This window comes from Pogoniulus pusillus, chromosome 6, assembly GCF_015220805.1.
Source record: "Pogoniulus pusillus isolate bPogPus1 chromosome 6, bPogPus1.pri, whole genome shotgun sequence".
Lineage (NCBI taxonomy): Eukaryota > Metazoa > Chordata > Aves > Piciformes > Lybiidae > Pogoniulus > Pogoniulus pusillus.
In genome coordinates, this window is record NC_087269.1 from 41,006,290 (window position 1) to 41,149,184 (window position 142,895).

At 50.3% G+C, this 142,895-nt stretch overlaps 1 protein-coding gene across 3 annotated transcripts; it reads right to left on the reverse strand.

Moving 5' to 3' along the window:
• Window positions 1-2,708: 2,708 nt before the first annotated feature.
• TCERG1L (transcription elongation regulator 1 like) lies at window positions 2,709-116,923 on the reverse strand. Of its 3 annotated transcripts, XM_064145329.1 has the most exons (14): window positions 116,875-116,923; window positions 85,796-86,000; window positions 81,617-81,763; window positions 80,650-80,830; window positions 64,430-64,618; window positions 32,536-32,661; window positions 27,407-27,501; window positions 25,391-25,479; window positions 21,948-22,102; window positions 18,362-18,431; window positions 13,647-13,782; window positions 9,753-9,842; window positions 5,482-5,600; window positions 2,709-3,908 (listed from the first exon to the last, which is right to left on the reverse strand). In XM_064145329.1, the coding sequence occupies exons 2-14, from the start codon at window positions 85,799-85,801 to the stop codon at window positions 3,752-3,754; spliced, it is 1,560 nt and encodes a 519-aa protein (XP_064001399.1). In that variant the 5' UTR covers window positions 85,802-86,000; window positions 116,875-116,923; the 3' UTR covers window positions 2,709-3,751. The 3 variants fall into 3 exon arrangements, with proteins under 3 accessions (XP_064001399.1, XP_064001398.1, XP_064001397.1); XM_064145328.1 differs by lacking the exons at window positions 85,796-86,000; window positions 116,875-116,923 and adding an exon at window positions 84,277-84,687 and having other exon boundaries at window positions 18,362-18,428; XM_064145327.1 differs by lacking the exons at window positions 85,796-86,000; window positions 116,875-116,923 and adding an exon at window positions 84,277-84,687.
• Between the last annotated feature and the right edge of the window lie 25,972 nt (window positions 116,924-142,895).

Here is a 142,895-nt window from a genome sequence, read left to right on the forward strand (position 1 = left end):
ACAAGATGACCTTCACAAGTCCCTTACAACCTGATGCCTCTTGTGATTCTATAAGCTTGGAGGAGGGAGAGTGGGGACCTTTTTCTGTTCATTTTTAGCTAAATCTAATCTTGCTAAGGATGCAAACACATCACTCTTGAAACAGCACTACTCAGTCTAGTGATTGGAACAGGTTTCCCAGGGAGGTGGAGAACTTACCATCCTTAGAAGTGTTCAAAGCCTGAGTAGATCACAGCACTTCCAAACATAGTCTGGTGGTCATGGAGTAGACTTGATGGTCATGGAATCATAGAACTGCTTGGATTAGAAAGGACCTGTAAGGTCATCAAGTTCAACCATCAACCCAACACCACCAGGGCCATTACACCATGCCTCAGATTACCATCTCCACACATTTCTTGAACACATCCAGGGATGGGGACTCCACCACCTCCCTGGGCAGCCTCTTCCAAGGCCTGATCACTCTTGCAGGAAAGAAAGGCTTCCTCACCTCCAACCTAAACCTCTTCTGGCAACAATTTCAGACCACTGCTTCTCAATCCATCACCTTCCAACCTTAATGGTTCATCTGGTGAGGGGCCTGGAGCACAAATCCTATGAGGAGAGGTTGAGGGAGCTGGGCCTGTTTAGCCTGGAGAAGAGGAGGCTCGGGGGGGGATCTTATTACTGTCTACAACTACCTGAAGGGGCATTGTAGCCAGGTGGGGGGTGGCCTCTTCTCCCAGGCAACCAGCAATAGAACAAGGGGACACAGTCTCAAGTTGTGCCAGGGTAGGTATAGGCTGGATGTTAGGAGGAAGTTCTTCCCAGAGAGAGTGATTGGCATTGGAATGGGCTGCCCAGGGAGGTGGTGGAGGCACCATCCCTGGGGGTCTTCAAGAAAAGCCTGGATGAGGCACTTAGTGCCATGGTCTGGTTGAGTGGCTAGGGCTGGGTGCTAGGTTGGCCTGGATGATCTTGGAGGTCTCTTCCAACCTGGCTGATTCTATGATTCTATGATCACTCTGTGAAGCTGATGGTCAACAAACTGGAGTCCCAGCTGACCTCAACTTAGCTTTAATTTGCAATGTTCTTGGGGAGACACAACCAGACCTCCCCCTGGATATGGTTGCCTCAAATTCATTCTCCTCCCTCAAGTGGTTTCCCAAGGACTCAGGATATTAGGATATTATTACAGGATATTAAGGGTTGGAAGGGACCCAAGGAGATCATCAAGTCCAACCCAATCAACTTCTAAATTGCCACACACAGCCCAGTTTGGGTGGGGTTTTGGAGGTTGCAGGTCTGTTACACTGCTGGTCAAACTGGAAACCATTTGATGCTTTCTAATGGGCTGGTTTTTTTACAGCTTGAAAACTGAGAAAGAGCAGGTACCCAAAAATCCCAAAGCACTTACCTCAGCAAATGAGCACCAAGTCCAGCAGATATCTGAAACCAGGCAGCAGCTGAAGGAAGACACAGATGCACGTGGGCCTCCCACACAGAAACCAGCATGTGGATAAATACAGCCATGTGAGCACGCAGCAGACATGTGCAGCTCCAAGGGGTGGTGGAGCACATTTCCTTGTCCTATGCCAAGACTGTGCATTGCTAGGACAATAAAGCCAAGTGGTTTGAACACGCTGTGGCATCACAGAATGGGTTTGGTTGGATGAGACTTTGAAGCTCATCAAGTCCAACCATTAACCCAGCACTGCTGGGTCATCACTAAACCATAGAATCAACCAGGTTGGAAGAGACCTCCAAGATCATCCAGGCCAACCTAGCACCCAGCCCTAGCCACTCAACTACACCATGGCACTAAGTGCCTCATCCAGGCTTTGCTTCAACACCTCCAGTCACGGTGACTCCACCACCTCCCTGGGCAGCCCATTCCAATGCCAATCACTCTCTCTGCCAACAACTTCCTCCTAACATCCAGCCTAGACCTCCCCCAGCACAACTTGAGACTGTGTCCCCTTGTTCTGTTGCTGCTTGCCTGGCAGAAGAGACCAACCCCCACCTGACTACAACCTCCCTTCAGGTAGTTGTAGACAGCAATGAGCTCTGCCCTGAGCCTCCTCTTCTCCAGGCTGCACACCCCCAGCTCCCTCAGCCTCTCCTCATAGGGTTTGTGTTCCAGGCCCCTCACCAGCTTTGTTGCCCTTCTCTGGACACCTTCCAGCACCTCAACATCTCTCTTGAATTGAAGGGCCCAGAACTGGACACATGTTTCTCAGTACCACATCTCAAGGGCTTTGACACCTCTCCAGAGATGAGAACTCCACCACTGCCCTGGGCAGCCTGAGTCAGGACTTGACAACTCTTTCCATTATGAAATTGTTCCTTATGTCCCATCTAAACTTCCCCCAGTGCAGCTTGAGGCCATTTCCTCTTGTATCACCTGCCACTTGGGAGATGAGCCTGAGCCCCACCTAGCTTCAACCTCCTCTCATGGAGTTGTAGAGAGACAGAAGGTCTCCCCTCAACCTCCTTTTCTCCAGACTAAATAACCCCAGGTCCTCAGCTGCTCCTCACCAGACCTGTTCTCCAGACCTTTCACCAGCTTCATTACCCTTGTCTGGACAAGCTCCAGCACCTCAATGTCCTTCTTGGAGTAAGGGACCCAAACCAGAACCTAGGATTCAAGGTGTGCTCTGCTCCTGCTGGTCACACACCATTTCCTTAAATATTCCACCCAATTTAGGAACTTCAAAGCTCCCCAAAAAGTGGCTTAAAATATTTATTAATTAAAAAAGTTAAATATTTATTTGTACAAATATGATGAGAAAGAAGGAAAAAAAAATAATCTCATGCAGACTTTTCACACACAGCAACAGAACTCAGATCATACTGGGATGGGGTTTGTTTTTTCCACCAAATAGCTGGGGGGTTTTGAAGGGGGGGGGAAAGTGATGGTGCCACCCCTCCCCCCCCCCCCCCTAAAGAACCACTCATGGCAAGAAGGAAGTGATTCCTGAAATGTTGGGTTTTCCTGTGGGAAATATGGCAAGATCTTCACACTCTTCACTAAGATTAACAATTAATACCTTGTTACTACTACCAAGAACTGGACAGAGACATATGGACACCTGGTGATGGATTCCTTCCACTGTACTTTATAGATCCATGGAAAGGTTTGGGTTGGAAGGGATCTTCAAGATCATCCAGTTCCAACCCTGCCATGGGCAGGGACACCTCCCACTAGCCCAAGTTGCTCAAGGCAACCTGGCCCAAGTTGCCCAAGGCAATCTGGCCCAAGTTGCCCATCCAACGTGGCTTTGAACACCTCCAGGGAGGGGGCATCCTCACCCTCTCTGGGCAACTTGGTGTTAATGCTGAGAGGTGCCAAAAGAGATTGCTTCAGATAATTCCCCTAAATGATGAGAGAATCTTGAGCTGGTTATGGATGGCATCTGCTTCTGCTTAATTACAAACCTGCACCGGATTCATCATCTGTGTACATTAGAAGTCATTTGCATAATTAAAACAATTAAGGGATTGACACATGATGGCAATTAGAAATGCATCAAACTCTGGATGTTGTACAAAAAAGAGCTTCAATATGAAACATTAATCCTTGGAGAACAAAATATCCTTCAGCTTCCTGCAGAACAACCTTCACCAGCTGCCTTTGGGGAAAGCTCTCCTCAGGGATGTCCGTTTCCTCCTCAAGCTGTTGCAAGTTCACCCCCTCCCCCCAGACTCTTCAGCCTTCATTGGAATTTCTTCCTGGCCACAGGATGGATTCTAGTGCCAGTCCCAGGAGTTTTTACCTCATTTTCCTTAGCCTTATCCTGTTTTCTTTGTCCCTCTTTTTAAGAATAAGGATGAACTGGTTGAAGAAATGCTCTTGGTCCTTCTTCTTCTGGACAAGGCGGAACCGCTGATCCCTTCCGTATTTCTCTGCAAATTCTTTGAAGGTTGTCCTGTGGAAATAAGGAAACCTCTGAAATCTGTGACATCACCAAAGCATGCTGAGGCCCCTGCAGCAACCTGGAGATTAGGAAGAAATTCTTTGCACTGAGGGTGGTGAGACACTGGAACAGATTGCTCAGGGAGGTCGCAGATGCTCCCTCCCTGAAGGGGTTTCAAGGCCAGGCTGGATGAGACCTTGAGCAAAAAAAAAAAACCCAAACAAACCAACCCAAAAAAAAACCCAAACAAAAAAAAAAAAACCAAAACATTTTTGGCCTGATTTGAGGTGAAAGCCACTAGGAAAGAAAATAACTTGGCAGAAAACAACATATCGCATTGCCTGTGCTTTCCACTCTTCCACCTCTCAGCAGATTAAACTTCCCCACAGGACCCCCAGTAAAACCCTTCACCCTCAGAGAAGCTGAACAGCAGTCCACAGGCAGGTAAGAAAAATATTCATAATGGTCATTTAAATGGGAAAAAAAAAACCACCCAACAAACCCAAGACTGTATTATAAAAGCCATGTCAAAATAATCAACAGCTATACAGGCAAGGAGAATCTTAGCTCTGCATCTCATGAGTCAATAATCCTTCACTACATAGGGATCAAAGGAATGAGAGACCCATAAACAACACTGCCTGAGCCAAGAGCCAGGTGGGGGTTGGTCTCTTCTGACAGACAACCAGCAACAGAACAAGGGGACACAGACTCAAGTTGTGCCGGGGGAGGTCTAGGCTGGATGTTAGGAGGAAGTTGTTGGCAGAGAGAGTGATTGGCATTGGAATGGGCTGCCCAGGGAGGTGATGGAGTCACTGTCCCTGGAGGTGTTCAAGCAAAGCCTGGATGAGGCACTTAGTGCCATGGTCTGGTTGAGTGGCTAGGGCTGGGTGCTAGGTTGGACTGGATGATCTTGGAGGTCTCCTCCAGCCTGGTTGATTCTATTCTATTCAACCTGGGCTAGAAGAAGGTGTCCTTGCCCATGGCAGAGGGGGTGGAACTAGATGCTCATTAAGGTCCCTTCCAACCCAAACCATTCTATGATTTTCAGACACTTTCACCCAGACCTCACTTAACTTTTCTTGCAGACACTAAAAATGAGTAGTGTCCTGGAGAATACTGGACAGCAACATGATGGTGTGATAGTTTGAAGCAGGCTAGAAGAACTATATGACAGGCTGTGCAAAGAAAACAATGGTGATGTCTACTTTGCTCACAGGCTTGCTGAGATGTATAGGAACAAGAAATAAAAACATTAGATAACCACTCTCACTGGGACTTCTGCATACTAGAGAGAGAGAAAAATGACCAGAGGAGATGAAACATGCCCACTTCTCAACAACAACACAACACTGGAAAGTACAAGAGAAGAAATGACCCAGCAGCCTAACACTGGGTGTAGAACTTGCTCTGCAGAGCACACTCAGTGTTACATGGCACTTGGGGACATGGTTTAATGGCCATGGTGGTGGACTCCATGGTCCTAGAGGGCTTTTCTAACTCAAACAATTCCATGATTCCCTGCTCTGAGGCTGACAAGCACAGGGGAAATCAGGAAGCTCATCTTCCTCAGGTAATGCCATACCTTGGTGATAACTTGGATTCTTCAAGGAGCTTTTTGAACTCTTCTTTGGCTAACAACAATTTATTCTTCTTCTCTTTGTACTCTTCTCTGATCCTGGTCTTGACAAACTGCTCAAATATCTTTGCAAGAAAAGGAAACAAGAAATAGCAGTTAGCAACAAATCCTAGGTGGTGTTTAAGGTCCATCCATGAGCTGTCAATCCCAAGAGTGCAGCTTTTATCTGCCCTAACAATGGGCTTGATTTGCTTGTGGCTGAACCTGCTTGGTGCAGCACTCATCTTGTGTCCTCCAAAATAAGCAGCTAGAAAAAGGTATAATTTAGGCAATCTCTTCATCTCCAGGGAAGTGGTGGAGTCATCATCCCTAGAGGTGTTCAAAACCCAAGCAGATGTCCTTCTTCAGGGCATGGTCTAATGGTCACAGAGGCATTGGGTAGAAGGTTGGACTTAACTAACACAAAATCACTGAACTGTTTGTGTAGAAAAAGACCCCTAAGGTCATCAAATACAACCATTAACCTAAGAGCACTGTGGCCACTAAACCCTGTCACAAGTAACAGAACCACAGAATGTCAGGGCTTGGAAGGGACTTCCAGAATTCATCAAGCCTGACCTCACTGCCAGAGCAGAAGCAAGAAATGTGTGGCCATGGCCTCTTGGGAGGTGCTTTAATGGCCTTGGTGGTGTTGGGTTGATGTTTGGATTCTATGATCTAAGAGATCTATTCCAACCCCAACAATTCTATGAGTCTATGATTCCATCTTCCTCAACTTCCTGGTATCCCTCAAACTGTCTATAATGCTAAACATCAATATTCTGAAGCTGACCCCAGAGAAAAGCCTGGAGACCTTTCAAATCAGCTGCCAAAACCCAGGAGCTTACACATCACCCTCTGCACACATACACCCAAAAGCTTTAATGTGTTTGGAAGGGTCAACAACGTTCCTCTAATACCATTTGGCAGCTCAATATGCATTGGGGTGCTCAGCATCACCATTTTGGATGCCTTCCAGAGGACTTCAGGAGTTCACCATGTCACAAAAATCTGCCAACTGTTTTAAATCACAGTCTTTAACACACAAAAAAAAGATATGGCCTGCTTGGTTTCAAGCCAGAAAAAGCGTGGGTCACTAAAGGAGCTGCTCCTCACAATGCTCCTGGCTTTCCACATTCATAGATCCACAGAATGGTTTGGGTGGAAGAAACCTTAAACACCACCTAGTTCCAACTCACTGCCATGGGCAGGGACACCTTCCACTAGAGCAGATTGCTCAAGGCCTTATCCAGCCTTGCCTTTAACATCTCCAAGAAGGGGGCAATCACAACCTCCCTGGACAACCTGTCTTACCACCCTCACTGCCAAGGATTTCTTTCTAATCTCCAGTCTAAAATCTCCTCTCTTCCAGCTCAAAGCCTTTGCTCCTCATCCTATCATTACAAGCCCTTGTAAAGATTACCTCCCCATCTTTCTTGTAGGCCCCCTTCAGGTACTGTGGATATCCCAATGTCACCTTGTTGTCTTCCATAGAATCAACCAGGTTGGAAGAGACCTCCAAGATAATCCAGTCCAACCTATCTTCCATCTCCTCTTGCACTCAACTTATTTCTTGCAGTATAATCTATTTATCTTCCCTGTTTTTTTTTCCATAGTGCTTCTTCAATAGCCAATTTTTTATGCTTTTCCTGTATTAATCCTTCCCTTCTCCACAGCCCAGACTAAATACCAGTTGTAACTGGGCTTCTGTGGCACTCAGTAAACGTAGATTTGCATCCTCATAGCTGATGAGAAAGCATCTGTGGCAGCATCCATAAATTCTTTACTGTGAGGGTGGTGTCACATTGGAACACACTGCCAGTGGGGTTTAAACTAGATGATCTTTAAGGTCCCTTCCAAGCCTTATTCTGTGATCCTGTGATGACTGGCTGGCTGTGATCATAGAATCATAGAATCAACCAGGTTGGAAGAGACCTCCAAGATCATCCAGTCCAACCTAGCACCCAGCCCTAGCCAGTCAACCAGACCATGGCACTAAGTGCCCCATCCAGTCTTTTCTTGAACACCTCCAGGGATGGTGACTCCACCACCTCCCTGGGCAGCCCATTCCAATGGCAAATCACTCTCTTTGTCAAGAACTTGCTCCTAAGATGCTCCTTTACCCTTTGCTGCTCCTTGCTCAAACAAAAGCAGAGCCAGTGGCAGATGTTCACTAACAGATCATTATGGTTCTCAGTCAAACCCACTCATCTCAACTTGGAGAAAAGGAGGAGTCCCCTTAGACCCCTGTACATCACTGGCCTGGCCAGGCAGGAAGAGAGGGGGAGGGAGCAGGAGAGAGGGGGAGAGAGGGGGAGGGAGGGAGGGGGGAGGGAGGGAGGGAGGGAGGGAGGGAGGGAGGGAGGGAGGGAGGGAGGGAGGGAGGGAGGGGGAAAGAGGGGGAGGGAGGGGGAAAGAGGGGGAAAGAGGGGGAAAGAGGGGGAAAGAGGGGGAAAGAGGGGGAAAGAGGGGGAAAGAGGGGGAAAGAGGGGGAAAGAGGGGGAAAGAGGGGGAAAGAGGGGGAAAGAGGGGGAAAGAGGGGGAAAGAGGGGGAAAGAGGGGGAAAGAGGGGGAAAGAGGGGGAAAGAGGGGGAAAGAGGGGGAGGGGGGGAGGGGGGGAGGGGGGGAGGGGGGGAGGGGGGGAGGGGGGGAGGGGGGGAGGGGGAGAGGGGGAGAGGGGGAGAGGGGGAGAGGGGGGGAGGGGGGGAGGGGGGGAGGGGGAGAGGGGGGGAGGGGGGGAGGGGGAGAGGGGGGGAGGGGGAGAGGGGGAGAGGGGGAGAGGGGGAGAGGGGGAGAGGGGGAGAGGGGGAGAGGGGGAGAGGGGGGGAGGGGGGGAGGGGGAGAGGGGGAGAGGGGGGGAGAGGGGGAGAGGGGGGGGAGAGGGGGAGAGGGGGAGAGGGGGGGGAGAGGGGGAAAGAGGGGGAAAGAGGGGGAAAGAGGGGGAAAGAGGGGGAAAGAGGGGGAAAGAGGGGGAAAGAGGGGGAAAGAGGGGGAAAGAGGGGGAAAGAGGGGGAAAGAGGGGGAAAGAGGGGGAAAGAGGGGGAAAGAGGGGGAAAGAGGGGGAAAGAGGGGGAAAGAGGGGGAAAGAGGGGGAAAGAGGGGGAAAGAGGGGGAGAGGGGGGGAGAGGGGGGGAGGGGGAGAGGGGAGGGAGGGAGGGAGGGAGGGAGGGAGGGAGGGAGGGAGGGAGGGAGGGAGGGAGGGAGGGAGGGAGGGAGGGAGGGAGGGAGGGAGGGAGGGAGGGAGGGAGAAAGAGGGGGAAAGAGGGGGAAAGAGGAGGAGAAAGGAGGGGGAGAAAGGAGGGGGAAGGGGGGAGAAAGGAGGGGGAAGAGGGGGAGAAAGGAGGGGGAAGAGGGGGAGAAAGGAGGGGGAAGAGGGGGAGAAAGGAGGGGGAAGAGGGGGAGAAAGGAGGGGGAAGAGGGGGAGAAAGGAGGGGGAAGAGGGGGAGAAAGGAGGGGGAAGAGGGGGAGAAAGGAGGGGGAAGAGGGGGAGAAAGGAGGGGGAAGAGGGGGAGAAAGGAGGGGGAAGAGGGGGAGAAAGGAGGGGGAAGAGGGGGAGAAAGGAGGGGGAAGAGGGGGAGAAAGGAGGGGGAAGAGGGGGAGAAAGGAGGGGGAAGAGGGAGAGATCACTGCAAGGTTTCTGGGCCCATTCTCTTGCCTCCCATAGGTGTTATAGCCCTTGCTGAGTATTGATCAGATTCACTCTTTACATGCTCTCATTCAGGCTCTGTCAGCCTTTCATCCTCGCAGACTTGCTGCAATATCTTCAGAGCCTCATATGGACTCTCTCCAGTAGTTCCCTGCCTTGATTGGTGTTCCCTTCCAGCCAAATTTTGGACACTTTTGAACTGGGGAGCCCAGCACTGGACACAGAGCAGTAAACGCTGCTCAGCTCCTAGAAAATATTCTAAGTGATAAAACTGAAGCAGTTTCTCTACAGTACTTCAAAACAACTCACAGCAGAAAATCTGCCTTGTGGCCAGTTCCCTGCCTACAGCCCAGCTCCCCAGGCCCACTGGAAGTTGTGCTCACCACCCAGGAGACTCCTCATCTTTCTGTGCAAACCCACCCACGACCGCTCAAAGGAGACTGCTTTGAGCAGAGCTTCAACCTGAGCCCGACTGAAAAAACACACACAAACACAAGAAACTCGAATTTTCTGCCATTCTCTTCATGCTGCCACAACAATGACTCTGTGCTCAGGGTGGATCTGAGAGGTGTTTGCTGGAGGTCACGCTCACCTGCTTCCTCTCCTCTGAGTTGAGCAGAAGGTAGCGGGGATCAAAGACTATTTTGTGCAGCTCTTTCTCCCAAGTAGAAAATGCTGAAACCTGGGAAAGGAGACAAACAGAGATGCATAAAGGAATGTTAATAAGGTGGTGAAAGAAGAAACTGTTCCAAGGTGAAGCAAAAGCTCAGCTCAGCAAGCTAATGAACCCTCTGAAGGATGCCCTAGAGCGCCCAGGAACTGAATGTTAATCTCTTTCTGGTGATGTTCTGGTCGCCCCCACACCATTAGTATTGATGTGCTCTAAGACATCTCAGTGAGGATCTAGAATCCACCTATTGCATGATTTTTGATGAAAAGACTCTGTAGCAGAAAGGAAAATGCCCATTTTATTAGCCCCTTTGTGCAGCACAAGCATCAGTTTCCATTTAAGCAATTATCTCACCCCCAACCTAAACTGTTCTGGTTGTGAACATCTTGTCCTGGTGTGAGCTGGAGCAGAGCTGGCTCTGGGCAACGCTGGGACTTCCCAGCTCAGGGAGTCACCTGTGCAAGTTCAGGGCAGGGCTGCAGAGCCAGGAGCTGCTTCTAGCAGGGAGAAGCTGATCAGAGAGCTCCTGCTAAGGGCTGAGCTGCACAAAGGCTCTGCCTGAGACTTGCTTCTGGCCACACCAAGGGCACTGTCACAGCTTGTGCCACACCTTTGGCTGCAACTGCAGTGGCCAGGACAGAGGACCCTCAATTGCAGGAGGAAGTTGAGGGATCAGCAGGCCAAGCCTCTTCTCCAGGGGCCAGTGTTACAGGAGGATTTTGTCCCCATCCCTGTGTTCCTGAATCCAGTTCCCATCTGCTGCCGAGTCCAGTCTGGGACTTGCTCAGTGCCTGCCCCCAGTATCAGTGGTGCCAATGGTGCCATCATTGCCATCAGGGGTTGGTTTCCATGTTGATTTGTGTCTCTGTGTCTTTATGCCATGGGACTGTTCTTCTTTGCATTCCTGGTGGAGGAAATGGTGGAGTTTCTTTCCCACCCCCTCAGTCTCTTTCCCTTCCTCCCATTTTCTTCCCTTTGGCAAGGTAGAGAGGTCCATCAAGGCACAGCCCTGACCTTGTGACACATCTTCAAAGCATAATGGTTAGTAATAAATGTGCCACTTCCCTCCTATGTTTAAAGGTTTCTCCCATTTCCCACTGGATCCACCACCTCTTCTGTGAATCTGCTTTTGGAGTGTGAAGGGACTTGATGAGCTCCAGAGGTCCCTTCCAGCTCCCACCACGCTGAGGTTCTGGGGCTCTAACTGGCACCCTGGTTGTCCACCCAAGCCCTGTGCCTCCACTCACCTTCCTACAGCCACATGCAGTGAGGGTATCAGGCTCCTACAGAGATTCCTGTACCTTCTCTGAAAGCTCTGTGTAGGCTGTGAGCACCACCACAACTCAGAGCAGGTCCTTCAGTGGCCAAGCTCCTTTTGCTTAGGGCTTCATAAAGGCATTGAAGGCAACAGTGGATGAGGCCTTGAGCAACCTGGTCTAGTGGAAGGCATCCTTGCCCAGAGCTGTGGGGTTGGAACTAGATGATCTTCAAGGTCCCTTCCAACCCAACCCATTCTCTGAAACATTCTAGAAGGAGATGACTGAGTTCTCCTGCTTGATTTCAGTACCTCACACACCATCACTGCTAATTGCTTCATTACAGCAAACTCTGGAGTAACATAAAATATTCTAATCACTCCATCTAATTACAAAGAAGAGTAAATTCACTACAAAAAATTAAGGACGTGAAGTATCATTAAAACAGAGCAATTAGCACTCAGGCAGGGAAGCTCTGCTGAAGCCAAGTGGTTGAAGTGGATTGGTTTTCCTCTTAGAGTTCTTAGAAATGGGAAAATTTGATATTCAGGCTAAGTTTTTAGATGCATGGTGGTTTTGGGATACCTCCTTCAAAAGTTATCTCCTCTTGTCTTGCAGCTCCCCTACATAGAAGCTTAGAGTTGTTTCAGCTGGGAAAGCCCCCTAAGATCATCCAGCCCAACTCTCAACCCAGCTCCATCACAGACATTAGACTGTGTTTCAACACCTCCAGGGATGGTGACTCCACCACCTCCCTGGGCAGCCTGTTCCAACACCTTACCACTCTTCCAGCAAATAAATTGTTCCTGATCTCCAGCCTAAACCTCCCCTGGTACCATTTCAGGCCATTTCCTCTTGCCCTATCGCTTGATGCTAGGGAGAAGCAGCCAAATGCCCATCTCACTCCAACCTCCTGTCAGGGGAGTTGTTGAGAGCAATGAGGTCTCCCCTCAGCGTTCTCTTCTCCAAAGTAGACCCCAGCTGCTTCAGCTGTTCCTCAGACCTGTTCTCCAGAGCCTTCACCATCTTTGTTGCACTTCTTTTCATGCACTCCAGCCCCTCAACATCTTTCTTGGAGTGAGGGGCCAAAAGCAAACCCAGAATTTGAGGCGTGGCCTCATCACTGCCCAGCACAGAGGGACAATCAATGCCCTGGTCCTGCTGGCTACACAACTGCTAATCCAGGCCAGGATGCTGGTGGCCTCCTTGGCCAGCTGAGCACGCTGCGGGCTCAGCTTCAGCTGGTATTAATCAGTGCCCACAGGTCCTTTTCTGCCAGGCAGTTGCCAGCCACTCCACCCACAGCCTGGAGCACTCATGGGGTTATTGTGACCCAAGTCAAACACCTTGCACTTGGCCTTGGTGAACCTCATCCAACTGAGCTTGGCCCACTGATCCAGCCTGAGCAGATCCTTCCTACCCTCCACTAGATCAACACTCCCACTCACTTTATCACCAGCTGCAAACTGACTGAGGGTGCACTCAATCCCCTTGCCCACACCACATGCCTCATGCTTTCATTCTGACTTACTGCTCCCTCTGACTTAAAAGAGAGCAGCAGAAGGCTTTCCACCAGGTTTCATTTACAGCACTTCTGCATTTCTTAAGCACAAATAACTAAATATATTAATGGAGCAGGTCTGGCGTGGAGATAATTTACTGTTGAGCTTCTGAAGCTCTAATTATCTACCTTTAGAGTCTGCTGATTACCAGTGATGAATTTTACTGCCTAACAGCAGACACCTTGGATGGCTTTTATTTTTTTCCTCCCTCCCAGCAATTGCAGAAACCTCTCCAGAATACATATTTGTAGAGGCATAGAGGGAGGGAGAAGATCTGCATACATTGCTCCATTATCCACCCATTTACATTCACAGCATTTAAGACCTAACCCTGGAAGGCTTCTTGATGCCAGTCACGCTCACAATGATCAGCTCTCTGGAAGAAGGGACCCTCTGAGATGAACTTTGGAGGAGGTGGCTTCATGTTTATAAATAAGAGGATCCAAAATTCCTCATATTGACAGTCACATTTATGTGGTTGCTTCAAAACAGGTGTCTAAGTGCAACCACAGACAACAAAACCCAGGCTGAAGCTCGTTACAAATCATCCAGCAGATGTTATTAAGTTATCTGTAGCTTACAGAATGGTTTGGATTGGAAGGGACCTTAAAGGGTCATCTAGTCCAACCCCCTGCCATGGGCAGGGACACCTTCAACTAGATCAGGTTGCTCAAACTTCCATTCAACTTGACTTGGAACACTTCCAGGGATGAGGCTTCTACAAATTCTCTAGGTCACAAGAAGCATCTTTGGCTTCCCACTGCTGGGATCATTGCAGCTTGCAGTGATGAAACCTCTCCCATGCCAAAAAAAAAAGAGAAAAGCAAAGACCATGCCAGGAACATTTCATAGCTTGGTGCTGTGAAATGCATCTTCCATCCTCTGCCCATCATGTGCTGAACACCTCTGGGGTCTGTGCAGGCCCCACATGATGATGGGTGGTGCTGGTCCCCCTGCCCTGCTGAGCTTATGTCAAAGGAATTCAGCCCAGTCCTTACCCCTCTCTCCAGAAGCATGTCTCGGAAGTGAGTGATGCGCTCCTCTAGGGGAGGTGTGCCCTGAGGTGCTGATGTTTCCTCAGTTTTCTCCTCCATTTCAGCCTTCCCCTGGTCAGCAGCTTGGGAATCTTCTGTCCTTTAACAAGTTAAGACAAAAAAAGAATTCAGTAATTGTCACTTCACAGCATCCCAGCATGGTGGGACTTGAAGCGGACCTCTGGAGATCATCCAGTCCAACCCCCCTGCTAAAGCAGGGTCACCTCCAGCAAGTTGTTCAGGATCATGCTCAAGTGGGTTTTGAAAGTCCCCAGAGAAAGAGATTCCACAACCTGGGATTTTAATCCTCTCCAGAAACATCCCATTCCCCTCATCCCCCCCACCAGGCCAGAAGACCTTCCTCATGTGCATGGAATGGAGTCTGATAGCTGAGAAGTGACCCAGATCCACAGTTCATTGGTAAACTGCAGGGCTTGAGGGCCCTGCCAAGGGATCTCTGGCATCTTCTTGTGTGGAAGGATGGTCTGGAGGTGCAACTAGAGCAGAGAAGCACAACATTATATTTCAAGCTACAGTAACAGTGACAGCTTCATATAAAATTTGTCCAAGAGAGGAGACTTTACAGCAGTGATTGAAGGGACTCATCTGGTTTTATCTTCCTCTCCTCTGTTTTGGTGCCTTCAGACTGGGAAGTCAACATTAAGTGGGGTTTTTTCTTTGTCCCCATGGGCACCATAAGCTCACTCCTAAGGGATGTGTGCAGGCAAAGCACTGACTGCATGGACAAGCTTGCAGTGTGGCACCAGTGAGAAACCTGCCCTTTGCCAAGTGCCAGAAGGTCTGATTTTACCTGACAGCCTTCTCCCAAGACTGCACCTGATCAGGATAAATTGGTGTTCCTGGGAAAACACCACTTACTGCCTGGCTCACTCTGCCTGCACGATCCCTACAACTTCAGGACAGAACAGGACACTTCAGTGCAAGTGGCCACCACAGATGAGCAGCAGCCCAGCCTTGGAGCACAGTGGCTCGAAAGTTGACAGGTGGAAAAGGGCCTAAAGCTGTTGTTTGACAGCAGGTGAAGATGAGCCAAAAGTGTGCCCAGGTGGCCAAGAAGGTCAGCAGCAGCCTGGCCTGGATCTGCAACAGTATAGCCAGCAGGACCTGTTCTGCACACCCTTCATCAGCTTTGTTGCACTTCTCTGGATCTTCTCCAGCATCGAAATGTCCTTCTTGGGGTGAGCAGCCCAAAACTGAACTCAGGATCCAAGGTGTGGCCTCACCAGTGCCCAGAACAGAGAGACAATCCCTGCCTCAGGGATAACAAACTCCTGACTTCAGAGAGGCTGGCCAACTCATTCCTTAAAATCAGGCTTCTGCCCAGGGTCCATCCTTAATGCTTTCAGTACCATCAGGTCCAACTTAACATGAGGTCCATCTCAATGCTCCAAGTACCAAATGAGTTGAGCACAAGCTGAGGCTTTTTCTGGAAAGATCAGAAGGCTTTACATGCTGACAAGGTTCAAGTGAGGATAATGAAAGCAGGGCTGTGGGTTTTTAGCCTCCAACCAGGCATGACCATGTTTTCTCCTGATGGAATATTCACCAATGTGGAATAAAACTCAGTTTGAAATTTCCAGAGGAAAACATATTAACATTTCCAAACCAATGGATGAGATGAGTAGGCACTGTGAGCTCTAGCAGATCATCTTCCTTCTACAAATAATTACATTACTCTTACATTTATCCTCCAACGAGGCTGCATTACTACTGATTTGAGAGGTACCACACTGGTGTTCCTCACAGAATGACAATGACTTTCAGATTGGAAGTGCAAATTTTTGTGCTGTGACATGATCCATGAAAGGCCCAGTGCAATTTTCTACTGCACACAAAGAGCTTTTTGAAGCCAAAACTGAAAGAAAAAACAGCACACAACTCCACCAGCCAAGCACCAGAAGGGTTCCTCTTTCTTTCAGACCTCCTGAAGCCACCAAAAATGATGCTGAAATCACATGGGGGTTTTTTTATCTCATGCCATAAAACAATACAGGATACAAATTTCTTTAGCAAGTAATTACACAATCATTAAGGTTGGAAAAGACCTCTAAGATCATCCAGTCCAACCATCAACCCAACACCACCACGGCCATTAAACCACATCCCCAGGTGCCATGCCCACACTTTTTTTGCACACATTTCCCTGGGCAGCCTGTCCCAGCATTTCAACATCCCCATTGTGAAGAGCTTCCTCCTAGTGCCCAATCTGCTCTAGTTTTCTAGTTTCCTCTCATCCTATCACCACAAGCCCTTAGAAAAAGTCCCTCCCCAGCTCCCCTGTGGCCCCCTTGAGGCTGCTCTAAGGTCTTCCCAGATCCTTCTCTTCTCAGACTGAACAAGCTCTCTCTGCCTCTCTCCCTAAGGGAGGTGTTCAAGCCCTCTGATCACCTTCATAGCCCTCCTCTGGACCTACTCAAACAGATCCATGTTCTTGTGCTGGGGGAAGCAAATGTAGGGTAGGGTATCTTCAGATCTAGAGAGAATAGAATAAAATACCTTTAAGCTAACCCTTCAACTAGAATCACAGAATGGTTTGGGTCAGAATCATAGAATCACAGAATCAACCAGGTTGGAAGGGACCTCCAAGATCATCCAGGCCAACCTAGCACCCAGCCCTATCCAGTCAACCAGACCATGGCACTAAGTGCCTCATCCAGGCTTTGCTTGAACACCTCCAGGGACAGTGACTCCACCACCTCCCTGGGCAGCCCATTCCAATGCCAATCACTCTCTCTGCCAACAACTTCCTCCTAACATCCAGCCTAGACCTCCCCCAGCACAACTTGAGACTGTGTCTCCTTGTTCTATTGCTGGTTGCCTGGCAGAAGAGACCAACCCCCACCTGGCTACAACCTCCCTTCAGATAGTTGTAGACAGCAATGAGGTCCCCCCTGAGTCTCCTCTTCTGCAGGCTGCACACCCCCAGCTCCCTCAGCCTCTCCTCAGAGGGTTTGTGTTCCAGGCCCCTCACCAGCTTTGTTGCCCTTCTCTGGACACCTTCCAGCACCTCAACATCTCTCTTGAATTGAGGGGCCCAGAACTGGACACAGCACTCAAGGAAGAGGCCTTACAGATCATCTAGTTCCATCCCCCCTTGCCATGGGGGCAGGGACACCTTCCCTCAACCAAGTTGCTCAAGGCCTCATCCAACCTGGGCTTGAACACTTCCAGGGATGGGGCTCCCACAACATCTCTGGGCTGTGAGAAGTAAATTTGGCTTCTCACAGGTGGGATCATTGGAGCTTGCAGTGGTGAAACCCAAAGGTTTGATTTAATTCCTGGCTGCTTTGGGAAAGGCTGAGGGAGTTGCTTCTTTGGTACTTGTTTTTTTGCCTGTTATTTCATGAGAGTTTGACAGACACACAGTGATAAAGGTCAGAGGAAAGAACAGCAACAGAAAAACCTCTGGATGTTTCCAAGCTCGTAGCCTGGCTGCAGCATTCTACAAGTTGACTGAAACCTTGGTAACTCTGATGGAAAATAACCCCCCCTGCTTCACTTCAATGGAGATGAAGCTTTTATCCACTGGCTTTGAAATAACTGCACATTCTAGGAGCCCTTTTCCTGGTTTTAATCGTTTCAAAGGAGGGGGGAGTTGTTCAGACAGAAAAAGAGATGATGTTTGAGGGAAAGGGAGACTCACAGACTGCATTGGGTTGTAAGGGACCGTCAAAGGGACTGCAACCCTCGTGCAGTCAGCAGGGTCATCTCCAACTGGCTCAGGCTGCCCAGGGCCACATCAAGTCCCATTTTTAATATTTCCATGGATGGGGGCCTCAACCACATCCCTGGGCAGCTTCTTCCAGTATTTCACTGCCCTCATTGTAAAAAGCTTCCTCCTAACACCCACCCTAAAATCTACTGAGCTCCAGTTTCGCACCACTGCCCCTTGTCCTATCACCACAGGCTCACCTAAACAGATCCTCTCCAGCCTTCCTCTAGGTTCCTTTCAGATGTTGAAATGTTGCTCTAAGGTATCCCCACAGCCTTCTCTTCTCCAGATTGAACAGCCTGAATTCTCTCTGCCTGTCCCTACAGCCTACTGATCACCTTTGTGGCCTCCTCTGAACTGGCTCCAGCAGGTCAGTGTCCTTTGTGTGTTGAGGACTGGACACAGTACTCCAGGGCAGAGTCTCTTGACCTGCTGATCATGCTGCTTTTGATGCAGCCCAGGATGCCATTGGCCTTCTGGGCTGCAAGTACACAGTCCTGGCTCACCTCCAACTTTTCATCCATCAGTACCCCCAGGTCCTTTTCTGCAGGGCTGCTCTCAATTTCATCCTCCCCCAGCCTGGACTGATGTTGAGGATTACCCCAATCTAGTTGCAGGACCTTGCACTTTGCCTTATTTAACCTCATGGTATTTTCCTCAGCCCACCTCTCCAGGTCCCACTGGATGGCACAGATCCCTTCTTTCAGTCTTATCAACCTCACCACTCAGCTTAGGGTCCCCTGCAAACTTGCTCTTTCTCACTGTCTATAGCATTGATGAGGGTATGGGGCAGCACTGGTTCCAGTACAGACCCCTGAGCAGCTGGGTGAAACTGGAACACCTTGGGACTGACTCATTATTTACCACCCAGAAGAAATTAACTGGATTTAATTGCACCAGACATTAGCTTCCTAACAGAAACAATAAAACATACTTCACAACTTACTTATTTCTCTTAGTTCTGATGCTCAGATCGTCGCTTTCATCCCCTGGACCAGAACTAAGACATTTATCTGCTAAAAAAAAAAGAAGCAAAAAAGGAGTCATTAGATTGGAACTGGAGAAAAGAGAACACAAATTCCTCAGCTTAACCTTTTATTTCTCAACATTCAGCTGAACCTTTTCATCTCTCTTCTGGTTTTGACAGAGCGTTTGAAGTCTAACACTTATTTCATCATACCCTCACCACCACCTTCAGCCAAATGAAAGAAAGAGCAACAATCCCAACCATTTTCCTCCTCTTTGTTCACCTGGTGAAGAAAACTGCTCAGGGTTCATTTGTGCCATCATTTAAGCCTTGTTACTGCTTCCATTCTTCCTCCCCTCAAAAATACCACTATAAAGACACTCCTGGAGGTGTTCAAGGCCAGGTTGGGTAAGGTTAGAACTGGACGATCTTTAAGGTCCCTTCCAACTCAAACCCTTCTCTGATTTTGTGACCTGGCAGCCCGAGGACTCACTAACGTCTCCTCCGCAGGCAGCTCCAAGCAGGGCAGCGCTATGTGGCTTGTCTCCGGGACGCAGGGTGGGAGCCGAGCGGAGCGCAAGGCAGCGCAGCAAAGGCGGCAGGAGCGGAGAGGCGGTGCAGAGCGGCCGCGGGGAGCAGCACCCTGCCCCGCCGCTGCCCGGCAAGGAGCGGCACCCTGCCCCGCCGCTGCCCGGCAAGGAGCGGCACCCTGCCCCGCCGCTGCCCGGCAAGGAGCGGCACCCTGCCCCGCCGCTGCCCGGCAAGGAGCGGCACCCTGCCCCGCCGCTGCCCGGCAAGGAGCGGCACCCTGCCCCGCCGCTGCCCGGCAAGGAGCGGCACCCTGCCCCGCCGCTGCCCGGCAAGGAGCGGCACCCTGCCCCGCCGCTGCCCGGCAAGGAGCGGCACCCTGCCCCGCCGCTGCCCGGCAAGGAGCGGCACCCTGCCCCGCCGCTGCCCGGCAAGGAGCGGCACCCTGCCCCTCGCTGCCCGGCAAGGAGCGGCACCCTGCCCCATCGCTGCCCGGCAAGGAGCCCTCTAGGCGCGCAGGCAGCGGCGGGAATCAATAGGCTGGGGGCAGTGCGGGAGGCGGCAAGGAGGGGTGGCGGAACGAAGCAGAGCTGAGCCGCTGCCTTCGGCGCCCTGCGCCCCCCTGCTTCCCTGGCTGTCCTCCGCTTTCCTCTCACCCTCTGTGCGGCCGGCCCGGGCGGAGGACATCGCCCCCAGACCGTGTGCACCTCAGCCCCTCAGTGGAGCTGCTTGAGCCAACGAAAATGCTTGGGGTCTAACAGAGGAGCAAAGGATTTAAATGGGAGAAGAGCAGATTCAGGTTGGATGTCAGGACAAGCTCTTAACCATAAGGTTTTAAATTAGAGAAGAGTAGGTTTAGGTTGGATGTCAGGAACAGCTCTTAACCATGAGGTTTTGGCATACCAAACACCAAGCACGTGGAGTAGATGTGTATTTCTGGAGCCTAAAGTTCTTTTGCCACATGTAACCTACAGTTTTCATCCCCATTCAGATGGACAGAGCATCAGAAGTCATGTCTGTCCAGTGCTTGGGAGACCAGAGTGCAATCAGTAACCTAGCACTGCCAGGCCATCATTAACTATGTCCTTCAGTACCACATCTCTAGGGCTTTGAAACACCTCCAGGGATGGGGAATCCACCACTGCCCTGGGCAGCCTGGGCCAGGCCTTGACAATGCTTTCCATTGAGAAATTGTTCCTCATGTCCAACCTAAACCTTCCCTGTGCAGTGCGAGGCTGTTGCCTCTTTTCCTGTCACTTGTTCCTAGGGAGAAGAGATCAATGCAATGTAGCTGAAGATACCCTGTGCACTTGGCAGGGGGGTTGGAAAACATCTCTAAGTTCATCAAATCCAGCCATCAGCCTAAGGCAAGCATGGCCACTAAACCACATCCCAAAGTGCCATGTCCACATGTTTCTTGAACACCTCCAGGATCTTCAACACCAATAACCAAAACACTCTATCACCCAGTCCCCATATTTGAATGTAAATCAGGATTTTGCACTAAGCATCAATTTTAATTCATTGATAAGAAACCTCAAAAGGAAGCCCACTCTGGTGGCACTGATCAAACTTCTCCTGAAGGTACAAAACCTCAAAAGGAAGCCCACTCTGGTGGCACTGATCAAACTTCTCCTGAAGGTAGGAAACATTCAAAAGGAAGCCCACTCTGGTGGCACTGATCAAACTTCTCCTGAAGGTAGGAAACATTCAAAAGGAAGCCCACTCTGGTGGCACTGATCAAACTTCTCCTGAAGGTAGGAAACATTCAAAAGGAAGCCCACTCTGGTGGCACTGATCAAACTTCTCCTGAAGGTAGGAAACATTCAAAAGGAAGCCCACTCTGGTGGCACTGATCAAACTTCTCCTGAAGGTACTAAACCTCAAAAGGAAGCCCACTCTGGTGGCACTGATCAAACTTCTCCTGAAGGTAAGAAACCTCAAAAGGAAGCCCACTCTGGTGGCACTGATCAAACTTCTCCTGAAGGTAGGAAACATTCAAAAGGAAGCCCACTCTGGTGGCACTGATCAAACTTCTCCTGAAGGTAGGAAACATTCAAAAGGAAGCCCACTCTGGTGGCACTGATCAAACTTCTCCTGAAGGTACAAAACCTCAAAAGGAAGCCCACTCTGGTGGCACTGATCAAACTTCTCCTGAAGGTACAAAACCTCAAAAGGAAGCCCACTCTGGTGGCACTGATCAAACTTCTCCTGAAGGTAGGAAACATTCAAAAGGAAGCCCACTCTGGTGGCACTGATCAAACTTCTCCTGAAGGTAGGAAACATTCAAAAGGAAGCCCACTCTGGTGGCACTGATCAAACTTCTCCTGAAGGTAGGAAACACTCAAAAGGAAGCCCACTCTGGTGGCACTGATCAAACTTCTCCTGAAGGTAGGAAACATTCAAAAGGAAGCCCACTCTGGTGACACTGATCAAACTCCTCCTGAAGGTACAAAACCTCAAAAGGAAGCCCACTCTGGTGACACTGATCAAACTTCTCCTGAAGGTACAAAACCTCAAAAGGAAGCCCACTCTGGTGACACTGATCAAACTCCTCCTGAAGGTACTAAACCTCAAAAGGAAGCCCACTCTGGTGGCACTGATCAAACTTCTCCTGAAGGTAGGAAACACTCAAAAGGAAGCCCACTCTGGTGGCACTGATCAAACTTCTCCTGAAGGTACAAAACCTCAAAAGGAAGCCCACTCTGGTGGCACTGATCAAACTTCTCCTGAAGGTACAAAACCTCAAAAGGAAGCCCACTCTGGTGGCACTGATCAAACTTCTCCTGAAGGTAGGAAACATTCAAAAGGAAGCCCACTCTGGTGGCACTGATCAAACTTCTCCTGAAGGTACTAAACCTCAAAAGGAAGCCCACTCTGGTGGCACTGATCAAACTTCTCCTGAAGGTAGGAAACATTCAAAAGGAAGCCCACTCTGGTGACACTGATCAAACTTCTCCTGAAGGTCTTCAGTGACCAAATATGATTTGCTATTTGGAGCTTAAAGAGAGGCAAACAATCACAGGGCTTCAGTTACCTGCTGCAGCTTCCAGCTTGCGCTTGTGAGGAGGGTCCTCGATGATCCGGTTGATGTCCCCGCGGTGTCTCAGGTCCCTTGGCTTCTCCCAGACTGACAGCTGCATTGTAGGGTTGAAGAAGAAGACCCGGTCATCTCCAGTCCAGACTACACACCTATTCCAAGTGATAAACTAGGCTTAGATAATGTCAGATACACCCAGGAACAAGACATTAACCCACAGCTGCCCTATGGTATCCCCACTGGTAGTGGCTGGGTGAGACTCCTCCGCCCCAGGCCCTAGCAGTCCACAGCAGTCACCTCAGGTACAGAAACTCTCTCCATGTCGATAAAATATCAGGCAAGTGGTCTAAACAACTGCCCCCCTAACTCCCCCTCCCCCAAAATATAGCAGTAGATGAACTGTTCTGTCACTGAAGAGAAAAAGAACAAGGTGAGGAGGAAGACCATGGTCCTTGCAACAAGAGAAGGCACAGGAAAATACATTTACCACCAGAGGCACAGCATGGTTTAGGTTGGAAGAGATCTCCAAGATCATCAAGTCCAATCATTAGCTCACCACTTTCAGGTAACCACTCAACTATGTCCCTCAGCACCACATCTATACGGCTTTGAAACCTTTCCAGGGGTGGGAACTCCACCACTGCCCTGGACAGCCTAGGCCAGACCTTGACAACCCTTCTGGGAAAGAAATTATCCCTCATGCCCAACCTAAACCTCTCCTGGGGCAACCTGAGGCTATTTCCCTTTGTGTTCTCACTTGTTCCTTGGGGGAAGAGATCAACTTGGCTCCAACCTCCTTTCATGGAGCTGTAAGGAGTCAGTAGGTCTTCCCTCAAGGCTCCTTTTCTCTGGACTGAACAACCCCAGGTACCTCAGCTGCTCCTCACAACACTTGTACCTAAGTTTTCATGTTTTGAAGTCATGGATCAGAGCAGCAAGTGGCAAAAGCCTCAGCAGCAGAGCTTGGTGATCATAGCTTTAATGTCCTCAAGCTGGGCATCCATGGTTTTGATGTCCATGAACCAGAGCTGTGTCTGGTGCTGGCAGGTGGTCATCAGAGCCTACTTACCTAGCTGAACTAGAAGCATGGCATCCCTGCAGCACCTCAGCCTGCTCCCACTGTGCTCTACACTGGACAGGGAGGTTGTGGTGCCCCTTCCCAGGATATGTTTGAGGCCAGGTTGAGATGAGGCCTTTAGCAATCTGGTCTAGTGGTTGGTGTCTCTGCTCACAGCAGGGAGATTGGAACTAGATGATCCTTAAGGCCCCATCCAACCCAAACCATTCTGAGTCTATGAATCTACGAGTCGATGAATCAGCAACCTCAGAAGTCTCCCACAAGGGATTTGATTGACCTTTACAGGTAATGATTGCAATTTAACAAACATAACCAAGCTGTGGCTACAGAAACCACACCTTCTTGACTTGCTTGGTTAAAATATGCATGAGAGCAGCTAGATGTTTTGTCCTGCCATTCATTTCAAATCAGCTCAAATCACATGAAAGCGCACATGGCACCATACAGGAGAGACATTCAAAGCCTCAAGTTGTGCTTCTCTAGGTCTGTGTGTGATAAACAAACAGCATCAATCTCAGCCCTGCACCTCCTGAATCATAATGGAAGCTAGCAAACATCACATCTCAGAATCCCAGCATGGCAAGGGACCTCTGGAGATCACAGTATCACAGTATCATCAGGGTTGGAAGAGACCTCACAGATCATCAAGTCCAACCCTTTACCACAGAGCTCAAGGCCAGACCATGGCACCAAGTGCCACGTCCAATCCTGCCTTGAACAGCCCCAGGGACGGCGACTCCACCACCTCCCCGGGCAGCCCATTCCAGTGTCCAATGACTCTCTCAGTGAAGAACTTTCTCCTCACCTCCAGCCTAAATCTCCCCTGGTGCAGCCTGAGGCTGTGTCCTCTTGTTCTGGTGCTGGCCACCTGAGAGAAGAGAGCAACCTCCTCCTGGCCACAACCTCCCCTCAGGTAGTTGTAGACAGCAATAAGGTCACCCCTGAGCCTCCTCTTCTCCAGGCTAACCAATCCCAGCTCCCTCAGCCTCTCCTCGTAGGGCTGTGCTCAAGGCCTCTCCCCAGCCTCGTCGCCCTTCTCTGGACACGCTCAAGCATCTCAATGTCCCTCCTAAACTGGGGGGCCCAGAACTGAACACAGCACTCAAGGTGTGGTCTAACCAGTGCAGAGTACAGGGGCAGAATGACCTCCCTGCTCCTGCTGACCACACCATTCCTGATGCAGGCCAGGATGCCACTGGCTCTCTTGGCCACCTGGGCACACTGCTGGCTCATGTTCAGGTGGGTATCAATCAGCACCCCCAGATCTCTCTCTGTCTGGCTGCTCTCCAGCCACTCCCACCCCAGCCTGTATCTCTGCATGGGATTGTTGTGGCCAAAGTGCAGCACCCTGCACTTGGAGCTATTGAACCCCATCCCATTGGACTCTGCCCATCTGTCCAGGCGGTCAAGGTCCCGCTGCAGAGCCCTTCTGCCCTCCAACCCAGCCACATCTGCCCCCAGCTTGGTGTCATCTGCAAACTTGCTGATGACTGACTCCATGCCCTCATACTGACTCCATGTCCAGCCCCTCTGCTAAAGCAGGATCACAGTGGAAGGGAACCTTTAAAAGTCATCCAATCCAAACCCCCTGTAGTCAGCAGGGACATCTGCAACTGAAGCAGGTTGCTCAAAGCTCCAAACAACCTGATCTGCAATATTGCCAGGGATGGGGTATCTCCCACCTCTCTGGGCAACCTAAGCCAGGCTCTCACCACATTCAGTGTCAAACATTTGTGCCTTTTCTCCAGTCTGAATTTCCATCTTAGAGTTCAAACCATCATCCCTTCTCCTATCACAACAGGCCCTACTCTAATGGCCACCTCCAGCTTCCTGATCTGCCCCTTGAAGTCCTGAAAGCCACCCAAAGGTCTCTGCAATGATATAATTGGGAAAGAAAAGGGATCTGAGAGATCTTGTATTTCCCCTTTGATTCATCCAAGCATGATCCAAGCTGGGTCCTCAAGCCATGTAAGACAGAGCCTACTGCCAGACTTGGTCCTAGCTCAGATGGAGCTCAGCACCACACTGCCCTTATCTCACAGACTTTTCATGGTTGGATTTGGCCTTGAGCAGCCTGGTTTAGTGAAAGGTGTCCCTGCCCATGGCACAGGATTTGAACTGGATGATCTTTAAGGTCCCTTCCAACCCAAATCATTCTTTGATACTGTGATCCCAGGGAGCTGGCTCACATCATATTTGTGCTCACCTCCTAAAGTCACGATTAATGAGGAAAAGCTCCAGCATTGATATTTAACTCCCAGGCCAGGACATCTTTTCCCAAGTAGCAGACCACTAATAGATGGCTGGCAAGAGAAATGCCACTGATGGATAGCTTCTAGAAGGTCTGGTGACATTGGCTTACCATGGTGAACCTGGCACTGGTGTGGATGCCACAGGCTTGTTGACATTTGACATGCTGTCATCTTCAGTTACCAGTTTAAAAGAGTGCTCCTGGAAAGACAGGTAGAGACTAATCAACAAACAAGGTGCAGAAGGCTGGTATTGTACAAACCAATGTAAACTGAACCATCCTTCTGTTGTTCCAGAAGTGCCTTTAGGAACTCCCTCTGAGACCTTCAGAGTAGCCCAGAGAAATGGGAAATAACTCTCCCCTGCTTCCAGGAAAACAAATGCAAACCCAGCAGACAACCCATGCCAATACCTCACTGGGGTGGCTGGAGATCTACCCACCCTAATCAAGGGCAGGGGCAGGTAAGAGGATGCTCCCAGCATCACCAGTCCTGAGTCCATACAGAAAGCATCAGGCACACTGGGGAAGTGATCAAGGAAGGCGTGTGGATGGCACAGGTGGTGAGAAAGCACTTCAGGGGACCCCAGAGACCCAGCATGGTGGGAGATGGAAGTGCCCTCTGGAAATCATCCAGTCCAACCCCCCTGCTAAAGCAGGGGCACCCACAGCAGCTTGCCCAGGATCACTGTGTCCAGGTGGGTTTGGAATCTTTCCAGAGAAAGAGACTCTACAACCCCTCTGGGCAGCCTGCTGCAGGCCTCCAGCAGCCTCACACCAAACAAGTTTCTCCTCATCTTCAGGAGGAACCTCTGGGTTTGTGCCCACTGCCCCTTGTCCTGTCACTGAGCATCACTGACTAGAAAAGCCTGGGCCCCATCCTCTTGCCCCCCCACAAGTCCTTTAGCTCTTGATGAGCACTGATCAGATTCCCCCTCAGTCTGCTCTTCTCCAGGCTTATCAGCCCCAAGTATCTCAGCTTTGCTTCCCTACAGATGCTCCATCCCCCTCAGCATCTTCAGAGGCTCCACTGGAGTCTCCAGTCCCTCCTGAACTGGAGAGCATGTACATGGAGGACAAGTGGGGGATCCAGGCCATAGCTGCTCCAAGGTGGACCTTTACTGCTGCTTTTCAAGTCTGAGATGTTCTTCCATATCTCCAGACCTGGAGTAAGGCTTAGTCCCTTGAGAAGGGGACAAAAGGTCCCTGTTTTTGCTTTAGCCATTTTCACAATGTCTGCATGAGTGAAGCAGGAAGCAGAATATCTGTTCAGTCCACAGAAGCAGGAGGTATCATTGAGGTCCTTCTCTTTCATACAACAATGAAGGCTTTTTGGTAAAAGCTAATGAAGTTACTCAGAGTATTGCCATATGTGTAAGCTGCATCTGCTCTTTGCTATCTGTTGATGTCCACCTGGGTTGTGCAAGCATCTGCAGAGGAGGGCTACAGAAGTGTCCAGGAACACCAAAATGCCAGGACCATGAAAACCTTCTCCCTTGAACATAGGACCCAGGCTGTGGTAAGTGGCAGGAGGTGCAGCAAGCTGACCCTGCTTTGAGCAGGGGCTGGCCCAGCTCCAGAGCAAGCTGGAGTTCATAGGTAGCCTTTTACACACCCTTCAGCTTCTCAGTAGGTTCATCTTCTTGTCACACTCCTGTGTTTGCACACACACCTGCCATGAACTTGCTTCTCCTCCAGCATGGGGAGAAACCCACCTGCAACCATCCCTCCTCTGCTGCTCTGCCACTACAAAGACAAAGCTCCTACGAAGCTCTGAGATGAATTCCATAGATCCATGGATTCATAACATGCTTTGGGTTGGAAGGGACCTTAAAGAACAGGTAGCTCCAACCCTCCTGCCATGGGCAGGGGCATCTTCCACTAGACCAGAATGCTCAAGGCCTCAACCAACCCAGCCTTGAACACCTCCAGGGAGGGGCCATCTGTGATCTTTCTGGACAACCTGGTCCAGCATCTCACCACTCTGACTGTAAAATCAAGTAGCTCTTGAAAACTGGCCATGGGACCCAACCCCCCCTGGCCAGCACAGCTCCATAGGGAACACCTCTTTACCCTGCCTTCAGTTTGTGCAGCTCAGTAGTTTCAAGAGGAAGAAATTCCACCACAGACCTTCTCTCCATTGCTCTCCATGGGGGTGCTCTTCCTCTCTGTGTGTAAAATCAAGGTGGATGGGCAAGAAGGTCTACTGCGTTCTTTGCTGGTATCTAGGAGAGGAAAGGATTCACTTTTAATGTCCAGTAAATACATTCATAGAATGGTTTGGGTTGGAAAGGACCTTGAAGACCATCTAGTTCCAACCTCTGCCATGGGTAGTTCCACTAGACCAGGCTGCTCAAAACCTCTGGTCTAATGGAACAAGAAGCAGAACTGAGGAAGAAAAAGCAAACCACTCCCTGTGGTTCTCAGTCTCCTCTTCTCACCTCCTCCTCCTCACTCAATCCTTAATTCAGCTGCTGCTGGAAGAGGCACAGACAAGTTGCTGTTCACATTCTGTCATTTGGGCACATAGCAGTTTGGAAAGTGATGCTCAAAGGAGCTGGGATTTGTTTTTCATGTCAATAAACCCCCCCAGAGCATCCCCTCTTCCTGCTCTGCTTTGTCCTCTTTCTTAATTTGTGTAATCCTAGGGGGGGGGGGGGGAAAGCTTTTTGATTATTATTATTATTATTATTAGGAATTTGGTCCTTTTAGAGTCCTCATTATCAGGTTGGCTTAAAAAGGAGTCTGCACTTGGGTTCCTCTTGGGTTAAGAAGGAGCCAAGTTCTTTCATTCAGCAGTATGCCTGTGCATGAGGAACAAAAAAAAACCCCTCCTGTAAACTCTTAATTAATCATTAAAGCATTAATAGAAATAAAGAAATGGCAGCTGGCAGATGTAAACAAACCACAGCACAGGAGAAGTCCAGTGAGGAGTTGCCCAAAGCTGAAGATAAATAGGAGACAAAAACCTGAGAACATAGAGAGAGAAGCCAAACCACACTTTAAGAGCCCCAGAAGCTCTGACTGGGTGCCAAGCATGGTACAATGCATCCCAGAATCCCAGCATGGTGATGTTAGGAGGCACTCCTAGAGACCATTTAGCCCAAGCCCCCTGCTGAAGCAGGGTCACCCACAGTGCATTGTCCAGGTCCATGTCTCCCCTGTCAAGGACTCCAGAGATGGCCACCATACCTCAGGTGAATCAAATCACTGTTAGGACTTTTTAGATGAGTAAAGATTTCTCATTTTGGGTTGGACTAGAGGGCCTTTAAAGGTCTCTTCCAACCCAAACCATTCAATGGCTGGTTCTCCTCTGCCCACACAAGGGAAGGTCAACCAATCAGACCATATCATTATATGGTTTGGGTTGGAAGGGACCATAACGACCAACTAGTTCCACACTTCCCACTAGCCCAGACTGCTCAAGGCTCCATTCAACCTGGCCTTGAATACCTCCAGGGAAGGGGCATCCATGACCTCCTTGGGCAGCCTGCTCCAGTGTCTCTACCTCCACCACAAGCAGGTGCAGTTTACTCTTCTCTCATTAATTACCCTTTTTATTTTCCCTTCTCTTTTAACTTAAATGCACCAAATGAACTGCAGCCTGACAATGAAGGTACCATGAGGTATCTCCAGCACCATTAGACACCTTTTTTTCCCCCCCTCTCTAAACTAAACAGAATGATTTCAAGGCTGTGCTCCTGCATGGGCTGTTCTGCTGCTGAGGATGCAAGGATGCGCTGGAAGGGGAGGATGAAGGCACCTGATCAAAGAGGCGTCTTGGAGGCTCCGTGGCAGGTGGAGGGACATGAATAATTCATGGGAAGAAAGGGAAAGGGGAAGCAGCAAAACTGGCTGGGGTGGGTCTCAGAGGATGTTGTGTGTGATCACTGATGGCTTACTAAGTGCTGGATTAGAGAGGGAGAGGAAGGGGATAGGGATGAAGGAAGAGGGAGAAAGGGAGAGTGAGGGGTGAGAAGGATGAAGGAAGAGGGAGAAGGGGAAAGGGATGAAGGGGGGGAGAGAGGGAGAGGGGAGAAAGGGGGAGGGGGAGAAGGGGGGAAGGGGAAGGAGTGGGGAAGGAGGGGGGAGAAGGAGGTGGGGGGGAAGAAGGGGGAGAAGGGAGAGGGAAGGGGGAGAAGGGGGAGGGAGGGGGGAGAAGGGAGAGGGAGGGGGGAGAAGGGAGAGGGAGGGGGGAGAAGGGAGAGGGAGGGGGGGAGGGAAGAGAGGCTGCGGAGAGAGAGCTGAAGGAGGAGGGAGGAGGGGAGAGGAAGCTCCATGCCCATCAGCTGGGCGTTTCCACCTGCTTTTGTATTTCTCCCTCATTCAGGTCACTCAACCATTTCTCATCTTCTCTCTCCACCTTCTTCTGCACCTCTGGGAGGCTGGTCCAGGCTAATCTGGGCTCCGAGTCCAGGGCCTTTGCTGCCTCTTGCTGACCTTCCTTCTTCTGCTCTTTACTTGTCATTCTTTTTAAATATCAAGTTCAAGATCTCAACCCTGACCCCGAAGGCACTTAATGGTCTGAGCTCTGCATATCTAAGAAGCGACGCAGAGCTTTGTGCGAGTGTCAGCCCCAGCTCCACCTCACTTGTATCCATGCAAAGTAAAAAGAAGACAGATGTGAAGCCAAGGCTGGACTTTTCCAGCTTCCAGCACACAGATCAGTGCCTGTCAGAAGGCAGGGCCATCACAAAATCTGCTCCTTCTGCTCCAGAAGTAGGGGAAATTTTCATTTGCCTTCAGAGGAAGACAGATCTTGTGTTGTCATCAGCAAAACCCAACTGTGCCAAGCCTCACTGAACACCCAATTCTCTTTTCAGGCAGCAAGTCAAAGAAAAGTTAATCTGTGTTGAAAAATGAAAGCCATCAACTGCCTTACAAAGGCTGCACCATGGCATAATGCTGCTGCTGCTGCTGTAGGCACTGCCAGCAAAACCTGGAGGCACAGGTCCACATGGGTATGCTCAAATGCTCCATATACCAGATGTAAGATTTATGGCTTCATGTCTTGGTGTTTCAGTTGTCTGTCTCAGAATCCCAGCGTGGTGGGGTGTTGGGAATGGTAGGACTTTTAGTGCTGTACAGCTGCTTGATCTTGAGACACTGGAACATAAGCCATGGGTTTGGAATGTGTGAGTGGAAAAGCACTGAGTTAAGTAAAAGAGAGAGTCAAAATGACCTTAGAGCATGTTGCAACAGATGGAACAATGTAAAGCAGTTGCTAAGGTATGAGGTCTGTCTTGATGTCTCTATTGAGGTCTGTCTTGATGTCTCTATTGAGGTCTGTCTTGATGAGCAATTAGGATTTGACAGGAACTTTAGCTTATATGTTAAGAGTAGGTAACCAAGTGCTGAAAGCACAACAAACAGAACTGAGCTTGCATCAAGCTGCTGCTCCCTGTCTCTTCATCGTGGCAGTGAGGGTTGGAAGTGACCTCTGGAGATCATTCTGTCCAATCCCCCTGATAAAGCAGGACACCCACAGTAACTTGCCCAGGATCACAGTGCCCAAGTGGGTTTGGAATGTCTCCAGAGAAGGAGACTCCACAAGCTCTCTGGGCAGCCTGCTGTAAGGCTCCAGCACCCTCACAGCAAACAAGTTTCTCCTCCTCTTCAGATGGAACCTCCTGGGTTCCAGTTTGTGCCTGTCTCCCCTTGTCTTGTCACTGGGCACCACTGACAAGAGTCTGGACCCATCCTCTTGCCCCCCACAGGTCCTTTAGCTCTTGATGAGTATTGAACAGATCCCCTCTCAGGTTGATGTTCTCCAGGCTTAACAGCCCTGGGTCTCTCAACATTTCATTTTCCATGGGGCACAACTGGGAATGCAGGTTCAGGACCCTGCAATGCCATGGAGCTGGCAAGGATTGTGTTGCACCTCCTTTATGGCTGCATGACCACATCCATCACAGCATCTACAACTACCTGGAGGGAGACTGTAGCCAGGTGGGGGTTGGTCTCTTCTGCCAGGCAAGCAGCAACAGAACAAGGGGACAGAGCCTCAAGTTGTGCTGGGGGAAGTCTAGGCTGGATGTTAGGAGGAAGTTGTTGTCAGAGAGAGTGATTGGCATTGGAATGGGCTGCCCAGGGAGGTGGTGGAGTCACCATCCCTGGAGGTGTTCAAGCAAAGCCTGGCTGAGGCACTTAGTGCCATGGTCTAGTTGAGTGGCTAGGGCTGGGTGCTAGGTTGGCCTGGATGATCTTGGAGGTCTCTTCCAACCTGGTTGATTTGATGACCTTACCTCCATGAAGAGAGCTGTTGGCTTACCAATGGCAGCATTGCACAAGGAATTTCATTTTCATGTGAAAGCTGTTCCAAATTTCCTACCCAAATCTGATCATTTTATGATCATGATTTGAAACACTTAGCTGTGAACCTGAACAGAGTCACAGGGATACAGAGATGCTGAGTGGTCTGGAACATCTCTCTGATGAGGAAAAGCTCTGAGAATTTGGTCTTTTGAGTCTGGAAGAGTGAAGCCTGAGTAGGGAATCTCCTCAGAGGTTCAAGGTTTGGGTGTCATGAGGATAGGACCAAGCTTTTTTCAGCAGTGCCCAGTGACAGGACAAGAGCAATGGGCACAAACTTGAACATAAGAAGTGCCATTTAAGCATGAGGAGGAACTTATTTAAGGATGGTGGAGCCCTGGATTAGGCTGCTGAGAGATGTGGTGGAGTCTCCACCTCTGAAGATACCTCCAAACCCATCTGGATGTGTTCCTGTGTGACCTTCTCTAAGCAAACCTGCCTTGGCAGGGCAGTTGGACTGGATGATCTCCAGAGGTCCCTTCCAACCCCTACCACTCTGTGATATCCTCCAGCCTTTTAGAAGAACATTGATTCTCCTCCCATCACAACAGAGAGACGTTTACAGGACAATGAATGAAGCAGTTTTATCACACAGTGCAGCATGAGGCTTCCTGGGAGGCTTCAGCCAACGAGGCTGCATGGAGCAACTATCCAAAAGACAACCACATTATCATTGTCATGCTGCTGAATACCACTGCCATGGGACACAGACAGCCCAAGGACATTTCAGCAACTTGCCTTCTGTGTCATCCAGCACCAAGCTCCTGCCAACTACCAGAGTAAACAGGATCCAAACCGCTCCACGTACACTAAAGGAGAAGTCATAAAATCCCAGCCCATGTTTTAAGGGTCTCCAGTTGTATGGGAAGCATTTTTTTTGGTTGGAAGAACAGGAAAACATGAGATGTGCTTCAGAAACATTAGGAGATTAGCAAACATCAACTTGCCTGCCAATGCCTGGTCCATCAGATTGGTTGCCATGAAGGTCACGGTCGGTGCAGACACAGCAGTTAGCCTGGCGACTTGTGCTGGCATCAAGGGACCCATATGAGTGTCCAGTCTGGAGGCAGAACCTGCATTCAAACCAGAAGCAAAACTTCTATTTGGCCAAAAATGCTTTTAAAGCCTCACAGAATGGTAGGGTTTGGAAGGGACTTATGGAGATGCAACCCAGCTTTCAACACTTCCTGTGCTGCAGCTGCCACAGCTGCTCTAGGCAACCTCTTCTAGTCCATCACTACCCTCCTGGGGAAGAGTTTAGGGTAGATTTAGACTGGAGATAAGGAGGAAATTCTTTACAGTGAGGGTGGTAAGACACTGGAGCAGGTTGCCCAGGGAGATCATGGATGCCCCTCTCTGGAGGTGTTCAAGGCCAGGTTAGTTGAGGCCTTGGGCAGCCTGGGTTAGTAGAAGGTGTCCCTGCCCATGGCAGGGTGGTTGGGGCTGGATGATCTTTATGGTCCCTTCCAACCCAAACCATCTTATGAATCTATGATTCATCTCAATGCAGGTTGAAGCTATCCCCCTCGTCCTGTCTCTCTGAGAGCTGAATCAGAAGCAGCTGCAGGAAAAAGAGCAGAAAATTAAAAGTGTTGTTATTTTTTTCCCTTTTTTTGGCCATGAAGTCAGGATAAGAGAAATTCCTGCAAGACACAATCAGCAGCATGATAAAGAACCCCCCCCCCCCAGCAAGGAACTCTGCTCAGTGGAAGCCATCCTTGTCCTGAAGAGATGATGATGATGAATAAAGCATTCCTGAGGAAGAACAGGTCAGTGTGATGTTTGTTGTGCTACCTCCAGCCCAGCACAAGCATCTAACTGGAGGCACTTGTACCTTGGCTACCTCTAACAAGACACTGAAGCATTTTCCATCTCCCAGATGATGTTGGGACCTCAGGCAATGAGTTTCCTTTTCATGCTTCTGTCAAAGCCCCTGGCAAAACTATTAACTTTGATGAGCTCTCTGGATATAAAGAGACGCTGAGGAACCATCAGTTCCAACACTGGAGTCAAAGGTGTCTCTGATCATGGAACAGCACACTCAGAGCAGCCCAACACCCATGCCAACAGGAGTAGGGAAGTGGTTGTCCCCCTGTACTCAGCACTGATGAGGCCTCACCTCATATTTTGGGTTCAGTTTTGGACCCTTCACCCCAAGAAAGGCACTGAGGCACTGGAGCAGGTGTAGAGAAGGGCAACAAAGGTGGTGAAGGGTCTGGAGAACAGGGTTGGTGAGGAGCAGCTGAGGATTGCTCAGCCTGGAGAAGAGGAAGCTGAGAGAAGACCTCTGGCACTCTACAGCTCCCTGAAAGGAGGCTGGAGTGAGGTGGGGTTAGTCTCTTTACCCTAGTATCAGGTGATAGGATAAACAGAAGTGGCCTGGAACTGAGATCAGCAGGGCCAAGCCTCTTCTCCACTGGCTGCTGTCCCAGAAGGACTCTGTCCCTTCTGCCTTCCACCCCCATCCCTATGTTCCTGAATCCAGTGCCAGAATCCAGCTGTGAATCCAGTTCCCATCTGTTGCTTAGTCCAGTCTGGGACTTGCCCATCACCTGCTTCCAGCATCAGTGGTGCCAACAGTGCTATCACTGCCATCAGTGCTTGGGTTCCATATTGGTTTGTGTCTCTGTGTCTCTGTTCCATGGGATTGTTCTTCTTTCTATCCCAGCTGGTTGAGTTTCTTCCCCACCCCATCAGTCTCTCTCCTTTCTTCCCTTTGGAAAGGCAGAGGGTTTCATGGAGAGCCTCTGCTCCTCCTGTGGTGGCCAGCAAGACCAGAGTCTCTTCTCATTTTGACAAGGGATGTACAAATGGCTGCTTTGCTGGCCATGTTGTATCCATTTATAATGTCCCACTCAGAGAAGCACACACAGCTAATTCTGAATTCATCCCAAATGTCCACCTTTGGTGACAGCAACATCTCAGAAACCCTGGAGAAGAGCATGGCTGTCTTGTCCTCTTCCACCTCTCAGTTTGCAAGAGGCAGGGGAAGTGCTCCCCTCTAGAGCCTGTGCCACCAAATGGGCTCAGGCCAGGTCCTCTCCTACTGTTGAATTTCTCCCTGGGGAACAGGCTTGTCCCAGGTAGCTTCAAACTCTCAGGACAAGCTCTTTGAGAAACACTGAGCTGATCCATAGCTGCTCCTCATGCATGGCCACATCTCTCAGCTCACATCAGCACCATTTACCAGGAGCTGCAGTGGACAGAATGACCTCCACCTGCAGAAACACCACCAGTGTCTTCCCCCAAGCATTGGGACTGCAGCCTTGCAGCCTGTGGACCATACATGAGCCCCATGTGGAGACTCTTGAAGGTTCACATGCATGTTCTGAGGTTTATAGGGACACCAGGCAGATGTAAGCTGAGACTGAGGCATGCACAGCAACTTAAATAAACAAGCAATTCTCTGCACCCCAAATTGGAGTCATTTTCACACTGTGCTTAATTATCTCCCTCTAGTTAGACATGGAGATGAGCTCTGCTCGCTTTGCCACCACATCTGACTTTCCACCACATCATTTCAGCTGCTGCTTTATGCTGATTGTCAGTCACATCCAGGAGCAAGACAATTATCACTACATCTTTTAAAATCATGTAAACACCAAGGTTGCAGAAGACACCCCAAGATCATCAAGTCCAGCCTAACACTGCCAGGTCACCACAGACCCACAGAATCCTACAACTGGTTGGCTTGGAAGAGGCCTCTAAGATCACCAAGTCCAACTGTCAACCATGGCCATTAGAACATCTCCTCAAGTGCTATGTCCATATGATTCTCCAGGGATGGTGACTCCTGGGCAACTTATACCAATGCCTAACCAATGCCCCTGGGCATCACATCTACCTGGCTTTTAAACACGTTTAGGGATGGGGACACCACCACTGCCCTAGGCATTAACCACTTCTTCAGTGAGGAAATTGTCATTCATGTCCAACCTAGACCTTCCCTGGCACAACGTGAGGCCATTTCCTCTCCTCCTTTTGATGTTCTCTCCAACTCCCTGAAAGGAGATTGGAGCCAAGTGAGTGTTGGTTTCTTCTCCCTATTATCAGGTGATAGAACAAGAAGAAATAACCTGTAATTAAGCGAGGGGAGGCTTAAGTTGGACACGAGGAGCAATTTCTTTGCTCCAATAAAAAGCAGCAACTTTTTTCCCCTCTCGTGACCATCTTTAGCTGGTGTAGGTGCAGATGGAAGTTTCTGCACACAGTTTTTCTTCTGAGCACAGGCTTTAGTTAACAAAAGAAAGAGAAAAAGATCTAACAGCCTGTAATAACTCATCATGTCAACTCCTAAACAGTCTTCCTGTGGCACTGAGATTGGCACTGAGCTTGCAGAAATGTTTCCTTCCAAGAGAGCATCAGAAACCTGCTGATTTTATTCTGTTGATGAAGACAAATCCTTCCACTGCTCCCTTGCATTAGGTTAATGCCTGACTGCTTGCTCAGAAATATGATGATAAATTAAATCTGTTAGTGTTGGGAACATGATCAGCTCTGGAGAAGAGGAGACCACCTCATTAGTCTCTACAATGCCCTAAAAGGAGGTTGGAGTGAGGTGGGGAATTGGTCTCTTCTTCCTAAGATCAAGTAGTAGAATGAGAGGAAATGGCCTGAAATTGTACCAGAGAAGGTTTAGGTTGGAGATTAGAAACAATTTCTTTGCTGCCAGAGTGGTCAGGCATTGGAAGAGGCTGCCCAGGGGAGTGGTGGAGTCACCATCCCTGCAGGTGTTCAAGAAACCTGTGGATATGGCACTTGGGGACATGGTTTGGTGGCCATGGTGGTTTTGTGTTCAGAGCTGGACTCAGTGACCTCAGAGAGCTTTTCCAGCCCAAACAACTCTATGAGCATGAAAGAATAGACAGAAAACCAAGCAATAAAACGTCTGACAGGGCAGGGGAATTCAAACACCAGGTTTGGGTTTCAGGAACAAAACAAGGTGCTAGAATAAATTAAATATTGCAGGAAAGGCAGGAAAATTCCCATGTTCTGCTGCCTGAGAGCAGCTGCACTGGCAGGAAACCTCCATCTGAATGAAACTTGTATTTGCAGGGATTTTGGCCTCTGGTGGGGTCAGCCCAGGAGCTCCAGGCTACAGATGGGCAAGCGATGAAAATCTTCCAGGCTTTGGCCTCAGTCAAAAGACTAAGCCAGGAAATGGCAGGAGTGGAGACCCCAGAGCTTTCATGGTGAGGAAAGATCTTACCTCCTGAGCACTGTAGAATAAAAAGGGCAATCTCCTTGTCCATGCTCTGCTCAGGAAGAGAATTCCCTCCTGCTGTGCATGGCCAGCGTATTGCAGCCCTGCAGCACGGTGAGGGCTGGAAAGGACCTCTGGAGATCATCCAGTCCAAACCTTTTGCTAAAGCAGGGGCAGCCACAGCAGCTTGCCCAGGATTGCAATGGCTAGGTGGGTTTGAAAGCTCTCTAGAAAAAGAGACTCTACACCCTCTCTGGGCAGGCTGCTGCAGGGCTCCAGCACCCTCACACCAAACAAGTTTCTCTTCGTGTTCAGATGGAACCTCCTGGGCTCCAGTTTGTGCCCACTGCCCCTTGTCCTGTCACTGGGCACTACTGACAAGAGTCTCACCACATCCTCTTGCCCTCCCGACTTTACCTCCTGCTGAGGCTCTCAGCCTGCTCTTCCCCAGGCTTAACAGCCCCAGGTCTCCCAGCCTTTTCCTCCTCACAGAGATGCTCCAAGTGCCCCAGCATCTTTGAGGCTTCCTTTGGACTGTCTTCAGTAGCTTCTTGTCTCTCTTGATCTGGGGAGCCCAAACAGGTGACTTTTTGCTAGTTTACTTTTGGCATGGGGGAAGACAGGGCAGATTTTGCTAAACTTCTTTACAGCTAGGTAGTGTCAGTTGTGCTGCAGGCATTTTTTACAAGGAAATAGTCTGTGAGTTGCCCCAGTGGAGGTTGAGGTTGGACATCAGGAACAATTTCTTCCTCAAAAGGGTTGTCATGGTGCCCAGGGCAGCGGTGGAGTCCCCATCCCTGGAGGAGTTTCAAAAGCATGGAGATGTGGTGCTGAGAGACATGGTTTAGTGGTGACCTGGCAGTCATGGCTGGACTTGGTGACCTTAAAGGTCTCTTCTAACCAAAACCACTCTACAACTGTCTGGATCTATGAAAATAATCTCTGTGTCCCCTGCTTTGTTAGCTGCAGAGCTGGTAAAGGCTCTCTGAATCCCTCTGAAGAAAATGAGACTCAAACCCTTTCCAAATTGCTAAGCTAGCTTGAAGGTACAGTTGGAAGTGTCATGGTTTAATTGGAAAAGGTGAGAATTGACCCTTAGCAGCAGGTACAAGAGACCTCTGCTGCCGTAACAGCTGGGCTAAGGTCCAGGACTGATGTCACCTCGTTTTGCCATGGGCACTGTGACTCCTGTTACCAGGCTGTTAACATCTCTCTGCTGTGTAATGGAGTGATGAGAGCCCTTGGCTCTGCTGAGGCAGAGAGGAAGCGCTTGTGAAGAGCAGCTTTGTCCTCAGCATCTGTCATGTCTCTCTCGATGGAGTCATGAGCATCACAAACCTACCTGCTCCCCTCCTCGAGGCATGTTTTGGCCATGAGCAAGTAGAGAAAGGAACTGCCAACAGTGATGTGTCTGTGTGGTACAGAAATAGCCTTTCAGTGGTGCCTGCTAGAAATATCAAAGGTGTAGAAGGTAGCTGGCTCTTCCAGGAGATGTCTGTCATAGAATCATCATCATAGAATCAACCAGGTTGGAAGAGACCTCCAAGATCAGCCAGGCCAACCTAGCACCCAGCCCTAGCCAGTCAACCAGACCATGGCACTAAGTGCCTCAGCCAGGCTTTGCTTGAACACCTCCAGGGATGGTGACTCCACCACCTCCCTGGGCAGCCCATTCCAATGCCGATCACTCTCTCTGCCAACAACTTCCTGGTTGATCCTATGATTCTCTTCCAACCTAAAACATTTCATAGTCCTGTGATTGCTTGAAAACTTGTCTAAGCTGGATCACAAATTGCAGAGACTCTGGGTGGGTGGGCGAGTGTAAGGTTCTTTACTCTTCTTACCCACTCCCTGGAGCTGTTCAAAGGCAAGGCTGGATGATGCTTTGAGGATCATCCAGGTGTCTCTGCCCATAGCACAGGGGTTGGAACTGGATGGTCTTTAAGGTCTTTTCCAACTCAAACCATTCTGTGAATCTATGATTCTAGGTCTTTTTCCAGCCCAGGTATAGTACACACCAAAAGCTCATATTGCATTGTGACAGGACACTCAGTCTCTAGAGTGTATTTGCATTCCAGATGCATCTCTTGAAAAGCCTGAGAGCTCAAAGAGCTGGAAAGCATCAATATTTATTCCTTCAAGGTTGTGATTGCCTTAAATCATCTCAATTTCTTTGCTGAGTCGCAGCTATAATTAAGCTGAATAGTTGAGCTCCATCTGCATGTAAGAAATTATATCTAGATGTGTCTCTCTATCTGCACAAGTGGAGTTATCAGGGAGGTAGTGGAGTCACCATCCCTGGAGGCAGTTAAAAGCTGTGTGCATGTGGTGCTGAGGGATGAGGCTTAGTGGCAGTGGCTTAGCAGCAGTGGTGGGGCTGTGACCTCTAGGTGAACAGCTGCACTTGATGATCTCAAAGGTCTCTTTCAACAGGTAGAATCATGGAGTTGTTTGGGTTGGAAAAGGTCTCTAAGGTCATGGAGTCTAACTGTGAGCCCCAAACCATCACAGCCACTAAACCATGGCACCAAGTGCCACATCCACAGGTTTCTTGAACACCTCCAGGGACAGTGACTCCAGCACCTCCCTGGGCAGCCTGTTCCAATGCCTGGCCACTCTTGCAGCAAAGAAATTGTTCCTCATGTCCATCCTAAACTGCCCCTGGCACAATTTCAGGCTATCTCTGCTTGTTTTATCACCTGAGACTAGGGAGAAGAAACCAATCCCCACCAGTCCAGCTGCCTTTCAGGGAGTTGTAGAGAGCCAGAAGGTCTCCCCTCAGCCTCTTTTCCTCTAGACTGAACAATTCTATTTCCCTTCAGCAACTCCTCACCAGACTTGTTCTACAGACCCTTCACCAACTTTGTTGCCCTTCTCTGGACCTGCTCCAGCACCTTAATCTCCTGCTTAGAGAGGCCCAAGACTGAACTCAGGATTTGAGGTGTGGCCTATCCAGTAGAATCTGGAATCACAGAGTCAACCAGGTTGGAAGTGACTTCCAAGATCATCCAGTCCAACCTAGCACCCAGCCCTAGCCAGTCAACTAGACCATGGCACTAAGTGCCTCAGCCAGGCTTCTCTTGAACATCTCCAGGGGCAGTGACTCCACCACCTCCCTGGGCAGCCCATTCCAATGCCAATCACTCTCTCTGCCAACAACTTCCTCCTGACATCCAGCCTAGACCTCCCCTGGCACCACTTGAGACTGTGTCCCCTTGTTCTGTTGCTGCTTGCCTGGCAGTGCCAAGTACAGGGGCTGTAGCTGTTTATAACTTCCCCTGGTAGCTGCCAAGGAGGAGCTCCACAGGGTAATGATGATTTATGGTGTGGAGCCTTGCAAGACTGCTGAGCACTCCCTCACCTGCAACATGGTCACGGCCCCCTGACTTCCCTGTTGGAAACAAGAAACTGGAGGAAATGGAACAGTGTGGTGCAAAGAGGAGTTGTGTGGTCACTGACAGAGGACAGGCCAGACAAGAGTAGATTTAGAGCAGGAGTGTCACAGCACATTGTCCCCAGAGCCTCAGAATACCACAGCCAGAGCTACTGGCTGAAGTGGTGCAGGATTCACCTTCTTCCTCATGCAGGAGGTTGCTCTCCAAGGAGAATTTCCTCATTACAGTCCAGTGGGACTGAACCAGAAGCCAAAGCAAAGCCCAACATGCACTGCTCCATATCTACTGACCCAGACCTCCCCTGGAGCAACTTGAAACTCTTATCCTATTCCTCATTCCTTGGGAGAAGTCACAAATGTTCACCTCACACTAACCTCAGGGAATTGTAGAGAGCCAAAAGGTCTCCCCTCAGCCTCCCTTTTTTCCAGGCTGAACAACCTAAGTTCCCTCAGCCACAGACTCCCAAGGGGAGAGTGCAGGTGAAAGAGAACCTCCCTTGACCTTCTCAATGCAACCCAGGAGACTGTTTGCCTTCTTGGCCACAAGGTTACATTGCAGCCTCATGGCAAGTCAGCAATGAGCTGCTCAGTGATGAGATCTCACCTGTGTGGAGCTGCCCCAGCACAGATCCAGGCTCCTACAGGAGCCAGGTTGTTTCTTCATAGCTTCTTTTAGAGGAGGGGAGGATATTTATCCAAAGGTACCTGTGTTCTTCTGCAAACACAGTTCTGGTGCCACCAACACAAGGAGGACATGGAACTGTTGGAGAGAGTCCAGAGGAGGCCATAAAGATGGTCAGAGGGCTGCAGCATCTCCCCTGTGGAGATAGGCTGAGGCTGTAGGGGCTGTTCATCCTGGAGAAGAGAAGGCTTCAGGGAGACTTCCAAGCAGCCTTCCAGTACCTGAAGGGGGCTACAGGAGAGCTGGAGAGGGACTTCTGACAAAGGCTTGTGGTAACAGGATGACAAAGAATGGATTGAAGCTTGAGGAGGGTGGATTTATACTGCAGAGTAGGAAGAAATTCCTTACAGTGAGGGTGGTAAGACACTGGCACAGGTTGCCCAGGGAGACTGTGGATGCCCCCTCCCTGGAGATGCTCAAGGCCAGGTTGGGTGAGACCTTGAGCAGCCTGGTCTAGTGGAAGCTGTCCCTGCCTGTGGCAGGTGGTTGGAACTAGGTGATCTTTAAGGCTCCTTCCAACCTAAACGATCCTGTGATTCCATGATTTGAAAGCACAGGTAGGTTTTTGTACAGATGTCAGAAGAAAGGCTGCAGGAACACTGCAGCACTCAGGAACAGCAGGACACAGAGGGGGAGAGAGATGCTCTAAGTGATTGGCTTGAAAGGAGGAGACAGTAAAAGTTTCCTCTTTCCAGAAGTGCCTGAGCAACCAAAAGGAAGGAAAATGCTCTGAATGCCAAAAGAGCTTCAGCTGAAGTCTGCAATTATTTAAATACCAGGGGGCATAAATCCAGAGGAAATCATCCCTCGTTAGGTCAGAGAATTACTTAAGGAGGTAATTGCCCATCTCCTTGAAGGCTTAAAGGCCAGCAGACGAGGCCGTCTCAGCAATCAAGCATAAGTCATCTCCTCCAACTGCTGCTGAGCTACCAGGCTTTGAAAGCCTGGTTTTATCATCCTTCATCATCAAGGAATTAAGGGCTGGTTGAGTTCCTGCTGTGAGGACTCTGCTGAGACTTTTCTTACGGTATCACGCAGTGGTTTGGGTTGGAAGGGGCCTTTAAAGCTCACCCAGCTGAGAAGAAACCAGAACTTCAGGGATGAAAGGGAAAACTTTTTAGGTGTCAGAAGCTGAAGCAGGATGGAAAATTCTGGATGAATTGTCTGAGCTGAGTAGGGAATAGAATCATGGAGTCTTATCAGAATCTGCTGAGACTTTTCTTATGGTATCACAGAGTGGTTTGGGTAGGAAATGACCTTTAAAGGTTATCCAGGACAGCCCCCTGCACTCAGCAGGGACATCTACAACCAGAACAAGTTGCTCAGAGCCCCCAAAACCCCTCACCTGCACTGGTTCCAGGGGTGGGACATTTCTCACCTCTCTGGGCAGTCTGGGCCAGGCTCTCACCACCCTCAAGATCAAACATTTCTTCCTTCTCTCCACTCTGAATCCCCCTCTTGGAGTTCAAACCATCACTCCTTGTCCTGTCACAAGAGGCCCTGCTCAAAAGTCTGTCCCCAGCTTTCCAATCAGCCTCGTTCAGCACAGCAAGGCTACCAGAAGGTCTCCCTGGAGCCTTCAACCCCAACTCTGCCTGGCCACACAGCAGAGGGATTTCACAGTATCACCAAGGTTGGAAGAGACCTCACAGATCATCAAGTCCAACCCTTTACCACAGAGCTCAAGGCTAGACCATGGCACCAAGTGCCACGTCCAATCCTGCCTTGAACAGCTCCAGGGACGGCGACTCCACCACCTCCCCGGGCAGCCCATTTCATCCCTCCCAACACTGCTGTGGCCTCCTCTGTCCCTCCCCCAACAGGTCCATGTCTCTGCTGTGCTGAGGACTCCAAAGCTGGCCCCATCACTGCAAGTGAGGTCTCAGCAGAGCACAGGATCCCCTCCTTGCTCTTCTGAACACTGGCTACAAGCAAAGGGGTAAGCGATGCTCCCCTGCACATTTCCCACTGAGCCCTTTGCCACCCCTCAGCAGGTCCCTGCCACTAACCAACAGGAGCACATCTCCTCCACCTCAAAGAGCAGCCCACCCATGACCACACCAGCTGTTGTGAACAGTTTGCTGGGCACAGCAGACAGCAGAATGCACCCAACAGCAGCATTTGCACAACACTGACACTTCATTAGAACTATCTTCTGCCCCCCTTGGGCACACCAGGCTAGGAAGGGAATTCAATATTTAGGTTTAAACCAATAAAAAAGTATTTCTGTTCTTAATCATCTTGGTTTGAGGGCTCCTGGGAGCCTTTTACCATTCATTGCCTAGCTACATTTTCACTGTCCAGGAAGCTTTGGATGACATCAACCTGCATCAGTGTTTGTTTTCTCCAGGAAAGATTTGTGAGTGTATGGGCTTTGTATTTTCATCTGTGATGACCCCTCAAAGATTAAAATCAGACATAAATTGTCACAGCAAATAATTGTCAAGCTGGGTGTGATTATTAGCTGCAGATAATTAAGTGAGATGTTCTGTGGAGCAGAGCCAAGCCCTGACAATAAGGCAATTACTTCCACAGAGCCCAAGCCAGATCACACAGTGTTTTCCACCTGTGCCTTCATTACTATCTTCTTCTAAACTTGGGTCTTCAACTATCTAAAGAGCTTTTGCAAGGACTGACTTACTGTGTCTGTGTCACTGCTTGGCAATGGCAGCCTTGGTGGCATCCTTCTGATGCCATGATTTGTGCAGCAAAATCCCACAACTGGACCTTGCATCACCACCTTGTAAGGCTTCCTCCTAACATCCAGCCTAGACTTCCCCCAGCACAACTTGAGACTGTGTCCCCTTCTTCTGTTGCTGGTTGCCTGGGAGAAGAGACCAACCCCACCTGGCTACAGCCTCCCTTCAGGTAGTTGTAGACAGCAATGAGGTCCCCCCTGAGCCTCCTCTTCTGCAGGCTGCACACCCCCAGCTCCCTCAGCCTCTCCTCAGAGGGTTTGTGTTCCAGGACCCTCACCACCTTTGTTGCCCTTCTCTGGACACATTCCAGCACCTCAACATCTCTCTTGAATTGAGGGGCCCAGAACTGGACACAGCACTCAAGCTGTGGCCTGACCAGTGCTGAGTACAGGGGCAGAATAACCTCCCTTGTCCTACTGGCCACACTGCTCCTGATCCAGGCCAGGATGCCATTGGCTCTCTTGGCCACCTGGGCACACTGCTGGCTCATCTTCAGCTACTATCTACCAGTACCCCCAGGTCCCTTTCTTCCTGGCTGCTCTCAGCCACTCTGTCCCCAGCCAAGGGAGGTGGTGGAGTCACCATCCCTGGAGATGTTCAAGCCAAGCCTGGATGAGGCACTTAGTGCCATGGTCTGGTTGACTGGCTAGGGCTGGGGGATAGGTTGGGCTGGATGATCTTGGAGGTCTCTTCCAACCTGGTTGATTCCATGATTCAGGGTGGTGGGAAATCCAAGCTGGAGAACACCTAGGACTTGCTAATGTCTCATCAGGAGAACAAAGTGGCTGATTTCACTCTCCTCCCCCCAGACTGCCAGTTTTGACTGTGTTTGCAACACACAGAATCATTATTGGAAGGGACCTTAAGGATCATCTCATTTCAACTCTCACTGCCATGGGCAGGGATGCTTTCTACTAGACCAGGACTCATCTAACCTGGTCTGAAAAAACACTTGCAGGAGTGAAGTGTCCATTGCTGGAAGTATTTAAGAGCAGGCTGGATGAGGTACTTGACACTACAGAGAATGTTTTGAAGGAAACATTTTGTGAGGTAAGCTCCAGCAGAAGCAAAGTCATTTCCATCCATGCCTGGCCAGCAGCTACTCTAATCTAATACTGCTAACCCTGTCACCTCCACAATTTGTGTCTTGCAAATATCCTCCTGCATGAAATGAGATGAAATCATATTTCCTCTCCATCTCTAAGCATCTATTGTGCTGCTAACATCTGAATGAGCAAAAAGCAGACGTTGCTGAGCAGCATCAACATCTACAATCTCCTAGAGCAGTGTTGTGATTTTCCCAGGCTGCTGATGTGTAGGAAGCATCTCTGTCCTTTGGATGGAGGTGAACACCTCCCTGGAGGTGTTCAAGGCCTTGAGCAAGCTGGTCTAGTGGGAGGTGTGCCTGCCCATGGCAGGGTGGTTGGAACTACATGATCTTTAAGGTCCTTTCCAACTCTTAACCATTCTGTGATGCAGGATGTGGTTTAGGACACAAAAGCACAGGTTTGTACCGTGGCAGTTCTGGAGGATGTGACCCCCCACCCCCAAGCAGGAAATATCTCCAACCTCCCACATCCACGGAGCAGGGAAGCAGCACTTTTTTCCACAGCACACACCAGAGCCAGGGTACATCTTCAGAGACAAACCTTGAGCTTTCTGCTACTCAGAACATGCTTCCAGCAGCTGTTTGTGGAATTACTGTTTGCACAAAGCTGGCAATGGAGAGCCTGCTGTTGGAGTACAGAAAGAAATGCCAGAACATTTAAAATGGGAATTCAAACTGAGACTGCAGAATCCCAGCATGGAGGGGTTGGAAGAGATCCCTGAAAATCATCCAGTCCAACCCCTCTGGTAAAGCAGAAGCACCCACAGCAGCTTGCCCAGGATCACAATAGACAGGTGAGGTTGAAAGAGACTCCACAGCCTCTCTGGGCAGCTTGCTCCAGGACTCCAGCACCCTCACACCAAACAAGTATCTCCTGCTCAGATGGAACCTCCTGGGTTCCAGTTTGAGAGCATTGCCCCTCATCCTGTCACTGGGCATCACTGACAAGAGTCTGACTCAATCCTCTGGCCCTCCACAGGTCCTCTAGCTCTTGCTGAGCATTGATCAGACCCCCTCTCAGGCTGCTCTTCTCCAGGCTCAACAGCCCCAGGGCTCTCAGCCTTTCCTCCTCACAGAGCTTCTCCAGGCTCCTCAGCAGCTTTGCAGCCTCTGCTGGCCTCTCCAATAGGCCTTTAGAGCTGGGGAGCACAGAACTGGAGACAATAGCCTTCCTAATGCACTCTACCACTGGCTTTCTTGGTCACAGGGCACATTGCTGGCTCACGGTGAGCTTACTGTTCACAAGCATCCCCAGCTCCTTCTCTGCAGAGCTGTGCTCCAGCAGGCCAACCCCTCACGTGTACTGATACTTAGGGTTGCTGGTCCTCTTCCCCACATGCAGCATTCTGCACCTGCCCTTGCTGAACTTCATGAGGTTCACCTCTGCCCATCCCTCCAGCCTGTCCAGATCCCACTGAAGGGCAGCACAGCCCCAGGGCATGTCAACCGCTCCTCCCGGTTTGGCATCATCAGCAAACTGGCTGCAGGTCCATTCTGACCACCTACCCAGGTCCCTGATTAAGATCATGGACCCACAGACAGTCTCAAGTTGTGCCAGGGTAGGTCTAGGCTGGATATTAGGAAGAAGTTCTTCACAGAGAGAGTGATTGGCATTGGAATGGGCTGCCCAGGGAGGTGGTGGAGGCACCGTCGCTGGGGGTCTTCAAGCAAAGCCTGGATGAGGCACTTAGTGCCATGGTCTAGTTGATTGGATAGGGCTGGGTGCTAGGTTGGACTGGATGATCTTGGAGGTCTCTTCCAACCTGGTTGATTCTATGATTCTATGACTTGTTTCAGTTGGAAGAGATGCTAAGATCACTGAGTCCAGCTGTCAGCCTAAGGCCACCATGCCCAGTTGTGACCCCTGGTGAACACCACAATCAACAACACCTTTCATCACTGCTGCAGGTTCAGGAGTGGCTGCAGATGCAGCCTGCTGCACATCAGCAGCAGAGTTTTCAGCTCAGAAGTAGTCCTTTGCTCAATTTGCACAAATCTGTCTCCTGCACAGGACAAGGGTCAGCATGGTGGCAGCCCCAGCCCCTCTTCAGGGGCTGACAGACCTGTTGCCTTGATTGCAGAAACATCATCATCACGCTCAGCATGTGGTAAAAAGAAGTAAATTTGCACTGAAATCAATGAAATTCTCTTTAGCTACTCTGGGGAGGCAGCCATGCAGGCTGCAAAATGTGGGGTTTAATTAATTTGCCTCATTTACATTCTGGCCAACCAACCAAGGCTCATTTTACATCCTTAAGGGTATTTACACTTCTGGAGTGGGGCCTGACTGAGAAAGACAGAATCACAAGAGTTGTTTGGGTTGCAAAAGGCCTCTAAGATCATCGAGTCCAACTGTTAGAAATCTAACACCACCAGAGCCACTGAGCCACGTCCCCAAGTGCCACATCCACAGGGGTTTTGAACACCTCCAGGGATGGTGACTGTGTCACCTCCCTGGGCAGCCTGTGCCAATGTCTCACCAAACGTCAGTCAGACCTGGGAAGTCAAACAGGAAAGGTTCTGAGTGTGACAGCTTAAAACCACCATGAAAATTGCCATAAATTCACTTTCCACCACTTCAGACACTGGACAGGCAAAGCTGCTTTACTGCCCCTTCTCATGTCACTGGGCACCACTGACAAGAGTCTGGCACCATCCTCTTGCCCTCCACAGGTCCTTTAGCTCTTGCTGAGCACTGATCAGATCCAGATCTTCTCCAGGTTCAACAGCCCCACATCTCTCAGACTTTCCCCCTCACAGAGATGCTTCAGGTCCTTCAACAGGTTTGGAGCTTCCACTGGACTGCCTCCAAATTCTCCTGCTGCATGATCTTTCTGTTGCAGATTCAAATCCCACCACGCTAAGATTCTGTAAGCCATTAGGAAACTCTTCCAGGGGGGATATGTTGCCTCTTGTAGCTAATGAGGAGCTAAACAAATCTGAAAAGGAATGGCTGGGGCAAGGGTGTCAAGCACACAGGTTGACACATGAAAGGAAGGTCAAGGATGCCCCCTCCCTAGAGGTGTTCACAACCAGATTGGAGGAAATCTTGAACGCCCTGGTGTAGTAGAAGACAACATTGCCCATGGCAGGGGAGTTGAAACTAGATGACCTTTAAGATCCCTTACAGCACAAATTATTCTGTGATTCCATGAAAGAGCCTCCAGCCCAGGGCTCAATCTTCACAGAATCATGGAATCAACCAGGTTGGAACTGACCTCCAAGATCATCCAGGCCAACCTAGCACCCAGCCCTAGCCACTCAACCAGACCATGGCACTAAGTGCCTCAGCCAGGCTTTGCTTGGACACCTCCAGGGATGGTGACTCCACCACCTCCCTGGGCAGCCCATTCCAATGCCAATCACTCTCTCTGCCAACAACTTCCTCCTAACATCCAGCCTAGATTTCCCCCAGCACAACTTGAGACTGTGTCCCCTTGTTCTGTTGCTGCTTGCCTGGCAGAAGAGGCCAACCCCACCTGGCTACAACCTCCCTTCAGGTAGTTGCAGACAGCAATGAGGTCCCCCCTGAGCCTCCTCTTCTGCAGGCTAAATACCCCCAGCTCCCTCAGCCTCTCCTCATAGGGTTTCTGTTCCAGGCCCCTCACCACCTTTGTTGCCCTTCTCTGGACACCTTCCAGCACCTCAACATCTCTCTTGAATTGAGGAGCCCAGAACAGGACACAGCACTCAAGGTGTGGCCTGACCAGTGCTGAGTACAGGGGCAGAAGAACCTCCCTTGTCCTGCTGGCCACACTGTTCCTGATGCAGGCCAGGATGCCATTGGCTCTCTTGGCCACCTGGGCACACTGCTGGCTCATCTTCAGCTACTATCTACCAGCACCCCCAGGTCCCTTTTTGCCTGACTGCTCTCCAGCCACTCTGTCCCCAGCCTGTAGTGCTGCTTGGGGTTGTTGTGGCTTGGACTGGATAATTTTGTAGGGCTTTTCCAGCCCAAACAATTCTATGATTCTGTGATTCTAAGGCAAAGATTAAAACATGCTGAAACTGGCCAAATAATCATGAAGGATAAAGGAGGAAGAAAAGCACTACGTAGTGTGCTTTAGGTGACTCCCTGTGTGCCATGGCAAGGGGGGGGTGGGGGGGCAGTATAGTGACCCATCACAACCCAGGAGGAACTGAGCTGGCAGGAAAGAGCAAAACATGAGCAATTCAGACCCAGTTCTGCAAAGTGCCTTTGCTTCCAGAGGGAAAATTGCTAAGTGCTGTATTAGTATTAATCTTGTGAGCATCAGCAGCAGGAGCTGCTCGGATCTGCACCACTTGCTGGTCTCCTGAACGGAGAAAAGCCACCCCACAGGTGTTTGATCAGTGTAACTGCTGCTGCTAACCTGTGAAATCTGATTTAGACTCTCTCTACAGCACTGCACTGGAGAGGAGGGAGGGAAGGGGGGAAAAAAAAAAAGGAAAGAAACAACAAAACCCTTACTCCTTGTTTCAGCAAGCAGTTAAACACAGAGTAAATTAAGTCTGACTTCCATGACATTTACCAAGCAAACAGCTGGGCATGAATGAGAAGGCTTTGGGCTGTTTGTCTTCTCTAACTGCTACGTGAAATATTTAATTAAAGGTTGGTTTGGGTTTTTTTTTTTGCCATTGTCAATAACTTGATATTACATTCAAGACACTGAACCTGTTTCTCCTGGTCCACCCTGGAGAAAAGAGCTGTTTACCCAAGGAGACAGCAGAAGTGAAGCAGGACTAATTTGTAACTGATAGCAGCCTGGCCGTGGGATCCTTACAGGAGATAAGATGAAGTGCCACAGCAGGACAATCCCTCTGAGAGGGTATTTTTATCCTGGCAGAAAATCTTGCCTTCCACTTCCCCTTAGTCATATCTGCAGTAAAAGGAGGATTAGTGATGTCTTTTGTACGGATAGATAAGATAGACCCAGAAAAACCTCATCTTAATGCCTTGGAAATCACCCTGTGGTTGCACCGACTAACTGCAGCATGACCCACACAGCCACTTGAGTCCACCCTGCTCTTTGCATCGATGAATGCTCCATTATTGACATTACCTTTCAATAAAGAGGGAACAAAAGCCCCTGCAATGTTAGCAAGTTCTGCCCCAGGCCACTCTGCCTCTCCATTCCATGTAGGGTGCTTCTCTTATCAACCTAAAGGAACAGCTGCATTTGCACACAAACAACAGGAATCATCTTCAGAAACAGAACCTCAGCATGATGAGAGTTGGAAGGGATCTCTGGGGATCATCCAGTCCAAACGACCTGCTAAAGCAGGGGCACCAGCAGCAGCTTGCCCAGGATCACCATGTCCAGCTGGGTTTGAAAGCTATCCAGACAAGGAGACTCCACAAGTTCCCTGATCACCCTGCTCTGGGAATCCAGCACCCTCACACCAAACAAGTTTTCCCTCTTGGTCAGGTGGAACCTCCTGAGTTCCAGTTTGTGCCCATCGCCCCTTGTCTTATCACTGGGCATCGCTGACACGAGTCTGGCCCCATCCTCTTGTGCCCACAGACCCTTTAGGTCTTGCCAAGCACTGAGATGATGTCTCTCAGACTGCTCTTCTCTAGGCTCAGTAGCCTCAGGCCTCTCAGCCTTTCCTCCTCACAGAGATGCTCCTTGCTGAGGAGCTGATGTCCCTCAGCACCTTTGGAGCCTCCACTGGATTCTCTCCAGTCCTTCCCTGCCTCTCTTGAGCTGGGCAGCTCAGAACTTGACACAGCACTCAAATTGTGGCCTCCTAAGAGCAGAGCAGATAGGGAGGATGACCTCCCTGCACCTGCTGGCCACGCTCTTCACATACACCAGGAGACCATTGGCAGCCCTGAGAGCACAGTGCTGGATCATGGTGTCCTTGTTGAACAACCACCCTAGTTCTTAGAGACCCTTAATTGGGCAGCTGAGCAGTTGCTGTTTCCAGCAGGCATTTACAGTCCAACAGGAGGAGCAAACTGATGCTCATTTTAACTGAGATCCCTGACACTTGGAGCTTCAAAACCCACCCCACGTTGGTGCCTTCTCTTGCATGTGCCAACAGAGATATGAAACAGAGAAGTCATTTTCTGCTGGATATTAGCTGGAGAAGGAAGTTATCACTTTAATAACTATAAACATTCATTTGCTTGCTTCGTTACACAGCATTAGAGCTGGGCAGATCATTTATAACAAGCTTGTTAGAGTTGCTCAGTATTCAAAGTCAAGCTTCTTCTGCTGAGAGACAGGCAGGGCACCCAGAAAGGGGAAAGAGAAGCTTCCAAAATAGCTGGGCATTGCACTCACAGATTCAAAGACTGCACATGACTGGAAAATCATCTCAAAGTTGCAGATGTCCCTGCTGAGTGCAGGGCAGTTGGACTGCATGACCTTTACAGGTTCCTTCCCACCCAAACCAGCCTGTGATTCACAGGGTCACAGGATGTTAGGGGTTGGAAAGGACGTCCATAGATCCTCAAGCCCACCCCCCCTGCCAGAGCAGGGCCATAAAAAATCGAGCTCAGGTCACACAGGAACACATCCAGATGAGTCTTGAAAGTCACCAGAGAAGGAGGCTCCACAACCTCTCGGGGGAGTCTGTTCCACTGCTCCATGACCCTTTCAGTAGAGAAGTTCCTGCTCATGTTGAGGTGGAACTCCCTGTGCTGGAGTTCATACCCATTACCCCTTGTCCTATCACAGGGTGCAACTGACAAGAGTTTGTCCCCTCCCTCTTGACCCCCAGCCCTCAGATATGTGTCAACATTGATTAGATTCCCTCTCTTCACCAGACCAAATAGCCCCAGGTCCCTCAGCCTCTCTTCATCAGGCAGTGCTCCAGCCCCTTCATCATCTTCATAGCCCTCTGTTGGACTCTCGAGTAGATCCCTCTCCTTCTTGAACTAGGGAGCCCCAAACTGAACACAATATTCCAGCTGAGGTCTCACCAGGGCAGAGTAGAGGGGGAGGAGAATGTCCCTCAATCTGCTGGTGATGATGGTAAGGCTGAGCTTAAGAGTTCCATAAGAGTAACTGTGCTGTTAGTCTACCTTCCTCTCAACCTAACCTGAGACCTCCCTAGATCTAGGTGACAGAACGTGAGGAAATGACCTGAAATTGTGCCAGGAGAGGCTTAGGTTGGAGATTAGGAACAATTTCTTTCCTGCAAGAGTGGTCAGGCATTGGAACAGGCTGCCCAGGTGGGGTAGTGGTGGAGTCACCATCCCTGGAGGTGTTCAAGACACGTGTGGACAACACACTTGAGACCATGGCTTAATGGCAATGGTGGTGTTGTGTTGATGGTTGGACTCAATGATCTTAAAGGGCTTTTCCAGCCAAAACAGTTCTATGTTTCTAAGTGCTGTGAGCACTCTGGGACAGCTGCCACACTTCATTTTGCTGTGGAGAAGGCATTTCCTGTGGACACCACCATCAAAATAATGGAGTGTTGGTTACAACAGTGTGGTTTCCATCAGCAGAACTTGCTCCTGAAGCAAGCTGAGAGGCAGAGGGGAGAGCACATCGAAAAGGGCTAGCATTAAGAGCTGGTTTTAACTCAGAGTGTCGCTGGGCTGTTAAAGGTATTGAGAGGAAAAATACTTAGTCACTTCCCAGCTGTTCTGTGGCAGCCTCAAACCTTAACTGGAAACCATTAGCTCCATCTGAAAGCAGGGGAACAGGTGGCAAATGGGTTCCATGGCAGATGGTGCCTCTTCTAATATTTGTCCTCACTGCTAATTTGCAGGGTTCATCTCCACAGGCTCAGCCCTTACCTTTCTCCCTCCAATAATTAAGAAATTGTAAGTGAGGGTAAGAAAATAAATATTCCAATTAAACCAGAGTGGCCATGAAAGTGGTAGCAGAAGCCAAGGAGCCATCCCACCTCCATTTCTCTACAAAGCTGTTTGCACTCCCAAAGTTTATCACATTTTGGGTAGGTTGTTTGGGATTTTCTGTTAAGATAAAGCCCTCCTCAAAGACCTGGAAAATTCAGTTTTCCCTTTACCAGCAGAGCAAACAATAAACATGAAGATGGAACCCAGACCACTGAGTAGCTTCATCTCTACAAACCCCAACTGAGGCTTGATGGTAACACTGGCACAAAAACTGAGTTAATGGCAAGCCTGGCATTAAATATTTAAGGGAACATTTTGCCTAGGACATGGATGAGCAGAACCACCAGTGGGTGAGAGAAGATGAAAGGAGAAAAGGCATAAAGAACCCAAACCACATCTCCAGCAGCACTGCTGGAACCAGTACAAATTAAGGATTGACCTGCTGGAAAGCAGCTCTGTGGAGAAGGACCTCGGAGTGCTGGCGGACAATAAACTATTGTGGTGGTTTAGCTGTTACCCACCCACACCCCCACTTTGGAAATCACCCAAACTGGACTCAGCCAGCTCTGGAAATTGAATGCAGCTTATATTTACAGCTTAGCTCAATATCCAAGCAGATATTTACAGTCTATACAGTTATAGACAGAAATAGACAAGGTAAAAGGTAATACAGAAACACAACAGCCCTCCCAGAAACCTGAGTCCCCAGGAGGGGCTCCCAACTGCCCTTCCACCTTCTCCCACCCCTCTCAACCTTACCCCAGTCCCAAGGAAGAATGGAGGGTTGGCCAGAGGGGTTAGGAAGCAAAGTGGATTAATCAGAGAGATGGAAGGTGAGGTTAGAGAGAAAATGCAGCCCAGAGCCTGGACAGAGAGCGACTCCCCTATCTATGTCTGGATTCTTGTTCTTGTACCTCTCAGCAAGCCTGTGAGTGAAGCAGACATCACCACTGTTTCCCTTTCACAGCCTGTGATCTAGTTCCTCTCACCAAAACATTCTATCTAGCTTCAAGCTAGCACAACTGTCCATGGGACAGCAATGTGTCCTTATGGCCAAGAAGGCAAATGGTCTCCCAGGGCGTGTGAAGAGTGCAGACAGCAGGTCAAGGAAGGTTTTCCTCCTCTACTCTGCCCTGGTGAGGACATACCTAGTCCTGTGTCTGGTTCTGGGCTCCCCTTTCCAAAGGAGATGGAACTACTGGGGAGTGTCCAGTGGAGGCTCTGAAGGTGCTGAGAGGCCTGGAGCATCTCTGCAAGGAGGAAAAGCTGAGTGACTTGGGGCTGTTGAGCCTGGAGAAGCAGCATCCAGAGGGGGGATCTGATCAATGCTCAGCAAACGCTAAAGGACCTGCAGGTGCAGGAGGATGGGGCCAGACTCTTGTCCTGTCACTGGACACCACTGACAAGGGGCAATGGATGCAAACCGGAACCCAGGAGCTTCCATCTGAACAGGAGGAGAAACTTGTTTGGTATGAAGGTGCTGGAGCCCTGCAGCAGGCTGTCCACAAAGGCTGTGGAGTCTCCTTGCCTGGAGAGATTCCAAACCCAGCTGGACATTGTGATCCTGGCCAAGCTGCCATGGGTGACCCTGCTTTAATGTCATGGCACTTTGGTACACAGTTTAATCGTGGGGGCCTTAGGTTGAACATTGGACTTGGTGATCACAGGATGTTAGGGGTTGGAAAGGACGTCCATAGATCATCAAGCCCACCCCCCTGCCAGAGCAGGGCCATAACATCTAGCTCAGGTCACACAGGAACACATCCAGATGGGTCTTGAAAGTCACCAGAGAAGGAGGCTCCACAACCTCTCAGGGGAAGCCTGTTCCACTGCTCCATGACCCCTACAGTAGAGAAGTTCCTGCTCATGTTGAAGTGGAACTCCCTGTGCTGGAGTTCGTACCCATTACCCCTTGTCCTATCACAGGGTGCAACTGACAAGAGTTTGTCCCCTCCCTCTTGACCCCCAGCCCTCAGATATGTATCAACATTGATTAGACCCCCTCCAAGTCTTCTCTTCACCAGACCAAATAGCCCCAGGTCACAGTATCACACAGTATCACAGTATCATCAGGGTTGGAAGAGACCTCCCTCAGCCTCTCCTCATCAGACAGTGCTCCAGCCCCTTCATCATCTTCATAGCCCTCTGTTGGACTCTCAAGTAGATCCCTCTCCTTCTTGAACTGGGAAAGCCAAAACTGAACACAGTATTCCAGGGCAGAGCAGAGGGAGAGGAGAATCTCCCTCGATCTGCTGGTCACACCTCTCTTAATGCACCCCAAGGTCTTGGAAGTCTTTTCCAATCAAAACAATTCCATGATTCAGTGGTTTAGTGGTAATAGTTTAGCAGCAGTGGTGGGACTGTGAGCTTAAGGCAAGTGGTTGGACTTGATGATCTCAAAGGTCTCTTCTAACCTTGACAATTCTATACTGAGGATATTCATTGTTAGAAGGTGGCTAAGTCTACATTTTGTCTCATTTGTCTGTGGGCTATATGCAAGCCTGTGTCCCAGCAGCCTCCTACAAGGAAAACTGCTCTCACTGAGTCCTTCAAGGGACTGCTGCATTTTCACAAGTGAGAAGCAGAGTTCAGGGTGAGGGAATGACAACAGCCAACGTGAGAAACCCAATGAAACCTCAGTGAAAGAGAAGCAGCACATCACAGATCCTGGCAGCCAAGGGAAATTGAAATGTTTAACTTGGCTTAAAGAACATCAAGGGAAAAAAAGGGATTTTTGTAAACAAAAAAATGGCATCGTCTGCAGCATGCTGAGAGCTCCTCTGCTCAGCAGGCAGAGGAGGGAAACAAGACAAAAACCTCACAGCTGCATGGCAAAACTGATAGCCACAAAACCTGGCTTATCACAGAAACCCAGACTGGTTTGGGTGGGAAGGGACCTTTAAATGTCATCTAGATCAACCCCCTGCAATCAGCAGGGACGTCTGCAGCTAGAGCAGGTTGCTCACAGTCCCAGACAGCCTGACCTGCAATGGTTCCAGGGAATGGGGCAATCACCACCTCTCTGGCCAACCTGGCTCAGGCTCTCGCTGCCCCCAAGTATCCCTTCTCACCCCCAAGTCTCCCTTCTCCCCAGTCTCAATCTCCCTTTTTTGGTTCAAACCATCACCCCTTGTCCTCTCACAACAGGCCCTGCTCTGAAGTCTGTCCTCAGCTTTCTTCTGGTCCCTTTGAGCACTGAAAGGCCATTTAAAGGTCTCTCTGGAGCCGTCTCTTCTCCAGGCTGAACAATCCCAACTCTCTCAGCCTGTCCTGTCACAGCAGAGGGCTTCCAGCTCCCCCATCATTGCTGTGGTCCCCTCTGGCCTCACTTCAACATGTCCATGTCTCTCCTAGGCTGAGCACATTTATTTCTTTCTAAGTTCATCACAGTTCCAAGCAAATACCCCAAAGCCTGGCTGAGGCACTTAGTGCCATGGTGTAGTTGACTGGCTAGGGCTGGGTGCTAGGTTGGACTGGATGAGCTTGGTTGATTCTATGGTTACAGAAACTTTCACTGTAACACAGGCAAGAGCACAAACCTACATCACACACTCTGGACCAGCATATCCCACCCTCATCTGTTTAGCCCCAAAGTCAAAGACCCAGTGGGGATCCTCCACAGCATCCCACAGAAGTTGATTTAGGCAATCCTAATTTAGCAGGAGGGCTGGACTGGATGTTATCCAGAGGTACCTTCCAGCACCCATCAAACAGAAGTTGTGCCAGGGTAGATTTAGGTTGGATGTTAGGAAAAAATCTTTTGCTGTAAGAGTGGTCAGGCACCAGAACAGGCTGCCCAGGGAGGTGGTGGAGTCACCATCCCTGGAGATGGTCAAGAAACACATGGGTAGAATCATAGAATCAACCAGGTTGGAAGAGACCTCCAAGATCATCCAGTCCAACCTAGCACCCAGCCCTAGCCACTCAACCAGACCATGGCACTAAGTGCCTCAGCCAGGCTATTCTTGAACACCTCCAGGGATGGTGACTCCACCACCTCCCTGGGCAGCCCATTCCAATGCCAATCACTCTCTCTGCCAATAATTTCCTCCTAACATCCAGCCTAGACCTCCCCCAGCACAACTTGAGACTGTGTCCCCTTGTTCTGTTGCTGCTTGCCTGGCAGAAGAGACCAACCCCCACCTGGCTACAATGTCCCTTCAGGGAGTTGCAGACAGCAATGAGGTCAGCCCTGAGCCTCCTCTTCTCCAGGCTAAACAACCCCAGCTCCCTCAGCCTCTGAGGCTGTGGCACTGTGGGACACAGTTTAAGAGCCATGGTGGTCTTGAGTTCCTTGTTGGACTCAATGTTAAAGCTTGTTCCCAACCCAAACAATTCTATGATTCCTAAACCCTTGGGACCTGCCAATTTGCTTCAAGGAACCCTCTAAAAGGAAAGTAAAGCTCCAGAGCCTGGGTCCTCCATTAGCCATACCTCACTAACTTGCTATTTCTTTAACTAACTCCCCAAATATACTAATGAGATGGCAGAAATTAACAGAGCCAAACTGTAGTGCTGCAAAACCAATCATACTGAAGGTCTCCTTTAGGAGTAAATAGTCCATTAAAAGTTTATTGATCGAACAAACTGCTGTGATTAGTTCAGCACAAGGTAGTGTTAGAACCCTGATCTCCAGGATAATCAATTAACAGTGGATAATTAAGCACACAATGCTCAATATACACCAAGCTAGATGTAGAGTTTAGTTAGAAATAACCTGGATTTCTGTTTCCTAAGTCCCACTGCATTTATGGAAGCTGGGTCAGGCTCTTGCCACCCTCGGGGCAAAACCTTTCTCCCTTCTCTGCAGCTCGAATCTCCTCTGAGTTCAAACCACCACCCCTCACCCTGCCACAACAGGCCCTGCTCAAGTCTCTTCCCAGCTTTCTAACTGAGTTGGAAAAGGCCTCCAAGATCATGGAGTCCAAGCATCAATCCAACACCACTGTGGCCACTAAAATATGTCCCCAAGTGCCATTTTTCCAACGCCTCCAGAAACGCTGACTCCACCATCACCTCCCTGGGCAGCCTCTTCCAACCTGGTTGGAACAGTCTCTTCTAACCTGGTTGATTCTATGATTCAAATGCCTGACCACTCTTGCAGGGAAGAAATTGCTCCTAATATCCAACAGATGGGCAGAGTCCAATGGACAGACGGGCAGAGTCCAATGGGATGGGGTTCAATAGCTCCAAGTGCTGGTGCTGCACTTTGGCCACAACAACCCCATGCAGAGATACAGGCTGGGGTGGGAGTGGCTGGAGAGCAGCCAGACAGAGAGGGATCTGGGGGTGCTGATTGATACCCACCTGAACATGAGCCAGCAGTGTGCCCAGGTGGCCAAGAGAGCCAATGGCATCCTGGCCTGCATCAGGAATGGTGTGGTCAGCAGGAGCAGGGAGGTCATTCTGCCTCTGTACTCTGCACTGGTTAGACCACACCTTAAGTACTGGGTTCAGTTCTGGGCCCCCCAGTTTAGGAGGGACATTGAGATGCTTGAGCGTGTCCAGAGAAGGGCGACGAGGCTGGGGAGAGGCCTTGAGCACAGCCCTACGAGGAGAGGCTGAGGGAGCTGGGATTGGTTAGCCTGGAGAAGAGGAGGCTCAGGGGAGACCTTATTGCTGTCTACAACTACCTGAGGGGTGGTTGTGGCCAGGAGGAGGTTGCTCTCTTCTCTCAGGTGGCCAGCACCAGAACAAGAGGACACAGCCTCAGGCTGCACCAGGGGAGATTTAGGCTGGAGGTGAGGAGAAAGTTCTTCACTGAGTCATTGGACACTGGAATGGGCTGCCCGGGGAGGTGGTGGAGTCGCCGTCCCTGGGGCAGTTCAAGGCAAGGTTGGACGTGGCACTTGGTGCCATGGTCTGGCCTTGAGCTCTGTGGTAAAGGGTTTGACTTGATGATCTGTGAGGTCTCTTCCAACCCTGATGATACTGTGATACTGTGATACTGTAAACCTTCCCTGGCCCAATTTGAGGCCATTTCCTCTCGTTCTATTGTCTGACACTAGGAAAAAGAAACCAATCCCCACCTGGCTTAAATCTCATCTCAGGGAATTTTAGAGGATGAGAAGGTCTTCCCTCAGCCTTCTTTTCTCCAGGCTGCTCCTCACCAGATCTGTTCTCCAGATCTTTCACCAGCTTCTTTGCCCTTCTCTGGACATGCTCCAGCACCTCAATGTCCTTCCTGCAGTGCCAAATAGAGTGAGACAATCACTTCCCTACTCCTGCTGCCTACACCATTCCTGATGCAAGCCTGGATGATGTTGACCTTCTTGGCAACCAGAGAATAGTGCACGCTCTAGGTACTGGAAGGCCACCAGAAGGTCTCCCTGGAGCCTTCTCTCTTCCAGGCTAAACAACCCCAACTCTCTCAGCAAATGGAAACAAGAACACAGCAAGTTCATTAACGTCTGTGTTAATTTACAACTCAAACACAGCTTCCCCTGAGGGTTCACAAACTCCACTCTCTCCAGGATGCATTTCTCCTGGAGAACAGTGAGTCACCCTCAACAAACACCAGCACATGGATGCCTCTGCCAACAGCAATATAAACCATGCTCCACACTGGGACTACTCTACATAAGAGGACACATTCTTGATGCTTCCCCAGCCATCAGCTTCTCTGAGAAGAGAGAGGTTTATTATTGACAACAGAGAACTGTCCTTGGCCAGCTGACCATTTGCTCCTCTATGTTAGCTTAAACCTAACTTAGAATCACAGAATTGCTTTGGCAAAAAAAAGACCTCTAAGACCATTGAGCTCAACCATCAGCCTGTTAAACATGGCCATTAACTTCAGAAGCTCACCTGCTGTGTTTTGGCAGAGGATGAAAGTGCATGGTGGGTTCTAAAGCTTCTGGAAATGCTTCTCCATTTTTCATCACAGCAGCTCACCATGGTGGAAGTTGAAAAGAACTTCTTCAGGTCATCCAGTCCAACTCCCCTGCTTAAGCAGGGGCACCTGCAGCAGCTTGTCCAGGATCACAGCAGACAGGGGGATTTGGAATCTCTCCAGACAAGGACACTCCACAATTTCTGTGGCCAGCTCGCTCCAGGGCTCCAGCACCCTCACACAAATTTTTCCACATCTTCAGGTAGAGGCTCCTGAGTTCCAGTTTGTGCACACTGTACCTTATCCTGTCACTGAGAACCACCAACAAGAGCCTGATCCCATCCTTTGCCCCCCTACCCTTTAGCTCTTGCTGAGCATCGAAAAGATCTTCTCTGAGGCTGCTCTTCTCCAGGTTCAACATCCCCAGGTCTCTCAGCCTTTCCTCCTCACAATGATGCTCCAAGCCCCTCAGCACCTTTGAAGCCTCCTCTGGGCTCCATCCAGTAGCTCCTTGTCACCTATGCCTACCAATAGCCTGGCTCCATCATTAGCAGGTGGACGAATGGTCACCCCTCTTGTATCAGGCAACTCTTTCTGCACCTTCCTAGACTCACCCAGACAACCACAGAATCGAAATCCCAGCAGGAGCAGGGAGGTCATTCTGCCCCTGTACTCTGCACTGGTTAGACCACACCTTGAGTACTGGGTTCAGTTCTGGGCCCCCCAGTTCAGGAGGGACATTGAGATGCTTGAGCGTGTCCAGAGAAGGGCGACGAGGCTGGGGAGAGGCCTTGAGCACAGCCCTACGAGGAGAGGCTGAGGGAGCTGGGATTGGTTAGCCTGGAGAAGAGGAGGCTCAGGGGAGACCTTATTGCTGTCTACAACTACCTGAGGGGTGGTTGTGGCCAGGGGGAGGTTGCTCTCTTCTCTCAGGTGGCCAGCACCAGAACGAGAGGACACAGCCTCAGGCTGCACCAGGGGAAATTTAGGCTTGAGGTGAGGAGAAAGTTCTTCCCTGAGAGAGTCATTGGACACTGGAATGGGCTGCCCGGGGAGGTGGTGGAGTCGCCGTCCCTGGGGCTGTTCAAGGCAGGATTGGACGTGGCACTTGGTGCCATGGTCTAGCCTTGAGCTCTGTGGTAAAGGGTTGGACTTGATGATCTATGAGGTCTCTTCCAACCTTGGTGATACTGTGAAATCACAGAATGGTAGAGGTTGAAAAGGACTTCTGAAGGTTGAGCCCTCAGAGGAGATCACCCAAGACAGATCACACAGGAACATATCTAGACAGGCTTTGAATGTCTCCAGAGACTGAGATTCCACTGCCTCTCTGGCCAGCCTACTTGAAGGCTCTGCCACCCTCAAAATAAAGAAGTTCCTTCTCATGTTCAGATGGAACCCATTCAAGGATGTCCCTGTCCGAGGGCACCTGAGTGCTTGCTGTGGAAACTGTTCATTAAGCTGATGTTGGAAAAGATAATCTAAGCCAAACACCTTCAAGTCCTCTTCTCTGCCAGCACAATAAAAAGGAATTTCATAAAAGTGCTTTATGGAAGGCTTGGTGAAGGGAGCAACCTTCCCTCCAGAGATGGTGATTAACAGAGAGGAACAGGCAGCTGGAGCTCCACCAGGTTACTGCGCAAGGACCAGGCGTATTCAACCTTCTCTTCTCTACAGAGCTACTCCACGTTCTGGAGGAGCAAACAGGCAGCAGCCCCTGGTTTCCCATGAAGGACTGATAACAGGATGATTGCTCAGGCACTCAGTGCTGATATTTAATAGCCTCTCACCCACCCATTCCAGGAGAAGGCAACAATTACCATGGCCTGACATGTTTATCACTGCAGAGCTGAGCCATTCAGCCACACAGCAGAGCTTCCCTGCAGTAGACTATCCCAGCATGGCCAACACTCCATACAGAGCTCACCTCTGCAGCTTCAAATCAAAAGTGCTTCTTCCCAGACTACACAACTTGCAGCAGAACAAATGGATTCATGGAACGGTTTGGGCTGGAAGGGACCTTAGAGATGATCCAGTTCCTTACAGGTCACCCAGTTCTAACCCCCTTGCCATAAACAGGAACACTTCAACTTAGACAACATTGCTCAAGGCCTCCTTCAACCTCTAAGCAAGGCATCCATGAGCTAATTCTGCTTTCCAGCACAGATAGCAAATAGAAGTTTTGGCTGGTTTTCCCCTTTTGAATTCTCCTCTCATGGCTTCTGTGGTTCAGACATCCCATGGGAAGCATCACCAACTCTCTGCCCCACAGCAGTGATTCATGGAGTGGTTTGGGTTGGAAGGGACCTCTTGAGCTCACCTAGTCCAATTACCCTGCAGTCAGCAGGCACATCCCTATGAGGAGAGGCTGAGGGACCTGGGGCTTCTGAGTCTGGAGAAGAGAAGACTGAAAGAGGATTTGATACATGTCTATAAATCTCTGAGGGCTGGGGGTCAGGAGGGTGGGGGCAGGCTCCTCTTACTTGCTCCCTGGGATAGGACAAGGAGCAATGGATGTAAGCTGCAGCACAGGAAGTTCCATCTCAACACAAAGGGGAACTTCTTTACTGTAAGGGTCCCAGAGCACTGGAACAGGCTGCCCAGGGAGGCTGTGGAGTCTCCTTCTCTGGAGACTTTCAAGACCCATCTGGATGCATTCCTCTATGACCTGTGTTAGATTGTATGGTCCTGTTCTGGCAGGGGAGTTTGACTCAGTGATCCCTTTGTGTCTCCTCCAACTCCTGACATCCTGTGATCCCCAACTAAGTCAGGTTGCTCAGATCCCCATCAAGCCTGAACTTGAATGTCTCCAGGGATGGGCCTCTACCACTTCCCTAGGCAACCTGTTCCAGTGTCTCACCATACTTACAGTAAAGAACTTCATCTTAATGTCCAATGTAAATCTATCCTTGTCACTCAGCTTCTGGTTCACAAGTCATTACTAACCTTCTTTACAAAGTCTGAAAGTCTTGAACATTTAATTCCTTTGCTTTTCAGCCTACCTGAAGACAGAGTCACTGCCCTGGGTCCCTGGCAGGCATTTCTCCATGTTATCTAATGGCTTCCCAACAGGACCAATAATTCATAGACTCATAGAATGGTTTGGGTAGGAAGGAACCTTGAAGATCATCTATTTCCAACGTCCCTTCCATGGGCAGAGACACCTTCCTCTAGACCATTACTGAGATGTATTTCTCAAGTCTCATCTGAGCACCAAAAACCATCACAGCATCTCCTTGGTGAAATTCAATCTCATCATGCTGTGTCACACTTCAAGGACCAAAAACGACAGAAAATGCACCCATAATTTAAATTTTCAACTTAATTGCTACATAAACACCTCTAAATACAGCCTAAAGCATTTGAAGCACAAAAAAAAATCACCTTGAAGGCTTGAAATGAGCCAGACTTCCACAGAGACTCAGGGCTGCCCTAAAAGTACCTCAGATGCCACCCCAAGAAAGTTCTTACACCAAGATGTATTCAGACAATTAAGTTTTTTCCAGTAATCAACCACATGTCACAGAATTCCAGCATGGTATGGGTTGGAAGAGACCTCTGGAGATCATCCAGCCCAATCCCCCTGCTAAAGCAGGGGCAGCAACAGCAGCAGTTTGCCCAGCATCACAGTGGCGCGGGGGGTTGGAATCTCTCCACAGAAGGAGACTCCACAATCTCTCTGGGCAGCCTGCTCCAGGGTTCCAGCACTCTCACACCAAACAAGTTTCTCCTCCTCTTCAGATGGAACCTCCAGTTCATGCACATTGCCCCATGTCCTGTTCCTGGGCACAAGTGATAAGAGGCTAGCCCCTTTCTCCTGCCTCACCACAGGTCCTTCAGCTCTGGTGGGCATTGAGAATATCAGGCTGCTCCTCTCCATGCTCAACAGCCCCAGGGCTCTCAGCCTTTTCTCCTCACAGAGATGCTCCAGGCTCCTCATCATCTTTGGAGCCTTCCCTGGACTCTCTCCAGTAGTTCTCTGTCTCTCTTGAATTGGGGAGCCCAGAACTGGACACAGTATCACCAAATAGGGCCTCACTAGGGCTGAGCAGATCACAGAATCATAGAATCAACCAGGTTGGAAGAGACCTCCAAGATCATCCAGGCCAACCTAGCACCCAGCCCTATGCAATCAACTAGACCATGGCACTAAGTGCCTCAGCCAGGCTTTGCTTGAAGACCCCCGGGGACGGTGCCTCCACCACCTCCCTGGGCAGCCCATTCCAATGCCAATCACTCTCTCTGTGAAGAACTTCTTCCTAATATCCAGCCTATACCTCCCCTGGCACAACTTGAGACTGTGTCCCCTTGTTCTATTGCTGGTTGCCTGGGAGAAGAGGCCACCCCCCACCTGGCTACAATGGCCCTTCAGGTAGTTGTAGACAGTAATAAGATCACCCCTGAGCCTCCTCTTCTCCAGTCTAAACACCCCCAGCTCCCTCAACCTCTCCTCATAGGATTTGTGTTCCAGGCCCCTCACCAGCTTTGTTGCCCTTCTCTGGACACATTCCAGCACCTCAACATCCTTCTTGAATTGAGGAGCCCAGAACTGGACACAGCACTCAAGGTGTGGCCTGACCAGTGCTGAGTACAGGGGCAGAATAACCTCCCTTGTCCTACTGGCCACACTGCTCCTGATGCAAGCCAGGATGCCATTGGCTCTCTTCGCCACCTGGGCAGATGAGGAGGAGAATCTTGCTTGACCTGCTAGCCACACTCCATGCACCAAAAACATCTCATAAAAAAACATGTGACCATGGCTACATCCTTCCAGCGTTATTAAAACCCAAACATTCTACTCAAGCCTCTTGAGCTGTTCCCTTTCAGCTGCCAACACTGTAACCCGCTGCAAAGACTTAGTGCCACCAAAGCCACATCCTCTTACAGGAGTCACTAAGGTGAGGGAGAACATCCCTCAAACATCACAGCAACATCAACATGAGAAATGCAGATGCAGCTTTGAACTCAACTCCAAAGAACACCTCAAAACTCGCTCCAAAACCCATCACTTTCATTCCAGGTTACAATATTCCTACACATCTCTCCTGGGTATTTACCAAAGCTCACACTTGGAAGCCTCTCAAATCAAAAAGCCACTCGTGAGTGCCACCAGCAGTGACCTTACCTTGAAAAGGTGAAGCCAAAACTGGAATTTTGATAGGTGAGAAGGTCAGCACATGGCAGGGCTGAATGGTTGGTGCTGAGGGTGCTTGAGGGGCTTCAGGATCCACTGTCACCATTGCAGTGCTGGCTGTGGTGGCCAGCGCCAGGGCTTGATTGCTGCTGACCGGTTTAAGGCTGTTCTGGCAACCACCTGGGGAGGGGGGGTGATAAAAGAGACTTTAGCTTTAATTGGGAACCAGAAGATGTAGAGAAGATTATTTTTCAGCATTCTGAATTGGAACCCAAGACAGACAAACATCTGCAGCATTTCCTGTACAGCCTTCAACATTCACATGTCCTCCTTCATGAGACACAAGAAACTGAGGCACTGGAGTGAGTACAAAGAAGGCCAATAGAGCTGTTTGAAAGGTCTGGAGAACAGGTCTGGTGAGGAGCAGCTGTGGGAACTGGCACTGTTTAGCCTGGAGAAGAGACCTCATCATTCTCTGCAACTCCCTAGAAAGGAGGTTGGAGTTAGGTGGCATTTGGTCTCTTCTCCCTAGTATCAGGTGATAGAATGAGAGGAAATGGTCTGACATGGTGCCAGGAAAGGGCTAAGTCGGACAGGAGGAGCACTTTCTTTCCTGCAAGAGTGGTCAAGCATTGGAGCAGCCTGCTCAGAGAGGTGGTAGACTCACCATGCCTGGAGGTGTTCAGGAAACGTGTGGACAGGGCACTTCAGGAGATGATGTAATGTGGATTAACAGCGGTGTTGGGTAGGAAGTTTGAGTTACTGAGCTTAGAGATCTTTCCCAGTGGTCATGATTCTATGACGTGAATACGTCACATGATAAACATGCTAAGGGCTCTCCAACCCCATGTCACAATCATTCCTGTTAAAGTCCTATAGAATCATAGAATCAACCAGGTTGGAAGAGACCTCCAAGATCATCCAGGCCAACCTAGCACCCAGTCCTGTCCAGTCATCCAGACCATGGCACTAAGTGCCTCATCCAGGCTTTGCCTGAACACCTCCAGGGATGCTGACTCCACCACCTCCCTGGGCAGCCCATTCCAATGCCAATCACTCTCTCTGCCAACAACTTCCTCCTAACATCCAGCCTAGACCGACCCTGGCACAACTTGACACTCTGTCCCCTTGTTCTGTTGCTGGTTGCCTGGGAGAAGAGACCAACCCCCACCTGGCTACAGCCTCCCTTCAGGTAGTTGTAGACAGCAATGAGGTCCCCCCTGAGCCTCCTCTTCTCCAGGGTAAACACCCCCAGCTCCCTCAGCCTCTCCTCAGAGGGTTTGTGTTCCAGGCCCCTCACCAGCTTTGTTGCCCTTCTCTGGACACATTCCAGCACCTCAACATCTCTCTTGAATTAAGGAGCCCAGAACTGGACACAGCACTCAAGCTGTGGCCTGACCAGTGCTGAGTACAGGGGCAGAATAACCTCCCTTGTCCTACTGGCCACACTGTTCCTGATGCAGGCCAGGATGCCATTTGCTCTCTTGGCCACCTGGGCACACTGCTGCCTCATCTTCAGCTATTATCTTGTGTTGGGTGGATTTTTAGACATTAAATGCTCATATATGTGAGCAAATCATCATAACCTGGAGGAATGAGACAGGGATGAGTCACAGAAAAACCTGCAGAGTTCTTAAAGCTAAAAGAAAATAACTGAATGTTAAAAGACAAATATTGGGACACATTGGTTGGCCTTCAGCTCCCACAGCTTCAGAGCAATGAATGACTCTGCCCCTAGTTTGAGTCCTCCTAAATGCAAACTTACCTGAATTCACAGAACCCCCAAATCCCAGCATGGTGGGCTCTGAAGGGCACCTCTGCAAGTCATCCTGTCCAAACCTCCTGCTAAAGCAGGACCACCCAGAGCAGCTTGCCCAGCATCACACTGCACAGGTGGGGGTTGGAATCTCTCCACACAGATGACTCCACCATGCCTCTGAGCAGGCTGCTGCAGAGCTCCAGCACCCTCACACCAAACAAGTTTCTCCTTGTGTTCAGATGCAACCTCCTGGGTTCCAGTTTGTGCCTGTTGCCCACTGGAACAGGTTGCTCAAGGAGGCTGTAGATGTCCCCTCTCTGGAGATGCTCAAGGCCAGGTTGGATGAAGCCTTGAGCAACCTGGTCTAGAGGAAGGTGTCCCTGCCCATGGCAGGAGGGTTGGAACTGCAGGATTGTCAAGGTCCTTTCCAACCCAAATCATCCTGAATTGCACTCAGAAGTATCTGACCTGTCTCAGTTCTGCACAGCAGCAGCCTTCACTCTGAAAAAACACCATGCAGGAAGCTTCCAAGGCTTTCACAGACCAACCCAGAAGTCCCCTAATCAAGGCTCTTTAGGCTGGTGTAAGATTCACCTTTCAGTCTAACAAGCTTAGGGGGAAGACCTTCGGAGCTCAATCTTGGCTAAATACGTTAAATAAACAAGAAAATGAGTAGTAAAAATCAGAAGGAGGAAATCTAATTTGACAAACACCAGCTGTTCCTCTCTCTACACTGAGCTGTGTGCTCAAAAATTAAGCCATCATTAGCTGATTATGTCATTCAGCAAATGCTCTCAGCTCACGTGCAAATCCTTTAGGCAACAAGAGCCAACTGTAGCTCTGCAACAAAAAACAATCACTGCTTGAGCAGACTCTTCACTTCAGGACTCTGTGAGCTTGCAGGGCTGGGGCCAGCTCTGGAGTCCTCAGCACAGCAGAGGCATGGATGTATCACAGTATCATCAGGGTTGGAAGAGACCTCACAGATCATCAAGTCCAACCCTTTACCACAGAGCTCAAGGCCAGACCATGGCACCAAGTGCCACGTCCAGTCCTGCCTTGAACACCTCCAGGGACGGCGACTCCACCACCTCCCCTGGCAGCCCATTCCAGTGTCCAATGACTCTCTCAGTGAAGAACTTTCTCCTCACCTCCAGCCTAAATCTCCCCTGGTGCAGCCTGAGGCTGTGTCCTCTTGTTCTGGTGCTGGCCACCTGAGAGAAGAGAGCAACCTCCCCCCGGCCACAACCTCCCCTCAGGTAGTTGTAGACAGCAATAAGGTCTCCCCTGAGCCTCCTCTTCTCCAGGCTAACCAATCCCAGCTCCCTCAGCCTCTCCTCGTAGGGCTGTGCTCAAGGCCTCTCCCCAGCCTCGTCGCCCTTCTCTGGACACGCTCAAGCATCTCAATGTCCCTCCTAAAGTGGGGGGTCCAGAACTGAACACAGCACTCAAGGTGTGGTCTGACCAGTGCAGAGTACAGGGGCAGAATGACCTCCCTGCTCCTGCTGACCACACCATTCCTGATGCAGGCCAGGATGCCACTGGCTCTCTTGGCCACCTGGGCACACTGCTGGCTCATGTTCAGGTGGGTATCAATCAGTACCCCCAGATCCCTCTCTGTCTGGCTGCTCTCCAGCCACTCCGACCCCAGCCTGTATCTCTGCATGGGGTTGTTGTGGCCAAAGTGCAGCACCCTGCACTTGGAGCTATTGAACCCCATCCCATTGGACTCTGCCCATCTGTCCAGGTGGTCAAGGTCCTGCTGCAGAGCCCTTCTGCCTTCCATCCCAGCCCCATCTGCCCCCAGCTTAGTGTCATCTGCAAACTTGCTGATGACTGACTCCATGCCCTCATCCAGATCATCTATGAAGATGTTAAAGAGGATGGGGCCCAGCACTGATCCCTGGGGCACACCACTAGTGACAGCTGCCAGCTGGATGTGGCACCATTCACCACCACTCTCTGGGCTCTGCCCTCCAGCCAGTTCCTAGCCCAGCCCAGAGTGATGCCATCCAAGCCATGGGCTGACAGCTTAGCCAGCAGTTTGCTGTGGGGGACAGTGTCAAAGGCCTTGCTGAAGTCCAGATAGACCACATGTGTTGGAGCAGGGCACAGCAATGATGGCAGGGATGGAAGCCCTCTACTGAGAGAGTTGGAGTTGCTCAGAATGGAGAAGAGAAGGCTCCAGGGAGACTTTCTGGTGGCCTTGCAGTACTTTAAGGGGCTGATCAGAAAGCTGGGCACAGACCTTTGAGCAGGGCCTGTTGTGACATGACATGAGGTGATGGTTTGAACTCAAACAGGGAGGTAGGGCTGGATGAAGGTTGGAGTGGATGATCTGAGAGGTCTCTTCCAACCTAGTTGATTCTATGATTCAGACTGAAGAGAAGGAAGCACTGTTTGACACCAAGGGTGGTGAAAGCCTGTCCCAGATTGCCCAGAGACCTGTGCCCATCGGTGCAGGTCAGGTTGTTTGGGGCTGTGAGCAACCTACTCTAGAATCATTAAGGTTGGAAAAGACTTTTGAGATCTAGTTGCAGATGTCTTTGTGGATGGATTGCACTAGATGACCTTTAAAAGGTCCCTGGAGGTGTTGAAGCAAAGCCTGGCTGAGGCACTTAGTGCCATGGTGTAGTTGACTGGCTAGGGCTGGGTGCTTGGTTGGACTGGATGCTCTTGGAGGTCTCTTCCAACCTGGCTGATTCTATGATTCTATGAACACAAACCAGGCTGTGACTGTAAGATATTATTCCCCTACACAGCTGTTCAGCCTAGAGACCTCATCCAGACTTTTCCATCCTACTCTGCCTTCAGCCACCCAGGGAGCTTGGGGCTGCAAAGCAAAAGTTCTGGTTTGCTCTGGGGTGGTGTTTGGTACAGAATGGGTCCATGGTGTTTGGCAAGGACCCTGCTCAGCTTGCAGCTCATTTGAGCTCCTGAGTCTGTTAGACCAAATTTTGGCAGCTTTAGCCCTAACTATTTATATCCAATTATTTGCCAACAAAATAAGCTCTGCGTTAGGAAAAGAGAAGAGTAAATATTTTTGGGTAAACTTCCCCACAAAACCCTTCCATTCTTTCTTGTCAGTGCCAAGAATTCACTTCAAGACACCTGCAGATGCATTAATTAAGAGAAAAGGGGGGGAAAAAAAAAGAAAAAGAGGAAGAGGAGAAAAAAAAATCCCAGACAGATACTTCAGTTTTGATCATTCAACCACTGACAGACTAAAGAACTCCCAGATTTTTCTGCCACAGCCACAATGGAAATGAAACCAAACCAATCATCAGCGTCCAACTAATCCAACTGTTTAATGGTGATTTGCCTGAGGACCAACATAAACATCAGGCTGGGTTAAAACATTTGGACCTCCCAGAGCTTGCTCTTATCCCCAGTTCAAGCTGTCTGCAGTTGGGAAAAATCCACAAAACATCTCCTGTGTCTCTCATGAAAACGTTGTCTGGAAACAAATGACTTTTTCTACTGGCTTCCTACAGGGCACATGAGCAGGAGGGTTGTTTACTGCTCCTTTGATTTCTTTGTGGTTTGGAGGAGCAGCAGCAATTTCCCTGAGAGCCCAGGAAAACAGCAAAAGAACCTAAGCCTGAGTTGCTTGGATAGCTGAAGCCTTCCTCCAGCACAGATGTGTAAAGCTCCTGAAGCAGGACCTCCTCATTAAAGTTTCATCAATCCCCTCATTAAAGTTGCATCAGTCAGTTGAAAGAGAAGTTGTGGTGATTTCCCTTGCCTTTGATGAAGTTCCCTCTGCCTTCCCCTGCTCAATAATGCCAGAAGAAAGGACTGCCCCAATGATTGTTTATACTTGAAGAGGAGAGCTGGGACAAGATGTCTGAGGTCATCAAGCCCCCTCCTTTGCTTTGCAAGGACCTAATAATCATCTCAACAAGGAATCAACCTCTAAGATAACATCTGAGTTATCTGATTTACAGTGAGGGAGGTGAGACACTGGAACACGTTGCCCAGGGAAGCTGTGGATGCCCCCTCCCTGGAGGTACTCAGTGCCTTGAGCAACCTGGTCTAGTGGAAGGTGTCCCTGCTCAGGGCAGAGAGGGGTGGAACCAGATGATCTTTAAGGAACCTTCCAACCCAAACCATTCTATGACTCTAGGAACAGCTCCTCTTCTTTACCTGTGCCTGCAGAACTCTTTTGCGCACAGCTGTTAGCAGGTAGATGGGCTGCCCAGGGAGGTGGTGGAGGCACCGTCCCTGGGGGTCTTCAAGAAAGGACTGGATGAGGCACTTAGTGCCATGGTCTAATTGATTGGATAGGGCTGGGTGCTAGGTTGGACTGGATGATCTTGGAGGTCTCTTCCAACCTGGTTGATTCTATGATTCTATGATGCATTGTCCTTTCTGATGGGTTTCCCAGCCAGGGCAGTGGTGGACTCCCCATTCCTGGAGGGGTTTCAAAGCCTTTGAGATGTGGTGCTGAGGGCCATGGTTTGGTGGTGACCTGGCAGTGCTGGGTTAATGGCTGGCCTGGATGATCTTTAACATCTTTCCCAACCAAACACCTGTATCCCTAAAATGTAGGGGGGGTTTTGCTCAGGCACATCACTGCTATTCAGGCAAAACCCACAGGCCAGCCCCTTGGTTACTGAGCTGCTTCAAGCCCTGCAGAGATCCAGCTTCTATTAATAAACAAATAAATACTTCAGTAGTGTTCACTGACTCTCAGGTGATACTGCCCAAATCTGGCACAGTCTGTAAGAGTGGCTTTGGGGATCACCCAGCCAGCCAGATGACTCCCATCCTCTTTTCCACCACTGGAATCCTTAAGCTGTAGCCCAGCTCTGGAGTCCTCAGCACAGGAGAGGCATGGACCTGTTGCACCAGGGCCAGAGGAAGCCACAGTGATAAAGGGAAGACTGGAAGCCCTGAGGGAAAATCTGTGTTGTTCAGGCTGAAGAAGAGAAGGCTCCAGGGAGACCTTTTGGTGGCCTTGCAGTGCTTCAAGGGGATAAGCAGAAAGCTGGGACCAGACTTGTGAACAGGGCTTGTGCTGACAGGACAAGGGGTGGTGGTTTGGACTCAAAGAGAGAAATTCAGGCTGAAGAGAAAAGAGAACTGTTTTACACACCTTGAGTCCTGTGCCCAGTTCTGGGCTCCTCAATTCAAGAGGTAGTGGAACGTGTTCAGAGAAGGGCAATGAAGCTGGTGAGAGGCCTGGAGCACAGCCCTGTGAGGAGAGGCTGAGGGAGCTGGGGGTGTGCAGCCTGCAGAAGAGGAGGCTCAGGGCAGACCTCATTGCTGTCTACAACTACCTGAAGGGAGGTTGTAGCCAGGTGGGGTTGGTCTCTTCTGCCTGGCAAGCAGCAATAGAACAAGGGGACACAGTCTCAAGTTGTGCCAGGGGGAAGTCTAGGCTGGATGTTAGGAGGAAGTTGTTGTCAGAGAGAGTGATTGGCATTGGAATGGGCTGCCCAGGGAGGTGGAGTCACTGTCCCTGGAGGTGTTTAAAGCAAAGCCTGGCTGAGGCACTTAGTGCCATGGTCTGCTTGACTGGCTAGGGCTGGGTGCTAGGTTGGACTGGATGATCTTGGAGGTCTCTTCTAACCTGGTTGATTCTATGGTCACACTGAGAGTGGTGAGAGCCTGACCCAGATTGCCCAGAGAGGTGGGAAATGTCCCATCCCTAGAACAACTGCAGATCAAGTTGGGGCTCTGAGCAATCTGCTTTAGTTACAGATGTCCCTGCTGACTGCAGGGAGTTGGTCTGGATGACCTCTGCAGGTCCCTTCCCATCCAAACCAGTCTGAAGATGCCATCTCTCAGAGGTCTTTTCCAGCCAAAACAATGCCTTGTTTCTCCGCTCCTGTGATTCAATACATGTTGACAAGGGTTACACTTGTCACAGGATATCTCCCCTATCTCTGCCAGAGGAGTCAAGAGCAGAGAGTGATAATCAAGAGCTGACGTGGCAGCTCCATCACCCCTGCTCCCCCATCCACACCAGCCCCAGGAGACAGATCATCACCCACTCTGCTGAGGAAGCCATCCCAGCGCCACGGCCAGTTTAGCTCTAAGGCAGCAGCCATCATAAAACACTTCTCAGAGCTGTGGGAGAAAGAGAAAAGCAACCTGAAACCTGAATTATTGTTTATGAGCTCTTGTTCCCTTCCCCTTCCTCTGCAGAGCCTGTAAGCTAAGGGCTGCTGGATGACAGCTCTTTATTAGGCTGCTACCAGAATTAAAGCTGCCAACAGCTGACTGTGCATGGGGAGGGAAGGCAAAAAGGAGCTGTTTGAAACAGGCTCTGGCAACTGCTGGGACTTGATCCTCCTTCCCTGAAGGCAAACCAATAAAAGAAGGAATACCCAAACAAGTGGTTGGTGGAGATGGGTGGTTCCTGCCCTGACCATTCATTCATAGATTCATAGAATGGATTGGGGTGGAAGGGGACTTAAAAATCATCTAAGTTCAACCCCTCTGCTGTGGGCAGGGACACCTTCCACTAGACCAGGCTGTTCAAGGCCTCATCCAGCCTGACCATATGGAATTTCCTCCTATGGATCTGAGCTATCAGAAACTGGTATTGGATCATTTGCTAAGATGATAAAACATAATCACAGAATGTTAGAGGTTGGAAATGACCTCCAGAGATCATCGAGTCCAACCCCCCTGCCAAGGCAAGATCCCCTAGGGTAGTTCACACAGGAAGGCATCCAGGCAGGTTTGGAAACTCTTCAGAGAAGGAGACTCCACAGCCTCACTGTTCATAGAATCATAGAATCAACCAGGTTGGAAGAGACCTCCATGATCATCCAGGCCAACCTAGCACCCAGCCCTAGCCAGTCAACCAGACCATGGCACTAAGTGCCTCACCCAGGCTTTGCTTTGAACACCTCCAGGGATGGTGACTCCACCACCTCCCTGGGCAGCCCATTCCAATGCCAATCACTCTCTCTGACATCAACTTCCTCCTAACATCCAGCCTAGACCTCCCCCAGCACAACTTGAGACTGTGTCCCCTTGTTCTGTTGCTGGTTGTCTGTAGCCCACCTGGCTACAACCTCCCTTCAGGTAGTTGTAGACAGCAATGAGGTCTGCCCTGAGCCTCCTCTTCTCCAGGCTAAACACCCCCAGCTCCCTCAGCCTCTCCTCATAGGGTTTGTGTTTCAGGCCCCTCACCAGCTTTGTCACCCTTCTCTGGACATGTTCCAGCACCTCAACATCTCTCTTGAATTGAGGAGCCCAGAACTGGACACAGCACTCAAGGTGTGGCCTGACCAGTGCTGAGTACAGGGGCAGAATAACCTCCCTTGTCCTACTGGCCACACTGTTCCTGATGCAGGCCAGGATGCCATTGGCTCCCTTGGCCACCTGGGCACACTGCTGGCTCATCTTCAGCTACTCTCTACCAGTACGCCCAGGTCCCTTTCTTCCTGGCTGCTCTCAGTCACTTTGTCCCCATCATAGAGATCACAGATTGCTTTGTGTTGGAAAGGACCTTAAAGAGCATCCAGTTCCAACACCCTGCCACAGTCAGGGACATCTTCAACTAAATGAGACTGCTCCAAGCCCTGACCAACCTCCTCTCAAGCACTTCCAAGGATCGGGCATCCACCTGTTTGTGTCCTGATGCAATTCCCCACCAACCCATGCAATGCTCTCCACACAGACATCAGGGCTTGGTACCATTCATGACTTCCAATGACTCTTGCAAGGAATTTGGCCTTATTATAAACTCTTGGCAGACCTACAGCACAGTAGCAACAGTATGGACACTGGAAGAGGGCAGATGGCTAAGGACCTGCTGGCCTCCCCATCTATGTTCCATGGCTGATCTGTTGGACAGCAGCTCTAGGGGAAAGGCTCTGGGAATCCTGGTGGACAAGAAGATGACCATGAGCCAGCAATATGACTTTGTAGCCAAGAAGGCCCATGGCATCCTGGGGTGCATCAAGAAGAATGTAACCAGCAGGTCAAGAGAGGTCCTTCTCCCCCTCTACTCTGCTCTGATGAGGCCACATCTAGAGTCCCAGGTGCAGTTCTGGGCTCCCCAGTTCAAGAAGGAAAGGGATGTGCTAGTACAGCAAAGAACTACAAAGATACTGAAGGGACTGCCACATCTTTGTGAGGTTCTTCCAACCTTGGTGATACTGGGATACTGGGATCTTTGTGATGAGGAAAGGTTGAGAGAATTGGGGCTCTTTAGGCTGGGAGAGAGCAGACTGAGGACAATCTCATCAATGCTGAGGTCAGGACCAGGCTTTTTCAATGGTGTCCAGCAACAGGACAAGGGGTAATGGGCACAAACCTGAACATAAGTTACATCTAAATACAAGGAAGGACTTCTTTAATTTAAGGGTGATAGAATCCTGGAGCAGGCTGCCCAGAGAGATGGTTGAGTCTCCATCTCTGGAGACATTCCAAAAGCATTTGACCATTCTGATCCTGAGTAAGCTGCTGTGGGTGCCTGTGCTTTAGCAAAGGGGTTAAACTGGAGAATCTCCAGAAGTCCCTTCCAATCCCTACCATTCTGTAGTTCTGTGTGATTCTGTGCAAATTCAGCTGCTGAGCAACTCAAACAGCATCTATCAATCAATAAAACGATGCGATGGATTGGATTAAATAGCATCTTTATCCCAGAGCAAAGCAAAACACATCGATATTCCTATTGTCTCTAGCCCAAAGGGAGGAAATCAAAACCAAAAGCCAACAACTTATTGTCTTTTTGGTTTCTAAACTCCAGCTACTGCAGGAGTCTGCCAGCAACAGCAGCACTAACAGCCCGTTTTTTCTCCTCATATGCAATAAATAACAATACCTGGCTCCTTATGGAACAAAAGAACAGTCTCTGAACTCACTGCAAGAGATGAAGTTCTTGGAGCCAGGGAGGACATTATTATGGAAGGGTCAGAACTACCAAGCCTCTCCCATAAACACAGAATCCCAGCATGGTGAGGAGTTGAAAGGGACCTCTGGAGGCCATCTCGTCTACAGCTTCTGATAAAGCAGAGGCAGCCACAGCAGCTTGCTCAGGATCACTATGGCCAAGTGGGTTTGGAATCTCTCCAGAGAAGACGACTCCACAACCTCTCTGGGCAGCCTGCTGCAGGGCTCCAGCACCCTCACACCAGACAAGTTTCTCCTTATTTTCAGGTGGGCCCTCCTGGGTTCCAGTTTGTGTCCATCGCTCCCTGTCCTGTCACCGAGCAATAGTGACAAGAGGCTGGCCCCAAGCTCTTGCCCCCAGAGGTCCTTTATCTCTTGCTGGGCATTGGTCAGACCCCCTCTCAGGCTGCTCTTCTCCAGGCTCAACAGCCCCAGGGCTCTCAGCCCTCCCTCTTCAGCATCTTCAGAGTCTCCACTGGACTCTTCAGTAGTTCCCAGTCTCTCTTGAACTAGGGAGCCCAGAATCGGACACAGCACTCCAGATTTGGCCTCACCAGGGCAGAGTAGAAGCAGAGAGCTTCCCTTGACCTGCTGGCCACACTCTTCTCCATGCACCCCAGAAGACCACAGGCTTTCTTGGTCACAAGGGCACATTGCTGGCTGATGGGGAACTTCTTGTCCCCCAGCACTCCCTGGTCCTTCTCCCCAGAGCTGCTTTTCAGGTTACCCTTCACCTGTATGATGCAGGGGGTTATCCCACCCAGGGGTAGGACCCTCCACTTGCCCCCACTGAACTCCATGGGATTCCTCTCTGCCTAGCCATCCAGACTGTCCTTGACACTGAATGTCAAACACTGAACTTCAAACGTTGTAACTGGAATTTCTCTTCAAGCATTTAAATAAGACCATGGCTAGCCAAAGCACGAAACATCACATACCAGAGGCTACAGCTTTCACCTGACAGAGCTCCATGGAGTGCTCTTCACCCCACACCCAGCAGGCTCTGACCACATGGGGATGTGCAGAATGCAGAAACACCGCATGGGCACAGCTGGCCCCAACCAATCTTGGCTTCATCTACATGGCTGAGAGCTCAACAATACAGAAGACACAAATACTCATCCCTCCCCTGCAGAAAGCATCTCTGTGCTGCCTGCTTCACACAGAAAACATCCTTGCCGGCAGCAATAAAGCAAAAGACAGTTCTGAGGTGGGAAAATAGAACCTCGTTACTCACTTGAGATCAGTCAAAAGTCTTCTACAAAACCAGGCTGAAAGTATTTGGGCTGTTCAGCCTGGAGAAGAGAAGGCTCCAGGGAGACTGAGAGCTTCAACATCTGAAGGGGACCTACAAGAAGGCTAAGGAGGGACTGTTTAGAAGGACTTGTGGTGACAGGACAACGGTTCCAAAGTTGAGCAGAGTAGATTTAGGTTGGACATAAGGAGGAAGATCTTCACGATGAGAGTGGTGAAGTACAGGAACAGGTTGCTCAGAGAGGTGGCTGGGGGCCTTGTTCCTGGAAACATTCAGGATCAGACTTAGTGTGGCCCTGGGCAGCCTGCTCCAGTTGGATGTGTCTCTACTGAGTGCAGGAGGTTTGGACAAGATGACCTTTGAGGGTCTCTTCCAACCCAATGCAACCTGTGAGCCTGTGAAATACGGGTGAGAACAACAGCTGCCTCCTTCCCTGACAGCAAACAACACCTCCTAGCAAGTACACATTGAGCAGGATGACTTGCCCAGCTCCTCTGCCTTGTCTCATTATCTCCATAACGTGGCTGCTGCCTTGACAAGACAACACAGTCATGTGTTGACACCCGTGGAAGCCCACACTGCCTTCAGATGAGCTTCCCCAAGCAGCAGCTTATGAACTCCTCGGCTTCAACCACTTAACGAAGCAATTTGCTCTCAGGGTTTTTATTACTCTTCATATTAAGTGTAAAGATTATGTAGAAAATGATTCAAGCACAGCCATAATGCTCCCCAGGAGCAGCTTCTCGTTATGGCTGTAGGACACCATTGCTCCTGGCCTGCAGAAATGTCACTGCCATGCCTACAGCTCTGCCAGGAACTGGGGTCCTGGCCCGGCTGGGAGTCTCACTGAGTTAGAATCACAGACTGGGTTGGGTGGGAAGGGTCATTCAAGGTCATCCAGTCCAACCCCCTGCAATCAGCAGGGACATCTGCAACTAAAGCAGGTTGCTCACAGTCCAGACAACCTGACCTGCAATGGTTCCAGGGTTGGGGCATCTTCCTCCTCTCCGGCCAACTTGAGCCAAGCTCTCAGCACCCTCAGGTGTCAAACAAATCTTCCTTCTCTTCAGTTTGAATCCCCCTTTTTGAGTTTAAACCATCACCCCTTGTTGTGTCACAACAGGCTCTGCTCAAAAGTCTGCCCCCAGCTTTCTTCCTGGCCCCTTGAAGCACTGCAAAGTCACCAGGAATCTTCCCTGGAGCCTTCTCTTCTCCAGTCTAAGCAACACCAGCTCTCTCAGCCTGGCCACACAGCAGAGGGCTTCCAGCCCTCCCATCACTGATGAGGTCTCCTCTGGCCCTCCTCCATGTCTCTGCTGTGCTGAGGACTCCACAGCTGGCCCCACCACTGCAGGTGGGGTCTCAGCAGAGCAGAGGAGCAGAACCCCTCAGTCCACCTTCTGCCCATGCTTCTGTGCACATAGCTTGGGCTGGGAGTGCACAAGTGACAGATCACTTTTCACTCACCAGCATTCCAAGACTATCCAGCCCTACACCTTCAGTTTGAGTTGATTCCAAGCTGTGGAGCAGGCTGTCCAGAGAAGTTGTGGAGTCTGGTTCTCTGGAGAGATTCCAAAAACATCTGGCCATTGTGATCCTGGGCAAGCTGCTGTGGGTTCCTGCTTTAGCAATGGGGACAGACTGGCAAACCTCCAGAGGTCCCTTCCAACCCCCACCAGCCTGGGATTCTGGGATACATTAACAAACAACAGGCTGGAGCTCCCCTGCACAGGTCACTTCCCACATCATCATGCCTGTCTCTGGACCACATCTGGGCAAGGCATCCCAGTCCAGAAGCAGAACTCAGCTGCTCTCCACAAGATCCCAGAAGGAAGGCACGGATACGATGGAGTAGTGCCAGGGGCACCTGCTCAGCAGCTGACCAGCAGGCCATCCTTGCAGGAGAAGAAAGCAGCTCACAAGCATGGCTTGCTGCAGCATCACAACACGCAGCCACCTCGAGTGGTTCAATAGAGAGCAGCATTCACTGCTAATTAACCTGGCTGGCAAACGAAGCTGGGCAGGCAGGAGCTCCTCCAGCTCCCTCGCTCCGTCTCTGCATCAACGGCGAGACAAAGGAAAAGCTTTACAGCGACAAAATGAGAGGCCTTTTAGAGGGGAAAGAAAAGGTAAGAGGGGCTCTGCTGTCAACCAAACAGATCTTCAATCCAAGAGAGAAAGAAACAGTTGACAGCAAACCATTAAGAATATCCCCACTTCTGAACTGAAAAGCAGCCATCAGTGTTTTCAGCACCGGCAGCGGTTGATTTCCTACTCTCTTCCCTGACACAACCTCTATTTTAAATCACTGCTGCAGCATCAAAACAGGAGAGCCTCAGCTTCACTGCCAGGGATTCTTGTGCTCGTTTTCCTCCAGCCCAAGGCTCAGCCCTGCTGGAAGCTGCTGTGACAGAGCTGAGCTGTGCAGATTAATGGAATTTGTTTCACAAATATCGCTGTGCATAACTGAGCCTTAATGAGATCAGAGTCGCAGAATCGTTTAGCTTGGAAAGCACTTAAAGATCGTCGAGTCAAGCTGTTAACCCAGCATTGCCAGGGCACTCCTGAGCCATGGTGCTCAGCACCACGGCTGTGTGACTTGGAAACTCCTCCAGGGGTGGAAACTTCCATGGGCAGCCTAAGTCAGGCCTTAACAACCCTTTCCATGCAGAAACTGTTCCTCACATCTAACCTAAACCTCCCCTGGGGGGACTGGTGAGGTCAGCAGGAGCAGGGAGGTCATTCTGCCCCTGTACTCTGCACTGGTGAGACCACACCTTGAGTACTGTGTTCAGTTCTGGGCCCCCCAGTTTAGGAGGGACATAGAGATGCTTGAGCGTGTCCAGAGAAGGGCGACGAGGCTGGGGAGAGGCCTTGAGCACAGCCCTACGAGGAGAGGCTGAGGGAGCTGGGATTGGTTAGCCTGGAGAAGAGGAGGCTCAGGGGAGACCTTATTGCTGTCTACAACTACCTGAGGGGTGGTTGTGGCCAGGAGGAGGTTGCTCTCTTCTCTCAGGTGGCCAGCGCCAGAACGAGAGGACACAGCCTCAGGCTGCGCCAGGGGAGATTTAGGCTGGAGGTGAGGAGAAAGTTCTTCACTGAGAGAGTCATTGGACACTGGAATGGGCTGCCCGGGGAGGTGGTGGAGTCGCCGTCCCTGGAGCTGTTCAAGGCAGGATTGGACGTGGCACTTGGTGCCATGGTCTGGCCTTGAGCTCTGTGGTAAAGGGTTGGACTTGATGATCTGTGAGGTCTCTTCCAATCCTGATAATACTGTGATACTGTGACTTGAGGCTATTTCCTCTTGTCCTATTACTTGTGCCTTGAGAGAGGAGACAAACCCCACCTAGCTCCAACCTCCTTTCAGAGGTGTAGAGAGCCAGGTCTCCCCTCAAGCCTTCTTTTCTCCGTGCTGAAAAAACCCAGGTCTCTCAGCTGCTCCTCACCAGACCTCTTCTCCAGATCCTTCACCAGTTCTGTGGCCCTTCTCTGGACCTGCTCCAGCCCCTCGATGCCCTCTTTGGAGTGAGTGGCCCAAAACTGAAAACAGTACTCAAGATATGCCCTCACCAGCGCCTAGCACAGGGGGACAATCCCTGCCCTGGTCATGCCAGCCACCTGGGCACAGTGCTGGCTCATCTTCAGCTGGCTTTCAACCAGCACCCTAGGTCCATTCCCACTGGGCAGTTTCCAGCCACTCTGCCTCAAGCCTGAAGTGTTCATGAGGCTGTTGTGACCCATGTGTAGGACTTGGCCATAGAATCAACCAGGTTGGAAGAGACCTCCAAGAGCATCCAGCCCAACCTAGCACCCAGCCCTAGCCACTCAACCAGACCATGGCACTAAGTGCCTCAGCCAGGCTTTGCTTGAACACCTCCAGGGACAGCGACTCCACCACCTCCCTGGGCAGTCCATTCCAATGCCAATCACTCTCTCTGCCAACAACTTCCTCCTAAAATCCAGCCTAGACTTCTCCCAGCACAACTGGAGACTCTGTCCCCTTGTTCTATTGCTGGTTGCCTGGGAGAAGAGACCAACCCCCTCCTGGCTACCCTCCAGCAGTCCAACACCCCCACACAATTTAGCATCATCTGCAAATGGACTGAGGGTGTCCTCATTTCCCTCATCCAGATCAACGACAAAGATAGTCAAGAGAAGTGCCCCCAGCACTGAGCTGTGTGGTTGTGAGGATGAAATATGCTCTGCCATCAAGGTTCAGATCAAGTAAGATCATTTCCAACCCAAGGGAGCAAACTCCTTATTTCAGAGAACAGCTTAGATGCCTCTAGGAGATGGACTAGTACTTAAAACCAAGTACTTAATTATTCATGTTCTACTGACCTGGTATCAGCTGAGGTGCCAACACCACGGTGGGAAGAGGCCTGGAGGCTGCAGCTGGCCTGGCTATAGCCATGGCTACGTGGTTTGTCATTAAGAGAGGCTTCTCATTGCCCTGGAAGAGCCTCGATTCCTCGGGATGTATCCACACCGAGTCCAGAGCAAAGGCATTATTCAAGTATATCTGTCCAAGAGCAAGAAAGAAAAGAGGGTCAAGGGTGGAGATTCAAAACTCAGAAAGTAAAGGGAGAATTCCACCTCTCTGAATTGAGCAATACAGGTACAGGTCTCAATCTGAGGATAAATTTGCAATGTTAAATTGATTTCTACTCCATCCGTGCTGTAGGGCTGAGTCTAGCTGACTATTTAAAAATTAATTGGCTTTTAACACAACTAATCAGCTGATGCAGCATCACAACACGAGAAGAATAGCTGAAGGCAACCATGCCCCAGACACAGTGACTCCAGAGCAAGCCCAGCTGTCCTTCAGATCTTTGGGGTTGGAGAGAGGGGAGGAGCAGGGGGGGGAAGAGGTAAAGTTACAAAGCTGTAGTTTAATTACTCAGCTACTTAAATAGAGGCCATTGTGGGCAGGACAACAATGCAGGACGACCATAAGGGACAGCCTGAACTAGAGAGGTGGCAGTGCCCCTGATACCAGCACTACACTGCTTCCTAGGGAAAAACGGTGGGAGAATCAAAGCCAAAGAGAAAATGGAAACTCATAACCACATCCCAGAGCAAAATTAAAGCTTTCAGTACAAGGTAACAAAGATTAATATTAAAGATACGTTTAAACTTCAGAGAAGTGAAGGTGCCTGTGCTTTGAAGAAGCCTCCTCCTTTAGCTATCTCTTTAAACACCCCATCCCTACAAGGTGCTGCCTGACAAACCCCTCCACAACTCCAAGACCAGGATATTTACATACTGTGGCCCTAAAAACACCCCAGCACATCAAGCCCAGACTCACTTTGCAGCTCGGCAGCCTCTTATCAATCCAGTTTTTCCCCACGTGGGGTGGAACTGCGGAGGTGTACACAGGTGGGAAGATAGGAACAAACTCCACGCTCGAGGAGGGTGAAAATCCAATGACTGGAGAGTGAGCCCCGAATACCCACTGGTGGAAAGGAAAACAGTATTTTAGCCTCAGTAAAATGATGCATTTCATCAGCTCCTAATTACATGAAAGATGAGTAAGGGCAATTCCAAGCACATCTCACTTCAACAACGATGTAGTCCTTCAACAATCACACAGTGAGTAACAGACAGGTCTGAAATAACATCATAGAATGATTTGGTTGGGAAGAGACCTTAAAGTTCCAAACCCCGTGCCATAGACAGGGTCACCTTCCACTAGACAAGGCTGCTCAAAGCCTTATCCAGCCTAGCTTTGAGCACCTCCAGGAAAGGGGCATCCACAGACTCCCTGGGCAACCTGTTGCAGTGTCTCACCACCCTCACCGTAAAGAATTTCTTCCTAATCTCTAGTCTCAATCTCCCCTCTTCCAGCAAAAAGCCATTGCCCCTCCTCCTATCGCTACAAGCCTCTGTTAAACATCCCTCCCCAGCTGTCCTGTAGCCCCCTTCAGTTACTGGAAGACTGCTCTAAGGTCTCCCTGGAGCCTTCTCTTCTCCAGGCTGAACGGCCCCAACTCTCTCAGCCTGTCTACGTAGGAGAAGTGCTTCAGCCCTCTAACCATCTTCGTGGCCTCATCTGGACCTGCTCCAGTAGTTCCACATCCTTCCCATGATGTGGGCACCAGAACTGGACACAGTGTTCTGAGTGGGGTCTCACCAGAGCAGAGGGACATGACAAACTGCTTCAGAAAGCCACAAATCAAAGACTAGGCTGCAAAAATCAGCATTCGGCTGATGGCTGCTAGTGGCCAGGGAAGGTGTTGGGTTGTTGTTTTTTTCTGCTTACTCAGAATCTCACACACGAAACACAAACACGACTGGAACCTGGTGTTCAAATTACTCAAGGAGAACAAGAACCAAAGCATATGCGGGAAGGGGTTTTTTTCTCTTGGCTGAAATCACTCAGCAGCTGGGCTCCCACAGGAAAACCAGTTCTGCAGCTCAGTTAACCGGTCTGACATCGGGGGGATAATTGATAGCAGTGTTTCATTAGACCCGGAGCTACCCATTTTCTCTCCCCCACGCTGCTCCCGAGCCACCAGAGATGCTCATGCTGGAAACGACTGAAAATCCTCACATAAAGCCCAGCAGCTACTACAGCACTCACAAGAACGGAGAGAAAACACAAAGACAAGATCAAAACTAGGGAGCAGAGCTCGCGATAGTCCCCCTCTAGCAGGACAAACACCACCAAACCCTGCTGCGCCCTGCAGCCGCGGATAACGGACACAGTCATCAGGGGAAGCCAGCCTGATTCCGTTGACACGACTCTAAACTTTAGTCTGGATGAAAATCCAGCCCAACGCCTGGCCGCTACCCAGGGCTGGAGCACTGCTAGAACATTTCTCCTTTTCTGGACCCTTCTGCAGCAAATATGCCCTGCGACTGATGCTTACGAGGTGATGGAGCCCGACAGACCCTCTCCCGGCCCTTCTTCTCCCGGGAAAGAAAATCCCAGCCTCTTTACGGGGCTAAAACGGGTGGAAGCTCCAGGGTCCGTTGTACCCAACTGCAGCAGGGAACGGGGCTGCGTCCACCGCGCTTCGCGCAGGGCCGGCGGGTGGAATCGCCCGGTAACTCCCAACGGGGCTGCATCCCTGCGGCACCCTCCGCCTCAGGGACCCATCCAACCCCTGCCCTCCACCTCGTACTGTACGGCCGCGGGGAACTGAGCTGCATCCACCACACTCCGCACCGGGCCGGCGGCTGGAACCTCCCGGTAGCTCCCAGCGGGGCTGAGTCCCCCAGAATCCTACCTCACGCAGCTGACCCTCTCCGGTACTCTCCCCCTCGCATAGGGCTGAACCCCTCCGATACCGTCCTCGCCTCACAGGCACCCGTGCAGCCACTGCCTCCCGCCTCGTACCGTACAGTAACAAGGACCGGGGCTGCATCCACCACACTCCGCATCGGGTCAGCCGAAAGAGCCCATTAGTAGCTCCCAACGGGGCTGAAAGCCCGGTGCGCTATCTCACGGAGCTGAGCCCCTACGATACCCCCTTCAAGGAGCTGAACCCCTCTAGTATTCTCCACAGGTACCTATCCAGTGCTGCCTCCCACCTCGCACCGTACGGCAGCAAGGAGCGGGGCTGCGTCCGCCACCCTCCGCACCGGGTCTGCAGGAAGAGCCCCCACGTTGCCCCCAAAGGGACTGACCTCTCCTCTACCCTCCTCGGGGATCCCTCCAGCCGGCGTCCCCACTTCGTACCGTACAGCAGTGGGGAGCGGGGATGCATACCGGCGCTCACCAAACCCCACACCGACGCCTACCGTGCCTCACACCGGGCAAAGCTCCGCGGTGACCGACCACGGGGAACCGTTCTGCCGTTTCCCCGCGGTACTCGGCGGGATGCTTCATCCCCGGGACTAGCGACCAGCTCCGGACAACAGCAACAGGAAACTTCTCCCTCACCCACCCGAAAAAACATTGAAAGCAACCAAACCAACACCGAATCCCACCGACCCCGCCGGTGGGGTGGGAGCCGCCGTTACCTGCCCTTGCAGGAGGGCTGCCGGGTGCTGTTCGGCGGCTGCGAGTAGCGGCAGCAGCGGCTCGCAAGGGACGCGCCAGCCCGGGGCTGCCCGCAGCAGGGCGGCGGCGGGCGGGGGGGGCGCGGGCGGCGGCGGGAGCAGCAACGGCGGCGGAGGCGGCGGTGGGGGGGGAGCCCCGGCGGTGCCGCCGACCCTAAGCAGCCCCGCGGCTGCCGGCAGCACCCAGGCCCAAGGTGGAGGCGGCGGCGGGGGCTCGGCGGTGGGGGGTGTCCAGAGAAGGGGATGCGGGCGCTGGGCTGGGGGAGCAGGCAGCATCCTACATGGCAAGAGGGTGGCCCGGCGGGGCCCGGTGGCTCCCTACCGGCTCCGCCACGGCCGCCGCCACCGAGTGAAACTCGCGGTTCCCCGCCGGTAAAGCTCCGCCCGCTGCGGGGAGGGGGGAACATGAGGGGCGGGGGATGCGCTTGGGCCGCCCCCTCCCCCGGGTGGGGGCAAACGGTAAACGAGCTGGGGAACCCCCGAGGACAGAGACAGCCCTGGGTGTGGGAGGCGAAAGGGGTCTGGTGGCAGCGGTTGGGTTAGAGATGAGCCTAGAGCTGGGGAGTGGAGGGAACTTCTGGAGATCATCTAGCTCTGCACCTCTCCTGAGGCGGCATCAACCGCAGCAGCTTGCTCAGAAGACCCCACAGCCTCTCTGAGCAGCCACTGTCTGTGACCAAGTGTCTGATCCTGGGCTGATCCCCAGCAGTGTGGGCAGCAAGTGGAGGGAGGTGGCTCTGGCCCTTCGCTCCATTCTGCTGAGACCGCACCTGCATCGCTGGGGCCAGCAGAGACCACCTGCATCAGCAGAGACCGCACCTGCATCTCAGCCCAGCAGAGACATGGACCTGCTGGAGCAGGGCCAGCGGAGGCCACCGCAGCAGGATCAGGTACCCCATGGCCACCTCCTCAGATTAAAATCTCCTGTTTTCCATAGCCAGAATCTGCTCACAGACCAAAGCAGACAAGCCCCTGACCATTGCCGCTGCTTGGAGAGATGCGGTTGGGGAAGCAGGTCTTCAGCGCAGCACTGACCTCTGTGGGTGCTGCTGCTGAGAGCAGGAGAAGAATCCCATTCCCAGGACACCGCCAGCTCCTGACCGACCATAGAAGAAGCCAGTGGTGGCTTCTCACTAAAAGTTAACCTATTATAGAATGATGGAATCACAGAACGGTAGGGGTTGGAAGGAGCCTCTAGAGCACAGAATCCAACTCCCCTGCCAGAGGAGGATCGCATAGGGCAGGTCACGCAGCAACACATTCAAGTGGGTCTTGAAAGTCTCAAGAGAAGGACACACCACAACCTCTCTGGACAGCTGGCTCCAGGCATCCAGCACCCTCACAGCACAGACTTTTCTCCTCCTGAGGAGGTAAAATTCTCTTTGTTCCAGTTTGTGTCCCTAGTCCCTTATCCTATTGCAGGACACAACTGAAAAGTGCCTGGGTCTTTCTTCTTGCCCTCCACCTTTCAGATACTTACAGACATGAATGATGTCCCTTCTCAGGCCACTCTTTTCCATGCTCAGCATCCCAGGTCTCTCAGCCTTTCCTCATCAGATGTTCCAATCATTGCATCCACTGGATCCACTCCAGTAATTCCTTGTCCCTCGAACTAGGGAGTCCAGAACCCGAAGCAGTAGTCTAGGTGTGGTCTCACCAGGGCAGAGCAGAAAGGGAGGAAACTCCTGTTTACAGGTAAGCTTTAGCAATTAGGAGTGGGACATCATATATCATACCTCTGCAGATGCTCAAGAGCAGCTCTGTTCTCCAGCTCAGGTGGCCCTGGTTTCAAGCACCTTGACAGGGAAGCAGCTCACAGAATCATAGAATTGTTTTGGTTGGAAAAGGTCATGAAATCCAAACATCAGCCATTAAACCACATCCCAGAGTGCTATAACCACACCTTTCTTGAATGCCTCCAGGGATGGTGACTCTATTACCTCCCTGGGCATCCTGTTCCAATGCCTGACCACTCTTTCAGTGAAGAATATAACCCGTGGGTTTGTTTCTCCTGCCTTCTCCCTGTTCTCCATGGCTGAGAGAAGACAGGAGCTGAGCAAGCCTCTTGTAGCTGCTGACAGCACCACAGCTTCTCCAGCAAAAAAATTAAAGGCATGAATAATAGCAAAAAGGGCCAAGCTGAGTTCAGAGAACATGTGAATGCTTCAGCCTGATGGCTTCAAATCACTGCTTGTGTTTCCCTGCCAACCCACCAGCTCCATCTCTCCATCAGAGCCTGGCAAATGGTGAGAAAAGGCAAATATCCTGCTGAGTTTGTAAATCTTCCTCTCCCAGAGTGTCAGAGCACTGTGAATCACAGATCTGCTAGAGGCGGCCCAGAGGGGACCACAAAGGTGATCAGAGGGCTGGCATGCTTCTCCTACAGCAGCAAGCTGAAGGAGATGGGGCTGTTCAGCCTGGAGAAGAAAAGGCCTTCCAGTGCCTGAAGGAGGCTACAGAAGAGCTGGAGAGGGACTTTTTACGAGGGTGTGTGGTGATGATCACAGAGAGAGTGATTGGCATTGGAATGGGCTGCCCAGGGAGGTGGTGGAGTCACCATCCCTGGAGGTGTTGAAGCAAAGCCTGGATGAGGCACTTAGTGCCATGGTCTGGTTGACTGGCTAGGGCTGGGTGCTAGGTTGGACTGGATGATCTTGGAGGTCTCTTCCAACCTGGTTGATTCTATGAGGGGCAATGGTTTGCAACTAGAGCAGAGTAGATTTAGATTGAACACTAAGAAGTTCTTTATCATGAGGGTGGTAGAACACTGAAGCAGGTTGCTCAGGGAGGTTGTGGATGCCTCATTCCTGGAAATGTTTAAGACCAGGTTGGATTATGCTGTGAGCAATCTTGTCTAGTGGAAGGTGTCCCTGCCCGTGGCAGAAGAGTTGGAGCCAGATGATTTTGAAGGTCTCTTCCAACTCAAGCTAAACAGCCCCAGCTCTCTCAGCCTTTCCTCCTCACAGACATGCTCCAGTCCCCTCAGCACTTTTTTTAGCCTTCTCCAGACTCTCTCCAGTAGTTTCTCATTTATCTTGAATTGGGGAGCCCAGAATTAGGCCCAGTAGTCCAGATGTGGTTTCACCACAGCAGAATAGAGGGGGAGGAGAACATCCACTTGTGAGCTTCCATCACTCTTTGGAGCTCAGCATGTTTCCTCACACCAATACTGACTAATAGTCTGTCTCTTGGGTCACTCCTATCTGCTGCATTAGTCACTGGTTTTCAGCAGCAATCAACAACAGATACCTCAGAACATACCAAACAGACTCACTCAGCACCTCATTGTGCAGCACCATCTATGGAGCTCCTGAGTCCAGCCAGCGATCAGCTCATAGCCTTTGAGATGGGAATTGGTGGTCCCCACTTCTTTCAGTCAAGCCAGCAGAATCCCAGCTGCTATTTTGATTCTCCTCTGCAGCTCACCTGAAGCTTTGACAAATCTTCCCTCATGGAAGTGATGACATGCACCAGCCCATCTGCCCTCTACATCCAAAGGGTGAGGATGGTCAAAAGCCACGAGAGATGAAGCCTCCATCATCTAGTTTCATTCCTGATCCAGGATTGGGGCAGAGATGCTGCCCTCACACACCGTGTGTCTATCATATTTGGAAGTGCAGTAGCTGCTGTGGGAAAAGTCCTTTACGAAGAGAAGGGAGGTTCTCCCTAGTGTCATGGAGCAGATCCAAGGAGGAGGCCTCCTCCCAGCCATAGATGGTTGTCCCCTTTTAAGCATATGCATTGCTGATGCATATATGTTGACCCAGTGCTGGCTCACACACTCCAGAATGAACCTAAAAGCTTTTCATAGGAGATACTCCTGGTAAGCATCACTGACCTGCTCTGATGAGAGGTCTGTCCTCTGCTGAGGACTCCAGAGCTGGCCCCACCACTGCATGTGGGGTCTCAGCAGAGCAGAGAGGCAGAATCCCCTCCCTCCACCTGCTGTCCACACTGCTGGGGATCAGCCTCAGATGTGGTTGGTTCTAGCCTGGGAGGTCATGTTGCCATCCAGCTTTCCACCCACCACAACATCCAAGTTCTTCTCCAGAGGACTGCATCTCTGAAGTGCAGATAACCCTGAAGGCAAGTGTGGTCAGCTTGGCAGTGGGCTGAAAGCATTCATCATAGAATCATAGAATCAACCAGGTTGGAAGAGACCTCCAAGATCATCCAGGCCAACCTAGCACCCAGCCCTAGCCAGTCAACCAGACCATGGCACGAAGTGCCTCAGCCAGACTTTGCTTGAACACCTCCAGGGACAGTGACTCCACCACCTCCCTGGGCAGCCCATTCCAATGCCAATCACTCTCTCTGCCAACAACTTCCTCCTAACATCCAGCCTAGACCTCCCCCAGCACAACTTGAGACTGTGTCCCCTTGTTCTATTGCTGGTTGCCTGGCAGAAGAGGCCAACCCCCACCTGGCTACAACCTCCCTTCAGGTAGCTGTAGACAGTAATACAACTACCTGAAGGGGCATTGTAGCCAGGTGTCTTGGTGAAAGACCTCAAACGAGCTGTGAACACTCACTCTTGTAGAACACCTTCCAAACTGCCATCAGGACACTGATGAGACTCAGAGCTGCTGTTTCCAGCATGCAGAGCGACCTCTGGTCCTCAGAGGATGACCATATCACCCACTAGACAAGGAGAAGGCTTCTGTTTGCAGACCTGATGCCCCACAGCAACGTTCTGGGTGCTGAGTGGGTGCACTTGAGAGGTGCTGCACCCACCCACCACACTACTGTTGTGCACAACACGCACCACATCCGTCGGTGGAGAGGAGGCAATGTTTCATGCCAAGGACAGACATTTCCTGAGACACCTAATTATCATCAGCCCACACATTATCTTCACCAGTTGCTCGGGAGGCCTGGTTGCAAAGGCAGCTTCTGAGACAGTTGGTTGAGCTGAACTTGAGTTCTTCAAAGACATGAGTGGAGGGAGGAGGAGTTGGAGGCACTTTGGTCTCCTCATGACTACCTCTACTCTTACACATCATCCCGAGGTACAGCATATGGGTTTGGCTTCTTGTAGAATGGACTCATAGAATGGTTTGGGTTGGAAGGAACCTTAAAGATCATCTAGTTCTAATCCCCTGCCAGGTGCAGGGACACCTTCTACTAGACCAGGATGCTCAAGGCCTCATCAAACCTGGCCTTGAGTATCATTTAATGAGGTGTTTTACCTTCCCCTGGTGTCAAAGCTCATTGCAAGTGTAAAAGATCTCTTTATCAGCCCAGCAATTACATTTTTATGAGGTCCATCCTCTTTGTAGCAACTTCAAGACACTTTTGGTGCCTAATTATTTCTCTTGCTGGATTATTGCTCTTCAGTAACATCACTGATACTCATGACTGAGCAGTGGGGAGAAGCATACAAAAATCACATACCATTTCAGGAACCAAATGTGGAAATCAGAAAATCATGGAGCTGTTTCAGTTGGAAAAGACCTCTAAGATCATTAAATCCAACAATCAACCTCACACCACCATGATCATTTAGCCATGTCCCACAGTACCATCTCTGTGTTTTCTGAACACTTCCAGGGACAGGGACTCCATCACCTCCCTGAGCAACCTGTTGCAATGCCTGACCACTCCTCCAGGAAAGATTTTTTTCCTGAAGTCCAGCCTAAACCTCTCCTAGCCTGATTGCAGACCATCTCCTCATCTCCTATCACTCGTTCCTTGGGAGAAGAGACTGATGCCCTCCTCACTCCAACCTCTTTACAGGGAGTGGCAGAGTCAGAAGGCCTCTCCTCAGCCTCCTTTTCTCCAGGCTGAACAACCCCAGGTCCCTCAGCCTCACTTCAACACACCTGTTCTCCAGATCCCTCATCAGCTTCACTGCCCTTCTCTGGACCTCATCCAGCCCCTCAAGATCCTTCTCATGGTGAGGGGCCTGAAACTGAACACAGGACTCAAGGCTCTGCCTCACCAGTGCTGTGTATAGGAGAACCACCCTTGCCCTGCTCTTGCTGGCTACACTATCCCTGGTCTAGGCCAGCACGTTTGGCCCCCTGGACACATGCTGGCTCGGCTTCAGCCAGCACCACAGGTCACAGAATGTTAGGGGCTGGGAAGGGAACTCAGAAAATCATCTGGTCTGACCTCCCTGCCAGAGCAGGATCACCTATACCAGATCACACAGATCATCCAGGTCCTTTCATATTGTACAGGCCCCAAGCTTGGAGCCTTCATGAATTTGTTGTGACACAAGTGCAGTATAGAATCATAGAATCAACCAGGCTGGAAGAGACCTCCAAGAGCATCCAGTCCAACCTAGCACCCAGCCCTAGCCAGTCAACCAGACCATGGCACTAAGTGCCTCATCCAGGCTTTGCTTCAACACCTCCAGGGACCTTTTAAAGGTCATCTAGTGCAACCCATCTGCAAAGACATCTGCAACTAGATCTCAAAAGTCTTTTCCAACCTTAATGATTCTAGAGTAGGTTGCTCACAGCCCCAAACAACCTGACCTGCAGGAAATGGTCTCAAGCTGCACCATAGTAGGTTAAGGTTGGATATTAGAATCATAGAATCAGCCAGGTTGGAAAAGACCTCCAAGATCATCCAGCCCAACCTAGCACCCAGCCCTAGCCAGTCAACCAGACCATGGCACTAAGTGCTTCAGCCAGGCTTTGCTTGAACACCTCCAGGGACAGTGACTCCACCACCTCCCTGGGCAGCCCATTCCAATGCCAATCACTCTCTCTGACAACAACTTCCTCCTAACATCCAGCCTAGACCTCCCCTGGCACAACTTGAGACTGTGTCCCAGCATCTGGCTTTGTTGAACCTCATCTGATTGACTTTGGCCCATTGATCCAGCCCGGCCAGATCCCTCTGCAGAGCCATCCCACCCTCCAGCACATCAGTGCTGCCACCCAATTCAGTGTCATCTGCAAACTCTCTGAGGATGCCCTCAATTCCCTCAGTCCAGGTCACTGATGCTAAAGAGAACAGGCCCCAGCAGCCAGCCCTGGGAACCACCAGTGACCACTCCAGACCAGCCTGCAGAGACTGTTCCAAACCCCAGAGCTGATGCACTTCTCTGAGCGCTGCTCCCTTCCTCCCCAGCCTCAGGGGTTTTGTCAGGCTGCCTTGAGCTTCGGGTTTCAAATCTGTTTTCCCTCCTCTAAGGTGGTTCAGCCAATTCCACTGGTTTCAAAACCTCCACAGACATCTGTGGGTTGTTTTTTTGTTGCTGTTTCTCAGCCAGCCTTTGGAGTTCATCCTCCCTCTTTATTGCCCTGACAATGTGGTCGATAAAATAACACACAAAGAAAAGAAAGGAAGGAAAAAAAACCTCACCAAACAATGCCAAAAAAACTCCTCCAAGGGCTGATATTTCACCACTGTCTGCAGGAGGTAAATCCATGCTCTGCTCTCTCTGGAGACCTCTCTAAGCTGTGAAGTTCTGTCTGTAGGTTGAGCATTAGCAGCATCATGACTTATTTATGTTCTCCTCAGATGAAGAGCACAACACCTTTGGTGTTAAAAGGAAATAGCAGAGGACAAAGGCAAGCATTATTTTCTCTCTTTCTTTCTCCCCATCGTTGCAGCTGGAGATTCCCCTCTGCTTCTGCTTTCTCCTCTCTATGCCTCGCTGCAAGGAAGGGGAGCTCCACAAAGGGCTACCTTGCTATGGTCAGGGATGGATAAACTTGCTGCTTTAAGGCTGTATTCCCAACTGGTGCATCTTCACAACGTGCCATTCATGTCACAAGCCTGACTCATCTTTTGTTTGCTGCTTGAGGAAATCATTTTGTTGAGTAACAACCTTACTTACGCGAGAACTTCTGCTTTCAAAGCGGCCCATGGAGCGGCTCATCTCCTAATGAGTTTTTCTAGGGGCTATGAGCTGACACTGAGAACCTTCTTCACTTGGCTTCCTCTAAAGATGGGTTTGCTGCAGATGGCAAAGGCAGCTGCCAGGTGCAGAAGGCAGCAAAACTGCTCCAGAGATGGAGCGACGCAAGATGAACCCAACACAAGGGTGTCTGAGATCACCACAGAGGCACCTTCCTAATGAGATCAGCTCCTGGCTTACGAGGTCTCACAATGAGACATTTTAACACAGCTTCTGCAGACTCTTCAGTCAGCTCAGAGTGAATGAATTGCACAGGATCTGAGCCCATGCTCGGGGTGGAAAGGACTGCTGAGCATCATCCGGTCCAACTCTCCTCCTAAAGCAGGGTCACCCACAAGCAGGTTTCCCAGGAACAGGTATAGGCTGGATATTAGGAAGAAGTTCTTCACAGACAGAGTGATTTCCCATTGGAATGGGCTGCCCAGGGAGGTGGTGGAGGCACCGTCCCTGGGGGTCTTCAAGAAAAGAATGAATGAGGCACTTAGTGCCATGGTCTGGTTGACTGGCTAGGGCTGGGTGCTAGGTTGGACTGGATGATCTTGGAGGTCTCTTCCAACCTGCTTGATTCTATGACTCTATTCTATTACAATGCCCCAATACATTTGGAGTTCCTCCAGAGAGTGAGACTCCACAACCTCTCTGGGCAGACTGGTTCACAGCAGTAGCTGCCTGCTTGATTTCTTCTGCTCTCTGCTCATTTTTCCTTTTCTGTCTTCTTATAGATGCTGGAAGAAGAGGTTCTCCTTTCCCTCTACTCTGCCTTGATGAGGCCACATCTGGAGTCCACAATTCTGATCTCCACAGCTCAAGGGAGACAGAGTACTAGTGGAGAGAGTCCAGTGGAAGCTTTGAAGGTGCTGAGAGGCCTGGAGCATCTCTGTGAGGAGGAAAGGCTGAGAGACCTGGGGCTGTGGAGCCTGGAGAAGAGCAGCCTGAGAGCAGATCTGATCAATGCTCAACAGGAGCTAAAAGATCTGGGGTAGGGGGCAGAGGAGCGGGCCAGACTCTTGTCAGTGGTGCCCAGTGACAGGACAAGAGGCAACAGGCACAAACTGGAATGCAAGAGGTTCCATCTGAAGAGGAGGAAAAACTTGTTTGGTGTGAGGGTGTTGGAGGCCTGGAGCAGGCTGCCCAGAGAGGTTGTGGAATCTCCTCTAGGGAGAGTCCAACCCCATCTGCTGTGATGCTGGGCAGCCTGCTGTGGGTGCCTCTGCTTTATCAGAAGCTTTGGGCTGGATGATCTCCAGAGGTTCCTTCAACCCCCACCGTGCTGGGATTCTGTCATCCTATAATCCTTCTGCAAAAGGGCAGCTGGAGGTGGGGAGAACTCTCTGCTTCAGGCTTGGGCTTTAGAGGAGACTAATAATGACTGAATTCCTCTCTTTTTATTAGAGAATTGCTCTGCTCTGTTTAATTTAAAAATAGCCTAAGCAACTGCTGGTTGTTCTGCTAGAGATGGAAAGGGAAAAAAAAAGCCAACCCACCACACAAAAAAAAACCACCCAACTCTAAGTTTCTTTTTAGGATATTTTTGAGCAGATGAAAATGGAAAGAAAAAAGAAGCACATTAATGAAAGAAAAGCTCCACTGCCAAGCAAGCTCCTAAAGGGAAAAAGTAATCAATTCAAGAGGGTCCTGCTGGTAGATGGCAATTACATCTTCCATGGCATTGCTGCTTGGTAATTGAGTTCTGCTTGCCTCTTGTCGTGACTCGTCCTAAAAGTTGAGAGGGGAAGCTCCCTGAGCTCATCACAGGCTTTTTGGATTCATTTGGGGGGAGTTCTGGTGGGTTAAGTCATTCCCAAGTTCTTCATAGGGTCATAGAATCAAGCAGGTTGGAAGAGACCTCCAAGATCATCCAGCCCAACCTAGCACCCAGCCCTAGCCACTCAACCAGACCATGGCACTAAGTGCCTCAGCCAGGCTTTGCTTGAACACCTCCAGGCACGGTGCCTCCACCACCTCCCTGGGCAGCCCATTCCAATGCCAATCACTCTCTCTGCCAACAACTTCCTCCTAACATCCAGCCTAGACTTGCCCTGGCACAACTTGAGACTGTGTCCCCTTGTTCTGTTGCTGGTTGCCTGGGAGAAGAGGAAAACCCCCACCTGGCTACAATGTCCCTTTAAGGGGAAACCAACATACTAGTGGTGATAGGATGAGGGGGAATGGCTTTGTGCTGGAAGAGAGGAGATTTAGACTGGACATTAGGAAGAAGTTCAGGGGCAGGAACACTTACTTGCACAACTACTTATAAAATGATAAAACTGTTGAAGTTGGAAGAGACCTTTAAAATCAGGACAACAGGCAATAACTGAGGTGGAAAAGGGGAAGTTCAGCCTGGAGATTAGGAAGAAATTCTTCAGAGTGAGGGTGGTGAGACACCAGAAGAGGTTGCCCAGGGAAGTTGTGGATGCCCCCTCCCTAGACATGTTCAAGGTCAGGCTGGATGGGGTCTTGAGCAACCTGGGCTGGTGGAAAGTGATGAATGATCAGGAATTGGAAAAGGCTGCCCAGGGAGGTAGTGACAGCAGCATCCCTGGAGGGGAAAGCACATGGATATGGCACCTGGGGATGTGGTTTGAAGGCCCTTTAGTCAGTGGTTGAACTCAATGATCTTAGGGGTATTTTCTAACCAAAACAATTCTATGACCACACCTTGAGTACTGTGTTCAGTTCTGGGCCCCCCAGTTTAGGAGGGACATTGAGATGCTTGAGCGTGTCCAGAGAAGGGCGACGAGGCTGGGGAGAGGCCTTGAGCACAGCCCTACGAGGAGAGGCTGAGGGAGCTGGGATTGGTTAGCCTGGAGAAGAGGAGGCTCAGGGGTGACCTTATTGCTGTCTACAACTACCTGAGGGGTGGTTGTGGCCAGGAGGAGGTTGCTTTCTTCTCTCAGGTGGCCAGCACCAGAACAAGAGGACACAGCCTCAGGCTGCGCCAGGGGAGATTTAGGCTGGAGGTGAGGAGAAAGTTCTTCCCTGAGAGAGTCATTGGACACTGGAATGGGCTGCCCGGGGAGGTGGTGGAGTCGCCGTCCCTGGGGCTGTTCAAGGCAGGATTGGACGTGGCACTTGGTGCCATGGTCTGGCCTTGAGCTCTGTGGTAAAGGGTTGGACTTGATGATCTGTGAGGTCTCTTCCAACCTTGGTGATACTGTGATATGATTCCCTGAAAAAAAGGCCCAGGCACAAATATTTTCTGTGCTCAGCTGGCAATGCTACGCTGCTGGTAGCATTTGAGAGTTGCATTCTGTAAAAGTTGAGCCTGATCATGGAAAAATGGGACAGAAAACTCTCAACATGTCAAACCAGAGGAAAAAGGAATCCCATTCATCGAGTGGCAGGGAATGCAGCATTCCACACAGCTCTGCTTCAAACCAGTAACATTAACGTGTTATCAAACTCACCAGTTTGTTCCATTTCTGTAGAAGAGCTGCCAGAAGCAGAGAACATTTCATGCTTTCATCTTCCAGAAATAATTTGACAGCACTTGAAGCTCTGATTGCTCTGATTATTGTTTGTTGAACACCCATAAAAGCAGGCTTAAAAAAAAGTATATAAAAAAAAAATACATCTCTCTCTCTCTCTATTCTCTCTTCACTGATGGCTTTGTAGCAGCAAGGCTTGCTCTGATGGGCCACCATGAGGAAGAACATAGCACCACAGACTGGATTTGGTAGGATGGAACTATTCAAGGTCATCTAGTCCACTTGCACTGTGGTGAGCAGGGACATCTGCAACTAGAGCAGGTTGCTCACAGCCCCAGACTACCTGCCCTGCAATACTAACAGGGATGGGGCATCTCCCACCTCTCTGGCTAACCTGGGACAGGCTCTCACTACCCTCAGTGTCAAATATTTCTTCCTTCTCTCCAGTATGAATCTGCCTCTTTGAATCATTATACAACCCATCATAGAATCATGAAGGTTGGAAAAGACCCCTAAGATCAAAGTCCAACTTTCTACCCAACCCCTCCATTCTGAGGAACAGAGGCACCACAACTACCCTAGAGTTCAAACCATCACCCCTTGTCCTGTCACAACTGGCCCTGCTCAAAAACCTGTCCCCAGCTTTCTGATCAGTCCCTTTAAAGGCCACCAGAAAGTCTCTCTGGAGCCTTCTCTTCTCCAGTCTGAACAACTCCAACTCTCTCAGCCTAACTGGTACAGAAATCTGTTTAGCTTGTGCAGGAATCATAGAACCAACCAGGTTGGAAGAGACCTCCAAGATCATCCAGTCCAACCTAGCACCCAGCCCTAGCCACTCAACTAGACCATGGCACTAAGTGCCTCACAGATCAATGTGATCACGGCGATGCCATGTGGACTCCAGATGACTCAATGTGAATTATGCCAGACCTTCATTGATCATTTTGGCTCTCAATATATCCCCTCAGGGCACAAAGCACAGGCCTACACATTAGCATAATTAGACAAGGACAACCCACTCCATCAGCATAAACCACACCTTGTTTTCCTCATTAACAAGGTGTCTGTCATCTATCTCTTCTGAGATGAGGTAGCCAGCAGCTGGTGGGAACCAAGGTCAGCATCCCCCTCTTATTATCCTTCTTCACTTTGCATTCCCACACCTAACAGCATTGCTGTCGCCTGCTCCAACAGATCCATACTCCCTTGAGCAACCAGTTTTCCTCTGCCCACCATAGATAACAACAACATGGAGCCAGCATCCATCCATGGGACAAAGCTGATGTCCTCCATAGAATCACAGCATTGTTTTAGTTGGAAAAGGCCTCCAGGGTCATTGAGTGGACTCCACTTCTGCAAACTTGCCTCTATGCACTTCACAAGCCAAACCAATCTGGCAAGGTTTGTAGCTGGGCTATTTTATCTCCTAGGAAGTCTTCCAAGCTGTTAATTTTCAAGAAATCTCTCTTTCCCTGCAGAACAGAGAGATCTGCCTGATTAATCTCCAGATCTCCCACACCATTGTTATTAGGCAGCTTTCTTTCCCATGCACCACTTCCTCCAGCAATCACAGCAAATTGCTCAGCCCTGGTGCTGAGTGCTCTGCTCCAATTGCAGAGCTGCCATCCAAATGAAGGGTGCTGATGGGTCTAATGGTGCTTGGAGCATTAGCAGCAGTTATGTAGCTCCTTGATTATGCTGCTGCTTCTGAGGGCTCTGTGTGCTGAAGGATGGCTGTGAAAGGGCCACAAAGAGGATCCAAGGTTTGGAGCACTTCTGTGGGGACAGGCTGAGAGAATTGGAGCTCTTCAGAAGGCTCCAGAGAGACCTTACACCAGAATTCCAATAACCAAAGGGAAACTACAGGAAGGCTGGGGAGGGATTGTTTAGAAGAGTCTGTAGTCATAGGACAAGGGACAATGTCTTGCACTGAAGCAGGGGAGATTTAGGTTGGACATCAAGTTCTTCACCTTGGGAGTGGTAAGACACTGGAACAGGTTGCCCAGAGAGGTGGTTGAAGCTGCATCTCTGGAGACTTTGAATATCACACTTTATGTAGCCCTCAGCAGCCTGATCTGGTTGGAGATGTCCCTGCTGACTGCAGAGGGGTTGGACAAGATGGCCTTTGAGGGTCCCTTTCAACTCAATGGATTCTGTGAATCTGAGAAGTCATCTTGGCCCTCTCTCTTTCTAATTATGAGACTTTTATCTAGGAACCTCAAACAACAAACTAGGCTGCTACCAAGCCCAGACCTCAGAGATAGTACAGAGACTTCAAAGGGAAGGAAGGAGTCTGAGACTTGATGTAGGATGACAGCAAGGGAAGAAGCAAGAGCATGCCTGCTTCTTCTGTGAGAGCATCCAAATTTCTCCAGGAGCTCAGTGTTCCTCCTAATTGCAAGTCAGATACTGCCTTTGAAGAAGTACAGGTCCTCCCCCTCTTCCCAGGCTCTCTACCCATTATCTGTGCTGTCACTTCATTAGTGGTAACATCTGTGCTGCCCTCCAGCTAGGGGTGAGGACCTCAGCTTTCCAATCACAGATGAAGCCCCAAATCAAGGGGAGCGGATGCAGTCTGAGATCCAGCTTGCAGATGCTGCAGCCCTACAAACTGAGCCAGCATGACTAAGTCCCCTTTGAAGCTTCTCTGCAAGCACTGAGGGGTGATTCACTGAGACAAGACACGTGTCCTTCCAGCCAGGGATGCACAACCAGACAACCCACAGCTCCCTGAGGGCACCAAACACATCGCCCACGTGTGCCCGGTGTGACAGATCTCCCAGCACTGATTCTTCCCTCAGCAGTTCCTGGAGACAACCAGCCCCTGAGGAAATCTTTGTTTTCCTAGAAATGTCCTACTTTCTACAGCAAATCCCAGCGTGGTAGGGTTGGAAAGAACCTCTGGAGATCATCCAGTCTAACTCTAGAAAAACAAAACCCTGCCTTCAGAGACCGCTCTGCTCCAGAAGACAGCTTGTGAACATGGATCACTGCCCATGCCCAAGTCTGCAACACATCTTCTCAGGCTGGCAAGTTGAGTTCAGAAATGGCAAAGTTATTAAGAAGAGGTTCCTACAAGTGGTTTCTCTCGGAGCCTGTCTCATTGCTGAGAGCAGGAAAACTGTTCCACTGAACCAGAATGACGACAACCAAACCCAAATGTTGCTCTCATTTTCACCCTAAACAGCTTAGGCTTCTGTTGGGATCTTCCCAGGAAGATTTGCCAAATCATCAGATCCCATCAAGCTGCTAGTCATAACAGATGACAACAAGCCTGTGCTGGGAGCTGCTGCCAGGTTTGGGTTGGAGCTGGCTCTGAATCCCAGGGAAGCAGCACAAGCCTCCAGTGAGAGGCCAGCTCTGCCCCATGTAGTGACACCATGACCACAGGTTGGTCCTTCAGATGCATGTTTATGCAGGGCACACATAGGTGAGAGCCATGGGGAGTGGTTCTCCATTAATAGGGCATTTTAACCACAGAACCAGTTAGAGACCTTTAAGATCATCAAATCCAATCGGCACTACCAGGGCACTGCTAAACCATGTCCCTCAGCACCATATCTCCACAGCCTTGAAAACCTTCTGTCCTTGGGCAGCCTGGGACAGGCCTTGACAACACTTTTGGGAAAGGAATTTATCCTCATATCCAACCTAAACCTCTCCTGGTGGAATTTGAGGCTCTTTTCTCTCCTCCTACCGCTCACTTGTTCGTTGGGAGAAGAGACCAACCCCCACGTAGCTCAAACCTCCTTTCAGGGAGTCTCCAGAAAGTCTCCTCTCAGCCTCCTCTTCTCCAGGCTAAACAACCTCAGGTCCCTCAGGTGCTCCTCATCAGACCTGTTCTCCAGCCCCTTCAACAGATTTCTTGCCCTTCTCTGGACCTGATTTAGCCTTTCAGTGTCCTTCTTGGGACGAGTGGCCCAAAACTAAACCCAGGATTCAAGGTGCAACCTCAGCAGTGCCCTGTCCTCAGGGACAATTCCTGCCCTGCCCTTGTTGGCCACGCTATTGCTGATCCAAGCCAGAAATGCACCACTAGTGGCAGAACACAAACCCATTGTTTGTACTAGATAACTTCGGAAGTGAGGTCTTGAAGTAGAAGCAATCTCTGTCCTGATCCTTCCACTCCAGGCAGGAAGAGCTCCTGCTGTGCTCACAGAACTAAAGGGTGGCAGCATGGGGTGAGAATTGCAGCCCACACAGGCACTAAAGGCATCAAATTGTTTCCTGACCTGTGCTGCAACTACAGATGACCATCTGCTGCATAAGCTGGGTAGTTTAGCAAACCTTTCCTCTCTCTACATGATGTTCAAAAGCAACCAGCAGTGCCCAGTTTATCCAGTCCCACACAGACAGCAGATTCTGCGACGGCTCTGAAGTCAGAAGAGCGAGCTGCACGATCAGGTTCATTATTTCCTTCCTCATAGCCTTAATTCTCCTCCTTCACCCAAGCAGATCTTTCTGCAGCTATTAAAGCAGCTTTAATCCAATCAAACACGAACAGCACAGATCAAAGAACATCCTGGAGCCGCCACAGGCTCACAGAAAGTTCACCCACCAAAAACCCAAAGCTGATTTGCTGCGCGTGTAGAAGACCCAGCGGTAGGAACTGCTCCCTGTGCCACGACACCATCAAGCCAATTAAACTGTGCTTAGCTAATCACCACTTGGCATACTGCAAATAATTTAATTAAGGTGTAGTAACACCAGGGTTTTGTCTTTGCATGATGGAATTTGTGCTGAGATTAAATTCTGAGCGACTGTAGAGTATCACCATAAAGAGACCTTCGAGTTGTGCCAAGGGAGGTTTAGGTTGGACCTGAAGAAGAGTTTCTTCCCAGAGCAGGTTCTCAGCACTGGAGCAGGTCACCCAGGGAGGTGGAGTCACCAGCTCCAGAATGTGTTTAAAAGACTTGTGGATGTGGTGCTGAGAGATGTGGTTCAGTGGCAGTGGTGTAGCAGTAGTGGTGGGATTGTGAGCTCCAGGTCAGTGGTTTGACTCTTCCAACCTCAACAGTCCACAGACTAGTTTGGGTTGGAAGGCTCCTTGAAGATCATCATGTTCCACCCTCCCTGCCATGGGCAGGGAGACCTTCCACTAGAGCAGGTTGCTCAAGACCTTATCCAGCATGGCCTTTAACACCTCCAAGGAGCAGGAATCCACAACCTTCCTGGGCAGCCTGTTCCAGCATCTCACCACCTTCACTGTGAATAATTTCTTTCTGTGATTGAAAAGAAACATAAAAGCTCCTCTTCTCCTTTACACCTTTTAACTACAAGCAGAGAAATGAGGTCTGGAAAACCAAATTCAACAAGTGACAGAAACCTATAGGTGAAGTCCATAGGTGTCACCTCATCCAAGAACAGATATGTGCCTTTCAAACCTTAAAGCACACATACCAGCAGTCAGAGTTTTACCCAAGAACACTCCTCACATTCAGTCATGGTTCTGGTCAGCTCATCCCTCTCTAACTCATACCAAGTCAGGATCTGGCCAACAGTTCTGACACTGCTCCTGGTGTTTCAGCTCTTGTTCAGAACCAAAGAGTTGCTCTGGAGCTCATCACCCAAGACCCAGTCCCTCAGTTTTCAAGGGAAACTGGGAAAAACTTCCCAGCACAATACCTCCAGCAGCAAGGCAGCACAGACTGAGGGACTTCCCATTGCCACAGCTTGTGCCCCACCTTGGGCTGCAGCTGCAGGGAGGTGTGCCTGGGGACACTCAACTGCCCGATAAGGAATTGCACTGGTGGGAGAAAGCTGAGGGGTCACCAAGACCAAACCTCTTCTCCACTGGTCTGGAGGACTCTGTCCCCTTTGCCTTCCATTCCCATCCCAGTGTTCCTGAATCCAGTTCTAAATTCTGCTCTTGAATCCAGTTCCCTTCTGCTGCTGAGTCCAGCCTGAGACTTGCCCAGTGCCTGCCCCAGCAGTTCCAATGCCATCAGGGCTTAGGTTCCACATTGCTTTGTGTCACTGTGTCTTTATTCCATGGGATTATTCTTTCCACCCCAGCTGGCTGAGTTTCTTTCCCACCCCATCAGTATCTCCCCTCTCTTCCCTTTGGGAAAGCAGAAGACTTGATGGAGAGCCTTTGGTTCATGACCTCTAGTGCCCAGCCCTGATGTTACACACTCTATATGAACAGCTCCAACAGAAAACTTAAGAGCTTTCCTTTTCTTCATTGTCATGCAGGTGTGGTGCTGAAGGATGAAACCAGCACAAGTGTCAGGGTGATTTATCTCATTGCACATAGAGAAAGATGATTTAGAGCTGTCTCCGAGTAGCAGGCAAGTGGACACTATCTGCCCTGAACAGACCCCATGCTTTCTAAGTTAAAAAAGTTCATTTTCAACAGAAATTCCAACTCAGGCAAATGGAATCTGCTTCCCTTCTGATCTACGAGCAGTAATATTTCTGAAGGTAGCCTAACTGGAGATTTCCCTGCACCAGCTGGAAAGTAATCCCCATAAAAGCCATGTCAGATATTTCCTCAGTGTTCCACTTGACGAAAGGACAAATAAAATACCAGCAGCACTGCCAACCTTTGAAAGTTTCCTTGCTGAGGAGTTTTGGGGAGGGTTTTTTTTTTTAACTGCTAATTAATCAAATCAGTGATATTTTTCTGGGGTCAGTGATTCATTCCTGCTGTACTGAGTGCAACTGAAGAAGTCTGAAATATGCAGGGAAATAGATGATATTTCTTCCATAGATGGTCAAGTTGCACTTGCAGGCAGGACAGACATTATCTTGAGTCAAACATGAGCTGAACCACTCCATTTAGGGGACACAGTCTCAAGTCGTGCAGGGGGAGGTCTAGGCTGGATATTAGGAGGAAGTTCTTCACAGAGAGAGTGATTGGCATCGGAATGGGCTGCCCAGGGAGGTGGTGGAGGCACCGTCCCTGGGGGTCTTCAAGTAAAGCCTGGCTGAGGCACTTAGTGCCATGGTCTGGTTGACTGGCTAGGGCTGGGTGCTAGGTTGGACTGGATGCTCTTGGAGGTCTCTTCCAACCTGGTTGATTCCATGATTCTATGATTTTCTCTATTCTTTTGACAGCAGAGATGAAATGATCACAAAACTTCTCATCAACATCCAGCCAGCTCTTAACTAGCGGAGATGAGCATCACTGGGTTCACCATTGCCTTTGCAACCAATCCCACTAGACTCTGAACTGGCTGAAAGGTCACCACTACTCCAGCAAGGTGGTTAGAATTTTGCTGTGCTCTTGATGCAGGGCCACAGGCTGGGTTTGACTGAACTGCTCTGGAAGGCATTTGGGGATTCAATGCTGGCAACAAAAGTCAAGCAGGTGGCAGGAAGGGGATGGGACCTTACACTCACTGGAAGTCAGGCAGAAGGCAAGAAGCAGATGGGACCTTACACCCACTGGAAGTCAGGCAGAAGGCAGGGAGCAGATGGGACCTTACACCAGCTGGAAGTCAGGCAGAAGGCAGGGAGCAGATGAGACCTTACACCTGCTGGAAGTCAGGGAGCAGATGGGACCTTACACCTGCTGGAAGTCAGGCAGGCAGCAGGAAGCAGAGGGGACCTTATACCTGCTACCTCCCTCCACCTCAGCACTACTCCACATCAGGCTTGTTCCAAATGTCTACCCAGAAAGTAATGCTCAGGGCTTACTGGTGAATGGCAATACAAAGGATGCAGCTCCACAGAGAAAGACCTGGGAGTGCTGGTGGAGAAAATCACCATAGGCCAGCAGTGTGCAGGCCCAGACAAGAAGGCAAATGGTCTCCTAGGCTGCATGAAAACTGTGGTCAGCAGAGTGAGGGAGGATCTCCTCCCCCATTTTTTGCAGCCCTGGTGAGGCCATATCTGGAGTGCTGTGTCCAGCTCTGGGCTCCCCAGTTCAAGAGAGACTCTAGAGGTCCCTTTGAGCCCCACCATGCTGGGATTCTGTGATGAGGTGGAGAGATATTCAAAACATGATGAGTAGCTTTTCTGTTGCTGTGAACACACACCCTGAAAGCAGCACAAACCAGAACAGTTCTGCCCTATAATCTCCAGCATATTGCTGAGTAGAAGAGGTTTTATTATCTCTCACGTTGTGTAGTCTGTGTCAAACTTCAAATGTCATGGAGATGCTTAAAAATTGAGATTCTCAGCAGCATTTGCTGCTCCCCACCCCACTCTCTTCCAAACCCAATAAAAAGCAGCAACTTTTTTCCCCTCTCGTGACCATCTTTAGCTGGTGTAGGTGCAGATGGAAGTTTCTGCACACAGTTTTTCTTCTGAGCACAGGCTTTAGTTAACAAAAGAAAGAGAAAAAGCTCTAACAGCCTGTAATAACTCATCATGTCAACTCCTAAACAGTCTTCCTGTGGCACTGAGATTGGCACTGAGCTTGCAGAAATGTTTCCTTCCAAGAGAGCATCAGAAACCTGCTTATTTTATTCTGTTGATGAAGACAAATCCTTCCACTGCTCCCTTGCATTAGGTTAATGCCTGACTGCTTGCTCAGAAATATGATGATAAATTAAATCTGTTAGTGTTGGGAACATGCCTATGGAGCTGATCAGCTCTGGAGGAGAGGAGGAGACCATCTCATTGAAAAGGAGGTTGGAGGGAGGAGGGGGTTGGTCTCTTCTCCCTAGGATCAGGTGGTAGAATCATAGAATCAACCAGGTTGGAAGAGACCTTCAAGATCATCCAGTCCAACCCATCCCCCAGCCCTATCCAGTCAACTAGATCATGGCACCAAGTGCCTCATCCATCAAGAGGAAATGGCCTGGAATTGTGCTGGAGATGGTTTAGGAACAATTTCTTTGCTGCAAGAATGGTCAGGCATTGGAACAGGCTACCTAGGGAGGCGGTGGACTCATCAGCCCTGGAGGTGTTCAAGAAACCTATGGATATGGCCCTTGGGAACATGGTTTGATGCCCATGGGGGTGGTAGGTTGATGGTTGGACTCGATGATCTTAGAGGCCTTTTTCTAGCTTAAACAATGCTCCAACTCTAAAAGCAGAGCTGCTTTGTAGAAGTGATTATTCAACTTCGTTCTTGTGCAGAGAATTAATGAGGAGAACATCAGGGGCTGAGCAGCAGCAGGTTGCCATGTGCTTCTGCTGTGTGTGGGTGGAGTCCTGAAGGTTTCTCTGAAGCTATTAATTACAAGGCATGAGCGTAGCAAAGCCATGTGGAGATAGATGCCTTCAGAGGAAAATATTAATTCTCACTGGATGGAGGCTGGGGGATGGATTTCCAGCAAGGTGCCTGGAGGCAAACCTGCTTCAAACCATCTCCGGGAGGAATTAAATTGGAATGAAAAATTCCATGGGTTTGAATCAACATCCCAACAGTGGTGGGGATATGTACATTTGGCTTCTAATTTTGCTCCCTTATCAAACCTGGCTACCCCAGGGGGGGTTCAGGGGGGCTTTAGTATTGCCAATATTTTTTTTCCTCTATTAAAATTACTGATGATCTGGACGAGGGGATTGAGTTCACCATCAGTAAGTTTGCAGGTGACACCAAGCTAGGAGCAGGTGTTGATCTGTTGGAAGGTAGGAGAGCCCTGCAGAGGGACCTAGACAGACTGGATACGTGGGCAGAGGCCAAGGGGATGAGATTGAACAAGGCCAAGTGCAGGGTTCTGCACTTTGGACACAACAACCCCAAGCAGCACTACAGGCTGGGGACAGAGTGGCTGAGAGCAGCCAGGAAGAAAGGGACCTGGGGGTACTGGTAGACAGTAGCTGAAGATGAGGCAGCAGTGTGCCCAGGTGGCCAAGAGAGCCAATGGCATCCTGGCCTGGATCAGGAACAGTGTGGCCAGCAGGACAAGGGAGGTTATTCTGCCCCTGTACTCAGCACTGCTCAGGCCACACCTTGAGTGCTGTGTCCAGTTCTGGGCTCCTCAGTTCAAGAGAGATGTTGAGGTGCTGGAAGGTGTCCAGAGAAGAGCAGCAAAGCTGGTGAGGGGCCTGGAACACAAACCCTATGAGGAGAGGCTGAGGGAGCTGGGGGTGTGCAGTCTGCAGAAGAGGAGGCTCAAGGGGACCTCATTGCTGTCTACAACTACCTGAAGGGAGACTGTAGCCAGGTGGGGTTGGTCTCTTCTGCCAGGCAAGCAGCAACAGAAGAAGGGGACACAGTCTCAAGTTGTGCTGGGGGAAGTCTAGGCTGGATGTTAGGAGGAAGTTGTTGGCAGAGAGAGTGATTGGCATTGGAATGGGCTGCCCAGGGAGGTGGTGGAGTCACCCTCCCTGGAGGTGTTCAAGCAAAGCCTGGATGAGGCACTTAGTGCCATGGTCTGGTTGAGTGGCTAGGGCTGGGTGCTAGGTTGGCCTGGATGATCTTGGAGGTCTCTTCCAACCTGGCTGATTCTATGATTCACTGGATGGTGACTTCACTAACAGAACCAGGGGACACAGTCTCAGGTTGTGCCAGGGGAAGTATAGGCTGGATGTTAGGAGGAAGTTGTGGGAGTGACCTGGTCTAGTGGGAGGTGTCTCTGTCTGTGATCTTTAAGGTCCTTTCCAACCCAAACCATTCTGCAATTGTATAAGAACGAATCTGTATTCCAAACTCAGAGAAAACAGCAGCTCTAAAAGCTTTAAATAGATTCCAAGTATTAAATATGCTTTAAATCAGATACCAAATAGCCTCATCAGATACCAAATAGCATCATAGAATTGTGTTGATGGTCCTCTAAGATCTTCAAGTGCAACTGTCAGCTCAGCTCCACCATGGGCATCAAACCACATCCCCCACTGCCATATCCACAGGTTTCTTGAACACCTCCAGGTATGGTGACTCAACCACCTCCCTGGGCAGCCTGTTCCAAGGCCTGACCACTCTTGCAGCAAATAAATTGTTGCTAATTTCCAACCTAAACCTCTGCAGCACAATTCCAAGCCATTTCCTCTTGTTTTATCACCTGATACAAGGGGGTAGCAACTGACCCCCACTGCACTCCAATCTCCTTTCAGAGAGAGCAATGAGGTCTCCCCGCAGCCTCCTTTTCTCCAGAGCTGAACAATTCCAGTTCCTTCAGCTGCTCCTCACCAAACCTGTTCTCCAGACCCTTTGACAGGTTTGTTGCCTCTCTCTTGCTTCTTGAAGTGTGGGGCCCAAACCTGAGCCCAGCATTGGAGGTGCCTCTACCTTCACAACTCTCCCTCCTCACAGTTTCTGCAGACTTTTGAGTAGCAATCTCTCTTTCTTTTTTAACCAAGAGCTTCCAAAAAGCCAAGCTGAGTGCAGTTTCCAGGGGATAAATCATTTAGCTGCTAGAAATATTTTCTTTCAAATTGCTTTCTTCCACACTTGGCTGGACCTTTTATTTTGAAAGCAGCAGTTGGAGGAATTCTTCACTGCAGTTGCAGTGATTAATCGTGAAGCTCATGCGTTTGAATCGGGGGGGTTCTGTGATTTCCAAAGGCTGCTCTTCACCTTGCCCATCTGATGCTCACCTACAGAACTGAGTTACTCACGGTTCAAACAGAGAGAAAAATGGGAAAATAACACTTTAAGATAACAGTGATTTGTTTAAAATAGAATGATAGAAACATATAGAACTGTTGAGGTTGGAAGATGCATTTGAGCTCATCAAGCCCAGCCACTCACCTAGAGCTCATAAACCCACCAGTGCTGCTAAGATACTGCCACTAGACCAAATCCCCTCAGCACCACAGCCACACACCTCAAAGACCTCCAGGGATGGTGACTTTACTGGATGGTGACTTCACCAACAGAAGAAGGGGACACAGTCTCAGGTTGTGCCAGGGCAAGTCTAGGCTGGATGTTAGGAGGAAGTTGTTGGCAGAGAGAGTGATTGGCATTGGAATGGGCTGCCCAGGGAGGTGGTGGAGTCACTGTCCCTGGAGGTGTTGAAGCAAAGCCTGGATAGGCACTTAGTGCCATGGTCTAGTTGACTGGCTAGGGCTGGGTGCTAGGTTGGACTGGATGATCTTGGAGGTCTCTTCCAACCTGGTTGATTCTATGATTCACTGGAAGGTGACTTCACTAACAGAACCAGGGGACACAGTCTCAGGTTGTGCCAGGGGAAGTATAGGCTGGATGTTAGGAGGAAGTTGTGGGAGGAAGTTAGGAGGAAGCCCCATGGGTTTCTGTGAACTCCCATCCACACCTAGCTGTGGACTGCTCCACTACCTTGGTCTGCTGAGATTTATGCACTTGTAGCTGTGAAAAAATAAAACCCAAACATTTCTTGAGGATAGCTCTTGGCATGCTACTGTTTGGCTGCCTTCATGTGATATTTGCCACCACAGTACTCAAATTAAGCTTCCTGGAGGCAGAGAGCTCTCAAAGTATTAATGAATTCATCTATGATTAAGTACCCATGCAGATTATGTGAGTTTGGGGCACTCCTCTCCATCCACAGCCCCTTCTTTTGAGAGTCCTGAAGCTTCAGAGAAATGACAGTTGATGGCACCCAACAAGATGAGGGCAGGAGCACAAACCTGGGAAGCCTGATGAATCTTCTTGCAATGCATCTGAGGAAGCTTCAGCTTTGTTTGAATTTTTTTACCTATCAAGATCAATCTGGCTAACCTTTGCAACTCTTCATTGCTAAAAATCAGGTAACAGAGATTAGCACCCTGAGACAAGCAGCACAGAATGATGCTGCCAGCAAGAAAGAGACTTTCAGACAAAATGGAGAGCATCATCCTTGTTCTGTAGTGTGGGGAGCTGAAGGAGGCTGAAAATCATTCCCTGAGTAAGGTGAGTGGTTTAGGATCCAAAAACAATCTTAATCCAAGCATCTTTAGCTCTCATGTCATCAAGGTGCTTCATAGAATCAACCAGGTTGGAAGAGACCTCCAAGATCATCCAGGCCATCCTAGCACCCAGCCCTGTCCAGTGAACAAGACCATGGCACTAAGTGCCTCATCACCCCCTGCCTGCTGTTCTTTAGTGAGTGGCAGCATTTCAGCCCTTGTCATGGTTAGCAATGGTACAGACCATGGTCTGGTTGACTGGCTAGGGCTGGGGGATAGGTTGGACTGGATGATCTTGGAGGTCTCTTCCAACCTGGTTGATTCTATGATTCTGTGACCATGGTAGTCCACCATAAATCCATCTAAGATTTCAACAGGGACAATAAAAGAGAAAGGCAGGATTGGACGTGGCACTTGGTGCCATGGTCTAGCCTTGAGCTCTGTGGTAAAGGGTTGGACTTGATCTATGAGGTCTCTTCCAACCCTGATAATACTGTGTGATACTGTGAAAAGTTAAAGGTTCTTTGCTCCACTTGGCTGAGGCCTCACTTAAGAAGTGCTGGGTCCACTTCTGAAGCCCACAACACAAGGAGGACATGGAATTGTTAAAGCAAGACCACAGGAGGCCACAGAGATGATTAGAGGGCTGGAGGATCTCTCCTATGGGGGCAAGTTGAGGGAGTGGGGCTACTCAGCCTGGAGAAGAGAAGGCTCCAGGGAGACCTTAGACTAGCCTTCCAGTACCTGAAGAGGGCTAAAGGGAGCTGGGGAGGGGACTGTGGACAAAGGGAAGAGGAGTGGTGGCTTCAAATTGGAAAAAGCTGCATTTCTGAGACTTGGAGAAATTCCTCCCTGTGAGGGTGGTGAGACACTGGAACAAGCTGCCTAGAGAATTTGTGGAGGCTCCAAGCCTGGAGGTACTCAAGCCCAGGCTGGATGAAGCCTTGACCAGTCTGGTCTAGTGGAAAGTATCCTTGCCTATGGCAGGAAGATTGCAACCAGACAATCTTTAAGGTGCCTCCCAACCCAAACCGCTCTTTGATCTTCATAAATGGAGGCACAGAAGTGTGTGACTGAAAACTCTGAAAGCTCATCCAATAATTGGCAGTATTTACATGAGGTACACCACTTGTGGTTCATTTAACATGGCAGCACCTTAAGTTCCCTCATTTTGTGACAGTGGAATTATTCATGAGATGGTTTATTAGGAGCAGATTAATATTCATCGGGCAGCTGGCCAGAGCTGCATGCCTGAACTCTCAGAAATGCTTTGCAACAGGGAAAGAAGCAAAAGAAAACATTGCTGTGTGAAGTTTGGGCAGAGAATTGATTGCAATCAGAGTTATCCTCAAGTTCATTAGACACCAACACACTCCAGGTAGAAAAGCATCACTTCAGTCAACCACCACCTCAGTGTCGGGCAGAGGGGAGCTGCTGACATCAGTGGTTCATGGCCTTGAGTTGCACCTTCCAAAACCAAGGACCCAGAAATCATAATCTCAGCATGGTGGAGGTTGGAAGGGAGCTCTGGAGATCATCCAGTCCAACCCCTCTGCTAAAGCAGGGGCAGCCACAGTACCCTGCCCAGAATCACAGCAGACAGGTGAGGTTAGAAACTCTCCAGAGGAGACTCCACCACCTCTCTGGGCAGCCTGCTCCAGGGCTCCAGCACCCTCACACCAAACAAGTTTCTCCTGTTCAGGTGGATCCCCTCTTAGGCTGCTCTTCTCCAGGCTCAACAGCCCCAGATCTCTCAGTCTTTCCCCCTCACAGGGATGATTCAGGCCCCTTAGCATCTTGACAGCCTCTGCTGCACTCCAGAATCCTCACAGCAAGGCAGTTTCCCCTCATCTCCAGGCAGCTCTTCCAGTGCTCACCATCAGGAAACTTCTCAAGCAGGAATTAGCAAAAAGAAACTAGTGGGATTGGAAGAGACCTTTGAGATTATCAAGTCCAACCCCTCACCTAGAGCTCACAATCCTGCCATTGCCACTAAACCGAGTCACTCAGCACCACGTCTGGGAACCTTACTGGCTGAGGCACTTAGTGCCATGGTCTAGTTGACTGGCTAGGGCTGGGTGCTAGGTTGGACTGGATGATCTTGGAGATCTCTTCCAACCTGGTTGATTCTATGATTCTAAATGCCTCCAGGGATGTAGACTCCACCATCTCCCTGAGCAGCCTATTCCAATGACTGAGAAAACTTTCCTCATGTCCAACCTGAACCTCTCCTGGGGCAACTTTAAGCTATCTCCTTTCACCCTTTTTGTTCCTTGGGAGAGGAGACCCACCCCCAGCTGGCTCAAACCTCTTTTCAGGGAGCTGTAGAGAGTGACATCTCCCCATAGCCTCCTCTTCCCCAGTCTGAACAGCCCCAGTTCTTTCAGCTGCTCCTCACAAGGTTCTCCAGACCCTTCACCAACTCCATTTCCCATAACCCATCAATGCATTTATTTCTATTCTGCTCTGCTGTGCATTACTTCTCCTGTGTCTTCTTTCTCCCTATGCATGGCTCCAGCTGCTGATGGGAATCACATGGGGAATGAGACAGGGAATGGTCTCATTGCTCAGCCCATCACATGCCAGAAGCATCTTCTGGAGCCATGTTAGCCACCATGACAGGAATCAGAAGAAGAGCAGGTATAAAACTGTCAACTAGAGAAAGAAACTGCAGCAGAGCTCCAGTTGTGAGACAGCAGGGAAGGAGGAAAACATGTCTTGGATCAATAAAGCAGCATTTCAGCTTCTAGAACTTGTCTAACTCAGAAATCTCTGAAATTACAAACATTGCCTGATGTGTGCCACTGACTGCTGCTATCTCCTCTTACTAATGGGTTCTCCTCTCAGGCTTTCCACTCTTTCATGCCTTTTCTCCCAGCTCAACAGCACCATTTCACCCCTAAACAAGCAGTTTCTGTCACTGAGTTTTGCTCCCTGGTCAAGACAGAACATTCCCTGGCAATTAAAGCAGCTCACAGCATGTCCTCTTTCATTACAGCCTGAAAAAGGTTTAACCATCAAATCCATTCCTCCTCCAACTATCATAGAAAGGTATGGGTTGGAAGGGGTCTTAAACACCATCTGGTTCCAACCTCCTACAACAGACAGGGACACCTTCCACTAGCCCAGGTTGCTCAAGGCCTCACCCAGCCCAGCCTTGAACACTTCCATGGAGGGGACATCCACAACCTCCCTGGGTAACCTGTTCCAGTCTGTCAAGAGCTTCACTTTGAGGAATTTCTTCCTAATCTCCAGTCTAGATCTTTGCTCTTCCAGCTCAAAGGCATTGCCCTGGTCCTGTCACTACAAGCCCTTGCCAAAAGTTGCTTTCCAGCTCCTATGTAGTCCCCTTCAGATAGTGGAAGGACAGAAGGTGGTCTCCCTGGAGCTTTCTCCAGGCTGAACAGCCTGAACTCTCTCAGCCTGTCTCCATGGGGAAGGTTATCCAGCCCTTTGGTCATCTTTGTGTCCTCCTCTGGATCTTCTCCAACACCTCCACATCCCTCTTATGCTGGGGGCACCAGAACTGAAGGCAATTCTTAAGGTGGGATCTCACCAGCAGAGCAGAGGGGCAGAATCACCTCCCTCCTCATGCTGGTCACACTCCTGATGCAACCTAGTACACAGCTGCCTTCTGGGCTAACAGCAACCACTGCAGGCTCATGTCGAGTTTATCATCAGCTGACATCTCCAAGTCATTCTTCTTGAGACTGCTCTCAAGCCACTTCCCAGCCAGGCTGGATGTGTGATCCTCAATAAAGCTCAGTGTCAGGGCTCTTTTCAGTCATGTATTTGATGCAGCCTGTCACAGCTGTCTGGGTAACTCACACTGGCTAAAGCCACCTGAGAGCTTGTTATTAACCATGACAGCTCCCAATGGACACTGCTTGCACCAATGATAAGGAATCTCTCAGGAAAAAAAAACCAGAGCTGATCAGGGCTTCATTTGAAGAGAAAAGTGTTGGGGTACACCAGCCATGGATGCACTTCATCATAGAGTCAAAACAGTTTAGGTTGGGAAGACCTTTGAAATCATGGAGCCCTACCATTAACACAGCACTGCCAGGTCACTACCAAACCACGCCTCTCAGCACCACATTGCCACAGGTTTGAAACCCTTTCAGTCATGAGGACTCCATCACTGCCCTGGGTAGCCTGGCCCAGGCCTTAAAAACCCTCAAGGAGAAGAAATTGTTCCTCAAGTCCAACCTAAACCACCCCTGAAGCAATTTGAACCCATTTCCTTTTGTCCTGTCACTTGATTTTTAAGAATCATAGAATCAACCAGGTTGGAAGAGACCTCCAAGATCATCCAGTCCAACCTAGCACCCAGCCCTATCCAATCAACTAGACCATGGCACTAAGTGCCTCAGCCAGGCTTTGCTTGAAGACCCCCAGGGACGGTGCCTCCACCACCTCCCTGGGCAGCCCATTCCAATGGGAAATCACTCTCTCTGGGAAGAACTTCTTACTAATATCCAGCCTATACCTATGCTGGCACAACTTGAGACTGTGTCACCTTGTTCTATTGCTGGTTACCTGGGAGAAGAGGCCACCCCCCACCTGGCTACAATGTCCCTTCAGGTAGTTGTAGGCATCAATGGGGTCCCCTCTGAGCCTCCTCTTCTCCAGGCTGCACACCCCCAGCTCCCTCAGCCTCTCCTCATAGGGTTTGTGTTCCAGGCCCCTCACCAGCTTTGTTGCCCTTCTCTGGACACCTTCCAGCACCTCAACATCTCTCTTGAATTGAGGGGCCCAGAACTGGACACAGCACTCAAGGTGTGGCCTGACCAGTGCTGAGTACAGGGGCAGAATAACCTCCCTTGTCCTACTGGCCACACTGTTCCTGATGCAGGCCAGGATGCCATTGGCTCTCTTGGCCACCTGGGCACACTGCTGGCTCATCTTCAGCTACTCTCTACCAGTACCCCCAGGTCCCTTTTCTCCTGGCTGCTCTCAGCCACTCTGTCCCCAGCCTGTAGCACTGCTTGGGGTTGTTGTGTCCAAAGTGCAGAACCCTGCACTTGGCCTTGTTAAAGAGAACTCAGACTAGAACTAAAGCCCCATTGCACAGGGAAATTAGCACCAAAGCACCTGGCCATGCCAGGGAGGTGGTGGGGTCACCATGCCCGTAGGTGTTCCAGAAACACATGGACATGGCACCTGGGGACATGGCTTAATGGCCATGGTGGTGTTGGAGGTTAGGCTTGGTGGTCCTGGAGGTCCCTCCCAACCAACCTAACTCTGTGATTCTGTTCTAGGAGTGCCACAAAACCAACGAGACAGAATAAAACATGTTGATTTTTTTCTCTGTGACCACTGTTTGTGACCTACATCAATCTCACCAGATGCAAAATGTTCTTCCACAGGATTCCTTCAAGCCAGATAATAAATGGAGATGCAAAAAAAAAAAAATCAAACCACATTTGAATTGCCTAATGAGCACAGAGCTTTCCTAATGAGCCTATTTTGGGGGCAGGTATTTATAACCATCCCAAACTCAGATGTGGAGAAGTAGCAGTTTATGAATTCATTTAGCAGTCCCTCCACTATTTGCATTAAATGGCTGGCTAGAGCCAATGTTAATGACTCCATAACATCACTGCACCCAAAAACCCAGCTCCTTAGATAAGAAAAAGCAAACAGCAGCTCTTTACTGGCCAAGACTCACTCCCTTTAGGTAAGGGATTTTTTTTTCTGTTGTTTTCACAGTATCACAGTATTATCAGGGTTGGAAGAGACCTCACAGATCATCAAGTCCAACCCTTTACCACAGAGCTCAAGGCCAGACCATGGCACCAAGTGCCACGTCCAATCCTGCCTTGAACAGCTCCAGGGACGGCGACTCCACCACCTCCCCGGGCAGCCCATTCCAGTGTCCAATGACTCTCTCAGGGAAGAACTTTCTCCTCACCTCCAGCCTAAATCTCCCCTGGCACAGCCTGAGGCTGTGTCCTCTCGTTCTGGTGCTGGCCACCTGAGAGAAGAGAGCAACCTCCTCCTGGCCACAACCACCCCTCAGGTAGTTGTAGACAGCAATGAGGTCTGCCCTGAGCCTCCTCTTCTCCAGGCTAACCAATCCCAGCTCCCTCAGCCTCTCCTCATAGGGCTTGTGCTCAAAAACCAGGCAAGCAGCAACAGAACAAGGGGACACAGCCTCAGGTTGTGCTGGGGGAGGTCTAGGCTGGATGTTAGGAGGAAGTTGCTGGCAGAGAGAGTGATTTGCATTGGAATGGGCTGCCCAGGGAGGTGGTGGAGTCACCATCCCTGGAGGTGTTCAAGCAAAGCCTGGCTGAGGCACTCAGTGCCATGGTCTGGTTGGCTGGCTAGGGCTGGGTGCTAGGTTGGCCTGGATGATCTTGGAGGTCTCTTCCAACCTGGTTGATTCTGTGATTATTTCACCCAAAACCCCAATTCCACCAGCAGAGCACCAGAGACTCCCTGCCACTGCTTCAACTTAGTATCAAACTGGTTTGAGTGGGAAGGAACCTTTTGAGTTCATCCAGTCCAAATACCCTGCAGTCAGCAGGAACATTTGCAATTAGAGCAGGTTGCTCACAGCCCCAAACTACCTAACCTGCAATACTAACAGGGATGGGGCATCTCTCACCTCTCTGGGCAACTCAGATGAGGAGAAGCAACAGTTTATGAATTCATTTAGCAGTCCCTCCAGTATTTGCATTAAATGGCTGGCTAGAGCCAACATTAGTGACTCCATAATATCACTATCACTGCACCCAAACCCCCAGCTCCTTAGATAAGGAAAAGCAAACAGCAGCTCTTCACTGGCCAAGACTCGCTCCCTACATCTAAGGAATGGTTTTCTCCATTGCTTTCACCCAAAACCCCAATTCCACCAGCAGAGCACCAGAGACTCCCTCCCACTGCTTCAACTTAGTATCAAACTGGTTTGAGGGGAATGGAACCTTTTGAGCTCATCCAGTCCAAACACCCCACAGTCAGCAGGAACATTTGCAATTAGAGCAGGTTGCTCACAGCCCCAAACTACCTAACCTGCAATGGAGCATATCTCCCACCTCTCTGGGCAACCTGGGACAGGCTCTCACCATGTTCAGTGTCAAACATTTCTTCCTTCTCTCCACTCTGAATCTCCTTCTTTGAGTTCAAGCCATTGTCCCTGGGCTTGACACAATATGTCTTGCTCAAAAGTCTGTCCCCAGCTTTCTGATCAGCCCCCTTAAGCACTGGAAGGCCACCAGAAGGCCTCCTCTACCAAATGGAGATGCAAAGGCACTTGTGAGTAGGTACCAGAGTCAGACACTGCTCAGCAGCTCAGAAGGGTTGCAGGTGAAATGTTCCATGTCCACAAAATATTCTCAAAGCCATACTCAGACTAAGTGCTAACATGACCTACCTCACCATGGAGAGGAGAAGAAAAGGACCTCTCTCTGCCATCATAAGAAAGGTGCAAAGTCATCCTGATACCACACCTAAACCAGGTCATTTTTAGTCACAGCACTCTTTCAGCCTACCCATGGCACACTGGCAAGAAGGCTGCAAGAGAAGACAGACCATGGCCTCTGCAACCCAAACAGCAATGAATTGCAGGATGTCAGAGGTTGGAAGGCACCCAAGGAGATCAGTGAATCCAACCCCCCTGCCAGAGCAGCACCACACAATCAAGCTCAGGTCACACAGGAACACATCCAGACAGGCCTTGAAAGGCTCCAGAGAAGGAGACTCCACAACCTCCCTGAGAAGCCTGTGCCAGTGCTCTGGGACCCCTCCAGCCAAGAAGTTCCCCCCTGTGCTGAACTGGAACCTCCTGTGTGCAGCCTCCATCCACTAGTCCCTGTCCCACCCAGGGAGCAAGTGAGCAGAGCCTGTCCCCCCCCACCCTGACCCCCAACCTCAGCTCTTGATGAACATTGATTAAATCCCCTCTCAGTCCTCTCCAGACCAAACAGCCCCAGGTGCCTCAGCCTCTTCTCCTCAGGGAGAGCCAGGGAGAATGTGCTAGCTTGAAGCTAGCTAGAATGTTTAGGTGAGAAGGATTAGATCGCAGGCTATGGAAGGGAAACAGTGGTGATGTCTACTTCACTCATAGGCTTGCTGAGAGGTATAAGAACAAGAATCCAAACATAGCTAAGGGAGTCATTCTGCTTGGGAGCTCTGAGCTGCATGTCTCTCTCTAGCCTCTCTGCTGTCTCTCTGACTAATCCACTTTGCTTCCTAACCCCCTGGCCAAACCTCCATTCTTCCTTGGGACTGGGGTAAGGTTGAGAGGGGTGGGAGAAGGTGGAAGGGCAGTTGGGAGCCCAACTTCAGGTTTCTGGGAGGGCTGTTGTGTTTCTGCATTACCTTTTACCTTGTCTACTTCTGTCTATAACTGTATAGACTGTAAATCTCTGCTTGTGTATTGAGCTCAGCTGTAAGTAGAAGCTGCATTCAATTTCCAGAGCTGGCTGAATCTAGTCTGGGTGATTTCCAAAGTGTGGGGGAGCAGGGAACACCCAAACCATCACAGGGAAGCAACCACAGACCCTAGCTGCCAGAAATGAAACCCACCCTACCCTCAGAGTTACTCACCAGGACAGCAGAGCAGCTCTTCCAGCCACCGCCTTGCAAGCAGCTCCTTCCTCTCTCCACCCCTTTTATCTCCTCTGGCTGCTGCCTTCTTTTTTTTTTTCTTTTCTTTTTATTTTTTTCCTCCAGAGGCGAGGCTGCCACCAGGTGTGGGCAGTGAAGTCATTGACCCACCCTGTCCTCACCCTCCTGTTTTATCATGGGTGGTAAGGAGGGGGGAGTCTGCCTGAAATGAGAGTCAAACAACCACAGGCTCATTTTGGTTGGAATCATAGAATCATAGAATCAACCAGGTTGGAAGAGACCTCCAAGATCATCCAGTCCAACCTAGCACCCAGCCCTAACCAATCAACTAGAGACAGCTGTAAGCAAGTTGAGTCCAAGCCTTAACCCAGCACTGCCAGGTCACTGCTAAACCATGTCCCTCAGCACTACATCTCCACTGCTCTGAAATCTCACCAGGGATGAGGGCTCCACCACTGCCCTGCACAGCCTGGGCCAGGCTTTGACACCCCTTTTGGGGAAAAAGTTGTTCCTTATCTCCAACTGGAACCTCTCCTGGTGCAACTTGAGGCCATTTCCTCTTGTCCTATCCCTGAAAGGGAGAAGAGACCAACCCCCATTGGGCTCCCACCTCCTTTCAGGTAGTTCACAGGATCACAGCATGTCAGGGGTTGGAAAGGACCCAAAGAGATCATCAAATCCAACCCCCCTGCCAGAGCAGGACCATTCAATCTACTTGTGAAGAGCCAGAAGGGCTCTCCTCAGCCCCCACTTCTGCAGACTGAACAACCACAATTCCTTCTCCAGACTCCTCAGCAGTGTCACTGCTGTTCTCTGGACCTGCTCCAGCACTTCAATGTCCTTCTTGGAGTGAGGGCCCCAAAACTGAACTCAGAATTTGAGGTGAAGCCTCAGTAGGACTAAGTAGGGGATGACAATCAGTCACACTATTGCCAATCCAAGTCAGGAATCTTGATCCAAAGGCTCATTCATCCCTAAAACCTTTAAAACTCTGCTGTCTTGTCTCAGGTGAATACACTGCCCAGATGTCCTCTGGTCCCAGCTGCTGGCTTCTGTAGTTCTGGGCTCCTCAATTCAACAGAGATGTTGAGGTGCTGGAAGGTGTCCAGAGAAGGGCAACAAAGCTGGTGAGGGGCCTGGAGCACAAACCCTGTGAGGAGAGGCTGAGGGAGCTGGGGGTGTGCAGCCTGCAGAAGAGGAGGCTCAGGGGGACCTCACTGCTGTCTACAACTACCTGAAGGGAGGCTGTAGCCAGGTGGGGGTTGGTCTCTTCTCTCAGGCAAGCAGCAACAGAACAAGGGGACACAGTCTCAAGTTGTGCTGGGGGAGGCCTAGGCTGGATGTTAGGAGGAAGTTGTTGGCAGAGAGAGTGATTGGCATTGGAATGGGCTGCCCAGGGAGGTGGTGGAGGCACCATCCATGGAGGTGTTGAAGCAAAGCCTGGCTGAGGCACTTAGTGCCATGGTCTGGTTGACTGGCTAGGGCTGGGTGCTAGGTTGGCCTGGATGATCTTGGAGGTCTCTTCCAACCTGGCTGATTCTGTGATTCTATGACAAGCAACAGCAGCACATCAGCAACCAGCACAGCTGCATCTTCTCTGTGCATCACACATCCTCCCCTTCCTGAGGTGAAACTGGTGGACAAAGATGTTTTTCTAGCACAATGAAAGCTGTTTGGGAGAGAAGCTGAGGTTATCCATGTTCTTAATATTTCCCACTTGAGGAGCAACATCATTTTCTGCACTCCCAGACTGTGCTGGCAGCGTGATGAGAATGAAAGATGTCAATTTGCTGGGGAACATCAACATTTGTCTTTGGAAAGAAGAGAAAGAGAAGGAGAAGATCAAGTTTTTGCACGTGATGGCTGCAGTGCTGGTCCATATGGGAATGGTGGGGCTGGGCACAGAAGTCATTGCTCTTGGCTAAGTTCAAGAAAAGCTGAACTGACCTGTCTGGGTTATTTTGTAACCCCCAAAAGCCACCATAATCCTGTTGTGTTGAGACGTTGAGAAAACAAAGTGAAAGCAGCAGAAAAGCCACAGCCTGGCTGTAAAAGTCACATGAGGGTTTTCTGAGGAGACCTTCAAAGGCTCTGTGGCCCCCTTGCTTCATGTCTCATGTACACACAGAGCTAGTGCATGGCTTTGAAGCAGGAATACTGCTATGTTTTCTCTCCCACAGGATCCCAGTGTGATGGGGTTGGGAAGCACCTCTGGAGATCACCCAGTCCAAGACCCCTGATAAAGCAGGGGCACCCACAGCAGCTTGCCCAGCATCACAATGGCCAGGTGGGTTTGTGATCTCTCTAGGGAAAAAGCCTCTCTGGGCATTCTGCTCCAGGGTGCCAACATTCTTGCACCAAGGAAGATTTTCTTCCTGTTCAGAGGTCCCTCCTGGGTTCTAGTTTGTGCCTGTTGCCCCTCGTTCAGTCATTGGGCACCACTGGGTAGAATCTGGCCCCACCCTCTGGCTCCTCAGAGGTCCTTTAGCTCTTGCTGAGCATTGACCAGATCCCTTCTCAAGCTGCTCTTCTCCAGGCTCAACAGCTCCAGGGCTCTCAGTCTGGCCTCATTTTGAGTGAGATGTTTGCAGAAAGCTGAGCCTCTGATCAGAGTTGTCTTACAAATGATATTGTGGTCACCAAGAGGAAGGGTTTCCTTTGGGAAAGATGAAGTTAGGTGAGAAGAAACCCAGCTTGAGAGTGCTGGCAGGGAATGGGAGGAGGTTTCCAAGAGGAACTGAAATTGCCTCTGCAGTTGCCATCAGCATGGCTGTGCTTATTGCACGTGAAAGCCAAGCCCCCAAAATGTGCTGCTCCAGCGGCATTCACGCTCCTGCCTCCAGCTCCACCTTCCACCCACGAGAAGCTCAGGGGAAAACATGTAGGAGACAGGGAAACACAAAGTCTGAGATGCTGCAGAGCCCATCAACACCTCTGCAGGGAGAGAGAAATAATTAGGCAATCTTCAGTTCCCCAGGCGTGCGTTAGGTTTGCAGGCAAAGCGCTGCAGAAGCCACCTCAACAGTGTGGGAGGGGATTTTTGCTCTACATTCTGCTCTCCCTCACAGCATCTGCTCAGCTCTCAGGGCTCCATGCTGGAGGGAGGGTTGGTGCTGGGAAAGGCAGGTGGGTAGGCAATGGAATAGGTTGTCCAAGGAGACAGTGGAGTTACCATTCCTGGAGGTGTTCAAGAAACATGTGGACTTGGCACTCTGGGACATGGTTTAGCGGCCATGGTAGTGTTGGCTTGATGGTTGGACTCAGTGATCTTAGTAGCTGTTGTGTTGTGTATCACAGAATCAACCAGGTTGGAAGAGACCTCCAGGATCATCCAGGCCAACCTAGCACCCAGCCCTAGCCACTCAACCAGACCATGGCACTAAGTGCCTCAGCCAGGCTTTGCTTGAACACCTCCAGGTACGGTGCCTCCACCACCTCCCTGGGCAGCCCATTCCAATGCCAATCACTCTCTCTGACAACAACTTCCTCCTAACATCCAGCCTAGACTTCCCCTGGCACAACTTGAGACTGTGTCCCCTTCTTCTGTTGCTGCTTGCCTGGCAGAAGAGACCAACCCCCACCTGGCTACAGCCTCCCTTCAGGTAGTTGCAGGCAGCAATGAGGTCCCCCCTGAGCCTCCTCTTCTGCAGGCTGCACACCCCCAGCTCCCTCAGCCTCCCCTCATAGGGTTTGTGTTCCAGGCCCTTCACCACCTTAGAGGGCTTTTCCAACCAAAATAGTTCCAGGATTCTGCCCAACACATGCAAAGTCTCTGCTGCTACTCCACAATGTGCTGATGGTGCCACATTGGCATCATGGTCAGCAGAAGCCTTTCATTGAAACAAAGTCCCCATGAGCCTCTAATATGCTCTTGTAGCCAAGGAGACAAACAGTCTCCTGAGGTGCGTGAAGGAAAGTGTGTCCAGCAGGTCAAGGGAGGTTCTCCTCCTCCTCCACTACTCTGATAAAGCCACATCTGTAATCCTGGTTCCAGTTCTGGGCTCTAGAGAGATAGGGAACTAGTGGAGAGAGCACTGATGGCCCACAGATGCTAGGGGGCCTGTAGCACGTGTGAGGAGCAAAGGCTGAGAGCCCTGGGGCTGTTGAGCCTGGAGAAGAGCAACCTGAGAGGGGATCTGATCAATGCTCAGCAAGAGTTAAGGGACATGTAGGGGGCAAGAGGATGGGGGCAGGCTCTTGTCAGCTGTGCCCAGTGACAGGATGAGGGGCAACAACAGGCACAAACTGGAACCCAAGAGAAACTTCCTTGGTGTGAAGGTGCTGGAGCCCTGGAGCAGGCTGCTCAGAGAGGTTGTGGAGTCTCCTTCTCTGGAGAGATTCCAACTACATCTGGACACTGTGATGTCAGGCAACCTCCTGTGGATTCCCCAGCTTTAGCAGAGAGGTTGGACTGGGTGATCTCCAGAGGTCCCTTCCAACCCTCCCCCCCACTCTGTCTGAGTCTCTGCTATATACATATGGATGTATTTATATTTATGATACTATTCATGCTTGATGGAACCCAACTCTGCTGCCGCCTCGAAACTTTGCCCCAGGGAATAGCCAAACACCCCCAAACGTCCTGGAATGAAACTCACTTCAGTTATGTTCCAGCTCTGAAAACACAACTCTTTACAAAGCCTTAACTCTTTTCTCCCTTTTAAGGATTAAAAAGGAAATGTGACACAATATTTAGGAGATCACAGAACACCACAGAATGATAGAGGGTTGGAAAGGGACCTCTGGAGATCATCTACTCTAGCCCCAGGTATGTAGACAGGTCAGATAGATGAATAGATAGATAGACAGACAGAGAGATAATTAGACAGACAAACAGGATGGATATTAGGCTGGAGATTAGGCTGGATATTAGGCTGGATATTAGGCTGGAGATTACAAGCAATTTCTTTCCTGCAAGAGTGGACAGGCATTGGAACAGGCTGCCCAGGCAGGTGATGGCAGGGATCACAGCCAGGTTGGAAGAGTCTTTGAGCAACCTGGTCTAGTGCAAGGTGTCCCTGCCCATGCCATGGGGGTTGGAACTATTGCAACCAGCAACAGAACAAGGGAACACAGACTCAAGTTGTGCCAGGGGAGGTCTAGGCTGGATGTTAGGAGGAAGTTGTTGTCAGAGAGAGTGATTGGCATTGGAATGGGCTGCCCAGGGAGGTGGTGGAGTCACCATCCCTGGAGGTGTTCAAGCAAAGCCTGGCTGAGGCACTTAGTGCCATGGTCTGGTTGACTGGACGGGGATGGATGACAGATTTGGAAGTCTCTTCCAACATGGTTGATTCTATGATTCTATGGTCTAGATGACTGGCTAGGGCTGGGTGCTACGTTGGACTGGATGATCTTGGAGGTCTCTTCCAACCTGGTTGATTCTATGATTCTATGATTCTAAATCTACCCTCCTCAAGATTTAGTCTGGTGTAGCTCACCCACCACACCTGATGCCATGCAGTTTGGCCCAGAGTCCTCCTTTTTTTCTCTCCCAATTCACCTCTTCCTCCCAGTGGGTGCCTTTCATTCTGCCTGATGCTAATAGTGAACGAACCAACAGCTGCTTCTGGCTAATGAGGCACAGCAAAACGAGGCCTCTCTCAGTGGCTGCACTTTGGAGTTTGGCAGTTTGCCAGCTGAACTCTCTTTGAAGGAACCTGGCTAGCTGGAAGCAGAGGTCCAACATGTTTGGAGCTTTCCACTGAGTTGCAGCAATGTTCTGTGCACTGACAGAGTGCTTCTGATGGGGGGAAAAGCAGGGATTTGTGTTCGTTTGATGTTCTCTTCTTGCTTTACAAGGTCACTAGAGTCCAACAGCTCTATGTGATAGTGGCAGGAGCATGCCAAGGCCTGAAAGTCTCTCCCCAAACCCCTGTGTGTGATGTTCTTGCACAACAAAGAACCAGCAGATGAAGGAAAAAAAGAAGTCATTTATCCTCTAAAGAATCACTGAGTACTAGAATTGTTTCATTTGGAAAAGACCTTTAAGGTCATCATGTCAAACAGTTCACCACTAAACCATGTTCCTTAGCACCACATCTGCACAGCACTGGTGAGGCCACACCTTGAATGTTGGGGTTGCACTTGGGCCAAGACTCCAGATGTGGCCTCACCAGGGTAGAGTCATAGAATCACAGAATTAACTAGGCTGGAAAAGACTCCACTCCATGAAGGTCATTGAGGGGCTGGAGCAGGTCCAGAGAAGGGCAACAAAGCTTATGAGGGGTTTGGGGAAAAGGTCTGGTGCTTAAGAGGAGGCTGGATGAGGCACTTAGTGCCATGGCTTAGTAATTAGAAGGTGTTAGGTGATAGGTTGGACTCCTAAAGGTCTTTTCCAACCTGGTTAATTCTGTGATTCTGTGACTTTACCCTGGTGAGGCCACATCTGGAGTTCTGGCTCAAATTCTGGGCTCCACAGCTCAAGAGAGATAGGGAACTGCTGAGGAGAGTCTGGAGGAGGGTGCAGAGATGCTGAGTGGCCTGGAGCATCTCTGTGAGGAGGAAAGGTTGAGAGCCCTGGGGCTGTTGAGCCTGGAGAAGAGCAACCTGAGAGGGGATCTGACCAATGCTCAACAAGAGTTAAAGGACCTGCTGGGGGCAAGAGGATGGGGCCAGAGTCAGAGGTGCCCAGTGACAGGACAGGGGGCAATGGGTGCAAACTGGAACCCAGGAGGAGCAACTTCTTTTGTGTAAGGCTGCTGGAGCCCTACAGCAGGCTGCCCAGAGAGGTTGTGGAGTCTCCTTCTCTGGAGACATTCCAACCTCACCTGCCCATTGTGATCCTGGGCAAGCTGCTGTGAGTGCCTCTGCAGTGGGGTTGGACTGGATGATCTCAAAATGTCCCTTCCAGCCCCTACCATGCTGGAATTCTGGGATTCAAGTGTGGATTTTTTTGGAGGGCAATGGAAGAGTTTGGGGAAATACATTTTCCCCCAATAAATGGCATTTCAAATGAGAAGAACTCAGCTCATCTGCTGCAGAAGATCTTTGAAATGCCTCTGTTTTAAATGGAGAGGTTTATACCATTTGTCAGATGACTTTGAAATGCAAAGCATAGCAGGTTTGCTTTCTCCAGTTTTTGGTGGAGGGGTGAAAGAAAGCATCATGGAATCATTTTTTCTTCTTCAAATGCCATGGGGCAATGTGAGCTGGCTCAGCCTGAATACCAAGCAAGAAAACCCTTATATTAGAACAATTAGTGCTGCAAACATCTGCATCCTCTGTTAACCACAGGGACTGGCTAGCAAAAGAGAGCTTCTTGGGTTTTTTTCCTGTTAATTTGAATTCATTATAATAACTTTGCTTCAAAATAAACAGTAAAGCCCTGTCTGAGCTGTTCATTTTCATGTTTACCTGATGTCGACTACTCCCAAATGTTGGAATGAGGCTGAACTTTTAAACTAATAATAGAATTGGAGGCTGGTTTGGGTGGAAGGGTCCCTTAAATGTCAGCCCCACTGCAGTCAGAAAAAGAAAAAGAAAAAGAAAAAGAAAAAGAAAAAGAAAAAGAAAAAGAAAAAGAAAAAGAAAAAGAAAAAGAAAAAGAAAAAAGGAAAAAAGGAAAAAAAGAAAAGAGAAAAGAGAAAAAAGGAAAAGAAAAAAAGAGAGAAAAATTAAAAGAAAAAATAAAAGAAAAAACAAAGAAAAGGAAAAGAAAAGAAAAAGAAAAGAAAAAGAGAAACCTCAGTGGATTAAAGCATCAAAGTAGAAAAATCACAGTTCAATATCAACATGCCACTGCCTGCAGCTCACCCCTCTGCTTGTAATAACAACAAGGTCAGAGCCACGTCCCAAGGTAACATCACTTTGGAGCTGTATGGAAGTGACCTCATTTCAACAGGTCACACAGCAGCTCTCGTGTGGGGTGGGCTTTCCATCATCTCAACCTGGAGCAGCCACAGCCTCCTCCTGGCATGCTCTGCTCACCTCCCTCCCTCTGCTTCCCAGACCCTCATTTCTCACCAGGCCAGCAGTGACTCATAGAATGGTTTGGGTTGGAAGGGACTTTGAAGACCATCCAGTTACAAATCCCTGCCAGGGGCAGGGACATCTTCAACTAGACCTGGCTGCTCAAGGCATCACAGAATCAGAATGTAAAGATTTCCAGAAGCTACATATGAATAATTGAGCCCTGGCTGAATCCATCTCTGAAGGACATTCCTATCTCACCAGAATCAAGCAGATGCCAGCAGAGCTTTGACATTATCACCTCACCAAAGTGAATTTATTGCTAAAAGACAGATTCATGCCAATAAATCTCACAATATGGATTGGGAGGTCTTTGAGCTCTGACCCACAGATATGTATGAGATGCAAACCTTGCATGACTGGTGGGTTGAAAGACTCTCTTAGCAGTTTGGGTGGCATCACATCACAGCTGGTTTGGGCTGAGAATCCAGTGGAGACTGCTTGACACCAGGCACTTTGTGTCATTATGAGTTTAAATCAAGGTTTGGATTCGTTTCTCTTCTCTGCAAGAGCTGACATTTCTGAATAAGGACTCTGAAATGGAAGCCTAGCATTTGCAAGAGGGCATATCAAAGAAGGACCTTGCAGTCATGGAGAGGTCATGAAGTCACCAGCAAAAAGAGGGTGAATGGAGACATCTGCTCACAGGGAAGCATTCTGAGACACTTAATGATAAGAAATGAAGATGGGAATGGAACAGGAAGGCAATTCAGGTCCATAAAGCAACTGCCCAACAGGAGACTGCAGCCCATGAAGAACATAGAATCATAGAATCAAGGTTGGAAGAGACCTCCAAGATCATCCACTCCAACCTAGCACCCAGCCCTAGCCAATCATCTACACCATGGCACTCAGTGCCTCAGCCAGGCTTTGCATGAACACCTCCAGGGACAGTGACTCCACCACCTCCCTGGGCAGCCCATTCCAATGCCAATCACTCTCTCTGCCAACTACTTCCTCCTAACATCCAGCCTAGACCTCCCCCAGCACAACTTGAGACTGTGTCCCCTTCTTCTGTTGCTGCTTGCCTGGGAGAAGAGACCAACCCCACCTGGCTACAGCCTCCCTTCAGGTAGTTGTAGACAGCAATGAGATCCCACCTGAGACTCCTCTTCTCCAGGCTGCACACCCCCAGCTCCCTCAGCCTCTCCTCACAGGGTTTGTGTTCCAGGCCCCTCACCAGCTTTGTTGCCCTTCTCTGGACACATTCCAGCACCTCAACATCTCTCTTGAATTGAGGGGCCCAGAACTGGACACAGCACTCAAGGTGTGGCCTGAGCAGTGCTGAGCACAGGGGCAGAATAACCTCCCTTGACCTACTGGCCACACTGTTCCTGATCCAGACCAGGATGCCATTGGCTCTCCTGGCCACCTGGGCACACTGATGTCTAATGTTCATCTGCAGGAGAAAGCAGAGGGATCACCAGGGCCAAGTCTCTTCTCCACCAGCCAGTGTCCCAGGAAGACTCTGTCCCTTCTGCCTTCTGTCCCCATGCCTATGTTCCTGAATCCAGTTCCAGAATCCAACTCCTGAATCTGGTTCCAATCTGCTGCTGAGTCCAGTCTGGGACATCCCCAGAGCCTGCCCCAGCATCAGTGGTGCCAGTAGTACCATCATGGCCATCAGGGCTTGGGTTCCACATAGGTTTGTGCCTCTTTGTCTCTATTCCATGGATTGTTTTTCTTTCCATCACAGCTGGCTGAATTTCTTTCCAACCCCATCAGTCTCTGTTTCCTTTCTCTTCCCTGTGGGAAGGCAGAGGGCTCCATGGAGAATGTCTGGCACTTCTCTGGTGGCCAGCACTGCCCTGCCCCTTGACATGGATGAGGCACTTGGTGCCATGGTCTAGTTAACTGGCTAGGGCTGGGTGCTAGGTTGGACTGGATGATCTTGGAGGTCTCTTCCAACCTGGTTGATTCTATGATTCTATGACTCACTACTTCCCAATGAATCTCTGTTCCCTGGAAGCTCTCAGCACAGATTTGTAAGGGGAAGTGGAGGCATTGGAAGCATCAAGAAGAATCACAGACTTGTTTTAATTGGAAGAGACCAAAAAAGGATCACCAAGTCCAACTGTCCACCTAGGACCACCATGGCCAGCCAGCAAACCATGTCCCAAAGTGCCACGTTCACACACTTCTTGAACACCTCCAGGTGCTCACCTCCTCACTGGACAGCTTGGTCCAATGCCTGACCACTCTTTCACCTGCCTGTCATTGCCTGAACTCAGATGATCCCAGGAAATCTGCCTCAGGAGAGTTCTGGGAATGCAGCTGTGTCTGCAAACAGCAGCAGGCAGACATTTCCTTGCTGCACAGCCTGTAACAGCCCTTTAAATTCCCCAGCCCATCTCACCTGTTATTAATTTTACAGCAGGAGGAAATGTAGCAGTAAAACCCTGGCTGGCAGAGGAGCACTGCAAGCCCACTGCAGAGCTTTATTTACCCATCAATAAAATGCCTTGGTACTCACCGACTCCAGGACGCCTGCACCCTGCTCCTTCCCCTGCAGCCCACATGGGAGCCTGCAGAAGCAACTCCCACCGCTGGGATGCTCCTGCCAAATCCTCCCTGGGAAGCACCAAGAGGTACTGCACTGAAGCAACTCAGCAGAATTCCTTGGAGAAAAAAAGGAGAGGCTCAGGTTCATAGAATGACATGGAAAATCTGGGAGTCATAGAACCATAGAATTGCCAGGGCTGGAAAGGACCTCAAGGATCATCTGAGTTCCAACCCCCCTGCCATGGGCAAGGACACCTCACATTAGATCAGGTTGCTCAGAGTCTCATCCAGCCTGGCCTTAAAAACCTCAAGGGATGAGGCTTCTAGCACCTCCCTGGGCAACCTGTGCCAGTGTCTCACCACCCTCATGGAGAAGAACTTCTTCCACCATCTCCCTGGGCAACCTGTGCCAGTGTCTTACCACCCTCATAGAATCATAGAATCAACCAGGTTGGAAGAGACCTCCAAGCTCATCCAGTCCAACCTGGCACCCAGCCCTATCCAGTCAGCTAGACCCTGGCTCTAAATAACAAGTTGTCCATGAGACAGCAATGTGCCCTGGTGGCCAAGAGGGCCAGTGGGATCTTGGGGTGCATTAAGAGTGTGTCCAACAGACCAAGGGAGGTTCTCCTCCCCCTCTACTCTGCCCTGCTGAGACTTCACCTTAAGTGCTGTGTTTAGTTTTGGGTTCCCCAGTTGAAGAGGGACAGGGATCTGCTGGAGAGGGTCCAGTGGAGGGATATGAGGATGATTAGGGGACTGGAGCACTGCCTGATGAGGAGAGGCTGAGAGACCTGGGGCTTTTAGTCATGTGCCTCATGTGAGATGGGACAGGCTGTGGTAGAATCATCTGCCTCATGCTGTCATTTAGGATCATAGAATGCCCTCAGCTGGAAGCAGTCCAGAAGCCCCTTTCATCCACCCCCCCTGCAGTGAGCAGAGACATCTCCAACTAGATCAGTTTGCTCAGGGCCCCATCGAGACTCACTTTGAATTTAGATGTTCAACAACCTAAAAATGGGAGAGAAAAAAGCCCTGCCAGCCTATTGCAATGGTTCTGAGTAGAGACAGAGCACCAAGGAGAAACAGGATTCAGTATGAAAAACAAAAGAACCTCATTTCCCACATCAGCTTAGGAAGCTTCATCTTGGACCTTCTCTCTGTTCCAACACCAGGAGTGCCTGCTCTAGCAATAGCTGGAGAATAATGACTCCAGGAACCAGAAGATGTCTGTTCTTTCTTGTTTACAGTTTGCTCATCTGAGGAAAGAAAGCAGGATGATGAATTCTCCTCCCAGCCTGAAAGCTCCACTTACCCTCCCAGTACTTAATGTGGCAATCACTAATGCTTCTTTCCATCCCTCCTCATCCTCCTCTTTCACAACCCTGGGAGCATTAGGAACACGTATCCTGAGGGAATGGGGAGACAACATCTTCATTTGTCTCCTTCCTCTGAGAAACTCAATGTTTTCAGCCACCTCCTGCAGTGTTCCTGTTGTCTGGAAGATTTGGATGTCCAGAGAAGGGCCAGCAGAATGCTCAGAGGACTGGAAGAGCTGCTGTGTGAGGAGAGGCTGAGAGCTGGGTTTGGTCAGTTTGGTCAGGAGACCTTCTTACCATGGACCAGGACATAAAGGGTGACTGCCAGGAGGTAGGAGACTGCCTTTGTACAAGGAGTCCCACGGAAAAGACAAGGGGCAGTGGGGACAAGTTACTGCTGAGGAGATGCCCTGTGGACTCCAGAAGAAAATGTTTGCTTATGACAGCAGCTGGACATCAGAATCATCTCCCAAGGGAAGTGGTGGAGTCCCCTACATTGGGCAGGTTGAAGACTCAGCTCAAGGGCGTGCTGGGCCAGCTCATTTCAACTCTGCTGTTACCTAGAAAGGTTGGCCCAGATGATCCTTGAGGTCCCTTCCAACCTGGCCTCCTAGGATTGCCATGCTGATGGCAGCAGAACCTGAAGACTGACAAGCCTTCTCCTTCATTAATCTGTGCAAATGCCTCAGAATCACAACACTGTTTTGGCTGGGAAAGGCCAAGATAATCAAGGCATAGAGTTAGAACTCTGCCCAGGCTGGGGCTAAACCATGTCCCTCAGCACCACATCTCTGCCTCTCTGAAACACCTGCAGGGATGGGCTTCAACCACCTCCCTGGGCAGCCTGTGCTAGTCTTTCAGAACCCTTTTAGGGAAGCAGTTTCTTCTGATGTCCAACCTAAACCCCCCCGGTGCAAATTGAGACCTTCCCTCTTGTTACTAAGGGAGAAGAGACCAAGACTCACCTGTCTCTAACCTCCTTTTAAGGAGTTGTAGAGAGCAATGAGGTCTTCCCTCAGCCTCCTCTTCTCCAGACCAGGCAACCCCAGTGTTCCCCTAGCTGCTCCTCACCAGCCCTGTTCTCCAGACTCCTCCTCATCAGCTTCATTGCCCTTCTCTGGACCTGCTCCCACACCTCAGTGTGCTTCTTGGAGTGAAGGCAACACAAGATGATCTAAACTCCCCTTAGGGGAACACCCTGAGGAAGCCACTGCTTTGTCACAAGTATTCAGTTGCAGGTTTCCTTCCCCTCCAGATGGAAAACATCAAAGCCCAGGCCTTTGAGAACTTGAAGCTTTGCACTGCATTTAATCCAGCCACCTCTCAGACCTGCTTCTTCTGAAAGAGTCTAAATGTGGCATATGCAAAGACCATGTTTGAGATTTCCCAAGACTACACTGTCCCTGGGGGTCTTCAAGCAAAGCCTGGCTGAGGCACTTAGTGCCATGGTCTAGTTGATTGGATAGGGCTGGGTGCTAGGTTGGACTGGATGATCTTGGAGGTCTCTTCCAACCTGGTTGATTCTATGATTCTATGATTCTACTCCATGGTCAGGAGCTCCCATCCTGCATCCTTGCCACCTGGAGTTGGACAGCAGCATCACCTAATGATAGATTACCTGGTAACCAGAGCCCAGCTGGCTGCTCACCTTCTGAAGCTGTACACAGAGAAGTGAAGGATGGAGTGGGTGGAACTCCCTCGGGGGAAAGTCAGTGAGAGGAGAAACTTCTTTGCTGTGAGGGTGCTGGAGGCCTGGAGCAGGCTGCCCAGGGAGGCTGTGGAGTCTCCTCCTCTGCAGAGATTCCAGCCCCGTCTGGTTGCTGCAATCCTGGGCAAGCTGCTGTGGGTGCCCCTGTGTTAGCTGGCAGATTGGACTGAACGATCTCCAGAGGTCCCTCCCCACCCTCACCATGCTGAGGCTTGGGGATTTTTGTCTGGAAGTTCCACCTGGCCCATAAGCAGAACTCAGATACTGACTCGAGAAGATCTGATGTACCCTCAAACCATGCTGAAAGAAATGGTGGTGGCTCCTCACATTTGCTTCTGCTTGTCCTGGGTTTCTGGCAGTGTTCATGCAGAAGAAGCTGTAGATCCACTTCAGCAGTGCTTTGAAGTCCTTAAGTCACCAGAGGAACAGCTCTGTCATAGGATCATAGGATCACAGAATGGGTTGGGTTGGAAGCAACCTTAAAGATCATCCAGTTCCAACCCCCCTTCCACTAGAGCAGGTTGCTCAAGGTCTCATCCAGCCTGGCCTTGAGCAGCTCCTCTTTCATGGCATGAAGATACTGCATAATTTCTTTACAAGCCATAGCTGAAGTAGAACATTTAGCTATGAGCCATGTGTCCATGGACCTGGTGGAAGAGATCCTGGTAAACAAAGAACTGGTATGAAACCATCCTCTTGAGAGCTATTCTGTGAGAGGGAAAGGGTGCAGAAGATAACACAGCCAATTATACAATGCTGTCTGGATGTGACCTTTGGAAGTAACAGATAAAGTCCCTGACAGGTCAATCCCACCCTCCTCTGTGTTGCTTCTCCCTTTAAAGTCACAAGAGAGATTCATGGAGGAGACTGGAAGATAAAGAGCAACACTCAGAGGAATTATTCTGGGCTGCAAGGTGTCTCTGGCAGGAATCCTGCCAGCCTCTGGATGCAGCCTGGCCATAAAAGTTAATTTAGCAGAAGTCAGAGAGGGAAAAAATATCTCTGTCTCTTCAAGCAGGTTGGGCTGCAGAGTGGATGGAATCTTCAGAAGCTCAGGGTTGGGATGTGGCAGGCCACTCACCTGGTGTTTTGAGAGCAGAAGAGACCCAGCAGATAGATGCCACTTGATACTATCACAGAAGATGAGCTTTCAGCTCAGAGCAACCATAACCATTTACAGAAGCAGGATTTGTTCTGCCTCATGGCCTGGGGCAGAGCAGAGCTGGCCACCAGTGAAGTGCCAGAGGCCCTCCATAGAGCCCTCTGCCTTCCCAAAGGGAAGAGAAAGGGAAGAAGGGAGAGAGGCTGATGGGGTGGGGAAGAAACTCAACCAGCTGGGATGGAAAGAACAACCCCATGGAAGAGAGACAGAGACCCAAACTAACAGGGAACACAAGCCCTGATGGCAATGATGGCACCATTGTCACCACTGGTGGGTGGTGACACCACTGATGGGGGCAGGCATTGGGCAAGTCCCAGACTGGACTCAGCAGCAGATGGGAATCAGATTCAGGAGTTGGATTCTGGAATTGGATTCCAGAACACAGGGGTGGGGATGGGAGATGGAAGTGACAGAGTCCTCCTGGGACACTGGCTTGGCCCTGCTGATCCCCCAGCTTTCCCTTGCAGATGCCATCCATGAACTGCAATCCTTTTTCAGATAGCTGAGGGTCCCCTATCCTGCCTGCTCCTCCCTGCAGCTGCAGCCCAAGGTGTGGCACAAGCTGTGGCAGTGCCCTTGGTGTGGCCAGGAGCAAGCCTCAGGCAGAGCTTTTGTGCAGCTCAGCCCTTGGCAGGAACTCTCCCATCAGCTTCTGCCTGCTAGAAGCAGCTCCTGACTGTGCAGCCCTGCCCTGAACCACAGCAAGTGGCTCCCTGAGCAGAGCCTGAGCTGGGAAGTCCTAGCCCTGAGCAGAGCCAGCTCTGCTCTAGCTGACACCAGGACAGCTCTCCTGCCTGCAGCATCACCACTCACACCCACACCAGGCAGTCGGTGCCCCTGAGGGAAGCTTCCAGTGCCTGCCTCGGTGTGGCTGAGTCACTGCTAGCACAGCTTCTCTCTCCCAGCTCCAGAGAGCCCAACAGGAGCTGACACGGGGCTGGCAGCTCACCGGGTTGGTCGCTCTCCATTTGCTGCTGGAGACACACGGCTGAACAAGCGCTTCTGCTGGGCTGGCAAACACCATCTCTCATTATCATGACAAGAAGAGGCGAGCAGAGGAGGGGAAAAAGCCTCTCTGTTGTTAGCCTGGGCTTTCAACGTCAGTTCGTGCAGCTTCGTGCTCCCCCTGCGCTCCTCCGCTTCAGCTCCCAGCGCGGGAGAGGCAGCAACAGGGGACAGCTCTGCTCGGCTTGGATGGCATCACTCTGGGCTGGGTTAGGAACTGGCTGGAGGGCAGAGCCCAGAGAGTGGTGGTGAATGGTGCCACATCCAGCTGGCAGCTGTCACTAGTGGTGTCCCTCAGGGATCTGTGCTGGGCCCCATCCTCTTTAACATCTTCATAGATGATCTGGATGAGGGCATGGAGTCAGTCATCAGCAAGTGTGCAGATGACACCAAGCTGGGGGCAGATGTGGCTGGGTTGGAGGGCAGAAGGGCTCTGCAGCGGGACCTTGACCGCCTGCACAGATGGGCAGAGTCCAATGGGATGGGGTTCAATAGCTCCAAGTGCAGGGTGCTGCACTTTGGCCACAACAACCCCATGCAGAGATACAGGCTGGGGTCGGAGTGGCTGGAGAGCAGCCAGACAGAGAGGGATCTGGGGGTGCTGATTGATACCCGCCTGAACATGAGCCAGCAGTGTGCCCAGGTGGCCAAGAGAGCCAGTGGCATCCTGGCCTGCATCAGGAATGGTGTGGTCAGCAGGAGCAGGGAGGTCATTCTGCCCCTGTACTCTGCACTGGTTAGACCTCACCTCGAGTACTGTGTTCAGTTCTGGGCCCCCCAGTTTAGGAGGGACATTGAGATGCTTGAGCGTGTCCAGAGAAGGGCGACGAGGCTGGGGAGAGGCCTTGAGCACAGCCCTACGAGGAGAGGCTGAGGGAGCTGGGATTGGTTAGCCTGGAGAAGAGGAGGCTCAGGGGTGACCTTATTGCTGTCTACAACTACCTGAGGGGTGGTTGTGGCCAGGAGGAGGTTGCTCTCTTCTCTCAGGTGGCCAGCACCAGAACGAGAGGACACAGCCTCAGGCTGTGCCAGGGGAGATTTAGGCTGGAGGTGAGGAGAAAGTTCTTCCCTGAGAGAGTCATTGGACACTGGAATGGGCTGCCCGGGGAGGTGGTGGAGTCGCCGTCCCTGGGGCTGTTCAAGGCAGGATTGGACGTGGCACTTGGTGCCATGGTCTGGCCTTGAGCTCTGTGGTAAAGGGTTGGACTTGATGATCTGTGAGGTCTCTTCCAACCCTGATAATGCTGTGATACTGTGACCCAGTGATGAGCCTGCAGGACCCACAGCAGGACAAAGGCCTGAGTGAGGCTGTAAGTGATCATTAACTCACTTCTCACAGCACAACAAAAGCGGCTGGAGCCTGCCCAGCTCTTCCCTGGAAATGGGCAAACTAAGGGGGTGCTGCTGGCAGCTGCCACCCCTGCACCAAAGCCCCTGCAAGCCCCTGCAAGGGGCAGGAATGGCTCTAGCAGTGTGAGCTAGAGATACTGATGTCCAACCAGAATCCCAGCATGCTGGGGGCTGGAAGGGACCTCATCCAGTCCAACTGCCATCCTAAAGCAGCAGCACCCACAGCAGCTTGCCACAGTGGCCAGATGGATTGGGAATCTCTCCAGAGGAGACTCCACAGCCTCTCTGGGCAGCCTGCTCAGGGCTCCAGCACCCTCACACTAAAGAAGTTCCTGGGAATCCTCTCTACTTTGCCCCAGAGAGGCCACATCTGGAGTCCTGTGTCCAGTGCTAGGGTCCATAGTTCAAAAGAGACAAGAACTAGTGGAGAGGGTGCAGCAGAGACTCCAAAGATGCTGAGAGTCCTGGAGCATCTCTGTGAGTAGGAAAGGCTGAGAGCCCTGGGGATGGTGAGCCTGGAGGAGAGCAGCCTAGGAGGGGATCTGATCAATGCTCAACAAGAGCTAAAGAGCCTGGGGGGGTAAGAGGATGAGGCCAGACTCTTGTCAGTGGTGCCCAGGGACAGGACAAGGACCAATGGGCACAAACTTGGAACAGAGGAGGTTCCATCTCAAGAGAAGAAACTTATTTGGTGTGAGGGTGCTGGAGCCCTGGAGCAGGCTGCCCAGAGAGGTTGTGGGGGCCTCCTTCTGTGAAGAGATTTCAAACTCACCTGGGCAAGCTACTGTGTGCCCCTGCTTTATCAAGGGGATTGTGCTGGATGATCTCCAGTGGTCCCTTCCAACACCTGCCATGATGTGACTGCAGGATTCAGTGCCTAGGACCTCTGTAAATGCTGGTTCTGTCCTGTTTCGATGTTCATCACCGTGTCCTGTTTAGATGTTAATCTGTTCTCTGTTCATCTGTTGCCATTGGAATGGGCTGCCCAGTGAGGTGGTGGAGGCACCATCCCTTGAGGTGTTCAAGCAAAGCCTGGCTGAGGCACTTAGTGCCATGGTCTGGTTGACTGGCTAGGGCTGGGTGCTAGGTTGGCCTGGATGATCTTGGAGGTCTCTTCCAACCTGGTTGATTCTATGATTCTACGATTCTCCTGTAAAGGGGTTTACTGGCACTCAGCCTCAGCACTGCCACTGCCACTTTGGCTGTGTTGCTTCAACATCTCAAGTAGTTCCTTCCTTCATTTGTTCCACGTTACCTTCAGGCTTTATCACTCTTGGCCCGTTTTTCCTTCCCATCCCTCATGTGCCAATGACAGCAGCCAGAATGATTAGATCTGCAGGATGCAGAGTTGGCTTCCAGCAGCAGCACTTAGCAGCTCTGCCTTTGCCCATATGCCCAAAGATTTGTTCAAAACCCCCAAGTTTTGAGTAATTTATGACTGTTCTCCCCATGCTACAGATGGCTTATTGATCTGTTGCAGCTAAGTACCTGTGGTTTTGCAGAAGCAAACACTGCTCTTCTTTGTGCTGCTTGTTTGTGAGCTGCTCTCTCCCAGAATGAGAATTTGCTGCTATTGCCTTAATTGACTGATTTTTTAACAAGTTTCAGGCTAGCTGCAACAAAACTCATTTCAAAAAGCATCACCAGCTTCGGGTTTGTAGTTTGTTCAACATCCCCCATTTTGGGACATCAATCACAGAAACACAGAATCAGAGAATTGTTTCAGCTGCAAAAGCTCTCCAAGGTCTTTGAGTCCAATCCTCAACCCAACACCACCGTGGTCATTATACCATGGCCAGGCTTTTCTTGAACACCTCCAGGGATGGTGACTCCACCACTTCCCTGGGCAGCCTGCTCCAGTGCCTGACCACTCTTGCATCAGATAATTTTTGTCTAATCTCCAACTTAAACCTCCCCTGAGGCAATTTGAGGCCATTTCTTCTTGTTCCATCACTTGTTCCTGGGAGAACAGCCTCCTCTCCTCCATAATAAACACTCCAGTTCTCTCAGTGTGATGGTTTGGGTGCTCCCCACCCCCCCACACACTTTGGGAATCACCCAGACTAGACCCAGCCAGCTCTGGAAATTGAATGCAGCTTCTACTTACAGCTGAGCTCAATACACAAGCAGATATTTACAGTCTATACAGTTATAGACAGAAATAGACAGGGTAAAAGGTAACACAGAAACACAACAGCCCTCCCAGAAACCTGAGTCCCCAGGAGGGGCTCCCAACTGCCCTTCCAACTTCTCCCACCCCTCTCAACCTTACCCCAGTCCCAAGTAAGAATGGAGGTTTGGCCAGGGGGGTTAGGAAGCAAAGTGGATTAATCAGAGAGATGGCAGAGAGGCTAGAGAGAAATGCAGCTCAGATCTCCCAAGCAGAAGAAGCAGCAACTCCCTTATCTCTGTTTGGATTCTTGTTCTTATACCTCTCAGCAAGCCTATGAGTGAAGTAGACATCACCATTGTTTCCCTTTCACAGCCTGTGATCTAGTTCTTCTCACCAAAACATTCTAGCTAGGCTCAAACTAGCATGCTCAGCTGCTCCTCACCAGACCTGTTCTCAGGACCCTTCACCAGCTCTGTTGCTCTTCCCTGGACTTGCCTTTAGAGGGCAAAAACTGAACCCAGCATTTGAGGTGCAACCTTACCAGTGCACAGCACAGGGGGACAATCATTTCCCAATTACACATCACTCACCTTAAGGTGACCTTAAAAGTGACCCAGATGATCATCCTCCTGAGTGACACAGCAGGACCAAGTGCAGATGACACCAAGAGGAGTGGTGCAGTTGGCACGCCAGAGGGATGGAAACCATCCAGGGGAACCTGGACAAGCTGGAGAAATGGGAACATGTGAATCTCATGATTCAAGAAGACTCTAGAGAAACTTTCTGGTGGCCTTGCAATGCTTAAAGGGGCCAATCAGAAAGCTGAGGACAGACTTCTGAGCAGAAGAAGTGGTGACAGTTTGAACTCAAAACTGGAGATTCAGACTGGAGAGAAGAAACAAATGTTTGACCCTGATGGTGCTGAGAGCCTGGCCTAGGTGGGAGATGCCCCATGCCTGGAACCATTGCAGGTCAGGTTGTCTGGGGCTGTGAGCAACCTGCTCTGGTTGCAGATGTCTCTGCTGACTGCAGGGCAGTTGGATTGGACAACCTTTAAAGGTCTCTTCCAACCTAAAGCATGCTATAATTCCACAGTTCTTATGACATTCAGCTACTTGAAGTTCAGGCAATGCAATCTGCCAACACTTGCACGAGCTCCTCTCTGCTCTGCTCCAAGCAAAAGTCACACTATAGAGGCAGAAGTTGCCAGTCTCATTATCTCAGAGAGTTGTTTTCTCCCACCACTGGAGCCAGATGCTATCACTCCACAGGGAGAGGAGCAGACAGTCCTATCATAGAATGGCTTGAGTTGGAAGAGATCTTAAAGGTTATCTAGTTCCAACCTCCTCTGCCAGAGGCAGGGACTCTTCCAGCTACACCAGGCTGCTCAAAGTCTCACCCAACCTGCTCTTAAAACACATTTGCCTTTTCATCTTCATCATTTTTTGCCTAATTATGATGAATCCAAATGAGCCCAAACCTTTGCTGTCCCACAAAGGGGTGCCTGACATGCAGCCTCAAGGAGTTTTTTCTCTGTAATGAGAAGCATCAAATAAGCAACCATGACCAGAGTTAAATCACATTAAAAACTGAAAGAGGAAATGGAGGCTGAGAGTCCTATCTTCAGAGTAATATCTCTTTCAACTCCAGAGCACCATGACTGATGCACCAGCAGCCAAAGGAGATCAAAAGTTGGACAGGCATCTGCTCACAGAAGCAAGTCTTGTTAGATGCTGCACACAACCCTTCAGCTAAGCCTTGGAGCCCCTGGTATAGAAGTTAATGTATGCCACAGGTAGCACAGAGACCTTGGTGGCACTCAAGAGGCTTTTGGAGCTCCTGAGAGTTCTTCCTGATGCAGGTATTTGTATTACAGAAACACAGAATTGTTTCACTTGCAAGAGACCTCTAAGGTCATCAAGTCCAACTGTCAGCCCAACACCACCAAGGCCACCAAACCATGTCTCCAAGTGCCACATCCAGATGTTTCTTGAACACTTCCAGGGATGGAGACTCCACTAACCCCCTGGGCAGCCTCTTCCAATGCCTGACCACTCTTGCAGAAAAGAAATCATTCCGAATCTCCAACCTAAACCTTCTCTGGCACAATTCCAGGCCATTTCCTCTCATTCTATCATCTGATCCTAGGGAGAAGAGACCAACCCCCTCCTCACTCCAACCTCCTTTTAGGGCATTGTAGAGACCAGTGAGGTCTTCTCCTCTCCTCCAGAGCTCCACAGGCATGTTCCCAACACCAACAGATTTAATTTATCATCATATTTCTGAGCAAGCAGTCAGACATTAACCTAATGCAAGGGAGCAGTGGAAGGATTTGTCTTCATCAACAGAATAAAGTAAGCAGGTTTCAAATCCTCTCTTGGAAGGAAACATTTCTGCATGCTCAGTGTCAATCTGAATGCCACAAGAAGACTGTTTAGGAGTTGACATGATGAGTCACTTTACAGAGAACCATAGGCAGGAAAAGACCTCTAAGATCATTGAGTTCAACCACCAACCTATGATCACCATCCTGACACTGTGAGTTACCTCTGCAGTGCAGGAGAATACATGGGCAGGTAGGGAATGGAAAGATCCACACTGAGCTTTCTATGTGATGTCAGGAATGAAAATTAACTCCATAGCATGAAAGTTCCAATGAAAAACCCTCCCAAGCCTTTGCTTTCACTCACCACAAATGCTCCTGGTTTCTAGCACATTTCATTGCTGCAGTAATCTGACCAATACCAAAGAGAAGACTTCAACCTTGAGCACTCTGGTCTAGTAGAGGGTGTCCTGCCAATGCCAGGGGGATTGGAACAAGAAGAACTTCACAGTCCCTTCCAACCCACAACATTCTATGAATCTATGAGCATGGCAGTGGTGGGATTTTGGATGGAAATGTATTTTGGTGTTTATCTGAGGACAGACAGACTCCTTATTGCTGAAGAACCAGTAATAGCCTGACCATCACAAACAACCTGCAGGTAGTGAAATTTGAGATAGAATCCCAGCATGGTGGGGTTAGAAGGGACCTCTGGAGGTCATCCAGTCCAATTCCTATCCCACAGCAGGGTAACCCCAGCAGCTTGCCCAGGATCACAATGTCCAGATGGGTTTGGAATCTCTCCAGAGAAGGAGACTCCACAACCTCTCTGGGCAGCCTGCCCCAGGGCTCCTGCACCCTCACACCGAAGGAGTTTCTCCACCTGTTCAGGCAGAACCTTCTCGACTCCAGTTTGTGCCCATTTTCTGCTGCTGGGCAATCTCAGAGTCAACCACCTCCAGAAGTTACGTAGCCAAAGACACAGGGTTGGAGCAGGCTACCTCAGTTCACTTTGTACAGGCTGGATGTTAGGAGGAAGTTGTTGGCAGAGAGAGTGATTGGCATTGGAATGGGCTGCCCAGGGAGGTGGTGGAGTCACCATCCCTGGAGGTGTTCAAGCAAAGCCTGGATGAGGCACTTAGTGCCATGGTCTAGTTGACTGGCTAGGGCTGGGTGCTAGGTTGGACTGGATGATCTTGGAGGTCTCTTCCAACCTGGTTGATTCTATGATTCTATGACCAGAAAAAGCAGAGAGCAGTGATTCTGTCCTCATCTAGGGTAGGGTGTCCCTGCCCATGGCAAGCGGGGTTGGAACTAGATGATCCTTGTGGTCCCTTCCACCCCTGACTGATTCTATGATTCTCTGAATGAAAATGAGCCTGAGCCCTTATTTACTGAGACACACACTAATTTCTGAGCCTACATTTGCAACCCTGATCTCTGGGCACACAAATTAGGCCATTTCCCCCCACATCATGCTTATGGCAGTGCTCAATCACACAGAGAAACTCTAAGGTACATTAAACAACAAACCACAACAAACCAAAACATGCACAGGGCTGAAAAAGTGGTCCTGAGGGGAACCTCTCTTGCTGTGGAGCAGCCTCATCACAGGCACTGCTTTCTAATTAGCAAAGCTGGTGCTGAAGGCAGTTCATATATTTCCATTAATTGCAATAAGAAGGGGGAAAAAAAAAAGGCAAAAATAAAAGCTCAGACTGGGGGGAAATATTTGGAGGCTGAGGATTTAAGTCTTGCTGGAAACACCATTACATCCAGCACTACCAAAATCAATGGCATGTATTTTAATTAAACAGATATTAATCCACCTCTAACAGACTGGAGCTACCCAGTCAATTTTCTGATTGTAAATCTACTTTTGCTAATACAAGGGGAAATAAACCATTTCTCTTCCAAGCCACCACTCTGATGGAGGTGGGGGAGGCAGGAGAGGGGGGGGGGGATCCTGTTACCAGCACAGCTTTTTTACTAGCTACCATCCCATCATTATTCATCAAGTTGACAGCATAAAGACTCTTTTTATCCATCTTCCATTTCAGCTGAGGAGATGGAGGCGGTTTGCAAGCCGCAGCCTCGCAGACGGTCTCAGGACACTGCTGATAATATTGGCCATAAATATAAAGCTGGCAATTCTGGCTGGAGGTGAAGACAACATCTTCTGCCTGGGCTGTACATTATCCATTATCCCTGTTTATGGAGTGTTGGGGGGGAGGGGGAGTGTTAATATTAACTAATTCATCTTTTAAATGCATTCCCCCAGCCTTATGATTTCTATGGGCAAGAGCTTCAAACTCTGCAATATTTCAGCGCTGCAAAGCTCTCTCCACCTGGGAGTTTGGCTCTCCCTGAGTTTGCCCTGTGGTGCTGGGGAGTAACCAGGCTGAGCTTATCACAGAATGGCTTTAGTTGGAGTAGACCTCCAAGATCATCTTAATCCATCCATCAACCCAACACCATTATGGCCATCAAATCGTGTCCCCAAGTGTCATATCCATACATTTCTTGAAGAGCTTCAAGGGTGGTAACTCCATCACCTCCCCAGCCAACCTATCCCAACACCTGATCTTCTAGTTCCAACCCCCCTGCCATGGGCAGGGACACCTTCCACTAGTCCAGGTTGATCAAGGCTTCACCCACCCTGGCTTTGAACATCTCCAGGGAGAGGGTATCCACAACCTCCTCAGGCAACCTCTTCCAGCGTCTCACTGCCTTCACTGCGAAGAGTTTCTTCCTAATGTCCCATCTAAATCTCCCCTCCTCCAGCTCAAAGCCATTGTCCCTCCTCCTGTCACCACCAGCATATTGCCTTTCCTGAAAGCCCCTATGAAGGACTTGGGAAGGACATAAAGAATGTCTGTGTGTTTCTTGAACACCTTGCTGCTGAACATCTTAAACAGCTTGGTGTGATGGAGAGCTGGAGGTTGCCTGTGAGTACAAGACATCTGCTGAGCCAGGGTGCATTGGGTCAAGGCAAAAGACAGCTGCACAAAGGAGCTCCAGCAGGTCCATGTCCCTCCCACCCTGAGGACTGCAGAGCTGGCCCCAGCACTGCAGGTGGGGTCTCAGCAGCGCAGAGAAGCAGAATCCCCTCCCTCCACCAGCTGCCCACACTGCTGGAGATCAGCCCACGATAGGGCTGGCTCAGCTGGGAGCTCAAGGTGACAACTCGCTACCACCTCTAGATTTAAGCCTCTGTGTTCCTCTATCCACACCAACATTGGACCTCTTTTTAACCTGATCAAGAGCTAATTCCATGCTACCACTTTTTGCTTCAGCAAAAAGCATTTCCTTGACCCCTGCTTTGTTTGCATTGCTGTCTAGGGTTCTCCAAATCTCCACTTGAATCATAGAATCATACATGTAGGAAGAGATCTCTATGATCATCCCGTCTAATCACTGACCTAACACCACCATGGCCACTAAACCATGTCCCAAAATGCCATGTCCACGGGTTTCTTGAATGCCTCCATGGATAGGGGACTCTGTCACCTCCCTGGGCAGCCTGTCCCAATGCCTGACCACTCTTGCAGCAAAGAAACTGTTCCTGATCTCCAACCCAAAACTCCCCTGGCACAATTTCAGGCCATTTCTTCTCAGTTTGTTACCTGACACTAGAGAGGAGAGACCAACCCCACTGCCTCAGTGACTGACCACATTTCCTGGCCCAACTGCTCTGTCCCCTTTGCCTCACACCATATCTTCCCCCAGCTTCCATCTCTCTGGGCTAGCACTCACTGATCATCTCCCTTCCACGCTGTGTCAGTCCCACCTGCAGTTGACACCAGGGGCTGCCATTCCCCCTGACTCCAGCAGCACCAGCTGTAGCAGACAGCTGGAGAATTTAAACACAATTACCTCAGTGTGCATCCCCCCCTGCATTCATTAGCAAGGTGTTGATTAATTGGAGTTAAAGTGCACCAAATGACATTGAAAACTCCACAAGATTTGTACCTGCACAAACCAAAACGGATCTGTTACCCCTATGAGATTCTACTTCACCTTCTTTGCAGAGTTGGAGATGTGTCCACCTCCAGGGCCCCAATACAAGGAGGACACAGACTTGCTGGAGCATGTCCAGACGAGGCTACAAAGATGATCAGGGGCTAGAGCACCTCTCCTACAAGAACGGGCTGAGAGAGTTGGAGCTATTCAGTCTGGAGAAGAGAAGGCTCCAGGGAGACCTTAGAGCTGTGTTTCAGTATCTGAAGGAGACTTACAAGGCTGGGGAGGGACTGTTTAGAAGGGCCTGTGGTGATAGGATGAGGAGCAGTGTTTGGAGCAGGGTAGATTTAGGTTGACATTAGACTCATAGAATCATAGAATCAAGCAGGTTGGAAGAGACCTCCAAGATCAGCCAGTCCAACCTAGCACCCAGCCCTAGCCAATCAAATAGACCATGACACTAAGTGCCTCAGCCAGGCTTTGCTTCAACACCTCCAGGGATGGTGACTCCACCACCTCCCTGGGCAGCCCATTCCAATGCCAATCACTCTCTCTGACAACAACTTCCTCCTAACATCCAGCCTAGA

Bases quoted from the DNA above. Each gene is read 5' to 3' on its own strand.
- TCERG1L (XM_064145327.1), bottom strand. From the start codon at position 84,591: ATGCTGCCTGCTCCCCCAGCCCAGCGCCCGCATCCCCTTCTCTGGACA. The intron at 25,480-27,406 runs GTCTGTGGTGGA...CTGTCTTTCCAG, and splicing joins TGGAGAGCAATGGAGAGAAG to GAGCACTCTTTTAAACTGGT. The intron at 5,601-9,752 runs GTGAGCGTGACC...TTTCTTGCAAAG, and splicing joins ACTCAGAGGAGAGGAAGCAG to ATATTTGAGCAGTTTGTCAA.